This window comes from Onychomys torridus, chromosome 6 (assembly GCF_903995425.1).
Source record: "Onychomys torridus chromosome 6, mOncTor1.1, whole genome shotgun sequence".
In the NCBI taxonomy this organism is placed as follows: Eukaryota; Metazoa; Chordata; class Mammalia; order Rodentia; family Cricetidae; genus Onychomys; species Onychomys torridus.
In genome coordinates, this window is record NC_050448.1 from 29,916,485 (window position 1) to 30,060,663 (window position 144,179).

Sequence of the window (144,179 nt, forward strand, 5' to 3'; positions counted from 1 at the left end):
TTTCCCTAAAGAAAGATCATTTGAATAAACAATTAAAATTCTTTAGTTTTTAACCAATTATCAATTAGTTAAAAGTCCCAGCCAGAAAGGTGTTCTTGCCTGTTTTTTCTCTGTTACATTCTCATTTCCTGGCTCCTCTTCCCTAAATAAAATTTCCCAACACTCCTACATTCTCTTCTCTCCAGGCTCCACATCCAGGAAAGAAAAATAAAAATCCTTCATGCTTGGGAACACACTTTAAATGTACATAATTAAAACTAAAAATGAAAAGAAAAAATTATATAATAAAGGCTTATACAGTATCATGACTGCAAGATTCACCAGCACAATCGTGTGCACATGATTAATCCATGCTTTCCTAACTCAGTCCCAAGTTCCTCAACAAGAGTTTGTTTACTGCATGAATAATCCAAATATTCGATTCAACAGCCAATTTCTCTTTCTTTCTGTATAAGAGCAGTCCATGAAAAATGTAAAACCAGCTGTGTTTGAAAGATAAAGTGTAGCTAGGCAGTAGTGGTGCATGCCTTTAATCCCAGCATTCGGGAGGCAGAGACAGGTGGATCTCTGTGAGTTCGAGGCCATCCAGGAAAGGCACAAAGCTATGCAGAGAAACCCTGCCACAAAAAAACAAATAATAATAATAATAATAATAATAATAATAATAATAATAATAAATGAGAGAGAGAGACAGAAAGTATGTCTTTGTCTTAATTTGGGGAAAAATTTGTATGTACAGGTGTTCTTATAGATTTACTCAAACTTACTGGCTAAGACAGCTACAAAAACGAATACGGCCTGTTGTAGCAGGGATCTTAAAAAGTTCTTATTAACAAGATCAAACCTGAAGCCAGTTATTGGGATGAATGCTGGAAGATCAGAGAAGGAGAACAAGCCACAGTTACCTCACCTTGGCAATTCCTCAGGTGATCCTGTTTCCTCAAACTGGATGCCTCTCAGCTGAACTGCTGCTCGAAAGCCTAAAAGCTTAACCAGCCAAAAGCTGCTGCTAGTTTCTCACTTTATATATCTTTCTGCTTCTGCCATCACTCCCTGGGATTAAAGGCTCACTTTATGGGATTAAAGGCTTGAGTCACAACTGCCTAACCTCTATGTTTAATATTGTGGCTGTTCTGTTTCTGACCCCAGATAAGTTTATTAGAGTGCACAATACCACCACATTTCCCCTTTTCTTTGTCTAAATTTTAAAAAAGCTTATAACTAATACCAAGAAAAACTATCCAATAAGTATACAATATATACAGTCAAGAATTACATTAACGATGTCTAGTCCATTAACATTTGACAGATTCAGATAAAAACTTCATTATATATATATATATACAATGTTCAGTCCAGTAACATTTGATAAACTCAGACAAAAAAATTTTCATTACTTATCCTATGTAAAACAAGTAGTTCCTTTTAAATGCAGATTCAATAATTGACCTTTTTATCTTATCATATCTATTTTCTATCTTTTTTCTTTTCATAATAGATTCAGTAGTCTACCTTTTGTCATTTTTTTTATATCTTCTCCCCTTTCTCTTTAGATTCAGTGATCTACCCATTTATCCTATTATTCTTTATCTTTTTTTTCTCAGAGTAGGTTCATATCTACCACATATCTCTATTCTCTTTTTTCTTTTTCTTTTTTTTTTTAAACAAAACCATAGGAAGGTGACCACTGAACTTTGCTTGGCAAAATGGTCCTTCAGGTTCCTGCTTCACAGAAGAAACCGCCAGACATTCTACAGGACACAGAGAAAAATGACTGAGAGATTCTAGCCCTGTTGTTGGCTGCAGACAGATGCCCCAACTTTACAAAGGATCATTAGGTGACTGTCCGGGCTGCCAGTTGTCTCTGTCTACTCTTGCAAGACTCCCAAAAGTTGCTTGCATCCTTCTCCCATTTCTCAGGTAGTATTACATTCTTCTGAGGTCTTTGATGTAGTTGAAGACTAGAGATAGTTATAATTTTCCTTAGTTATGATAAAAGATAAGTTAGATATGAAACCTTAGACTCACAAATATAAGAGAGATAGGATATCTTCTTTAATTTTGCCAAATAGACTAGTTATTATAAATATACTAGATATTATAACTGTAATTCCTGCTTGATAATTGTTTTGTAGTATGTAATTTTACTATGTGAAAAAACCTTCCTTTTTGAAAAAAAGAAAAGGGGAAGTGCTGTGGGATGTTCTGTATGTCAAATGTGTTGCTCTGATTGATTAATAAATAAAACACTGATTGGCCAGTAGCCAGGCAGGAAGTATAGGTGGGATAAGCAGAGAAGAGAATTCTGGGAAATGGAAGGCTGAGGCAGAGAGATACTGCCAGCTGCCACCATGACAAGGGAGATGTAAGGTACCGGTAAGCCACAAGCCATGTGGCAAAGTATGGATTAATAGAAATTGGTTAATTTAAGATATAAGAACAGCTACCAAGGAAGCCTGAGCCATCAGGCCAAACAGTTCAAATAATATAAGCGTCTGAGTGATTATTCTATAATCGGGCTGTCGGACTGCCGGGCTTGGCGGGACCTGGGGAGGAAACCTTAGCTACAGCCTGTTAGCACAACTACAGCAGAAAGAGACAAGAATCTCTTGCAGCTGCAGCACCAAGGCTAGGACATGAAGTTCCAAACTGGGTGACAAAAATGAGAGAGGCAAAATGTTTGTGTTTACCTGAATTGCTTACTCATTACACAGGCAAGGCAGAGCACTCATCTCCTGGGGTGGGCATGCAATTCTTCCTCTTGTCTCCACTAAGGGCATGTATGTACACACACACATGCATGTGCATGTGGGCACACTTGTGCATACACACACACACACACACACACACACACAAAATATCCTCACATCACACATATGATATAGCACACATACTCACCACATACCTAACGCTGCCAAATACTCTCAGGACTGTAACAAAGGAATGGGCTGGAACTCAAATACACATGCCTGTGTGTAGTGGAAACATAACATCTCCACTGTTTTGGATTCACGATAATCAAACACACTTTGAGATACATTCTCAGTTGCTAACCCTCTGCCTGCTCTCTTTAGAATTCCAAAACATTCAGGCCCTGACATGGTTATTTGACCTCAAGGCTTTGAACCAAAATCTTTCAACCCAGCTGAACAACCCAGGGAGCTGATGGTGCTATCAGAAAAATGTAGCAGCTAAAAATAATATTGACAATCATTGTCTTCCATGCTGGGCAAGCACTGTTGACTCTCGTCTGGAAGTAACTCTCAGGGACTACTACACGTATGAAGCGGTTTCGAACTCAGGGTGGCTTGACTGTAGAACTCATCACATTTTCTTCAGCCACTTAAAATAGTCTGTTTTAGATGGTACAACTAGCAAATAAGGTAGGAGACAAGAGATTTGTTCAGTTACAATCGAGGTTGTTTAGAAATCGCCTCCTACCTAGCAGGGAATACAATTCCCCACTCGGGCAAAGGACTCCTTACCTAGAACGCATATACACACTACCTCACTCAAATCCCATATTCCTGCCTTTCCAAGCAGAATAAAACTCTATCATTTGTAGATCATGTCCTCTTTTATTACTGAAGATGAGCAAAATAGATTTTTATGTTTTTAGGGATTTAAAGCCTGGTGATAGAATTATAGTCTTTATACCTTTTGACAATGACCCTGATGGTTCATAAACGCCAATCGTGAATGAAAACTAATTACAGCTCTTTCAGGCTAAACAGCAGCAACTGAATACCACTAATTATGCAATGAAGCTCACAATACTACTAAAAACATTGGCAATAAATGAATTCACAGGGAAGACAAAAAAAAAGAAAAAAGGAAGAGAAAAAATGCAGCAGATCAGCCATTGTGCAGAAAATGGCAAATGCTAAAATCTTTCCTTATTACACCATGGATATTTTAAATGCTTTAATTACTGTACAATGATTTCTTCCAGCTCAGCACAAAGGCAATTCTCAAAGCTGACAAATCCCTCCAAATCCCAAAATGCATCTTTCATACATACTGATGATTGTGAGCTTAATATTGGTGGAGATTTGCCCAGGTTCAGATGGCAAACAGTCAGTGTCCACACTGAAGTATGTCAGTCATCATGTTCTAAAGTATAAGATCAGAATTCTCCAAATGATTGGGAGCAGGACTTGTTTGGATTTGGTGGAAGTAACTGTGATTTAACTCTGTTAACTTGGCCAAGCTTTTCTTGCACAGACTTCCAGTTAAATCAGATGCTGTGGAAAATCCCAAAGCTTCAGTAGAGACCAGATTTATCCTTCATGTGCTCTGATGCCAAGAGACTTAGTGTAGATAGATTATCTATCATTTAAATATAAAACTTTGATAATCCCATGAACGTTCCTCCTAACTCTTCTCAGGGAGATGTGCCCAAGAGGGAACGTGAAATAAGAAGCATAAACCTGCTGTCCTCAAATCTTAGGTTAAGTTTTTCTGTGTCTTTCACCAAGTGAACATCTCATGCCTTCCAGACTATTTGAGAGGCTCTAAAGAGTAATTTCTTTTTTAAAACATTGTATGTGCATGTGTTGTATGTCTATATGCAAGTGCATAAGGGAGATGGAGATTGTAACAGTGGTTATCAAAGGTGCTCTTGGAGGCCAGTGCTAGGATGGCTAGTTAGTAAACCAGATAGACTCATCAGTCTTTACTTTCCCAATACTGAGATAGATTTGTTCCTCCAAGCCCAGGATTTTTATGTGGGTTGTAGAGATCAAATTAAAGCCCACATATTTACACAAAAAAATTGCAGGTTCAGGGAGAGATCCTGAGTCAAAAGAATAAGACAGAGAGCAAAGGAGATACTTGATGCCCTTGTCCAGCCTCTGCTCACACTTACAGCACACACACACACACACACACACACACACACACACACAAACACTCGACTTAAAATACACCTCTTCCCCTAAACCTGTTACTGCCATGGTTATGATTATTTTTAATATCACACTATAATTTCTGTTGATGCTCCATTTCTATCAGCACATTCTCTTATCTCCCCAAAAGATAATAAGAGTTATTATCTAAAGATAATAAAAGTTATTAAATCAATGTAAAAAGTTCCAAAGTTCAGCTCCAATGGAATATTTGGGCCTTATCAATTATTTTAAATAGAATTTTTTATAAATAATGGTGTATATTAATTATGCAAAACATGAAGTCTAATTATAGCATGTCTGTTCATGTATAAGATGTAGGTGGCTTATGTTCACCCATTCCGTGACTATTTCATATCTTCTCTGTCTTTTCTGCCTTTTTTCTTTTTCTCTTCCTCATCACTGGTAAACCCTGCCCTCTTTAGTTTCACAGACATTTTAAGTTCTCACATTTTTATCTTGAATATTATTGGATGCCCATTGCCAGACCTGAAACACCTTACCACTCAAAGTGCCCTTGACTCATCACCTTCAAGAAATACTGAAGTTTGCACGTGTGATTAAAATATCCTGTCCACACAATGAACTGTAAAAAGAAGGAAAGGAGCGAAATTACTTCAAGATCTGCAGAGCAGCTGGTCAGGGGGAAGGAGAGACGGGCACCTGAGGCCATGAAGGAGTGGCTCTGATGGCCCCTGAGTTTCTGGAACTTGGATATGGGTGAACTTCACTAAAAGTCTAGGGAATTCAAGGAAAGTGACTTCAAAGCAGATGGAGTCTTTCAAAGCAGGACTGACGGTAGAGGAGAGAAATGAACTCCAGTTTTTGAGTGATAAAAGGCGACCAGAATCATTCTGAAGAGCATTTCTGGTTCCTGCCTTTTGAGGACAAGAGTCACACAGATCCGAGCAACCTCAAAGGCCTCACGGAACCTTCTCCACAGATTACCATGCTAGCTAAAAATGCATTTCTTCAAGTACCTATGGACCAAGTAACTACACCCTACTCATTCTTAACCAATCATAAGCCTGACTCGGCTTCTCCTGAGCTAAGTTCAAAACTACCCCTGCCTAGCCACTCAAATACCATGCAAAAGCAAGAAAATTTTCATGATGGAGTTTAGAATAAGAAGTCAAGTGTTCTTAACCAATTACGGCCAAGCAGACTTCCTTTTCCAAATGCTTTCAATTAAATCATCATATAGACTGTCCCGCAGGCCTGCTGTGGGTTCATCTATGGGGCTGACATGAGTGGGAGGCACTAGAGTCGTAGGTCCACATCTCTGTAGTAGGGCCTCCTGCTTCTGACCCCAGGCTTCAGAGAGCTGCAACTGTGCTTCCGTGACTCGTCACAGACACACAATACATCATCCAACTCCGTGACGGACATTTCCAATTGAGTCCTCTCTTCTCCTAATTTCACCGTCCTAAACTAGGAGAACTAGTCATCAGATGAGTCATGAGAGTAGCCACGCCCAACTCCTATTATGGAAGTATAAAGGCTAACTTCCCTTCAGCTTCCTCCTTCTACCTCTGACCTTCTCCAGGTAGCACTGTGGTTACAGATGCCCGTGTGGTGCAACAGGCCTAGCTTCCCGGTGAATTCTCTTTCTGTTTCAACTCAGGTCCTCATGCTTGCATGACAAGCACATTTACACACTGAGCCATTTCCCCAGCCTTGAGTAGCCCTACTCACCCAAACCAAAATATGATCCCTATAATAAACATTCTTGTTTGTTTGTTTCCTGTGTGTAGCCCTAGCTGTCCTGGAACTCACTCTGTAGACCTGGTTAGCTTTGAACTCAACAAAGATCTATCTGCCTCTGCCTCTGGAGTGCTGGGATTAAAAGTGTGTACCACCAGCCGGGCGGTGGTGGCCCACGCCTTTATTCCCAGCACGAGGGAGGCAGAGCCAGGCAGATCTCTGTGAGTTCGAGGCCAGCCTGGTCTACCAAGTGAGTTCCAGGAAAGGCACAAAGCTACACAGAGAAACCCTGTCTCAAAAAAAAACAAAAACAAACAAACAAACAAACAAAAAAGTGTGTACCACCACCACCTGCTGTTCTTAGAGAACCAAAAATCATTCTTTATAATACACATTAATTTGGGGTTCATTAATAATTACACATTTGTGTGTAATTATGGTATCATGTGTCTGAGATGTACTTAGTGTTTATATGGATCTCAAAATTAGTTTTGACAGCTAATCTACCAGACAATGGCATGATGAGGGAAGCCCTAAAGATGTGAGTCGGTCTGAGGCAGAGGCATCATAAAAGAGACACCAGGCATGTTTCTGGCTCCTTTTGCCTTGTGAGATTATAGGGAAAACATGCCATGGGGAAGCTGGCCCTCAACAAACATCTAATCTTTCAGCATCTTGATCTTGGATCTCCAAAATGCTAAGAAAAAAATTTCTGCTATCTGTCATTCCATATTTTCTTACAACTGCCATTCTGAACTGAGACAATGTATAAATCTCCAATTAAATGATAAGCAATGGGGCTGGAGAGATGGCTCAAAGGTTAAGAGAACATATATTTCTCACAGAGGACTATGGTTCAGTTCCCAGCACACAAATTTGGGAAGTTCACAACTACCTGTAACTCCAGCTCCAGGTGATCCGACACCCTCTTCTGTTCCACACACACACACACACACACACACACACACACACACACACATCATATATATGAAAAAATTAAGACGTAAACTATTTCAGTATTGAAAGAATTTCATGACAGCTTGTTAGTAATATTCAATTCTCCTACTCCTTGTGTTCCAAACTTGGGCCAGTCATTGATGTTTTCCTTCCTTTCTGTGTGAACATTCCGTCTGACCTTTCCTTGTCCTGGTAGTTTTTCTCCTGTGTTCGCTCTGTATTTACCCTGCCACAGTGCCGCGGCAAACATCACGCTTTCAATGATGAATTCCTATAATTGCAGCTCTACGGGCTTACAGCGCTTCCCTTCACAGTTCACGCCATGTAGGATTAAACAATGGGAAGTCAAAGGAACTTTAAGTTCCTGAGTGCCTTACAAACCAGCTCCTTAACCTAATCATCTCAGTTCATTAAAATCTGCAATCAGCGAGCCTGTTTCATTTCTCAAACGCTGCAATATAAAACACCGGCGTTTGCTGGAGAAGTCTAATCACTCCTAATTAGCATGACTTAACTACTCCCAGCTCCTCTTTCTCAATTGACTCTCTTGCTTCCAAGAATGTCCTCATACTGTTCTGACTGTAAAAGCTGCAGCTCATCTGCAAGAGAAGCCTCACTTGGCCCAAGCCATTTGCAACTTTCAAATGACAGAAAAAATGGTAAGTGAAAATTATTTTGATTTTAATGTCCCACATCAGGATGATATAGATAGGACCAGGTGATATTCACTGCTCTGCAAAGGTGCTAGGAAACCATCTCTGTGTCTACTGGCACTGCTAAAATTCTCCCTGATTCTCCCCCTGCTTTACTCCTAATTTTTAACCTACTTTCCAAATCTGGCCTCTAATTCTTTGTATTTTCTCCCCGTCTTTTGAATGTACAATTTGTCTGTCTTTTCCTGAGCAGAGATTCCTACTAGGTCATTATTTTATAGTGTACCTCTTTGACTCTGCTACTTACCTGAGTCACATTGCTGTACGAACGAAAAGTGAGGCCATGAATACTCATCACTGCATGAATCATTTTGGTCCTTGTCTTAAAATCTTGTGTATCAGGGCTGGGAGATGGCTCAGGCTTTAAGACAGCTTTGTGCTGTTTTGGAAGAACCTGGCTTTGGTTTCAAGCATTTATTCAAGGTTCAAGTGACTCACAACTGCCTGTAACTCCAGTTCCAGGCGATCCGACACCCTCTTTTGGCCTCTGCTAGCCCCTGCTCACAGATGGTGTATATAAATTCACACAGGTATACACACATACACATAAATAAAAAATTAATTAAAAAATTCTCTACATCTATAAAGGGATATTTTGATTGTTTTGTTTTTTCAAGACAGGGTTTCTCTGTGTAACCCTGGCTGTCTTGAAACTCATTCTGTAGATCAGGCTGGCCTCAAACTCACAGAGATATGCCTGCCTCTGCCTCTCGAGTGCTGGGATTAAAGGTATGTGTTATCTATAAAGAAATTTTGAGAACTGTCTTCTGCATAAGAATTTCTCTGATAATCTAGGCTTAGTGGTACATTCCTTTAATGAGAGTCAGAGGCTGATGGATCTCTGTAAATTTGAGACCAGCCTGGTCTACATAGTGAGTTCCAGAACATCTAGAACTACATAGTGAGACTCTGTCCTGAAAACACACACACACACACACACACACACACACACACACACACACACACACACATACACACAAGGGAAAAATAGAACTCTGATGGCTTTGTTCTGTATTTTTATATGCTTACATAATTAATATCTGAAACGTGATATTTTTACCGTTAAAACATACTCAAAAGAAAACACATTGTAGAACTAAAGAGAAAATTGGGAGACTGTTGATTTACTTTCTTTGTTTTGCAAATGTGAAGATGAAAACTATTGTCCTGATGTGTGCCTTCTTCCACAATGAACAAAGTACATGTAGACTGGAGAACGCTTTCACACCACTCTCTCATACCTTCTCCAGCTCAGTGCAGGATGACTGTGCAAGGCAACAGAAAGTCAGCACCTATTTAGTATCTGAAATGAATAAATGAGAGACATAAAGTCAAGAAAACTACACAAATGAAGCATGTTTTTAAAGATATTGTTTTAGGCCATGGGTTGTAGCTCACTTGGTATAATGTTTGCTTAATATGTATAAAGTCTTGAATTTCATAACTAGCAAAACAACGAAATAAATTAACAAATAAATATATTGTTTTAAAACATGATATGGCTGGGCAGTGGTGGCACACACATGTAATCCCAGCACTAGGGAGGCAGAGGCAGTTGGATCTCTGTGAGTTCGAGGCCAGCCTGCTCTACAGAGCTAGTCCAGGACAGGCTCCAAAGCTACAGAGAAACTCTGTCTCAAAAAGCCAAAAAACAAAAAAACAAACAAGAAAAAAACATGATATGGTAAGATAATGCATACTAATTCAGGGTAAGGGTCTCTTTGAGATTGTAAAGGAAGATAAAAAGTATAGAAAAGACACCAGAAAAAATGGTATTCTTAACATGAGTGCTTGTGGGGAGGCACTGTAGCAGGATTCCCTGAGCCTTACAAATGTTTTACTAATGAAATTGTTTGGATGAGCTATAATATTCTTATAAAAAGCACAAAGTAGTGTGTACAGCTAGAGGAAGTATCACAAAGTAAATAAGTCTTTGAACATAGCAGTTTGGTCCAGATATACAATGAATTAAGTGTATTATTAATTCAAAGCTTCCCTGTGTCCTTGTAGGCACAGTGAGGTTCATGCTCTATGAACTTCCTGGGGACAGAATCTGTCACTGGGCACCTTTGCTGTCTTTTGCACAGCATTGTTTGTGGCGGTCCATCTTGTTGTTATTTCTAGGGTTTGTTTATCCTCACTCCTGAATAACCAGTGATAAGGAGATTGCAAATGCATATCCACTGCACTGTTGAGGAGCATGTGAGTTCTTCCCTGAGTTTGGCATCTGTAAATAGGGCTGTGACAGATATTCCTACTCATGCCTAAGTGCATAATTTCAAAGGAATACGACAGTGAAATTGTTGGTCCAGAAAGCAAACACATGTTTCAGTGTTTTGTAGAGTTTAGGAATGCTTTTCTGAAGTGGTTCTATTGATGTAGCTCTTATAGCTCCAAATTAGAGGTCTAATCAAACACATCTCCCTAATACTTAGTAATACCAGTCTTTTCATTTCATCCATTCTAGTAAGAGTCTTAACCTGACTTTGTGAATATTTATCACAGCATTTTTTTAAAAATACACAGGATACTTTAAAAGTAATGGTTACCTATATTCAGACTAAGGGGATTGTAATTTTATTATACATATACATATATATGTAACATATGTAACAACAATTTAATAAAAAGAGGCCATGAACTGAAAGAGAACAAGGAGTGATGGTACATGGGAAAATTTTGATTGAGAAAATGGAAAGAAGAAATGATATAACTATATAACAATATCAAAAAAATTAAAATAATTATTCAAGAATTAAAACTTATCAGTAATTAAGACTTTGCCTTAAACTGAATTTATTCTATGAGGAAAACTTAAGATTTTACTATATAACATCAAACTCTATAGAAGTTAATGAATAAATATATGAAAAATAGATTATAGATGATAGAAATATAGGTAGATACATATATACATACATACATAGAAGATAGATATAAATAGATGATAGATAAATGGAAGATACAAAGAAACAATAGATAGATAGATAGATAGATAGATAGATAGATAGATAGATAGATAGTAGATAGACACTGGTATAAACCCAGACATTAGAGTCATCAGAAGAGCAGATAATTTTAACAGTTAAAAGTGGTGCCTCTCAATACAAATAATCTGATTTAGCTCTTAGAACTTCCACTGACAAACTGAGTGATCTTGATCTATAAGTTTGCCTTTGTTTCCCCATGTGTAGAATTTCAATAACAGCATTATTGTACCCCAGAAAGTTTCCTGGTGACAAAATGAGCTAATACGGGTTGGGGATTTAGCTCAATGGTAGAGCACTTACCTAGCAAGCACAAGGCCCTGGGTTCGATCCTCAGCTCAAAAAAAAAAAAAAAAAACTAATACACATAAAACAGTAATTACAGTAAGCAATGCAATAAGCGGTTTACAGATATTAGTGTTTCTTGTTATTATACCTAAGTCTATGTTAGATCATTTACATATATACAGCTTACTTAGCCATTGCCTAAACCTGTAAGAATCAGACCTCTGTATCCATTTTCTTCTTCCTTGTCTGGTTACTTGTCTAAGAAGAACAGCTATGTTAAAAAATGAAGACAAGAGAGTAACATCTAGAACATACAAAGAACTCAAAAACTAAATAGTAAGAAGTCAAACAAACCAATCAATAAATGAGCAATGAAAGGAACAGACAGTTCTCAAAAGAGGCTACACAAATGGACAAATACACATGAAAAACATCTTGAAAACCTCCACCATCCAAGCAATTAAAACGATGTTGTGATTCCATCTCACCTTAATCAGAATGACAATAATTAAGAAAATAAAGAAAAGCATGTTAGTGAATATGTGAAGATAAGGGAACCTTTACACATTGAAGTTGGCAACTTAAATTAGTCCAGCCACTAGGGTTCTTAGAAAAACTGAAAACAGGTCTACGTCATGACACAGTTGTACTTCTTCTGGGTATATACCTTGAAGATTCCAAATCAACCTATCAGAAAGACATCTATGTTTACTGCATCACTACTCATAGTAAGTTAACTTATTCCAGCAACAGAGGAATGGATAAAGAAAATGTGTTATATGTGCGCAACAGAATTTTTCAGTCATAATGAAGATCCAACATATTGTCTGTGAGAAAATGGGTGTGATGAGATTGTCATCTTCAGTGAGTTCAGAAATATTTAGAATGGTAAATATCACACATTTTCCCTCATTTGTAGTTCCTAGACTTCATATAAATACATGACATGGAAGTAGAGCAGAAGCTGCCCATGGGAAAGGGAAAGAAAGAAAAAGGGGCATGTAGGAAGGCAAAGGATGGAATACAGTTGAAGCACATCATATACTTGTATGAAAACATTCTTGTGAAACCCACCATCATATTCAATGAGTACATTCTAATGTTTACCAACAGTAATAAAGACCTATAAGGACAGTTGTTCAAAGATTACATTAGATTTGTCAAGCTCATAACAAAGTTGTTTGTTTGTTTTTGTTTTTTGTTTTGTTTTGTTTTGTTTTTCAAGACAGAGTTTCTCTGTGTAGCTTTGTGCCTTTTCTGGATCTCACTCTGTAGACCAGGTTAGCCTCAAACTCACAAGGATCTGCCTGCCTCTGCCTCCTGAGTGCTGGGATAAAAGGCATGCACCACCACCACCTAGCTCATAACAAAGTTTTAAAAATGTAAACCCATTAAAGCCAATTTGCCCAAACTCCTGAACTTAAAATAAAGAAAATGAAACTTAGATACATTAAATACCTGGTGTGAGATTATGTAGATATTTATCAAATGCATATAAAGCCCAGAGACCCCCATAAGGAGTTCAGTTATTTGTGCAATAATCTTCCGTGTCCATAGCATGAATTAGAGGGTCCCCAAGTCAGGGTCAGAAGAATGACAGATTCTCAAAACTTTTTGGAAAGAAAGTAAAGAGATAATATTAATTAAAATGTATTTAAATTTAATTACTAAAATGCAGTCCTACCTATCTCAAGATGTCAGATAAGTTATCAATTATTTTTGTGTACATTAAAGTAAGTTTATGGGGTTGAAGAGATGACTCAATGGTTAAGAGAACTTGCTGCTCTTACAGAGGACCCGGGTTTGGTTCCCAGAACCCACATATATTAAGTGGCTCACGACCACCTGTACTCTAGTCCCAGGGGATCCAGTGCCCTCTTCTGGCCTCTGAGGCTTCCTTCATTCACATGGTGCACATACAGAGGAGCAGGCACACACACACATAGACGTAAATTGAAAACTTAAAATCTTAACATTAAGTTTATAATATCTTATCTAATTAGCAAGATGCTGTGTCAATCATCACTTAATACAAAACACTTTCAGAAATGTAAGCTCCATATTTTCCAAAGAATAAACTTAGTTCTTCAAAGCAATTCTACTTTCTTCCATACTTTATTTTAGTTGTTTATATTTACTCTTAGTGGGTCTTCAAGTGAAACCTCTTAGTAGGACCTCACGTGTAACAGATTAAATGTAAAAATCATTGATTTTTATTCCTCTGATGTTCTCATATTTTAAATTGCTTTTCTAGAATGCATCTGTTTTATAGAGTGAAACTAGATTGACAATATGAAAGTGAAGCATAGCAAGGGTATTTGTATAGTTAGAATTCTTTTGGTATCAACTGGACCGTGAATCAATTAATAAGAACAAGTTTTATAGGACAACTTTGTCTATATTGAAGCATGAGTCATAAATAAATATAGCAGCACCACCCTAGCAACACAGATCTCACTTAGTATTGAGATGAAGAAACTTCAGGGTTTTGTCCCTAGCATCCATGTCCTAGTAAGGTACCTTCCATCTTTCTTCTCCAGAGCTGTCACTGTCTTCTTGAATACACCCATCCATGGAATTTATGGAGAACAAGAAGCCTCCTTCTATCCCAGTGAGTAGTAAAGATTCTGGTTTCTCAGAAGTACTTATGAGACAAGGGTGTGGTGCGTGAGAAGCATTTCATTTGCTATAAGATTGACTATGGACAATAAAGTTGCTACACCACTTACCGAGTCTTACTTTGCTTTCACATTTTTATTATAGCACTTTCCAAACTACTTTAAAGATTAACAGAATTGTATTTACCTGAGCTCTTACTACCTAAACTCTGAGTTACTTTTATGTGCTTCGAGAATTGTTGTATCATGGAACTATCCACTTATGCACCCATTAATTGATCTTAATTTGTTTTGGAGGTGCATCTGTGTGGGGGCACACGCATGAACATGTGGGGGCAAGCACACAGAGGCCAGAGGGCAGTGTCTAGTGTTGTTCCTCCAGAATGGTTCACTTTGTTTTTTGAGACAGGGTCTCCCACTAGTCTGGAATTTGCCCATTAGGCTAGGCTGGCCGGCAATCGAGCACATATATACATGTGTGTACCTGTGTGAGGGTCAGATGTTGACATTGGGCATCTTCCTCAACTGCTCTCCATCCTACCCTTTTTTGTTGTTGTTGAGACAAAGTCTCCTGTTGAACCAAGACCCCACTGAGTCAGCAAGGCAGCTGTTAAGTGAGCCCCAGGATTCTGCCTCTACCTGCCCAGTGCTGGGATTATAAATAGGCACATCCTCCTCTCATAAATTTAACTTTTTATGTGGGTTCTGGGCATTCAGACTCAGATTTTCAGGGTTGCATGTTACCAAATGAGCCATTTCTCAAGCCCCTGTTTCTCTAGTTAAAAAATGCATGGTCTGTAGGATATGCTAATCTTAAGTGTACCTCCTGAGAAATAGTAAGAAATGCACATAGCTGTACAGCCCAAACCATGCTCCATCATCCCAGCATGTCTCCTCCTGCCATTTCCCAGTTTCTAACCATTATATGCAAAGGCAGCCACCATTCCGGCATTTTCATCACAGATTAACTAGCCTAGCATAGAATTTCACATGAGTGGATCCTGGCACTCAGCATGCTGTCTTATGTATGAGGTGCATTCCTGTACATCACTGAATAGTATTCCATCAGAGTTATGTAATTCTGTTTGCTGGCATTTCTTTTTTGTATTATATTTCATTTTTATAACTTCAAGTCTTTTTAGCATAGAAGTTCTTTTCCCTATTATCAAACATGGATTCTTTTCTCATACGTTGTATCTTGATTACAATTTCTCCTCCCGCTACAACTCTCAATTCACCCCCACCTTCTCTCTCACCTGGATTCATTCCCTTTCTGTCTCTCATTAGAAAAAGAACAAGTTTCTAAGAGGTAACAACAAAATATACCAAAACAAATATAATAAGATAAAACAAAAAACCATCATGTCAAAGTTGGACAAACCAAGTCAACAGGAAGATAAAAGAGCCCCAAGAGATGGCACAAGAATCAGCTCCACTTGTTCACAGCCAGGAGTCCCATGAAAGTACTAAACTGAAAGCTATAGTATATATGCAGAGGACCTGGTGCACACCTGTGTGGGCCCTGCTTCAGTCACTGAGTTCATATGATCGGTTGTTTTAGAGGGCCTTGTGCTCCTGGGTGTCCTCCATTCTCTGTCTCCCCAATCCCTTTGGTCTCCTCTTTCAGGGGCTTCCCTAAGCTCTGAGGGGAGGAATTTGAGGGAGACATCTTTTTAGAACCATGTGTTCCAAGGTCTCTCTCTCTGAAATGTCTGGCTATTTATCTTTATTCCCATCTACTGCAGAAGGAGGTCTTTCTGATGATGTCTGAATAAGGCACTGATCTGCAAATATAACAGAATATCAGTAGGAGTAATTTTATTGTTACTTTTTTTTAAGAACAGTAGTAATTGGTAGTATACTACTAGTAATATATTACTAGTAGATACCCTAGGTCTTTGGGCTATCAAGTCTCTGATTCTTGGTTGACCAAGCAGTGTCAGGTATGGGTTCCAGCTCATGGATTGGGCCTTAAGTCAAATCAGGTATCAGCTGGTCACTCCCACAAGGTTTGTGTCACCATTGCTCTAGCTTATTGGTGTTTACATTTCTCTTTTGGTAGCCTGCAAGAGTACTTTTCTATGTCACAGACACTAGAACATGGGGAAGACTCTATGTAGGTTCCAGCTTGGCCTTTCCATGGTTAATGAGTTGTATGAATGTTCTTTTCAGCAATGGAAACTTGCTGTCAGTTTGTGAAGACCAGCCTATTGTTTTGACAACAGCCTGGGGTTGTTTGAGGATTTCCATGGGGCCCTTTTGGCTAATAACTCAATTGGATGAAATCCAGTCCCTGTATTGGAAGCTTCATTTGCAGACAAGAGATGGCCATTAGGGGTTCCATCTCCCTCAATATTTGGAGACTTCATTAGGATTGCCTTCACATATTATAGGAAGTTTTCACTGCACTAGATTTCCATATCACTCCTCAAATCCCCTTCAATTCTAGCTGTATCTCCCTCATTCCCTCCCTTAATCCCATTTCTCCTCCCTCTTCCCACCCAATCCTCTAGTTCCTCTCCCTACCTGCTCCCAGCCTACCCATAACGTCTATTCTATTTTACTCTCCAAGGGAGATCCATGTGTCCCACTGAGTGTACCTTGGTTAACATTTATTTAACAGCTAATATCCAGATATAAGCAAATACATACCATGTTTATGTTTCTGGGTCTGGGTAACCTCACCCAGGATAATTTTTTTATACTTTCATTCATTTGTCTACAAATTTCATGATGTCATTTTTTAACAGTTGAGTAACACTCTGTTGTGTAAATGTACCACATTTTCTTTATCCATTCCTCAGTTAAGGAACATCTAGGTGTTGTTTCTAGTGTCTGGCTATTATGACTAGAGCAGCAATGAGTGAGTCCAAACAGCCCTAAGCTAGCCCTTTCATATTCTCATATTAGTCTTAAGCTTTAATTTCTTATTAGTATACGTATGTTAACTTTACTTTATGAAAAAGGGGTCTAGATGTTCCCAAAAAACTTTCCAAGGGCTGAGACCATTTTGTACTGTTATCTACAAATGTGGTTGGCTTAGATGGCCCATGTCTTTACCATTTTGGTGTTAACACACCATCTTTATTATTTATTTAAACTAGATAAAAGCTTTGTTTAAATACACTGTATCACCTTTCCTAGAAAGCATCAAGAGACAACTAAATTGAAGGGCATTTCAGTTAAAGTAGGCAAATTAAGATAGAGTGATATCAGCACATGCTGCGGTTTGTTAAGCAGTAAAATGGTTGTTTCTGGGTCCTCTAGACGTGAAATACTGAAAAGTCACATTGTGGGTCCTCTCTCACATGCAGTTTGTTAAAGATTGGTTTCTTCTGATTCTCTATATCTCTAACATTTTGTTGAATTGATTTCAGAAACTGTTTCTGTGTTATAGATACAAAGTTTCATGACTAGAAGCAGTCTTTGTAATCTTATCTCCAGAGCCTGCTTTGGTGCCTGGGGGGCCAGAAGCAGTGGGTAAGGGCATTATCTTTATAGTTATACATGATTATCTGTCAGATCATCCTAACCATTTCTTCAATAGACCTTTCTTTTTGTGGAAAAAAAAAATGGTGAGTGCTCATCAGGTTGCTTTGAAGTTAAAGAAATACATGTGAAGTATTTTACAGGATTTCAAATACATAGTACATCTAATGATGTTTCCTACATGTAAGTATCACTGTGAGACATAACTTGTTTTAACATCTTGTGTCTTCTTTCCCTTTCTTTACTTACAGAATCTGTTCCAATCTTGTAGCTTCAATTCTTGCCACTGTCTGGTATCTCCTATGAATTCTACATTCCCCAAGGATTACTACACATTCACACTTAATCATAAAGCTCACCGTGTCTTCAAACTCTGTGTCTGAAATCAAATGCCCTTATTTCATTCCTGCTGGAACTTCCACATACCCAGGCAGTTTGTGTAACACATTGCTGTTTTACTTTCCTCCCCTCCTCTGTTCCAAATGCCAGGCTTCACATTCTGATCACTACTTACCTACAGGATGTGTCTTTGGGATAGCATCCCAATAAGGTGCTTTGGCTCTACTCTCTCCCTATGTTTATTTCACACATTTGTTACTAATCTCACTAAAGCATTTCCCCAGACCTTCAGAATCTTCCCATTACTTTCCATTGCTTGTTCTAAATTCAGAACAGCTCATCTAATATTGAAAATACCCTACCAAGAGTCCTGCTCAAGGCATGCAATCTCATTTCTGTCGCCTTTATACTTACTCACTTGTGGAACGCATCAGCAGCCATTGCCCACAGATGACCCATGACATTGGAACTGCTTACATCAGCCCTTAGGTAGGAGTGTATCATTTTTCATTTGAAGTCCACATTCTGTCTTTTCCAAGTTCAAGATAAATGCCACAAATCATTCATGTCTCATTAACTGACCAACCTCATTTTTCACTTACCTGTGCATTGCTATATTTATATGCAAATTATCACGCTTCTCAGTTCATACATTGTATGCTGGATTTTATGCAACTTATTAAGTGGTTAGTTTGGCCAGTGCAGTGAACCTGTATGTTTCAGAATTAAACAGACAGAGGTTCTAGTTAGCGCAACTATTTACAAATAATTAATCTTAAGGCAAGGGGTTAACCCCAGGCAAATTATCTGCAAAAGCTGGGATAAAACTAATCACATTTATATTTTAAAGATTAATTATGCATATCAGTTCTGTACTGCACAGCTGACAGGTATTTTTCGGCTTTCATATGTGCCGGCAAATTTCCCATGCTAATCTCATTTAGTGCTCATCAGAATTTTTCAAAATAGATTTAGTGGCACTTAGCACCTGAAGAAGCAGAGGTTCCAGTCGATCTGGAGTTTCAGAGTGACCACAGCCCTGTCACTCACCTTCCTAGTTGCACCATGTCCTGGACATAGTAGATGCCTAATGAATTAAAACACTGAGCAAATACTTTCTTTCCGAAAGAAAATTCCTGAATCTGAAGCAAATACGGATTAAGAAAGTAACTACATGAGCAAGTCAATCATAATTAATGCTTTATGTTGTATTTTTTGTGGTGGGAATACAAGTCACAGATATACACTAAAAGTGATTGCAAATATGGACGTGGTCTTGGTAAGTGAGGAAGGAAATGAAAAAAATCGTATCCTGGCTTGGACAAAGAGAAGTCAATATATCTTAGGTAAAATAATCCCAAACTCCTAGAAGGCGGTAATGACACAAAAGACCTGGAGAAAAGAACTGATGACAGATGATCTATGGGCTTGCACTACGATACAGAAATAGGAGGATGAAAGCAGAAACGAATGTAATTTTGCTGTAAGCTCAAAGGGATCATGAGCCTGAGCCAAATTTTACCTCCAAAGCACTGGTCAGTTCTGGATATCATCGTGTGTAATAGTTCTAAAGCACTGGAGGCACTTCAGAGGAATGCAATAAAAGTTAAGTCCAAGAATAGTTGCATGTGGGCTGAATCTGTACATTGCCTCTGTGTGCAAATGGACTGTAAAATTCAGTCTCCACCATTTATTTCCATTAACACAGCAGCAGAGAACAGATCGGCTTGAAGAATCAAACGATTTTGCAAGCGTCCACATTTGTGCACACAAACTTACTACAGCTCTGAAAAAAAAAATCAGTATGTAGTTTCTTTTTAGAGTTTAAAAGCTAAAGATATGAGCCATTTTCTGGTTTTATCTATATATAAGACAAAAAGACCAGTGTTAGTTTTAGTTCTAATGAAAAATTTACCTGCTCTGAGGTGTATCAAAAATTGATACAAGAAGAGGAAGGTATGTTCCTAAAGAAGCTGTGTGGTAATCTAATATTTTCAGAGATAGAATTCTCTAGCCACTTGCCAGCATTTGCCTAGCTCTGTAGCCCTTGGACAAATTATTCACTAGACTTCAGTATAGACAAACAGGATTAATAGACACAGTTAGCACCCAGGGAGGGTAATAACAACTGAAGAAACTAATAGAATAAACTTCAGTACAAAATTAATGTTCATCCTTAGCTACGAGGCAGTATTTTCAAAATAAGCTTAAAATCAAATGGTAAAGATGCTGACTATTAGAGGAATACATGTAAAATTTATACTCATTCTGGGTTCAAGTTGGAGTTGTAGGGTTATTTGATGTGTGATCTATGAAATAACCCCTGACACAGTTTGATCATGAAATGTTCCTCTAAAGCCTCGTGTATAGAGGGATGGTCCCCAGCCATTGGATCATAAGAACTACAACTTGATAAATGGATTAATTCTTTGATGGACTCACCATGGTGGAAAATGGGAAGTTGGCTATTGTCAAAGGAAGGAAGGAGGTAGGGTACACCCTGAAAAGATGTACCTTCTTCTAGCTGCGTCCTTTTTCACCCTGCTTCCTAAACAACCTCATTCTGCCCTACCTTCATGTCATGCTGTTCTGTAGGACCAGAGCCCAGAAGCAACAGAAGCAGCCATAGACTGAAACCTCTGAGTTTGTGAGCCAAAACTCTCTCCTCAATTAAGACTGTTTTCATCCAGTATTTTTTATGTGTATTAAAAGTCTGATTAATGCATTTTTGTTCTCTATACCATATGTGACAATATTTCTCTTCTACTGTCAGATAATTTTATGATAATTGAGTTAATAGACAAGAAAATATATGTTTATTTTACTGTTTGTCATCACAGACACAAACCAGAGCCCACAGTTCTTAACATATATTCGGTAAATGTTAATACTAGATTAATTTAATTTAAGAAGACATTTTCAAGTGATTATTCAAGGTAATTTTTAGTAACATTTCACACATCTAACATAAAGCTGTTCTATTGTTCTGATTTATTGACTGATTTTGTTTTGATTTTCCAGATAATAGCCTCTAATTTTCACTTTTGCACAGATGTAGTTAAGTACATGTATATAGATCAAAGCAAAGGGATTTGTTTCATTAAGAAAACAAACACATTATGTAAAGTTATTAAATGTAAATTATACCCAATGTATTACATATCAAGCTATCAGCTATCAAGTTTCAGTTATTTCCAAAGTGAGACCAATGGATTCCACCCAAATGCAAATTCAACTCATTCTTCCATAGACCTAGTGGTTTTCCTTATAGCATTAAACACAGGAGGTTATTAATTACCAAAAGCAAAAATAACACTGAAAGTATTGGCTGAGCACAAACAATGTGTCAGACAACCACAGTACACTTCTCACAGCTACATGGCATTTTTATATTAACGTGTGTATTTAACCTTTGTAACAAGTCCATAAAGTAAAACCAATGTCATTATTTCCATGCTAAACTTGAAGAATCACCACAGCCAACACTGCTCTTAGTACTAAATCTGTAACAGCCTTCTCATTAGAGTCAAGAATGAGAGAAGAATGTCTCCTTTGTTCATTCTTGTGTAGCAATCTTCTGAAATCCCCAGCTAATGAAGTATACGTGCTACTGAGGGGAAGGAAAAAATTAGCTTATTTGCAGAGAGCCTTTATTGTTCAACATAGAAAACTGAATAAAATTATCTATAAAACCAAAAGAGCCAGTATGGCTGTTAGATTTGAGTTAGGCTTCCAAAATAAAACTATCTTAGCAAACAGCAACTTCAGTGTAAAGTGAAGGGGCAAAGGCACATGGCAGTTCTCCAAAATCATCAGGAAGAACCTTCTCCTGCCCATCTATCTATTCTGCTGTGCATAGGGAGTATCCTCATGGCCCAGTGAGGCTTCTGGACCTAGCAATCTGCATTCCAGTCAGCAAATCTTAAGACTCCTTGTGCAGAAGGCCTATGACATTTCAGTCATTGGGTACTGTGAGTGTGTGTGTGTGTGTGTGTGTGTGTGTGTGTGTGTGTGTGTACACATATATATCTCCACACTGAGTGGTAACAAAAAGGTGAGAACTAGCTCTGTTCAGGAAGGGGATGATCACAGGTAGAACTCAAGAGGTCTTTTGAGGAAGGGGAGAAGCCCCCTACAATTGCTCTAGTTTTATTTCTGTTGCTGTGATTAAGTACCCTGATGACAAGAAACTCAAAAGAGAAAGGGTTAATTTAGTTCACAATTTCAAGCTACAGCTCATCACTATGGAGAAAGTCACAACTGGAGCCAGAGACTGGTTTCATTGTATCTATAGTTAAGAGCAGAGAGTACTGGATTCATAGATGCTTAATACTCCACTTTCTCATCTCCTATACAAACCAGGGCTGAAAGCCAGGGAATGGTGCTTCCCATCTTCAGTCTGGGTCTTCCCACACCAATTAAGACAATAAACACACACACCCCAGACATGCCCACGTGCCAAACTGATCTAGGCAATTCTTCATGGAGACTTTTCTTCCCAGGTGATTGTAGACCTTGTTAAAGTGACAAAACCTTAACTCTTAACCTCTATGCAAATAGCAAAATTTTTACAAGACTGCAGAGGGGCACCTCTCCTCCTGACTAGAGCTGATGCTGCCCCAGGGTCTGATAACTCCCCCTCCCCATGGAAACATGGGAAATTTGCACTCCGTTCCTACTTTCTCCCATGTGGAACTCTACTTAAGTCTATACTTCCTGATTTACCTCCTACTTAATTGATGTGTCCTTCTGTACATCATTTGCTGTTTTTTGTTTTTTGTTTTTGTTTTTTGCTTTTTGGTTTTTTTTACTACAACCAGCCTCTAATTTGCCATGCCCTGAGGTATTTAATCTTCCTATATAGCCTCATATGCTCCACACATTTTATATTGTCTTGTGCTAAATAATTGGAGAATTGGTCTTCACCTGTAACTCTTTCCCTGAAACCAAGGTGCTTACATATAACTTCCTAATTGATAGTTTACTTAGATTTTGTCCTGGTGTCATTTCTGTTACTGTGATAAAATAATCTGACAAAAGTCAATTTATAGGAAAAGTGGTTTATTTCTTGTTAGGTTACAGTCGACCATTGTGGGAACCTCAAGGCAGAAACTTCAAACAGTCAGTCATATCATATGCACAGTCAGCAGCAGAGAGAATGAGAACACACATGCTCACTTGCTTGAGTGTGTTCAGCTCAACTTCTCCACTGTTACACAGTTCAAGGCCCAATGTCTAAGGAATAGTGCTGCCCACAGTGGGCTGAGTCTTCTCCCCGCACCCCTTTCACTAAAAACAATCTCCCACAGACCACCTACGGGACAACTAAAAGTAAACAATCCTGACTGAGGCTCTTCTCAGGAGATTTTTGGGCTGTGTCATGTTGACAGTAAAAGTTAACCATTACAGATATCCAAAAGTAGTTTCAAAGGCAATAAATCCCAAACAAAGGCCTTAATTTGCAATTCCAGAAAAATAGAATATACAAAATGTATGTGATCAACAAAATTAGTACCTAGAAGGATATTTGAAGCCTAATGAAGACTTACTAAAACATAGACAAGTAAAAAATGAATAACTTAAATATCTAAATTAAAAAGAGATGAACAATGAAAAACTATTAATCTATGTAGCTAACATAAAACAATTAGAAAAATAGGGCTTGGCAGGTAGTTCAATGGTAGAGTAGTTTTCTAGCATGCATGAAGCCCTTGATCCAATTCCTAGTACTATAAAAAAAAAAATATAAAAGGAACACCCTGAAATTAAAGAGAAGAATATTTTAAAAAGAGTATAATTGATTGATAATTTTTAAATCTGAAAACAAAATAGAAAAGAATACCAAAGAGGGCAAAATCCACAGCCTCCTGGCTACAGTAACCTCCTGGCTAGGACACAGAGTGTCAGAAAGATATTGGAAAAATAAAATGAATCTGAAGAAATGGCCGGTCTAAGTCCCAGGGTAGTCAAGGGCCCACCCAGGGATATGTATGCAATGAAGATTACATCTGAAACCAGGGTTTTGTTTATTCCTCTGAGCTCTCCTGTAACACATCTTCACAAAACCAGCTCCATCACTGCGCTGGATGGAGGAAGGGGAAAACCAGTGCTACTCATTCCTCATGTGTGTTTTACCCTCTTCTACACAGAGATGAAAATCACACAAAGGAAAGCCACTTCTCTTTTGGAAATCAGTATCTTCAAAGCTAGGCCAAGAAGCTGAAGGAAAAGAGAATTCTGAATATCAGCGTCATCTTAAATCCCTTGACCATCAGCCCTGCCACATCACTGTGACAGCAGTAAGTGTGCTGCAAACATCACTCAGGAGTCCACCTGTGTCCCCTAACACAGACCCTGCAAGCCCATGAACCTGTTACATCTTCCCTTAATCAGGGGTAGAAGCCTAGATATGTGGAAATGCCCTTTCTACACTGATGTTGCTAGAAGGGGGAGAGCTGACTGAGGTATGCAAACTATGACATTGCAGTCAACTCTGCCACTGATTCCTTTCACCAGGAGCAAGAACTGAGACTCTCAAACATCTAATAAGATTGAGTCACATATAGTAGCACACACCTATAATATGAGCACTTTGGAGATAGAGACAGGAGGATCTGGGGTTCCATGAAACACTGATAAACATTGACTAGGACACTACACACCCTGCTACACTATCTCTTGACTTGAGTTTGGTCATGTGACTCACAGCAACCAGTGGAATGCTCACAAATTTGATGTAAGCATCATGAGGCAAATCCCTGGGGCTGTTGTTTGCCTACCTGCAGTCCTGAATAGAACACACATGAAGATGTTAGTCCTCAACAGGAAGAGACCATAAAAAACAAACCATAACACAACCCTCAGCCTGACTCCAAGTCCAACCAAACCTAGCAAAGATCAGTTTCTTGGTAGCTGGCCTCATAAGCAAAGACTACATGTTGTTTAGCTCACTGTGGGGTGTGTATATATTCATGTGTTGGAGATTGGGAGGGTGAGTGTTCATGTGTAGATGGGTGTACAAGTGTACAATGATGCATGCATTTTTGTATATGTGCATACAAAAGTCAAAGGATAACTTTGGGTATTGGGTGTTGTTTCTCAGGAGGCACTGTCAACTTTCTTGGTTTTGTTTGGTTGTTTGTTTGGTTGTTTTGGAGACAGGATCTTATCACTGAGACTTTCATGATTGTTAGTTTCATGGAATTCTTATAGCAGCATTTTACTAAGACATTACCTATCAAATGTGCTTTTTATGACAGCCATAAACATATCCTTATTATGTCAGCCACAACCATAAACGTTGCTTTAAGGAAGTCATAAGCTAAGTCAGAGAACACTTGCCTAGCATGCGCTGAGTTCCTGGATTCATTTCCAGTGGAAGGGAGGGAGGGAGAGAGGGAGGGAAGGAGAGAGAAAGAGATGAAGAGAGGGAGGGAAAAGAAAAAGGAAGGAAGAGAAGAGAGGGGTGGAAGGAGTGAGGGGGAAGAGAGGAACAAAAGGAGGGAAGAAGTCATGCTTTGAAATCAGAGAATACTAACAAGAATGGAGCAGAACATTCATAATGTTAAAGGATATTAAAGGAGAAAACCATAGGGCTCAGGGTTGGGGATTTAGCTCAGTGGTAGAGTGCTTGCCTAGCAAGCAAAAGGCCCTGGGTTCAATCCTCAGCTCCAAAAAAAAAAAAAAAAAAAAAAAAAAAAAGGAAAACCATAGTAGGGCTCAATAAAACTGATTTTGTTACAAAAAAAATGAAGTCCTTTTCAGTATATACTTTTGTTATGTCTGCGTTGGAGATCACAAATCAAGCACAGCAATTAGACAGGAAGTGGCAAAAATGAAATTTCTGAAATTTCTGTTCAAGTTTTCTGGTTCTAAATACTGTGTGCTACCAGTAAGTAAGGGTGGTCTCAAATATTCTAATGAGCACATGCAGTAAGTTGTCTTGACAGTTTACAAGATGTCATGTTATTCAGAAATTAGATGGCTTTCTCAAGAGCCTGTGGGCCACTTCAGGACACTATGTCACTCATTTAGGTAAACCTACTTCCTCTTTGGAAACACCCAAAAGTGGGGTAAAAGATATCTTAGTAATATTTTCTGAGGAAAGTTCTAGAGCCTAGATGAAGTGGAAGTTCCTCACTAAGAAAGACATCAAAACACTCACCCTCAAGACAAGAAATAATAACAGCCTTTGCCAAATGGCAACTAGAGTTTTTCCATGGACATTGCCTTATGAAAACTGTCTGTATTTAAAACACATGGTCTGCAGCTGATTCAGGCATGGGTGTCGATCTGGCCATTGGATGTTTGGCACTATGTAAAACTCATGGACCCCACATCTCTCGAGCCTTATAGAGTTGTCTCTTTCAGGTAGTATCCAGAGAATACAAATTGCATGGATTACCTATTCTCTAGTTCAAACATTTGGCAATGATAATTAATATCCCTTGCAGAGGTTTCCCTGTTTTCCATCCATGTAACATCCTTACTCATCAGAGTTAGTTGGAGAGTTTCTAAGTTTGGCCCAATCTGGGTATTAAGAGGGGAGATATTGAAAGCATTCTGGGCAAGAGTATCTCAGTTGTGATTGCCAAGTGAAGCTTTCAATATGCAAAATGATCCCTTTTTCACTTCCTCTTCCATTATGAGACCATCTATGTACAGAGTAACTTAGTATCCATCTTTAAGGTCAAAAAGATAAAGCTTACTCTAAGTGACACCAATCCTAAGCTGCTTGCAAGACAGCAGTCCGCAGTAGTGTTTTAAAAACGAGATGACTGAAGATTTCAGGTTGGTGAATCACTGAGAAGGACTTAGACAAGAATACAGTGAGGAAAGTGTGGGTTAGGGTTGGGCTATTCCACAAGTCATACGTGTGGGGTAACTTTTAACTGAATGGTATGAAATTCTCCAAGTCAGAAGTCTCATTCTGTTAAGAATTCTGTACACACTATTCACAGACCCTATTGCTTCTTATTGAATTATGCTAATTTCCAATAAATTGTCATAGAACTGTATCAGTAGACCCAATTAACAAGCAATAGTAAAGAAACAACTTAAACATGCCACCACCTCACCCAGCCAGAATATCTAACAGAACTGGACTTCAGAGAAGAGTTCCAGAGAAATTAAAATACATGTGAGAAGAACTCTATCATGAGAACTCTAGAGTTCAGTAATTCATGTGTTAGCTGGGCAAGCCTGAAGAGTGGAGTTCAAATCATCAGCACCCATGCAAATGGAGATCTCAAAACCTGCTTGTAATCCCAGCACCCCAAAAGCAGAAACAGGAGATTCCTGAACTAAGATGGCCAGGCAGAGTAGCAGAAACAGCAAACTCTGGTTTTAGCAAGATACCCCACCTCAGTATAAAAGAAAGACACCTGATATGCGGCCTCTACATGCATACATTCATATGTTTGACATGCACCCACACACAGCAGGGCACACATACAAGTAGGCACAAACACCATACACACTATACATCTCCACCTCTCAAAGATCACCCTCTTCTCTCCTCCCAGGTCCCATTTATTCTTATTTTTAAATATCTGTAAGTAATTCTGATTTCATAGTATTTGTGATGAGAGTTAATACTAACAATATTTAGAGTCTAATTTGAAATGTCTTATCTCTTTACAAATACAAATTTTAAAAGTTGATGTATTTTCTTTGGGTTTGTAAAGCTGAAGAAATGCAGGGAATATGTCCTCCTTTTCAAAAGATTGGACATTTCTATTCCAAGAGCAGCAGATCCACAAAACAACTAAAGGACAAAATACACTCACCCTGCTTGATCTCAGGGAGCAAAGGAGTGGCATTGGCCAGTGTGGCATGATGAAGGCCATGACGACATGCTTCACCCCACATTCTCTTTGTTTAGCTATCATTAGCATTATTTAGATATTAATGCTGATAACAAGGAGGCAGTCTAAAAAGGATATTTTCCTCCTCTACAAGCCTTTACCATTTTCCTACTACTTTCCATGGGCATGCCATGATTGGTGAAAATTATATCTAATAATCATTTCTTTATGTCTTTATAGTATATATAATGTTGACCTCAGAAGCCAATGCTTTGCCCTTCAAGTTATTGGGAAATAGACAGACTTTTCAGGCCATGTGCTCAATGTGTCTTTACAATGTGTCTTGAAACAAGAGCCAGTCTAGTGTGGCTCCTGCTTGACACTGGAATCTGCTTGTGTGAAGGAAAACTAAGCAGTCTGTTGAAAGTCTTTCCTCCCTGGTTCTCACTTTCCCAGTAGCTTGTCCCTCTTCCAAGGTCCTGGGTTTCCTCAGCAGTTAGCTGACTGACCCAGTTCCACCCTGATTGATAAGCAGGAGTTCCTCTTCAAAATGCACTAAAAGCCCCCTCCTGCCCAAAACTCAGACAGGAAGAATTAAATAATTGAAGAGAGAGATAACCACACACTAATTCTTTCACTTCAAATCAGGGTGTATGAGAAGTACGTGGATCCTTCTAGAACCAAGCCTTCTTTTTCCTACACAGTAATATGAAGCTGTACTATAATTTGGACTTGAAATGACCTGTGAAAGGCCCATGTGGAAAGGTTTAATCCCCAGTCTAGTGGTATCAGAAGGGGTGGAACCTCGAGGATGTACAGCTAGGGAGATTGTGGGTTGTTGAAGGAACTATCTCTTTAGAGAGAAAAGAAGCCTTCCACCTCTATCTCTTCCTACCTTTGGCTTCCTGAGCACAAGACGGGCAGTTTCTCTCATTCCCTCACACTCACTGCCATGTGTTGCCACAGGCCCTGAGTCATATAAATACCCGAAGCCTCTTCTCTTTGCTACATCAAGCTTTGTACACAAACTCAACTCTTTCCACTGAACTGTTGTTTTCTCACCAAAGAGCAAGCCACGGCCTCATGTCTACACCATCGAACAGTAGCAAAAATGAGTTGCTTTGCTCTTGGGATTGGCATGTTTCCAGGTGCAAAGAGTTCCCCATACTTGCAGAACAGCATACGCCATGGCCTCCTACGGCACCAGCCAGTGTCTGTCTAAAACTTTGTTTTTGACATTTAGATTTCCTATCTTAGAACACACCTAAAATTAAATTTTTGAAAAGCTTGAATTTCTCTGAAAATTTCCAATGTAACAAAAGCAGAGTTCACGAAAAACAATTGACTTTGAAATAGATCCCTGTTTTAAAATTTCATTCTATTCAAAAACATCAGACTGAAAAAAAGAATTACGACTTAGAGCTGAAATGTAAAAAATAGTCACCCTACCCTTTCAAAGACAACTTCTGGTGTGAGGTGGAAGAGAAGATGCCCACTTAGCAACAATTCCATTTTTCACATTGTTCTATGCTATTAGGAGCTAAAGGGCGTCTTTTAAATTTGGAAGGAGTAAGATAAAATAGTTGTTATTCTTATTTTGAAGTCCTTGAAGGGCAGATCAAATGAAGCTTATCCATTGTAATAATGATTGATGAGTTTCATCTAATAATTTTTAAATAGATGCAAACAGCAACAAAGCTCCTGCCTGGGGAAGGGCATTTGGAAGAAGCACAAACAGGAGCAATTAGCAGCATTCCAGAGCAGGGATCTTAACTCTAGCATTGTATAAAGGAAGGAGGTCAATGTTTTAATTTTCAGCTTCTGGGTGTTCATCTTCACTGTGTCAATTAAAAATTGTGAACGCTATAAAATTCAGTTAATTTATAAGAAATTCAAATTTCACTGCAGAAAATGGATACTTGCTTAATTCCTCCTTTTCACTCTTGATTTTAAATTCTATGAGGTTAGAGACCTCGTCTCTGGTTCCTTTTTGTTGTAAACGTGTTCAGCATAATGCTTGGCTCTCAGTAAATGAAGACTGACTAGGACTGAAAGAATGAAGCCATTTAGCATTCAGTGGGTTGATGTGACAATCTCCAGTGGTGCGGGTACCGTTCTTGTTGTTGGGGATGGGGTGAGGGTAGGCAGACAGAAGAAAATATCCTTCCTTTGTGGAATTTATATTCTGATGGGGAAGACAATTTCAAAACAAATGATAAAACTGATAGAAAAACAAAATTCTAGCTAGAGAGGAGGATGAAGTATTAGTTGTTGGGGGTGACAGAGAGGATGGATTATTCTTGTTATAATGGTGATGAGGAGGATGAAATATTAGTTGTTGGGGTGACAGGAAGCATTTTTGTTGGGATTTCCAGGAAAGGTGACTTTGGTGAGAAGGTAACTTTCAAGGGGAGACCTGGAGAAAGTGGCCTGCTCCCCAAAGTATAGCCGTAGAGTAAACCCTCTACACAGTGAGGGCAGAGAACACCAAGACTCCGAAGAGACAGGAATCCTAAGACCATAGCACAGTGGCCAGCATGACACACTGCAAGCTATCAGAATGAAGGAAGGGAAGATGACATCAGAGAGGCAGAGAGGAGGGGGGGTCATCCAAGACCTGTCAGCTAAAGCGGGGACTCTGGCTGACATTCTGAGATACAGGAAGGCTCTGGCAGAGAAGTGACATCATATGACTTATGTTTGAACAGGGTCACTCTGTGCTGTTAAGACAGTAGGAGAACCAGGGCAGAGCTCAAATGTGACAAGCCCAGACAGACCTGGTACTGATTCCCCTTGATGACTAAAGGGAAGCTAGTAAGAGTCTCATAGGGAATGCTTGTACCCTTCTGACAGACATAAATGGAGGACCCGGGTTGGCACCTCCTTCATGGAGCCCCAGGATCAGGCAGCTGAATTAAGTGAGCAACAGTCAATGGAGTCTTAAAAGCAGCGAAATGTCTTGCATTTAAGGACTTATTCAAGCAAACTCCAGAAGCCACCCCTCTGCCACCAGCTGTCACTCATTTAATGGCAAGGCATCAAACGGTTGTAAGGAAGCTGGGAATTCCGATTTTATCAAGATGTCTGTATCAAATTTTCACAGCACGGGCATCAAAGAGCAACCATTCACACCAACATCTTTCAACAAAACACACAGGGCTCTTTGTACTCACCCTGTATCTGTTTTCTTAAGGAAAAGCTAAGAGCTTCACAAATATGACAAAACTAATGACCTTAATTAAATTTCTCCTTAAAACATCGCCATTAGACATTAGCTGAGGCTGTTTTATCCCTTGGAGAAGTAACAAACTACTTTTACTTTTGGAAGGAAAAAAAAAAAAAACCCTGGCAATTTGATAGAATGTGGCTCAAGTAGTCTCCACTTTGCAAACAGCCAACTGATCCATCAGTAACCTACCCTTCCCTCCTCCCACTCACATACTGGCCGTGTCCCATTCCTGGGGCTACCCTCACCTTGCTGCTGCTCTGAGAAGCTTTGCAGCATTAATCCCCAGCAGTTCATGGAGCATCTGTTTTATAGCATTATCAGAGATACTTATCAGGAATAAGTCAAACACACATTGCTTTTCCGGGAGCTTACTTTCAAGGACCTGAGGAGTTTAAGAGAGGAGGAGGAGAGACGGAAGAAGAATAGCCCTCCTGCCCATCTTCCTGACAACAAAGTGGAATCTAGTCCCCACCACCTTGTGTGAATTGTCTCTTATGTGGTACTAGGCAAAGGGAAGATGGGAGACCAAGGGCTCGTGCTGGAGACTTTGTACATATTCAACAAAATAGAACCCAAGACTAGCAAGCTTTTCTCATTTTTAAAATGCCTTCTAACATTTTTTATGTTTTGTTAATTTTTATTTTTGCTCCCACAGTGACTTTAATTTTTCCAGTGGCTCCACTGTTTGGGCAACGACTTTTAGGACATTTGACCGGCTGGACCAAATGGGAGCTATTTATAGTTGGGGGTGGTTTTGCTGGTTTGGTTTTGTTCCCCTCTCTCCTGCTAGATAAAAATTAGAGGTTAGAGTTAACACTAGAGGCAGAAACAGCACTACTGTCTATCGAGTTCTTAAATGAATGAGCCTCAGTCCACAGGAGATGCTCTGCATCTTCATTGCCTCAGCCAGACTGAACCAGCTGCTCTGTTACTTACAGCCTAAAGCAGTAGACTGGGTAGAGTATGGAGCTGTCATGGCTCCAGGCAAGTGCAGGGTTGACTTGCAGTACAGATTCCAAACAAGCGATCCTTCCCGTCACAAGATCTTTTGGATCTATTCCAGTTGTTAAGCCGTGAGGACAGTTAAGCTGTGTTAACCCAGAATTTTCACCCTAGCAGGAAATGTAGACACACAACTCTCAGCTTAGAGGATCACACTCCATACCATTATATTATGGGATGACCTTGAGTACTAGACAGAATTTAAACAAGTATGAAAGTAAATATTGTGTTTTAGAACAGTTTAAACCCTAAGGTCTGAAGACAACTTTACCCTGTAAAACAAAATGATGTAAGACATAAAGCAAGAACCCGATTGGCTATCTATGTTTCCTAAGACTTCTGAACCTATCCCTCAGAAGAGACAAGTAACAGAAACTGCTCTATATTTTGTATGTTCTTTTATGCCATAAGATGTATGCAGCATACATAACAAATACTTTCTTAAGATTTTTCCATCATTCTTAGAAGGAACTTAAGCCACAAGTAAATTCTAACTGTGGTTACCTGTATCTGTACTGATAGATTAAGGTGTCTTCCCTGCAGTGCTCTGTTGAGAAAGATGGCTGCCTTAGTATTTTCTATTCTTGGAAGATACATCTCTAGAAAGTACCGTTGGCATGCTTCTACTGATCCAATTAGTTTTTCTCCCTATGGTGGTTTGAAAGAAAAAGGCCCCCAAAGGACATGACACTATTAGGAGGTGTGGCCTTGTTGGAGTAGGTGTGGTCTTGTTGGAGGAAGTGTGTCACTCTGGAGGCAGACTTTGAGGTCTTATATATTCTCAAGCTACACACAGTGAGAGTTCATTTCCTGTTGCCTGTAAGATATAGAATCTCAGCTACCTCTCCAGCACTATGCCTGCCTGCATGCTGCCATGGCACACCATGATGTAATAGACTGAACCTCTGAACTGTAAGTGAGCCACCTCAATTAAGTGTTTACCTTTGTAAGAGTTGCTGTGGTCATGGTGTCTCTTCACAGCGATAAAAACCCTAACTAAGGCACTTCCCTCGATATGGGCTTGTCCATGCTGTGTGACTTGTCAAGTCAATGGCAGGCAGAAGTGTGATTTCAAAAAATTCCTTCTAGAAAGTTGGAATCTTCCTCTCTTATCCTGTTACTGCCCTGACAGGTAACACCTTGGGGGGTGCACCACGGAGAAAGAGACTGTATGGGAAAGGCCCAACTGAAGCGGCCATCCTGTCTTATAACAGGACAGACACTAATAGGTTAGTTGTTTTTTTCTTGTTTTTAATTGTTTTCCCCAGGGGCCAGTTTGCTAACACCTCTGCCCCATATTACCCCAACATCCTATGTTGACTCATGTCTAGCTTCAACCAGACCCTCAGGAAATATACCCACTCTGATAGCCAATCAGGGTCCTACCAGGCCACAAGCAGAAACTGTTCTTGCTATTTTCAATCAAACAGACCCCTGACACAGCAAACAAACCCCTGAAACTGCAGCCACAGTTGCTGACCAAATGTCATGAGCCAATCATATAATGATTCCTGTACCACTAAGGGTCTATACCTAATCACTTCAAAGGACACTTAACCAAAGCTGGAATTCCCCTAATCCCACTTAAAAAGAGCCTGTGAGCTTCTCTTGGATCACCCTTTTGCCACTTTGACAGATGGTTTGACCCAGCATGCTGGAATTTTTATCCTCGAGAAATAAAATGCTCTTGTTGATTGCCTATATGTCTGGTGGTCTTTTACAGGACTTTTTGAGGATTTTAACACAACCATCTCTATTGAGGCCTCAGATGTGCTACAGAGACTATCTTCAAACAGTTCATTCCCAGTGGACTCACCAATGTGCAGGAGCCCCATTCTACACACTGTACAGTTGTATAGAAATTCAGCCCCTGCAAAAAGTCCACCTTAGAGAAGCCTTGATTTTCTGTGGATAGTGCTCTGTGTAAATAAAATTCTGATTGGCCAGTGGCCAGGCAGGAAGTATAGGCAGGACAAGAGAGAAGAGAATTCTGGGAGGTGGAAGGCTGGGGAAAGGAGACACTGCCAGCTGCCGCCATGAGAAGCAACATGTAAAGACACTGTTAAGCCTCAAGCCATGTGGCAAAGTATAGACTAACAGAAATGGGTTAATTTAAGATGGAAGAAGTAGATAACAAGAAGCCTGCCACAGCCATACAGTTTGTAAGCAATATAAGTTTCTGTGTGTTTACTTGGTTGGGTCTGAGCGACTGTGGGACTGGCAGGTAAGAGAGTTTTGTCCTGACTGCACCAGGCAGGAAAACTCTAATTACAAAGATTTCTTTTCCTTTTTACCTTACTTTGTAGTATGTGTAACATATAAATACGTGTTTTATAAAAGCCTCCAGATGCTCTGAAGAAAGGAGCCATCCTAGAAGGACCATGGCTTCCCCTTAGTAGAGGGCAGTTGGCCACATCCCATACCTGTTTTCCCTCATTTGAAGAGTATCTGGCAAATGAGCTGGGTTTCTTGGAAGCAGTCACCTTGGGGCCAAGCCTTGTCTCTAGTTTTCTGCTTCTGGGTCCACCAAGATTTGAACAAACCATAACATAAGCTCCCCCAGCATGGATCAAGCTGCTCCAGCCAGCATACCTGCCCCTCCACAATGGACTTTGTCTTTGAAACTGTGACTCAAAATAAATCCTTTCTCCCCTGAGTTGTTTGTCAGTATTTGCCCACGGTAATAAGGAAAGTCACTAATACACATCCAGTTTTCAAACCCTAAACCAGTCATTTAAAAGTGGACTTTTGAGGGCCGGAGAGGTGGGGTCAGCAGTGGAAAGTACTTGCTGCTCTGGCAGAGGTCCTGACTTCAGTTCTCTGCACCTATTTTGGGTGGCTCACAACTTCCTGTAACTCAAGGTCCAAGAAATCAACACCTACACATATGTGGCATTCGAGCACACACACACACACACACACACACACACACACAGTTTATAAAAACCAAATCACTAACAAGCTGAACTCAGGAGCACAAAGTCAGGAAACCACTTTCTTTTCCCACACTTCTGGATCATTCATCACACCTTCCTCTACTGCTATGTAGAGCACTGGGTTCAAGTTCTGTAGATTTTGGATTATATTCAGATTTTCAAATTTTTAACTCCATGCTCTGAGTTAATTCATAACTTCGCCCCTTCTTTAAGCACATGCTTAGCCAAGATTCTCAGTCTATATGTTCTAGAACCCATGCTAGATTTTCACCTCAGCCTTTGTTGTGGGAAGTTGCCCTGAGTGTCAAAGTCAATTTAGCAGCATGTCCAGCTTTATTGGATTGATCCCAATATTACTTTCTCCAGTTTGGGCAACCAAATATACATATGTTGTCAAAATTTGCCTTGGGATACAAAATTGTCCTCACTTAAGAATTATTGGTCTAGAAACAGTATTCTCAGTAGGGGTGATATTGCCCTCAAGAGGATGAAGGGTTGGTAGGAGGAAAAAAGTTTTTCAGCTGTCCCAGTGATGTGTGGACCCTCAAAGGGCCAAAGCACATAGCATACAAAGAATCCATAGCACATAATTAAGAGGGAAAGGGAGAAAGCACTTAGGGGCAGAGGTCAAACAGGTCCTGTGGAGAACAGGAATGATAAATGCAGGACAAATGTTGCTTTTAGGGCAATGGTAGGATGCAAGGCTTGTTCAGTCTTCTCTCTCCCTCCTTTGCTCAGCCTTTATGGCAAAAATTAGAAGGGCAAAGTCTATTCCCCACTGGTGCTCTGCAATCCCCCTGCCTGGTTAAAGTCCCCCTGCTATGACCATTGTCTGAAGGCGTGTCTCACTGAAGAGGTAACCTGGGTGGCATGTCACAGGGTCTCTCCCTGTACTGCTCTGAAGGGGAATAAAATAACCTGTAAATACCCTTCATAGGTTAACCAAACCACATCGTTCTACAAACTCACAGTTCCTAGAGATTTTTCTTGAATGTGGTTATTTAGAGATGGCTTTGATGTGACTACTCATTCCCCATCTAGTGACTAGTATTCCATGAAATGATTTCACCCTGCCCTGGTGTCTACATGTCTGCTCTCTGAAACTTTGTAAAGAGTCCTGAGTTTAAAGGTGTGTGATTAATCAGTCTTGTAGGAAAATATGAAAAGAACCCAAGAGTCCAACTGTGGTGAAGTTACTACTCTCTGCTTTTACCAGGTTGATGTGACCAGAAAGACTTGACAACTTTGCGGGTTGGTCCTAGAAGGCAGTTTAAAGTTGATGGTAGAAAAGGAAAAGAATCTGAAGAGATTAAAAAGAAGCTAATCTGGGGTTGGACAGATGACTCAGCAGTCAAGAGTGTACAGTACTCTTACAGAAGACCAGAGTTCAGTTTCTAGCACCCACAGCAGGTAGCTCAAAACTGCCTGTAATTCCAGCTCCAGGGATATCTGACTGCTCTGACCTCTGCAAGCACCTGTAGTCATGTGCACATACCCACACCCAGCCATACACACATATACATAATGAAAAAAAAAAAAAAAGAAAGAAAGAAAGTCAGTCATGGTAGTGCACGCATTTAATCCCAGAATTTGCTTAGACAAGTGATCTCTGTGAGTTTGAAGCTAGCCTTATCTGCATAGCACAGCGTTTCTCAACTTTCCTAAGACCATGACCCTTTAATACAGTTCCTCATGTTGTGGTGACCCCCCAACCATAAAATTATTTTCACTGCTATTTTATAACTGTAATTTTACTACTGTTATGAATTGTAATGTAAATATCTGTATTTTCTATGGTCTTAGGCAACCCCTGTGAAAGAGTCCTTTGACACCCCCAAAGGAGTCATGACCCACAGGTTGAGAACTACTGACAGAAAGTTCCAGACCTGCCAGGGCTACATTGTAAGACCCTGTCTCAATAACAACAACAATAATTTTTATTATTATTATTATTATTATTATTATTATTATTATTATTATTACAGCAGAAAGAAAAGGAGCTATGTATACCAAAACCATAGGAAAGACACCTTGAGTAAACCTGAGGAATTATCCAGAGTCCATATTTTCTCATGTCAAGAGCATGAAAGAGTAAACTCATTAGAAAGGCTTTTCCCTGAGAAGAGAGAACCTATTGGGTCCCCTGCCTAAGCACAGCAGCCTAGCAACTGGTTTCTCTGGGACTCCCTTTACCACTTCACCAGTTCAGCTGCCTAGGCACCCCAAAGCTGCCACAGCCATAGTTTATGGAGGCTTGGTTACCACTCAAGCCTGTTGCAGACTGTGGCATTGAACATGTAAAGCTGGTTTTGTGTACATATTGAATGTAACAGTAGCTTCCACTGAGATTTGAAACCCAAGCATGAGAGGCCGGGCAGTATGTGGCAAGGTTAGGATTCTAATGGCTACTCTAATGGTGTACAAAGCTATGAGAATAAACACAAAGTTACAGAGGAAACTCCAGGATATTGGAGATTCCAGAAATCTAGGTTTTCTGCCAAGAAACTCTGCAGGCAGTAAGCACAAATGGCCCAAGAGAGAGGCCATGGAAGTTACAGATTGCAGTAATACAGGAGCAAGGCTGTCTAAGCACATTGAAGCTCACGTCACAACAGCACATGCAGGACACAAAACAGTGAGCTACAGGCTTTATGTGCCCTTTACTGTTTACATCTTCTGTTGGCTCAATCACTCTTTCTAATCTCACATTCTTCCACCTTTTACAATGTGGAATTAATTGCTTGTTGGTGACACTTCTTGCTAGACTATTGTTTTATTATTTTTATAGATGCTCATAATTAAAACTGAACTTTGACTTCTGAATAATGCTAGAACTGTTGTAACTACAAAGGACTCCTGGAGATGGACTAAATACATTTCTATCATGAGACAGATAGGAGTCTTTTAGAGACCAGAGGTGGGCTTTTATTGTTAAAGGATGAAGTGTCTCACTAAAGAGCTTGAATTAAAAGGTCTGGTCCCTACCTAGTGGTGCTAGGTATTTGGACATTAGAGAAGACTTTAGAAGATAGAGTCTTGATGGAGTATGCAGACTGTTTCTGGGTCCTAATGGCTCCTTTCAGGGAGGGGCTAAGAAGGCACAGTGTCAACAACACAGACACCAGGAGTCAGGTGAAGGCAAACAACAGACTCATTTATTCAATAGTGGGGAAGGCCTTATATACCCTCCTTCCAGATCCCAGGCTGTGTCCCAATCTGGAACATTGTGTGGTCATCCCTCATTAGCTAGGCATGATCAGGATCTCTGAAAGCACCTGTTGCTAGGCCCTCAGACAGACTCCAGTTTGGCTCATAAGGAAGTATGTTATGTGCATGCCTGGCAAGTGGTTTGAGCCAATTTCTTCAATCTTATGGGCCTCTCCTACTACAGCAGAACACTAGATGGATTTTTGTGGGCATCTTGCTTCTAATCCTTCTTATCACTCTGATTCTTAGCCACCATGAGGAGAATGGATCCTGCCATGTGCTCCTGCCACCATGATGTCCTGCCTCACATAATCCCAGAAACACAGAGGCATGTGTCCATCACCTAAACCCCTGAAACTGTGCGCTAAAACATAGTTCTCTTATTTAAGTTGTTCTTGTGGATATTTTGGTCACAATAATGAATAATTGTGGAGTAGATAAACAGAGTTGACAGTTTAGCAATCTTTTAGTAGGCACTATTAGAGTCTGTCTACAATCTCTCTGAACAACCCTTTGATTTAATTTGGGAACATAATTAAAATTTCCTAAACAAAAAGGATAATAGCCATCAAATACCTTTATTTTTGTAGCCAATTTGTTAGTTAGGTCTACATGGAAAGAAAAGAATTTCAGCCAATCTTTTCCAGTTGGGAAGAAAACTGGCGGTTATTATGCATCTGCAACCTCACTTATATACTTTCCTTCATTCATGAAAATTTAATGAGTACCTGCAAGGACAGGTGCTCACAGCTCTAGCCAATAAGAAAGGCTAAGCCTGATATACCATAGAGAATAGTCCAGCAAGAAGCATCACCAACAAGTAATTAATTCCATATTGTAAAAGGTGTTACTGAAACAAGGCACTCAATTAAGAGTGGCTGGCATGGGGAAGTGTGGGTTTGTATTGAGTGGCCATAGAGGGTGTCTTCATGGAGGAATCATCTCAGGCAGACTTGAGAAGACCTTGGGAGGAAAGAGTGCAATGAAAGGTTGAACAGATCTGACAGCCAATATGTAGGGATGGGCTGGGTGGGTCTGGAGAGAATGCGGTCTTTGTGTTGACTCTTGGAACATGAAGAATGCTGTAAGAAGGGAGAGACAGGAGATCAAAGGAGATTTTTTTCCAGTGGTTCTTGGGAATAACATGAAGCTACAAAGGTGTTTCCAGTGTGACAGTCATTCCACTCATAGAGGACTCCACTTCTCCCATTTGCTCACTACCATTGTTCAAATGCTTGCAAATCTTGAAAATGACTTAGACATTCATTGAACAAATTATTAACCATCTAACCACTCTCTATCACAAGGAGAGGGATAGTGACATTTGTTGATGACAAAGTCCTTATCTCTGAAAATATCAGACACCAGAGCCTGCTTGACTCCCTTTGGTTATGTTGCTATTCTTTATTGTCATAAGAGGGCATATGACTTTGCAAAGAGAAAAATTATGTAGGGATTCCTTACATGTCCTTTCTGAAAGGGAAGAATTCTGTTTACAGTGGGCAGAGTTGAGTGTAGCTGATGGTGCAAGCAGAGAAACCAGATTCCAGCCTCAGGCAAGTAGCTCTTGCAGTGTGGAAGCATGCTTGAGCGCCTCAGAAGCATGGGGTCTGATCTCTCCTGAGATGCTGCATATTTACATTTCAAATCACTCTAAGTGGAACAAGATTTGTACCTTATCACCTTCCCAGGCATAGATTTTTTTCCTAATCGAGGTTATAAATACAGTTACTCCTAATGATGTAAATTGAAAGCAGGCTGCTTTTACCGGCTGCTGCCAGAATCATCATGGAGCTCCCTCTAACTTACTATCAGAGGCTTATTTTCCATAATTGACTTTCTCATTGTTTGATCTTGTCTTTGACCCTGGACACCCAAGCATGATGCTCCTGAATTTAAAGGAGAAAGTGATTAATGTGGCAAGAGCAGAGACGGCCACACTGGGGACCCCAGTGGGGACATAGAAAAAGCCTGATAATACTAAACAGACCACCACCTTCTCTCACGCTCTCTTTTCCTGTGTCTTTCAGAAAGCCCTTTAATGAGAGGTCACTGATTTTAAAGCCAAATATACCTCGGTGCTACTGAAAACATATTTATGCCAGGGTCAGAGGGAAATATTTACATCTAAAAATGCTGAAACATGAAATGCTAGCCACAGGAAAGGTTACTTGTATGAAAAAAAAATAGAAGTTTGTATCAACATAATTTCCATAATCTTCTTTTTTTCCTTCTCCAAAAACAAATTCTTGCCTTGAGAGACTAATCCAGGTTACCCTTTTGCTCCAATTTCTTAATGAGACAAATCCCAAATTGAAAGCCTCTGGGGCTCTGTGTAAAATCCTTTAACGGTGAGGAAAAAAATAACAAAGTAAATCAATTCTGAGATGATAGATGATTGGAGAAGAGTGGCTGTGTGAAGCTAAAGAACAAGTGTGGACTTCAAATCCCTTCTGCATGGGACATTCAGAATTAGAAATGGAACAGCCAGTTTCTAATTTTTTTCTCAAGAGATAACAAGTGCTATAATTCACTTTGGTTTTCAAAAATCATTTTTATCTCCCTCCCACTTCTTACCTATTATCTTTTCATTCTATTGCTCTTGGGTCTGTTTGGATGCCTATTAGTTCACTAGAAATGGTGCTCGATCCTTCTCATGAGCAGTAAAATTTTCCAAGGCATGGAGAATTAGCTGAAGTTCAGTTAACATAGCACCGAGGGTATCAACAGACAAATGGACTCAGTGTTGTGAGGAGAAAAGATGCAGGAAGGAAGGCGGGACAGAACCATCTCTGACACTTGGGTGACTGGACTAGAGGGAGACATGTCTGTCAGCTCCACCCTTCATTCCAAGCAGTCAACATTACTCCATCTTAGTGTTGGCTTGGTGCTAATTTATCTTCTTCCATCTTCAGTTAGAAACTTAGATTTCTAGTTATTGAGTTACTGGTAACCTTAGAATAAGATGGGAAATGCCTTGGGTTTCAAGCTTGGCTCTGCCATGTAGTAACAAACCCTGTGAACCCATTGTTTCAGGTTCTTTGTGTGTAACATGAAACTGACATACCCAAATGACAAGGGTATGAGCCTTGGCATTGGGAAACTATGCAGGACTTCCCAGGGGCTCTGCCTCATCTAAGCAGTAAAATGTCTGCCCAGCTTTGAACCAAATGATAGCAATCCATGGACCCACTGCACACCCCTCCCTTTGAGGAACTAACAACCAATCAGGAATTTTATTTTGAGCAGGAGAAGTTCACAAGGAGTCTTCAAATAGTAACTAAGACTTACAGATCACAAAACTGACTTCAAGGCAAAGGACACTTTCTCAGAATTACTCAGACCTGATAGATGGCTCAATGTTTAAGAGCATATCATGTTATTCAAGAAGACCTGAGTTTGGTTCCCAGAATCCATGGCAGGCATCTCAGGACTGTGTGTAACTCCAGCTGCAGAGAATCCAACATCATCTTCTGGCATTTATGGGTAGTGCACTCACATACACAAAACTACTCAGACACTCACATATACACAAACTAATTAAACATAAAAAATATTTTTAGGAGTTGGGGATTGAGCTCAGTGGTAGAGTGCTTGCCTAGCAAGTGGAAGGCCCTGGGTTCGGTCCTCAGCTCTTGCAAAAAAAATATTCTTAAAGATATATATGCATATGTGTGTACCTAGATAGTATGTGTATGTTTTACTATGAAATAGTCAATATAAGGAAACACAAAGTACAGAACAAAGGAATCTCATGTTCAAATCACACTTGTTATTAGTATATTCACTAATATCTCTTGGGCACTTGGTAGAGAACCTTTTGTTCCCTTTGATTTTTCTTACAAAATAAAGCAATTTGGATGCTAAGACAATATCAGATCTGGGTCTATATATACTAATTGCAGTGGGAAACGAGGACTCTAAACAGATTTATGACAGTTCTATTGTTGTGGATATCACTCTGTATAAATAAAATGCTGATTGGCCAGTAGCCAGGCAGGAAGTATAGGCAGAACAAGCAGAGAAGAGAATTCTGGGAACAGGAAGGCTGAGTCAGGGAGACTCTGCCAGCTGCTGTGATGAGAAGCAACATGTTAAAACACTGGAAAGCCACGAGCCACATGGCAACTTATAGATTAATAGAAATGGGTTAATTTAAGATATTAAGAACAGTTAGCAAGAAGCCTGCCACAGGCACACAGTTTGTAAGTAATATAAGTGTCTGTGTGTTTACTTGGTTGGGTCTGAGCAGCTGCGGGATTGGCGGGTGAGAGAGATTTGTCCTGACTGCGGGCCAGGCAGAAAAACTCTAGCTACAGTTCTACCCCATTTGACATGTAGTTAATGAGCTCATTATGCATTCTGAACCCTCTCTATTAGATACTATGCTCATACTTATTGTCAAATAAAACAAATTTCCAGTTATGACTGTATTGTGTTTAATATGGAATATTAGCAAAGGAAAGATTCAGAACTTTCTTGATTTATGTGTCAAACTATCTCCCCCTTTTTTCTTTCAATGAGTAATTTTATAAATTCTATAGCACATACATAGGTCTGTGGAATCCCTATGACCAGTGTTTGAATGGAAAGCCCAAGACTGACCAGATCATTGTGAGTCACAGAAGCAGAGACAGGGAGATTGTCCGTAAGGAACTGAACTAGAAATAGAAACTTCGTTGACATGAAACTTAATTTTCCAGAACTAAGACCATGACAGAGACTACTCTCCAATAGGGAAACCTTGGATTAAAGACACTGAGCCTTTCTCTCAGGCACCAAAAGAGCCAGTAGGTTCGGTCAATGCCATGGTAGAGAAAGCCAATTGTCTCATTCTATTGATCTGAAGCTAAGTTAGTCAGTCAAAGCAATCAATCCTGTTAGTCTACATGCTAAGTGAGAAAGGGGCAGAGTCAATCAGTCAGAGAATCACATTGGGGAGAAAATGGCTTCTTGTCTATAATGGGTACTTGGCATGCAAGTGTCTCTGGCCTCATCTACCCTATGGCATGCATTAATTCTCCACTTAAACTAGGAAGAGAAGGTACAATTAAAGGCACTTACCTCTAAAGGAACTCACTGGTTTTATCTTCTGTCTCTATGGCATATAAGCATGCTCACACCCAGACGTGTACACACAATAATCAGCTGTATCTACTTGAGGAAAAATTTATCATTAGGATGGAAAATTCAGCTAGACAAGTTTTTATTTATATCCTTCCATCAGGGACCTTCACTATCCTTTGGGGAAGTTATAGTCTAGTTTCAGAGCTTGGTAAAGCTGACAGATAGACGCATTGGTGTGTATATATTTAATAGTCTCAAATGGAAAAAAAAATGTAACAGTTGCTGTTACAGTTACACATGCTTTGTAGATTCTCTGAGCCATTAAAACAGGGCCAAGAGTCTCTGTGTTGTATGTTTATAATGGAGTTAGACACTGAAGGTTCTGAAGTGACAAACATGGGGTCCCATATGGAAGGACACAAAATAAAATGGCACAGTTTGTGGGTAGTAAGTGTTGGATCATCCTGAAGCATGTGGTGAGATGGGAACTAAGAGGGTGCCAGGCAGGAGCCATGGCACAGAAGGCCACATAGGCCACACTGTGAATTTATACAGGATGCCAGTGTTGCTTATCACGAGTCCATGTCCTGAAAGCTAGAAAATCTGTGCATGCTGAGGAATCTCTAAATACTATTAAGCATTCAGACATGAAGTCAGAATTAAATCATTTGAAGGTCAACTTAGTACCAAGCACTCAGAGGTATTTTCTCATCTGACATAAAACACACCAAAGTCCTCTGCTGAGCAAGATGTGTGACAATTAAAATCCAAACCTGTAAACTGCAATGTAGAAACAAAGTCAAACACATGTGGGGGTGTGTGACTATAAAGTGTGTAACGAAGTCAACATCTGGGCTGGGGCAATGGCTCAGAGGGTAAAGGGCTTGCTGGGTGAGCATGGGGACCTGAATTCAGATTCCCGTCATGCAGGTAAAAGCTAGGTATGAGCTGGGTGGTGGTGCCTGCTCTCAGTAGGCAGAAGCAAGTGGATCTCTGAGTTCAAGGCCAGCCTAGTCTACAGAGAGAGTTCCAGGACAGCCAGGGCTACCCAGAGAAACTCTGTCTCAAACAAAGAAACAAAAAGCTAGGTGTGACCGATTGCACCTGTAACCTACGGCCAGGAGCCAGAGATAACTGATTCCTGAGGGTTTCTGTTTAGCCAGTGCAGGCAGTGGTGAGCTCTAGGTTCAATGAAAGACCCTGGCCCCCAAAATAAGGTGGAGAGCAATTGAGGAAGTCACCCAATGTTGACTTCTAGACTCCATAGTTCCACATATGAGTCTACACACACATACCTGCATACACACACAGAGAGCTGCTATTTCACATTAATGAGGGAAATTGACTATTCAATAAGAAAGAATTATTATTAGTTTTATTTATACTATTGAATAATTTCCATATACTATAAGAATATATTTCTATATTATATTTAATTTATACTATTGAATATAAATTATTCAATAACAATTCAATAAAATCAATTAATTTGAGGAAAATATAAATTTAGATTGCAGCCCTACAACTGGAGCTAGAAAATTGCATATAGCATTTACAAACTACAGATAGAATAAAGAGGTGAATTTACGTGCACGTGTGTGAGAAGAAAAGAGTGAGATATTTTTATAATTTTATAATGTAAAAGGCTTCCCTGAGAAAGACAGAAAATGGAAATGCCCACAAGACAATAAGACAACACTTACCTTTGAACTCATGATTTATTTATTTATTTATTTATTTTTAATTTTTTTTTTTTTTTTTTTTTTTTTTTGTGGAGCTGAGGACTGAACCCACTAGCACTCTACCACTGAGCTAAATCCCCAACCCTGAATAAAATTTTAACATGTCGGTACAATGGAAAGACCATACAAAGTCTAAGACAAGAGATTGAAAGGGTAAAGGCATCCACGGCATGTTCAACAAAGGCATAATACCTGTACTAGACCAAAATCTATTTTAGCACACTCACTGATTAAGGAAGTTCAAACAACCAGATAGAAGAGGGGAGAAAAAGCAGATGAACAAGAGAGTCCCAGAAGTTAAAATGATTTGTAAACTTACAGAAATAAACCATCTCCCTGGTTGTCAGGGGAGTACAAAGCTTTTCAGTAGAGTATCAGTGGTCTTTCGTTGTAGTGAGAATACTTCATGTGAGCTCCATGGACTTAAGTGACACAATGAGACATTGTGAATCACAGGCACAAAGCTACGTTGGAGATCTCTGCAATGGCTTACCTTGCACAGCGGAAACTCCCCATCATAGAGTAGCACTTGTTATTTATTGTTTTATTTTCTCAGATCGTCCACAGTGCACAAAGACACATATAAACACTATCAGGGAAGCAAGATACAGGCTTCCTGTGCATGTGCAAACAAGCACGCTAATGCTGCTTGGGAACAAGTCCTTGTCTTCTCTCCTGCTGCTGTAATAAAACACCCTGACAAAGGCAGCTTAGGGGAGGAAGGGTTTATTCTGACTCACAGTGCCAGGTCACAGTCTGTCACTACTGGACGTCACAATGCCAGGTTCCTCAGACAGCTGGTCACATGGCATCAGAAGGCAGCACAGAAAACAGGCATGCTGAAGCTCTGCTTGCTGTCTCCACTTTACACCCTTGAAGAATCCCTTGCCTAGGGAATGGTCCCACCCACAATGGGTGTGTCTTCTTGCCTCAACACAACCAAAATACCCAACCTCCAACACACAGGCATACGCCCAGGTGATCCTAGATTCTGTCAAATTGACAGTTAACATTGACTACCAGAGAAGGCAATCTGAGGTGAAAATCATAATGCCCTTAGCAGGCATGGGTTCTTCAAAACAGATGCCCACCATAACTAGCTAGTGAGGTAACTTCAGTAGAGGTTTTCCAGTACATATCAGATGAATATCAGCCCACATGTGTTTTGTGACATGGCACCTCATTTCTAAGAACCTACTCCAAAGAAATGTTTAAGTGCAGAAATGTGTACATACAATGGTGTTCATTTTATAATTGTTTTGAAAAACTAAAGAAAGAAAGAAAAAAAACTGAAGCCAATCTCACTTACCACCAAAAAGGGAGGTTAAATAAATGATGGCATATTCATGCCATGGAATATTAGTCAGTGTTTAAAAAATGAACAAGGTGAACCTAAAGAGACCAATATAGAAAATTGTAGATTATAAGGTTTGTTTTTTTAAAGCAAGTTTCAAATCACAGAACAATTTGTGTATTTAATTTCATATATTTTAAGTACCCATACTGTGGTATCTAATTCCATATGTTAACCTGACTGAATCATGGAATGTGCAGATAAAGATAAAGATGATTTCTGGGTGTTACCATTTGGGAGTTTCTGATGAGATGAACTTTGAGATTACAGATGGAGAGAAGAGGATTGTCCCTGGGAACAAACTGATAGCTCAGTCAATAAAGTACTTCTCTTCCAGGCCTGTGGACCTGAGTTCAATCCCCAGAACCCACACTAAAAGTCAGGCATGGTAGATCGCCGCCCTTAGAAGCCCAGCACTGTGGCGGAGCAGAAATGTAGGTTCCTGGGGTTCACTGGCTCCCCAGTGTAATCTGCATGATGAGCTCAAGTCCAGTGAGAGACCCTGGCTTGATTGACAAGATTGACAGACAAATGGCAATGTGCTCAGGATATTCTGAAGCTACCCTCTGTCCTCTTCATCCCTCAAATACATATGCACATACACACAAGTGTACCACAAGGGCACCTGCATATGTCCCCAACACACACACACACACACACACACACACACACACACACACACACACACACACACAAACACACAGAGACAGAGACAGAAACAGACAGACAGAAACAGAGGCGTAGACAGAGATAGAGGATCACTTTTTCCAGTATGGAAGAGGCCAACAAGATTGCTATAGCCTGAATAGAAAAGAAATGTAAAAGATTTGCCCTCTCTCTGCCTAACTGCTTAAGCTGGGCCACCTCTCTCCTCCCACCCTTGGTGCTCATGGTATCAGGCATCTATCTGCTCACTGACTCTCTAGCTCGCAGGCCTACACACTACATACAGCACTGGCCTTCCCAAGTCCTCAGATGGCAGACATGTCTGCCTTTGTAGTCACATGAGCCAACCCCATAAAACCATTTTATAGGTATATTCATCTCTCTGGCTCTGTTTCTCCAGAGAACCTACACATGTGCACTTGTATATGTAAGCAAGCATGTATTGTAATACAGTGTATGAGAGTATATGTTAATTCATACAAAAGCAGATGCCTATATATATGGCCTACGGGCAGCTGCTTCCTCTAAGAAAGACAGTCAGAAGCAAAGGCAGAAGCGGGGAGAGTGGCTCAGTGGTTTGTGATTTGTGTTCTCTGAACAGTTTGACTCAGCTACAATGAGAATGCATGTTATAGTTGTAAGTACTATACACGTATAAACGAGACCCTCAAAATACTGCACTCATTCACCTTTAGAACTGAAAGTCAGTGTACAATCTGAAAGACCCAAGTGTGAGGAATTGGCCATATCTCAGGGGCAGCATTTTACGGGGAATTTGAATAGACTTTTAAAATTATCTAATTTTTCAGTTTCAGATATTTGACCTCTGGGTTTCAGCCAGTGTCCTTTTACACTCTCTTATATCCTAATTTGCTCTTTGCTTTAAGTAGGATTCCTAGAAGCACCCAGGGAACACAGGCTAGCTCACTTGTTAAACATGAAGTGGACTGAGCCAAAAGCCTGAGTGTATAATCCTCTCTATACTTTTCAGCCCAGCTCATCTTTTGCAACTGATGTTCCCTTCCATAGTTATGGTGTTTTGTTTCACATTCTGCAACACTAATTGTGAAGGGTGAAGGTTGCAGCATCAAACTATAAGATGGCTGAGTCTATCTCTGAAAAGGGTATTTTATCTGCCACAAAAGATACCATAAACATAAACCTTGGTACTTAGCATATGATAAAGAATTTAAAGATAACTTAGAAATGTAACCAAAACCTGTGCACTACTAAATATCCCCCATAGTCAACATTATAACAGCTTGGAGTAACATTTTTGGTAGCTTAATTAAGAAAACTCCATCTAGGCAAGCAATGGTGGCGCACACCTTTAATCCTAGCACTTGGGAGACAAATCCAGGAGGATCTCCATGAGTTCAAGGCCAGCCTGGTCTACAGAGCGAGATCCAGGACAGGCACCAACAAAAGCAGAGAGAGAGAGAGAGAGAGAGAGAGAGAGAGAGAGAGAGAGAGAGAGAGAGAGACTCCATCTAGATGAATTAGGGTCCATACCTCGAGAGGCCTGGGTCTGCAAATAGGTATATGCTCTGTTTTGAGGGGTGGTACCATGGAAAGGACACCAACTCTCCAGCACAAATCCATCCAATCTAAATCACACTAAATTTTCTGAACACATTTCCCAGTTAATGCTTATTAAAAAGATATAATTTTCAACACTATGCATACACCAACTTAACTCCTTTAGAATATTTTCACCCAGGAGTAAAAGCAAATGGAAGTCTCATCTCCATTTGGTCCTGTTCTTACCCAGGGTTCCTGAAGAACAGAATGGTGGTTTGTATAAGTGGTATACATTTTCCTGAGATACCTGGAGTGTGCTTTCATTTGCCTGCCTGATGTATGCTCTTCCCAGCCTCCCAGAAGACAATGAGCCATTGTTTTTCAAGTGACAAGAATACTCCCTGAACTTGGGGAGACCTGATGAAGTGACAGGGAGAGCCTCACTTGATGACAGTCAAGCCCTGTCACTCGGCAGGAATTTGGGTCAACTGATAATTTACCTCTGGTTCTAATTGGTAATTTGACTTTTAGGTGGACATGCTGTGTGAGATTCCAGTTCAAACCAAGAGTTTCAGAGGTTAATAGCAGCATATTCATATCCTCTAGAGGAGACACCCTCACCACCATTAGCTATGACATGTTTCTGTAAGGCATAGTCCAGACTTCCCTTCCCCATGTTGATAAAAAGTCCAGAATAATGCAAATAACTGGAGATTTTATTTTTTCAAGATCTATTCTAACTCTGTAACCTAAGCTGGTCTCAAATTTCAGCCATCCTCCTGCCTCAGCCTCCCAATAACTAAGATTACAGGTGTGAGCCACCATGCCAGGCTGGCTTTTAAATTTTTTTAAATATTTACTGGGTACTTTTATATAAATACTATTGACAACACAGCATGAATTTTTAATGTCTTTGCTGTTCTATCTTAATCTTTGGCTGACCTTGTCGAGTATAGCATAAGCACGTCCAAGTTCTTCAGAACACAATGTACCATTACTGAATGTCATGACTGAATGTCATGATGAGGTCTTTTGTTCTCCCCTGCCTCCCCACCTCCCACCCCACCCCACCACGCAATCTGAAACACCACGTTCCAGAGATCAAGACTGCAAAGCAAAGCAAATATTCACACATTCTCAGCTGTTTCAGGCTATTTCTTCCAAAAGGTTGAGGCTTTAAATACTCCCAGGCAAAAATGAGATGGCTATCTGAGTGCCCAAACAGGGAAAGACAGACATACAGAAAACAACACATGAGCTGCCTACCTAACCCTAATTATTCCAAAGAGAGACGTTTAAAATCCAGAAGTTCACACCGCTGCACTGTTCAGTTGAGGATTATACCATTTCATATCTAGGGCAAGTCTGAGTCACTGGAGGCCTGTATTCTGTCAGGTGCCCCAGCAACAAACCTGTCAGGTGTCTTGAAAAGTCAAGGGAAGAGAAGACATACTATTTAACCCACGTTTTTGACACAGAGGGGAAAATTTAGCCGAGCAGAGGTTATTCATCAGCCCTGGGGAGAGCCGATCCCCACTTCTCATTCACCTGGTCTGTCCGACATGTTGCTCTGATGAGGCATCAAAGCCGGAAAAGCACATTTGAAAATGAAAGGTCTATCACATTCCACGTCTCTTTTGAAACATCAAAAAGCCACATAAAGAAGCTATCGGACTAGGAAAACTGACGAAGAGCGGGAGAGTGTGGGTGAGGGTGGCGGGAGTAGCTGGAGGTGAACCAACAGGCAGTCTATGAAAAGGCAAGAGAGAACCAGAAATGCGTGCTGATGAGATGAAACCGCCCACAGCTCTGTCATGCTAATCAAAAGTTAATTTCAACTCTCAGACACTGGTCATGGTACTTCACAATTGAATGGCATAGAGCTCATTCACCACGCAGCAGCATCTATCGAGGCTGTGTCTGTTTACAAGCTCCCAGAATCCAGAGAGAATTGGAGGGAAAGATGTTATGCCTGGAAGAAGCTCATAGACAAGAACATGTGTGGTCCTGGTGGACAGTGACCCCAGGACCCTTGCAAATTCCAGCTTTGGACTTGGAGTAAATCCTGAAACACAGATTTGTGAGGACAAGAAGACTTTATTTAGCTATATAGATCATGCCTTGGGCCCTCTACAAAAGCAGTACACCCCTTCAACCTGAGCCATCTCTTCAGCCCCTATAAAAAGTTTTTATTGAAACAGCGCAGGAGAGATAGCTCAAGAGGTAAGAGTGCCTGCTGTGTAGTCATGAAGACCTGAGTTCATATCTTAACACTCACTTCAAAGCTATGCATGGCCATCTCCACCTGTAACTCTAGTCTTGTGTGAGTGCTGGGAGGCTGGTAGAGACAGAAGACCCTCTGGGATGGGGAGGCTGCCTTTCAAGCTCTAGGTTCAGTGAAAAACTCTGAATCAAAGGGATAAAGCAGAGTTATAGAACAGGCCACCCAATAGCCAGCCTCCTCAGGCTCACACACATCTGTACATACACACACACACAGACACACACACACACACACACACACACACACACACACACACACACACCATGTGTTCTCCACATTCACACACCATGTGTACACCACATTCACACAAGCACATGCAATCACACATACATGCATTTCATATACAACATTCACACACACCTACACGCACACACATGTGCTCATGTGCACATATACCCCTCACACATTCACACGAGACAGAGAGAATAAAGTCATGACACTAGTTTTCAGCTGTTATTTCCTACAACCATAAATCCAAACTGCTGTGTACATAGAAGGTGCCCAGAGGAATCTTGTACTCAGTGGGTTTAAGAAATACAAGGTGAAAACAAAAATCCAATCATTTTCCACACGTGTATCTTTTTGGTCCTCTTGTACCCTGGCCTCATTAAAAGCCATAGTGGCCATTTGAGCCACAATGTAATAAGGCCACAAAGACTATGGGATTTTGAGGATGTATTGTTTTGAAATTCAAAACCTAGCAGTGACCCTCAGCTTTGCCACAGGTGAGATCACTGCAGGCAAGACACTTAACTCTGTCCTAAGCCATTAACTCTGTGGGCTACAATGGTAGCTGTCCTACCCTGTCTGACTTACTTTACAAAGGAGGCACAATCAGATGAGAAAAACTTTGCACATTTTACAAAAAGCGCATTATTATTAGACATAGTAATGCCTACCTGTACCCAGCGATGAAGCCACTCAGTATACAGGCTGATTCAATGAAAAATTTATACATAGTGCAAAGTGAGGAAACTTTGTGATATGGTTTTATTTCAACTAATACATTCTATGATTTGTTGTCACAATATCCTTAAAATTGAATGCCCTGTGCTTCAAGTTATCAGTGGTTCCATGTGGCAACTTCTGCTTTTACCTGTGATCTTGTTCCTGGGCTACTGGCCTTCTGCTTTTGAACATACAAGTTCTGTCTCTTGTCAGCTGCAACCTGCCCAAGGTCACTGGGAATGGGGCAGGGGCCAGGGTTGGGCTTGGTGCCTGAGGAACACAGTGGTACATTCTCTTCTGTGGCGCTATCTGGTCTTGGTAACGGCAGGGGCCGCTGCTCTGCAGACCCAGCGCCCCTCAGGTGGCACACAGTTGTGATGAACTCATTCTCAGAAACAAGTCAGAGATCAGGCAACTGGTTTCAGAGGCTGCGACTCCCAGTGCATGCTGGTCCTGCCACACCCCTGCCTGATGAGACCCCTGCCTGATGATCACTCCTTTCTACAGGGAAGGGGACTAGAAAAGAGCTCTACCTACCCCAAAGTTTTTAACTCATGGAGTGGCCCTTATGATTCAATCTGCATCCTATTTTTCAAAAACGCTTCATTTCTCTAAGAAACATTTATTCCTGGCTTTGATTTGGTGAGGGAGACACTGAGTGCAGCCCAGCCAGAAAACAAACAAACAAAAACAAAACTGTAAGAGCTATGCCTATGCAATCAATTTAGTTGGCCATAATTCACTTACTGGTTGAAACACAACACATGATTTTTACTGTGTTTTTAGCACAGTACTAGGAATAGATCTTGCCTCCCACATGTTGGGTAAGCACTCTAGAACTGAGCTAAATTTGCTCCCAGCCCTGGGAGCAAATGATTTTGATCAGAATTTCAAATAGGGCAAAATGTATCCAAGATAAATGGAGACCCCTACCTACCCCTCCCAGCTCTACTCCTTCAAGTTAACCACAGTCAAAAGTATTCCTTACACCCAGAAGTTGACTGTGCACCAGTATGCCCATGAACATTCTTATTTCAACTTAGTAATATGCCTTGAAAAATCCATAACAGCACATGTGAGTACACTAAATGATTTTCTATGGCTATATAACAACTTACATGATTGCATTGTAACTCATATAGTTGGTCTACTGTTGATCAACACATGGATCCATTGTTTATCACATGGATTATTTTTCTTCAACTATTTGAAATAATGCAGTAATGAGCTATTTTATTCATACCACTTTGTGTAGACGTGTAAATAAAATCAGAGGGCAAATCATCAAAATTAGGACTTGTAAGATCTGCATGTTTCAATTTGCATAGTATTAGCCAATGGTACCAGCTTTTAGCAAACCAGCATGTGTGTGTGTGCCTGTGTCTTCACAGTCTCACCCACTCTGTCAATTTCTACATTTCCTATCATCAGTCTGGTCAGTGAGAAACTAGTCTGCAATTGGGATTTGCATTTCTTGAATTATGAATGAGAGCAAGGATTCTTGTATGCATAAAATAGACTTTTTCCCCCTCTGAACTACTTTTTCATATCTTTTGCCCATTTTGCTAGATCATTTGTAATTTCATTGTCAGTCTAGAACAATCTTTAACATATGTCTGACCATACAGTACACACACAGTATACATGTGTAAAACTTGGTTCATTCTCTTTGGAATACACTTGGAGACAGATCCATTCATGGATCATCTTTTTGTCTTTGCCTTTAATTGCTGTATTTTTCCCTGGAGGAAGTTTAAGGTTAGAGCAAATTTACATGATTCTTTTGTTGTTAATACCTACTCAGGTAGTTTCTTGCTTGAAAAAAATAATCTTATTCAATTCAAGATTCCTTTAAAAAAAAAACTTCCTATGATACCTTATGAAAATTTTACAGTTTTTCATTTCATTTTTAAAGCTTTGGTACATCCAAAATGCACTTTAGTGTGAGGAGAGAGATAGAGATCCAATTTTTTCTCTAAATGGCTGAAAACGTTGACTCGGTGCCATCTTCTAAACAATCCATCTTTCTTTACTGATTTAAAATGCCACTTTTATCATCCACTAGATTCCCTGAAGTATCTGGACCTACTTAAGATTCTATTCTGTTCCATTGATCTGTCTGCCTATGCAGATAATTTAAAAGCGAATACATTTATGGAGCTGTAATTTAGCATATGTGGGTCTATTTCCAGGCTACAGTATTTGTATTCTACAGAATGTTTATTTGTCATTGTGTACCTTGGGCTTGACTTCCTCAAGGGCAAGGATTATGGATTCTATGCCTTTTGTAACTCCCTAAAACACTAGTCTCTGCCAAGTTTGACATTTTGGAAACTGAAATCGAGCCATGTCTTTCTACAGAACAAGGGGTGGTCTGAGTAGTTAAAGCAAATTGAGCCTCTCTCAAGGTATTCATCTCCAACATAAGAATACTACCACAATTAACTCCCTTCATCAAAGATACTTTCCTATTAAGACATGAATATGGTGCATTTTTAGAAAAAGGCATTCATTGTCATTTCCCCTTGGTGGAAGTTTTGGTGGAAAGGGGCACTAGCTTTTTGAGAGCTGGGCAATCTGGCAACAGTACACACTCCATCTCTTTTAGTATCACAGCATAGCCTACAAAATTGTGCCTATTAGTCTCACTTTTCAAAGGAGAAAAGGCTCAGGCAAGTAAGATAGGAGAGCAGGTGAGAAAGAGGCAGAGCCTGGATTCAAATAGAAGCTTGCCTAGTCCCAAATACCCTCCTCCTCTTGCTCTCCTGTGCTAGGGGCGGAGACAAAGATCCTCAAGCCAGAATAGGAAAGCATTTCCCTTCCAGTGCCAGCTCTCCAGTGGCTGCCCTGATAGCTGGATGAGGAATAATTCTCCCCATCCCAGTGCTCAGGGGGAAGGAAAGGCCATGATCAATGCTCTACTTCTGCCACAGAAGTCAGGGGTAACCACAGCTGTGTGGACGTTGCAGTTGTTATCATAATAAAGGAGCAGATCCAAGAAGATCTTACCAACTTGACAGTTGTGTTCAGTAGCTGTCCTAAGCATCAGTAAATAAAATTCAACTCCCCAGCCCTAAAATGCCAGAATTTAAAAGCAAATTTTGAAAAATACTGTGAAAGAGAGTGGTGGGTATTGTTCCCAAAGTTCTTTACAACTGCTGGCTTGGCATGTAGTATGTTCAACATACTGCTTTGCAAAAACGCTGCCTGGCTCTGCTAGCTGGAACAAAGCTGTTTCAAACTAGTTTTCTTGTGCACAGAAGAAAGAAAAGGAAGACAAGGCTGGAAGGCTCATGGTATACACTCAACCATTCTTGCTTACATCTCTGTATTAGAACCATGGGTCAAATTATGTAACCAAGATATGAGTCAAATTCCAAATTCCACCCATACCTGTCAATTCCAAGAATCCAACCCCCAGCATATAGGATGATCAGTTAACTCCAGAACCAATCTCTGGCTTTTCTGAAGTAGTCATTAAGGGTAGCCATTCAGCTTCTCTTTCCTCTCCCTCAGAGACCTAGAGACATATTTAAGTATTCTGCCCTCCCCATCAGTGTCGTGTAGTTCAGGAACCATCCATCAGCCTCTTGCTTCTGATAGTCCAAATGCAATGCTATGCTCTCTGTCAGAAAACATGTTACCAATGGGCAAGAGGAAAGAGGTTTGTCCAGGACTACAGTTCTTCCTTCTTCTTCTGGAACAACACAAAAAAATCTATTATTTTTATGTCTAGGTTGCTATGAGACCCAGAACCACTGCCATACATATCTTCCAGCCTTTAGATGAGTGTTTCTCAACCTGTGGGTTGTGACCCCTTTGGAGGCAAGTGACCCTTTCATAGAGGTTTCATAAAGCACAGATATTTACATTAAGATTCACAATAATAGCAAAATGACAGTTAAGAAGCAGCAATGAAAATAATTGTGTGTTTGGGGGTCACCACAATGTAAGGGACTGTATTAAAGGGGCTCAGCATTAGAAAGGTTGAGAACCACTGCTGTAGAGGAAGAAAGAGGCAAATGAAATCCCACTCTGGAGAAGTGGCTCAGAACACAATTATGATGACCACATGGTTCCAAACTAGAGCTGTCAACAAATGATGCGTTCACTCAGAGATTCAACCAGCGTCTCTGAGAAGATCAGTCTTTGGACACTTTGCTATGTCTCCTAGAAGCCATTTACCTTCCAGAAGAGCATCGTAGAAGTTAGGAACATGGTCCAAACCCTGGCCCAGCCACTCAGTTCCTGTGTGACCTCTCTATGCCTTAGGTGTTCCATGTGTAAACTGGAAGAAAGCGTCACATGCCAGCTGTTCAAAATGCCCAGAACTGAAGCTGGCATGGAATTCCTGCCATCATTGCACTAAAGTGTGTCAGAGCCTACCCCCAGACTGTCCCTGTTCCAGCAGCAGGGTTCCAGTGGTGTGTTTCTTGCATCCATTTGCATTTCCACCTGCAATTCCAACCCTGAATGCAATCTTCAAATTCTTCCGAGCCCAGCTGATCTTTTTCACATCTACTATTGTTATCAGTCTTTTCCTACCTAACAGTCTCAGAGACAATACAGCCAACACACACTTGTAGCCTAAAGACATCCAAGCCTCATGCTTGAAGAATTCTTGTGATTTTAATCAGTTTACCTTGATTTGAAACTACGTAAATGTCTCTCCTTGATGGCTTAATGAACAAAGAAAGTCAAACAGTAATCTCTATTCATTTTTGGTTTTGTTTCTTCATAGGGAATCACCTTGCTGTAGGAATCATCCCATCACATCTTGCCCCATCTGTTCAATTCATTTGGCATTACAATTTTTTGTCTTTATTATGAGCTAGTAGGCAGAATTTCTAAAGGAGCCTAATGAGGGGAGATTTCAAACATCTTCTTTCAGTTTTCTTCTCTCCCAGCAATTGAAGGTGCAGAGTCCTCATGCCATTTAGTGTGGCGGTTGGGTGAATGGGGCAAGTCTTTGAAGATCACATACCCATGGCTGTTTGCCACAGCCCAACTTCAGTGTGCCTGCCAGTTGTCACGCAGCTTCCCTGGGAACTGTGCCATGTTCGACTATCATTTTCTGCTTTATAAAAAAAAGAAAAGAAAAAAGAAAAAAGAAAAAAAGAAGTGAGAGATCAAAATCGTTAGAATCTATAAACACGTGAATGCCTGGGAAATGCAAAGCCATGAGCCAGGCTGCTGGTGACAAGGAGCAGAGCAGGGAGAAAGGAAATTACATCTTCAACTCCAACGCATACTATTCTTACATGAGGTCTAAAGAAACAGGAATTCAAGTTGAGCATTTGAATGTTAAAACAAAATAGACAAAGCAATGCTCACCCAGCAAAATAGCTGCCAGATATGTGTTCTCCTGAATGGAAAGGGAAAGAAAAAAAAAGAGAAACAGAGATAAAAGGCAACATGGGGGAAAGAAGGAGACAGATTGTCTAGGGAGGGTATAGTTAAGAATCCTGGAGTTTTACATGAAATGTAATTTTGTTCCATAAAGGGATTTAAAATGAGGGAGAGAGGAAAGAGTCGGGGCTCAACTTCACAATCTATGATTCTCTGACATAATATTTCCTCGTCTGATTCCAACAATTCCAGGTAGCCAATTCAGGGCTGTGCAATTCTGAAAATCATCTGTTGGGCCGAAACCTAATCTCCAGAGCATCCAAACTCCCTGGTCCAAAGCTGGGGACATTATTGTCATTTTTATTTTTTCTTTAGCTGCTCTACAGTTCCAAGACAAATTAACAGAAAGCCAATGAGATTTTATTGTGTGAGCTGCATTGTTCTTTTCTCCTGTGGTATAGGTAACCGTTCCCCACCTGCATGGAGATGCTGAGGTCTGTTCCATATGCTTTTTGTTATTTTTCTGCTTGCTGTCAAAATGAATGGCTGCAGAGAAACCAGAGCTGGAGAGACTTGAGAGCAGGTGGCAGAGCTTGGCTTCCTCTGTGCTGCTCTGTCACTTGGTGCTACCAAAGCCCCACACTTGTGCAGGTCACAGACATTACACTGTGCCCACAAGCCCTTGCACAGGAAGAAAACTGACTGTGGGACGTGGGATTTTAGGGAAACCTCAAAAGCCAACTGATGCTCTCTGAACCCACTGAGAAAAAATTTAGCTGGATTCATCAGATTTAAGAATTCTCTGAGGATGATTTAGAAGCAAAAATCAGGGGAAAATGGTATTTTTTAAAGATATTCTTTGTCTCTCGCATGCACACTCAAATAGCAAGGTAAATTTTGTTGTCTATTAAAGGTGGCTGGCAACATTATAAATTATACCATAGCCAAAGAACAACTCATACATTTTTCAGCTCTCTAAGTTCTCAGTCTCCCTAACAGAGGAGACATTAAGCAAAATTACTACTAAATTGAAGGACACTGAATTGTAAAAATAAGCTGGTTTGGGTATATGTATCAGTAGTACAGCACTTGCCTAGCATGCAAAAGATCCTGGGTTTGATTCTTAGTACCACCAGAAGGGAAGGTGAGGGATAAGTTCATGTAGAGTCTCAGATAACTGAGTGGCGATGCACAGCATCAATTCTTCATGAGTTTCATGAGGTCACCAAGTACCTCTTCAGAGCTAGTGGCTGCTCTATGTAGCATATGAATCAGATATTTTCATTCTCACAGGACTTGCTATCTTGTGAGGTAGAAGTACTTAAGTAGGGCTGGCAAGACGGCTCAGTGGGTAAGTCTGATGACATACATTCAGTTCCTAGAAGTCACATGGCTGATGTAGAAGGAGAGATCTGAATCCTGCAATTGTCCTCTGACTTCCACACATACATCCTGGCACATATGTGCCCACACAATAAATAAATACAATAATTCTTAAAAGAAATATGTGAGTAAACATACTTATGAAACTATATCTAGCATCTACAAATGACCAAAAGTAGATACTTTTTATACCAGCTACAGTAAGGGAAGGAAATGAAAACTGGTGTGCGTCATGACCATTATCACAGGCTCAGAAACATGACTGTTTTCCAAGCAGTGTGGCTCTATTCATGAAATAGGCTTTTTTATTCTTCTAAGTCCAGTCACAAAATCCATCTGCCTTAGTTACTCCTGAATAACTGTGAGAAAATACCTGGCAGAAGCAGCTTAAGGGAAAAGAGAACTATTTTGGCTCATAGTATCAGGGGATTTTCCTCCACTGAGGTAAGGACTGTGGAAAGCCTGTTATGGGAGTGTGTGGTGGAGGTTTTTCACATCACAGAACATGAGGAAACAGGCTCTGGGGACAGGAACCAAGGTCTTTCAAGAAACTTTCAAAGACTAGCTAATAATGATGTGTTTCTGCTAGCTAGCTCCTACCTCCAGAAGATTCTACAACTTTCCAAAATAGAGACACTGCACTACCAAAGGAACAGCCTTCTAAACATGAATCTATGGAGAACATCTCACATTTCAATCATCATGCCATTTTCAAACTAAGGAGTTACTTGAACCATGAATAGAGGTTTTCTATTTTTGGTAGATTAAGAGATTTTTTAATCTTTATTAACTTGTTCTTGTTAAGTACTCTCGGGTTTCAGTCTTCAAATGATTTTTGTAAATAATGAAATAAAATGAAATACAATTATCAATTCATTGAAGAACAACTTTCCAAGACAATACAGCTTCAAACAAATTGTTACCTTTCATGCAGATCCATGGGGCAGTGGGTGGCTCTCTTTTCAGATGACAAAACAGAAATCCAAATTTAATAATGGAAAAACAATTAAAGTTTAAATGTAATTAAATAAGAATGGATGAGGTTAGGGGCTGAAGTTAAGCAGATCTTTATAGCAATGTGCATGCTGGGCTGCCATACTGGACACTACAGCCTTCTGTTGGAAAAACATCTTGGGACCTAATAGTGCTCTCTCTGGCTGACAGGGGCTTGAGCTTCTGAGAGAGGTCCACAGGAGACACTGACAACGTCTACTTTAGATAGTTTCACCCAAAAGATGAGAATGATTAGACATACTCATCTGTCAGAGCCAACAGGGAAAATGAAGACCAGAAGATTGGTTATACTCTTTTCTCTTCCACACCCATGATTGACTCAGGGAAATAATATAGATGGACACCAGTAAACTGAAGTAGGTTGGACACTTTGGAGGTGGCTCACAGAAGCCACTTTGCCACAGTAGATGATGGTACCCTTCCAGCCTCTCTTCACACATGAGAAGTTCACTTTCCTCACCTCTAAAACAAGAGGATAGATTCATGAAATAGATCTTATGTGAAGAAAACACTCCTAAGGAGAGGCACAGAAAGTACCCCATGTGGGCTACCAAAGCTACTGAATAAACAAGTTTGTGTCATTCCTAGCAAGTGACAAAACGCCATATCCTGGTGAGAGTAAAATTAATCTAATCCTCAGTGTGTCTCTTGCCTACCACCAGGGAGCATGAGCAAGAATAATATTAAGTTAACATTAAAATTTATGAACAAATTACTCTAAAACACAGTAAAGTAGGCATTATCTGTGAATATAGGAATTTAAGATATCCTATGAAACACAGAATTTAATTTTTGATAAGTCAACTTCTGGTTTCATTTTTCATAGTCTTTGTTTGGTTTTGAAAGTGCACTAGTTCCTCATTATTTTGTATATTTCCTTAATCAAATTTATTTTAGTAGCTATACTGGTTATGAATTTATAGTTTTGCCTATTCATGTCATTTGCTCAGCTATGAGATAACTGAAAGTATTTGAAATATAAATTTCCTATCCACGAAGCAATACCTTGTTTTCTTGGACCCTTAATATTTCACAGTGTGGTCTTCCATAGTTGCGATGTCATCTTCCTGGATTTCCCAGCTCACTGAGACAGTTCTGTCTTAGCTGACTGGGGAGTTCAAAACACAGCCAACATCCTCACACTCCATGTATGTCACCTTCTTTCAATGCCATAAACAATGTGTGAAGATCAATAATCATTTCATATCTGTTACTAGCTGGGTGCCATGTTACAGGAAAGAATTACTTTGTGTAGATCCTAATTTTCTTCTCTTTCTTGAGAAAATTAGCCAGCAATTTTTACAATCTATTTCCCTCAGACAGATCAAATTTTACCCAGAGTTCTTGAAGAATGGATACGGTTGAGGATATTAAAACACATTTTACTCCAGTCCACTTCAATAATGTCACACTTGACCAGGAACAATTAATTTGTTAAAGATCATATTTAACATTCAAAAATATAACTGATACTTTGATAAGTAGCATTTGTTATTAATTACTAACTGGTTATAATACATAAAACAGTTAGTTATTGACTAGCATTTATATTTTCGAGAGTAAACAGAATCTGAGGACAGCCAGGTGGGACGGTGTATGCATATAATGCAACTGCTTGGAAGGAAGAGATAGGCCAGCCATTCTAAATCATTTGTTGAGTTCTAGATTAGTGGGAAACAATGTTTAAAGAAAACAAAGTATACATCATCAAAAGAAGGATAACTGAGGTTGTATTCTATCATCTACATGTATGCACACAAATGTGCACTCACACCCATGTACACAAGTGCACCTGCACACACACAAGGAACACTCAGACCGTTCATATCTACCAGTCATACTATACAATGACCATCTCAAGAACGTAAGTATGGCACTCAGAATCTCTGATTCAGCACTATGTGAAGCTATTAGAGCTTGCTTGGAGAAATCAGGAACAAGTCACACTGCAAAACTAAACAGTTTCCCAGATCTCAGTGGCTTGCAAACATAAGATTTGCATCTGCCTCAGAACGTGTGACCATCACAAATCTGCCAGCAGCCCCATATGCACACATGCTCAGAATAGTCACTGAATCATTGAAACAAGAGTTAATAAACCAAGCATTCAAGGCCCCTGAAAAAGTCAGACCTATCCCCACCTGCTTCATTAGCCAAGGCAAGTTGCATGGCATTGTCAAGGTGTGTGTGCAAAAGAAAGTACAATTCCTCCATGTGTTGAGGATCAGAGAACAGACATGATGAAAGGCATTGGTGGTACCATGCCTCCCACTCACTCAGCCATTGAGGAATGAAGTAAGAAGGCAGAGGTTTTAAAAGCTTGCCCAACAAACACCTAAATATTTTTCAAAGAAATTAATTCTATTCTTTTGTGTCTCAGGCCGTCATCAGTGAGGGGACAAAGTCACAGCTCTATTCTACCACTCTCAGCATCTTGAGTGGTTCATTTAATCATTTAGGGATCTTATCCTAGACAACTGAGATTCATGGCTTCAGTACAGAGAAGAATTTCAGAACTAATCAGCTGAGTTGGGGTTTTACTAAAAATAGAAAGGAAGCTGCTCACAAAAGATAATAAAGAAACATAACAGCATGGACATGAGCTTCTTAAGAGAGAGCCCAGTGTAGCAAAGGTTACTGCTGATTAGGCTTTCAGTCAATGCAATGAAACATCATGACCAAAAAGCAAGTTGGGGAGGAAAGGGTTTATTTGGCTTACATTTCCATATTGCTGTTCATCATCAAAGGAAATCAGGTGCAGGAACTCAAACAGGGCAGAAACCTGGAGACAGGAGCTGATGCAGAGGCCATGGAGGGGTGCTGCTTACTGGATTGCTTCCTCTGGCTTCCTCAATAGAACCCAGGACCATCAGCCCAGGGATAGCATCATCCACAATGGACTGGGTCCTCCCCCACCAATCACTAATTAAGAAAATGCCTCAGAGCCAGATCTTATGCAGACATCTTCTCAACCAAGGTCCCCTCCTTTCATACATTAGCTTGTGTCAAGTTGACATAAGACTAGCCAGCAGTACTGCTGACAGAGATTTTTAGAGCACAGGGCTAAGAGAAAAGAAAAGGCCAAAACATACACAAAATCTGGGCTTCTGAAGGAAGAACAGCAATTAAGTATCTCAACACCCTCCATGTATACCATTATAGTGTCTCAAGTTACACATTTCCTTGTCTCTCTCTTTTCTGATGAGATTATAAAGTGCCCCAGAGATATCTTGGATGGATTATAAACTGGTAAGGAGCCACTGGGGTTGCACAAGGGATTTAGTACATGTCTTCTGCTGTGGCTGAGGTTTCTGGTGAGGTTCCTAGCTGGGGGACTTTAGATGGAGAGGGAGAAAAGTCTTAAGTAGTTGGTGATTGTGCTGAAATGTTTACTTCTCAGCTCTTGAGAGTCTTAACTAGACTCCTAGGTAAGTATTCCTTTGTCTTCCTACATCCCCATAAATATTCCCTGTCTTTCTATTCTGTCTCAGGACCAAAAGAAAGAGGTATGCATCAACAGACAGGTCTCTCTTCCCTCTTTGCATCACCCACATGTAAATGCAAGTATTCACTGGAGACCACCCTTCCTGCCTCTTCCTCTTTCCATTTTTACATTACACACTGCAGCATTTACCAGTAAAATTAAGGAGATGTTAACTTAGACTTCACAGCATTAGACTGAAATACATGGTCCCTCTCATTTACTTGAGCTCTAGGTGGATTCTGGTTCTTCATGGCCTATATGAATCACCACACAATCTTCATAGCAACTGTGTGAAGCATGGATGCTGGGACCCTATCCAAGGATTGAATCAGGACAGAGAAGAAGATTAAAGAAATAACTAGTGAAAGAAGATGGATTCTAACGCAGGGATGGACTGCAAAGTGTTCTTCCTGAGGAGCATACCACAGTGAACAATACCGATGAAGTATCTTACCATGCAATGCCATTTGAACTTGTACATGCCTGCCTCTGAATACCAGTTAGCAGCTGTGATCCCAACAAAAGAGTTCTAAATAGTGTTCTGGCACATCCTTCCATTTAAAAAAGAAAAGGTGGCTTTTTGCTCTGTCACACAACAAATAGGATATATAAAGGCCATTTCTAGGGCCACTTTACAAACTTTGCATGGCTCTATACTAATTAGAGTATTTAAAATATTAGCACAAATGAATAAGACCAGAATATTTTGAGTCTTATACTGGGAGTATTAACAGCACTCATATCTGCTACTTTCATAACTTTGGAGTGACATTCAGGGAGGTCATGTAAATGCCACCCCCTGGAGCTGTGCAGTACACAATATGTGTGACCATATGCTGGAGCCCTGAATTTCTTATGGGCAGTCTGCCTTCACCTGCACTCCTATTCTGAGATGCCTCATCTTGACAGGTTTCTGTTTGGGTTTTCATTGTCCAAATACCCTTCAAATAGTTAATACTTTAAGTTCTTCCTTGGCCGTTAGTAGAGAATATTGTCATACTGACATGTGAAACTAAGCATTGTGAAACCAACCTTAAAGGACGATGCCCCATATCACTCTGTTTGCAAAGAGAGTCAGTGCCTGAATCTACATGTGCAAATAGTATTAACTGAACAGGGGACCTGAAAAAAAAAAAGAGTTGAGCTTATTGGAGTATAAAACAATGATTGATTGATATAACTACTTCAAATTTTCTTAGCAATACATTATGCTGCATCTTGGAGTGTACAATTCATGTGTTTACTGATATTTCAAGAATGAAAAAGAGAAACACCACTCTGATCAGCAGCTGCAACCGCTTCCTCACTGCATCTCCAGAAAACTGCTGAGTTGAGTCTTTCTTCCCCTCCCACAGGGCCCTAAGGGATCCCCCTCCACTAGTGCCATTGTCTCTTGGTTTAATTTTAATCATATTTTCATTCCCCCAACCCGTTCCAATGTCAGCAAAGACCATTGATCTTGAGAAGTCCTTTGTTGTGAATCCCGCTGAGCCACTTTGGGCAGATAACTGCCCTCTTTGAAGGCCTGCCCTAGTGGTCTCTGTGCTGGCTGTCTCACTGAAGAAATAAAGCAGCATGCCTTAGGGAAGATTCTTCAGTGTCCTTCCTAGCCACGTTTGTGCACGTTAGTCATCCTAGCCTCTCTGTGGACCTAAGCGGTTTGCCGCTTTGAAAGAGCTCTGGTAGACACTAACAATATTCTTCAATCCTTTTCATTCTTCTGAACCAGCCCCCCAAAGAAATGACTTGTGGACAAATATTGATTTCTTTTTTTCCCCAAAGATAAACTATTATGTATGAAAGGACAGCTAAACATGAAATTGGAAGGTTTACATTGTCAAATGAGGACAGAAGGTAGAGAAGGGGGACCGCATTTCTCTACCCAGGGACACAGGGTGAGGGGGCAAATCAGAAATGCAACACCTCCGACAACCCTTCCAGTCAGCCTGCCCTGAACAACTAATGCTAAATAACCTGAGTGATAACAGAATGGTCTTTCTGGCTACACAGAGTGCCGCATTTACTATTGCAGGACATCTGCCTTTGGCAGGAGCTTTGAGAGAGTTTTCCCTTATTTTTAACTGAAATAATAATTGTGTATTTGAGGTGTAGAATCAATGTAATGTTTCCATAGGAAAAAAACATGCACATTATGAAATGATCAAATCAGGATAATGAACATATCTGTCACATTCAAATATGTCTCATCTTTGTGATAAAAACATTTTAAATACTATTATTAGACTATTTAAAGTATAAAATGTATTGTGGATGTCCAGATTCATCACTGGGGACCTTGTTACAATGAAGCAGATTCCTTGGGTCTAGGAAGGCGTGCTTTTCCTTTGAGGGATGGTGGGAAGGTGCTGTTTGTTTTGTTTGTTTGTTTTGAGATAGGGCCTCATTGTATAGCCTAAACTAGCTAGAATTCCCTCCTCTTCCTCAGGCTCCCATGGAAGAGGATGACAGGCATGCATCCACCAGGCCAGTTTGAATTATGTATATCTGAAGAGTTTCCAGTCTGATGGTGTTGATTCTGCACATCAGAGACCACAGCTCAAGAAACAAACATGCAGGCCACTTGCTACTTGTGACAGGTGGTGGCATCTTCAAACAGCAAACGCCTGCACACATTCCAGAGCTAGTGTCTTATCTGCAATGCCTGCCTCAAAAAGTAAGGAAGGGCCAAGGATCCCCTCTCATGCCCAGTGGCTTCCTCTGATCATGAGAAGATTCTATCCCAGGAGACAGGGACTGAGGCAGGCACTGGAAACCGCAAGCTCAGCTGTCTCTGTACTCTGTGCTGTGGGTTCTGGGTTTGGTTTTTACATTATCAGCCTCAGTGAGGTGGAACAGAGGATTACAAAGGGATAAGCTAAGTGGCAATTGCTAGTGTATTGTTGTGGTCACCAGCACCTTTTCCAATAGTATTTTTCATTTCTTCAAAGCTATATGGGGCAGCTAATCTATTTGGTGCTTTCTTAAGAAAAAATGGACAATACCTAAGGGGCAAGTACAGTGCAAGTTAAGAATAATATTTTCTTTTATCCCCCAAAACTCCAGAATGTTCACAGATCTTACTTACTATTATTATAAAAATAAATGACAATAGGATATAGTCCAGTGAGAAATCACCCTGGTATTGGCCACATAGAGAAACTTAAAATAAAATGCACCAACTTCTAGTCTTCAGCCCCTTGTAGCCTTTAGCGCTGAGATAAAATTCCAATATGAAAGTGGGTGTTGGTCCATGATTCAAAGAGATATTTGTTTCAACAGTGATCATGACCAAAGACTTAGGAAAAGAAGGGCTCTAGTCTGGGGACTAAAACAGTAGATTAATGCTCAGATGTTATGTTCCTTTGGAGAATGCTCAATTAATCTTATAGAAATTTGTCTGCTCTGTCCAAGAGTAATTGCCATGAGAAAAAAAGGTGAAAAGAGAGAGGGAGGAAGGGAGAGAGGGAGGAAGGGAAGGAAAGAGAGAGGGAGGGAGGAAGGAAGGAAGGAAGGAAGGAAGGAAGGAAGGAAGGAAGGAAGGAAGGAAGGGCATGTTACATAAATAGGGAGATTTTCACAAGGCCTCACTAGACAAAAAGCTACAGACAATCAATGGCTGCCAGGAGCAAGAAACTCAGTCTCCTCCAGGGATGAGCTCTGATATATAATCCAGTCTCAAGTACTCAGCCCTAAACATGTACATTAGATAAGCACCAAATGGACTCAGTAGGGTGTGTGTGTGTGTGTGTGTGTGTGTGTGTGTGTGTATGTGTAACAAGAATGATAAAGAAGAGGTCAAAGGTCATAAACTTGAGGGGATAAAGGAAACATGGAGAGAGTTGGAGAGGATATGACAGCCTCTGCCTCCCCAGTACTGGATTAGAGACATATGTCACATACCCTGACATTCAGATAGTTTTGGTGAGGCTCTAAACATCCTGAAAATGGTTGTTCAAACAAAATCTATGTCAACACATGTGGAAAGAGCTCCTGTGGAGAGCAGAGACAAACTTGAAAGAAAATTTTGTACCTTGTTTTGCAACCATGGTTTGTTTGCAACTTGTGGATTGCTGGGTTGAGAAGATGCTCTCCCTGTTTTTCGGCTTCTGAAGTGTGTCCTGTGCTCCAGCAGCTAATGGAGCTGTTTCTGGCCATTTTGGAATGCAAACCTTACAGAGTATGTGTCAGGCCAACCTTTACTTGTCTTCTGTTCTTGACCCTGCTGCATACTGATGTGCTCTTCCAAAAAGAAAAAGAAAGAAAGAATGGTTAAAGACTGAAATCACTCAGCCCAGATACAGTAAAAAGAGAAATAAAATTAATTTGTTCTTTAAGTAACTTAAGACTTCAGAATCATAACTTTACATATTAGTGTCCCATGTGCTTGGCCATTTCTAGGCAGAGAGTACAAAAGGCAAGCAAGATAACATCCCCAGCTTCATGGAACTTACTCTGCAAGGAAGACAGTAATGAAACCCAAACAGTCAGGAGCCTGTAACACAGTCTTATATGCTAATAAATGTTATGGGGAATAATAAGCCTGGATGGGAGATGGAGGGAAAAGCCCAGAACAGAGCCATAGTAGGTCTGTCTGAGAGAAGGTTCACAGAACACAGCTTCACATGAGTGAGGACAGCAAGCCTTACAGATATGAAGAGGCAGAGCTTCCCAAGCAGCGTGAACAAAATGCAGACAGGGAGCTCAAGCCTGACGTTATGAAGAAGATGAGTAACCTACGTGACAGAGCCAATGACAAGAGAAATAGACACTGAGACTGCCAAGTCAAGAAGAGGCGAGAACATGTGGGGCCCAGGGGCCATAGAAAGAAGCTGCATTGTCTTTCTAGTTCAGCCATTGGAGGGTAAGCAGAAGGGTATCTGAAGTAATTTCATTCATATCTCAGACTACAGAGCTCTTGACATGGGAGAGGCAAGATCAGAAGTGGAATGATGGGCTAGAAGTCAGAGGGAGGGCTTGAGCCAGTCAAGTCACAACAATCATGGTGAAGCTGATCAGTTCTGTCCATGTTTACAAACAGGAAATGATAGGTTCTGATATATTATCGAGAGGCCCTGGTGGTCACGTCTAGCTTTGGGGAGGAATCCCTCTATGAACAGTGGTACCCTTTGCTGACATGATAGGAAGAAAAGACTGGGGAAGGGGAACCAAGAACTCTGTGTTCACTGTGCCAAATTTAAAGGTGTTCTTTACACTTCCCATAGAGATGCTGAGGAAGGTGTTCAACTTGTACATTGGAAGCCAATGAAAGAAGAGAGCTAGAATTGTCTAGAACTACCTAGAAATATACGAGAGATAAAGCCCAGAGTGCCTAGCGAAATCACCTGGGGAAAGAGTGAAAAAGAAAGAAAGAAAGAAACCGTGAGACTTTATCTTATAGTACTCCCAAAATTTTTAAGTCAGAATAAAGAGTGCCTATCAGAGAAGAATGGGGAAGCCAACCAGTGTTTGAGAAGAAAAAGAAACATGACAGAGTTACATATGCCAAGTGAAAAATCGGCTTCTAGAAGGTGAGAGGAGTGGCCAGCTATTTGTTCCTAACATCTCCTGCAAGATCAATGTTAATGATCCCTAGATGTGGCAAGATGTTAGCCACTAGAAAGATTGACAAAGATTTCCGTAGCAGAAAGACTTAAGTACAGTGGGCCAGGAATGCAGATGACACACCCCTCTCTCAAGAGGGACAGAAGGTAACCAAAAATAGAAGGCAAATTCTGTTCCATGGGAGCTTTTAACATCCTTTTGAATTCTTACAGCAGTAATTCCATGGAGGAAAGAAATGATTCTTGAGAAAGGACACAGAACTGCACGGGTAAAGCCTTTGAGGAGGCAAGAAGTGGTGGCATCTATCGCAGGAGAGTGGAGCTGGGTTACCAAAGAAACAGGACTCTCCATCCACGGAAACAAAGACAAGCCCAAGTGTTTGGATCCAGTGTGGATGGATTTGCCATGAACTGTTCTTTTCAGTTTATCTTTAGTGAAATTTGAGACAAGATCATCTACATGGGGTGGGGGGGGAGGAAGGGTATTAGATGCTGGAGAAACAGGACCAGGTTAGGTCTCCAAGAGCAGAGCTGTGAGATGTCCAGGGAGCTCTGAGTGCTGTTGAGCACTGCAGACAGCCTTCTTGGAGATCTGTGAACAAAGACAGATGACTCATTCTCCCATTGCTTCACCAGTGTTGAAAAGAATATAACCTTTACAGTAAGAAGACTTTTGAAGACTATACTGAAACTTTGGAGAACAAAACTAAATAGAGTGGAAGTGATGTAGTAGTAGACAAATATATGTGAATAGAAGGATAATAAAATGTATAATAGTCCTTATTCTTATTTTCTATCCTTAGAAATTAGCCCTATTAAATGTAGAGGGTCATTCTCTGCCATTAGAAAATTGCACATTCTTAAATAGTTATTTAGAGGAGCTGTAACAGAGACACAGGTTACCACTCCAATATTGTTTCTTCCTTCCTTATAGTAACAAGTACCATTGACTCTTACCTTTTAGAGTTAAGACTCCATTCCCCAAATTCCTTTGCAGCTAGATGTGGCCACAGAAAAAAAACATATATCAAATGAGTTGTAAGGAAAAGTAAATTAACACAATTTCTGGAAATTTCTCTTAAGGATGTCAGCTCCCTCCCCTCTCTAGGATGTAAACCCCTTACCAGAAGCTGGATTGAGTTCTAGTCATCATCTTGAATCATCCTAAGAAAGGCATTCTGAATCCCTCAAAAGGTTATAGAACCTCCACAACCAAAAAAACGTCTGGGCTCATGAGAGTGAACCACAATGGCACCTGTCTCTGCATTTTCATTTGATCTCTCTCTGGATTTAATACCCTCATGAAGCTGGAATGGAATGTATGCATGTCACAGCCTGGCAGTGGGATAATACATTTTCCCCTGCTTCACTGAGCATGAGTTGTGTATCTTGCCATCTTGAGAGTCCACCGTGCGGCACATTTATCCCCATTAGAAAAGCATGGTTGGATAATATATGAATGCTGCAGCCATTCATGACAAATACGTAAAACCATAACCTTATGCATCCAGGGATCCGTGTATATACACTGGGGCTATTAACTATGCATTGACAGGATTTTGTTAAAACCAGGTTTTCAACCCCAAAGACTAAAAGGACAAATGTATTGATTACGTTCGCTTATTTATTCAGCTTCAAAGGCAACATTAATTCCAAGAAAGAAAAGAACAGGGCTTGCCAAGTAGACCATGTGAATTAACTTTTCCCACCTTAAATAAAATGCTACTTACATGAGGATATGCATTTATAAGTACATCTTGAATAATTTGTGAATATATCTAGTTCCTTCTTTTTATTGATGTTATTTATGTGTTTGTCAGTGTTTGTGTGTGTGTGTGTGTGTGTGTGTGTGTGTGTGTGTGTGAGAGAGAGAGAGAGAGAGAGAGAGAGAGAGAGAGAGAGAGAGAGAGAGATGGTATTTATGTGTGTGTATGTATGTGTGTATGTGTGTACACAGGTGTTTGAAGAGAAGCCCAAAGAGAGTGTTAGAGCTAGAGTTACAGGAAAGGGTGAGGTGTCACATGATGTGGGTGTTAGGAACTGAACTCCAATCCTGCTCAAGAATAGCAGTCCTTAACTACTGAGCAACCTCTCCAGCCCCCTGTTTCTTCTAACTTCAATTCAGAGCCAAAGATCATGATGAAATAGCACATTTATAAAAAGTAATTCCCAAATAAGCAAATGTGGATTCTTCAAACCCCAACATTTACTGGTTGTATACTCTTGAGCAAAATTATTTGTCCAAAGGTTCAGTTCACTGTAAAATAAAAGCAGTAATACTTGCCTTATAGGATTTTCTACAGAATACTCAGGATCTTTGCATGTGCGCAGGGCGAAGGGTATACACATAATAGGTGGCATTCAGGATACCATTGGCACTTAACAATTATTGTTAGTTTTCACCAAGGCTTATGAAAACTCTGCCCACTATATCAGTGGGACAGAGGGAGTATATACAATATGTAGGTTTTCATTAACCATATTCTCCAGTCACTTAAATCAGCCCTCAAGGGGAAATCTGGTGTTGCCCCTATATATAATGAGAAAGGACACATAAGACCCAGAGAAGCACACAGAGGTCTGAAGAGCCTAAGAGAAGTCATGTCCTCTAGCCAGACTGATAAATGCCCCAATTCACATCTGTGCCTGCCTATTGAGGACACAGAAAACAACTATGAACAACTTCACAACAAAGGAGATAACAGCCAGGTTTAAGGAGCATCACGGTTAGTGTGCTCTCTCTTAGTAACCAGAATTTTCAGAATTTGTATCTTTCCAAACTCAAGTGCAACATTTTTTAGAAAAAAAAATAGTGAACAAAAATTCTGCCATTCTTAGTGTTAAAGAGCTCATTCCTCAAATTCTTTGGCTTTAGAGTTAAATGCTCTGATTTTGAAAAATAATGGTTTACAGCTTTTCCCATATAGTTAAGAATTCAGGTAAATTACTGGTGTTAATCTCTCATAGATATGCTTAATATACTTGCTTCTCCAATTAAAACAACACAGTCATTAATATACCATATTATGTTATGAAATCATAATTGCAGCCAAGCAGAAAATAATTACCATCTATCAGCCTTTGTGGTTTTCAAAACCAACATTATTTTTCCTTTGTTTTTGAAGTTTCATAAGACAAATACTAGTTTTATAATGGCAACCATCTTACTTTATAATCTATGGCCACGTGTGTCTATAAACTGTCCTCTATCCTTCTGGGCTCAACTTACCTTGAGATGGTTTAATTTTAAAATCTAATCCCAGGCAAATCCTTCTGATTTTGTTGTGAGCACCTGGTCTGGAAAAACACTGGGTTTCTTTCAAATGTGTCTCCATGTGAAAACAAGTGATTTCACACATCTCCCAGACTAGAGCTAAAATACTACTGTTTGCAATTACTTTATATCAATAAACCTATAACAAACACCCACTGTAGCAGGCATTGTTGGGCAATGTGTCCTAGAGGCCTTGCCCTCAAGCTGCATAGAGATGGTTGGACAACACAAAGAGGAAAGGGCACAAAATGAATACAACACCACGGTAGAGTGAAAAAGAGGAATGAAAGAAAGATAAGTATCTCACTGTAGCTTGAAAGAAAAGCAGGTCAAGAATATCTAGCTGGATATATTGGCATCATTGCAAGGATGTCTTCTATACCGGGAGAATTTCATCCAGCAGACCCAGGGCTGTGTGCCTCTGCAACAGCACATGCTATCTGAGAATAAACAAGGCATTCAGCTTGCTTGAGTCATGGATGAACTGTTGTTTCTACTACCCAGAATTCATTTACCCCACTTCTAAAAACAGCCTCATTTTCTTGAGAGACCCACTCCTGTGGCCCACAGGGTCTGAGTGGCCCTGTTCTTGTCTCAAGAATAGAAAACAAGACCTTCAAAGTACATACTTAACTTCAATGACAGTTGAGAGTGGATTGATAGCCCACTCTAACCCACCAGGATCTCCAGAGCAGGTAGAGAAGGCAATTGCTACTTTCTCCTACTAATGAACCAGGGAGTTTGTGACTCTCAGATCTACTAATAGGCAATTTATGAGGACAAAGGGACTAAAATGAAGCAAATTCAGAGACAGCAAGAAGGAAACCTGATCCTACTCTAACACCACAGGGCTGTGTCCCCATGAATGCTCAGAAGTTGCTTTAACATTCAGTCTGTCTGGAGATAAACTCATCTTCCTGTTCCTTCTTTCCCCCTGAAAACAAGTAATTTCTTTTGTGTCCTCATAATTCTACCTGGTGCTACTATCTCCCTAGTTAATCAGGTTAGGAAGTGGAGTCAGTCATACTTCCCCATGCTTTGTAAATTCAGTCAGTTTAGGTCACCCCAGCAATGACTATCTTCTTCCCTCTAGCTTCCCACCATCGTCTCTGGTCTTGGAGTCCAAAGATTGAGAACTGAAGCTCTGTGGACCGACTGTCCAGGATTCCCATTCCTGACTTGGATCCTTATTAATCCCAGGACCTTCAACAAGTTATGTAACATATCTACCCATTTTCCCATTTGCAAAATGGGGATGTTTGTTCCTACTTCATTAATGTTGGAGTTCCATGGGTAGAGTTTAGCAAAGTACACGCCATATGGTAAGCAACAGAGAAACGCTGTGACTGCTTGCTGATCTCCTTCACTCTCAACCGCCCACCCCCCTTTTTATTTCTCAGAGATTTCTAAACCATGCCAGTTAGCAGTATCATGTTGATGGTTATTTGTTTCTGCTTTGTTTCTTCAAGATATGCGAACACAACACACTGGTGAACTATGGAATGAATCGGTCTATCCAGGAATCTTTTATTTAAAGAGAAGAGTTGGTTTCAAAGTAGAGCAACTGTAACTGACTCTGGCAGTTTGATGGTGGGTAAACAGGGTGGAGACTGTCTTCCAATGCATTAATACAGACAGTATGTCTTAATTGTATCTTTGTAAACAAGTTGAGATCCATCAGCCTCTGGGAAAAGCCTCTCACACATTCGTTGCTAGTTGATCCTGAGCCTTTTTCCCAGCTGGTCATTCCATACACAACCTGTGGCCTACTTATCTCTTCTAAAAATTGGCATCCCACATCTTGCTCTATTTTTGTTTTACTTCTAAAGTAAAACAAACATTTCCTAAGGTATAACATATATATATATATATATATATATATATATATATATATATATATATATATAAAATATTCTCATTTTAAGTATACAGTTTGATAATTTTATTAGATACATGCGCTCCCATAACTATTACCACAACTTAACTATGAACTATTCCCATCACCCCAAAATGCCCACTTGCACCCCACTTCTAGGCATTCACTCCCCATGAACCTACTTTCCATGGGTACAGATCAGCTTTATCCGTTCTGGGATTTCATGTAAATGTACCCAGTATGTACTCTTGTGTCTGGCTCCTTTCACACAGTGAAATGCTTCTGTGAGTCATCCACATTATCGGATATATCACTAATTTGTTTCTTTTTTTATTCCTAAGGAATATGCAGTTCTATAGTGTAATGAATGAGTATTCTTGATTTCACCCAAAGAAACACACAACCAAAGTGAAAGTCATCCACAAAAAGGGTACAGTGTACCAGAACCCCAACCAAGCTAGCAAACAGGCATGCCCAAAATGGCCTCTATCTCTGATCCTTGTGACTGTGTCTCATCCTATTGGTTGATTCACAACTTACAAACTGACACTACTGGCTAATCAGCACAAAGGGGAAGGGGTAGGACCCTTATTGGGCTAACTACACTGGATAGGGGATAAAAAGCACTTCTCACAGATAGCTATACAAGAACCTGTTTCTCCATTTCCATGTTGAGGGACATTTGACTGATTTTCTACTTTGGACTGTTATGAGTAAAGTTGTTAGCAGAACGTCCATAGACATCTTTGTGTGGGTGCATATTTTCATCCTGTTGGCTACATGTCTGGAGACAGAACAACTGAGCATTCAGAAAAGGGCATGCTTAATCCCATAATACACTACACTAAGCTGTTTTCCAAAATTGTTGTACTAGTCTGCGTTTGAAGAAGCAGTGTACAAGGGCTCCAGAAACTCCACCTCATGGCCATCAAGTACTCGATATTTAAGGCTTTTTCATATCAGGCATTCAGTTGGATGTTCAGAGGAGTAAACTCCTGTTTTAATTTGTGTTTTTCCCATGTTTAGCATCTCTTCAGTAACCTTAGGTGTTCTTTCTTTCTTTTACAGAACATCTATCAAGTCATTACCCTGTTTACTGGATCACTTGCCTTTATATATCCTTCAAATAAGAAGCATTTGGAGCTAGAGGGATGGCCTAAGAAGGTAAAGGCACTTACCACCAAGCTTGGTGACCTGCATTTAGTATCAGGGACCCATATGGCAGACAGAACCAACTCCACTGTGGTCCCCTAACCACCACAAATGTATTCACACACACAATTATCTGTATACACACAAATATATATTTTTAATATTTTATGATTTTACTTAATTTTATTTTATGTGCATTGGTGTTTTGCCTGCATGTATGCCTGTGTGAGAGTGCTGAATCCCCTGGAACTGGAGTTGTAGACATTTGTCAGCTGACATGTGAGTACTGGTAATTGAATACAGGTTCTCTGGAAGAGCAGACAATTCTCTTAACCACTGAGCCATCTCTCCTGACCCACAGATATAATTTTTAAGATTAAAATACATAAGCATTTGAATATTCCTGGTCTTATTATATCTATATGATATTCCATGCTGAGAAAATCCCTCTCTCTCTCTCTCTCTGGCTTTGTTTGAAACATGTTTTTTCAAACTTATTTTTCATTTACATATATGTGTATATGCCTGCATAAGTTTATGTGTATCACAAGCATACAGAAGCTCATGAAAGCCAGAAGAAGGCATCAGATTCTCTGGAACTAAAGTTACAGACACCTGTAAGTCACATAGGTGCTGGGAACTAAGCCTGGGTCCTCTGAAAAATAAGTAAGGACTCTTAACTACTGAGCCTTCTCTCCATCCTCCTGATACACTTATTCAATGCCTATCTTATCACGACCTTCTCTGTGAAACCTTGTCACACCTCCTGAATCTCCCCTTTCTCTACAGTCTTAAATCACTGTCCCCCTTTCCTTTCCTTCAATAGTGGCAATTATCCAAGGATTTCATAGTTTATTTATCTCTATATCAGTATTAAGTATCTCTGTATCTCCTAATCTGTGATGTGCTTGAGAGCATAGGAAAGTTTTCTTTTCCTTTAAATTTGCCCATGGATTAACATAGTACTCAACGCATGAAAGAGAAGAAACAATAACATATAAAAACTGAAGCTTTTGGAGGAAAGAATATAGGGTCAGGACACTGAGATGCATATCCCTGTCTTTCTCCACTTATTTTACAGATATTCACTGGTCTCCTTTGATGACCAGGCACCTCAGATACTATCACACAGACACAAAGAAGCAAAGCCAAATCTCTATCCCTGTAGGTCTCAGCCTATGGTGAGGGAGACAGATATACTAGCTAATAGTTGAAATAGACTGTGGTAAGCCTTAAACACAGCACCCTGGGAGAGTGGGGCATACTGTAATAGTCTCTCTAACTCAAGTTTTGAAATCCGACTTTCTGAAGAGTGTCTCAGCTCACACTGAAGAGGGTATTGGAGGTGGCCAAGTCAGGAGACTGTAGATAGTGATACAGACAAAGGGCTAAGGCAGGAAAGAATCAGGCTTATCCAGGAAATCACAGGAATAGATGGAGCTAGAGAGATAATTGCAAGGGAAAATGCTGCTGATGGTCTTTAAAATGGCCAATGGGAAAAAAAAATGGTCAATGGATCCAAGGGGAAGGGTTTTATGAACTTTAGATTTCCCTATGGGAGAAGAGATTTCTTCGTCCTCCACCATAAACTCACTTCTAACCACTTCTTGGGTAGTCTTGGCAAGGTGGAATGACCTAAATGCTTCCTTATTTTTATCATGAGAAGAATGTCAAAACATAGATGAGAGTAATAAGTTGATGCAAGTCAAATTTTATGCCAGAGATTAACTGGGTACTCACTGAATGTGTTACTTTTGACAAGACCAGTTAACCTGTGCTCTGCAGCAACCTCCCAGCCTTACCGAGCACACTTCTCAGCAGAAGCCACCAACGGTGAACCCACTTGGTGTGTGCCACTTCTGCACTGTGGCTGTAAGGTGCCACTTTCCCCTGAGCTCCTCTCGCCTCTGCTTTAGTCCTTTGATGTCTCTGAAGTCCTGGTTGGTGATCCATTCCCTCTGAATAGGAATATTGCTTCCTGGAGAGAAGAGACAGAGTTGTAAGATTCAGGAAGCTCATACAACTTACAGGACTCAGGATGCTCAAAAGGTTTTAAGATTCACCCAACCCTTCCCTGAGATAGATAAGCAGCAAAGCATTACTAAAGGAGAAGGAGGCTCCTCAGTACTGGGATGAGCTTTTGGTGAAAGATCAGTCTTGATGTCCTCCAGGCTCTTATAAGAAACCCTTCACCCATGTTCCTTCTTGAAATAACTTTAACAAACTCATTGGTTCACCAAGATAGCATTAGAGGAAATCCTTAGGTTTGTCAATGGTGCCCTGTGTGGAGTCTGTGCACATCTCCCTAGAACAAGTCACAAGCTCATGTAATGACTTTACTGGAGGAAAACCCAGGTCCCTCGATGACATCATATAGCAAAACCCCTCTGGACCATCCACACCCTTCATTTACTTCATTGTAGTGATTTGTGGCTCCAAATTGCAGTGTATTAAGACACTAAAGCCGGGTGGTGGTGGCACATGCCTGTAATCCCAGCACTTGGGAGGCAGAGGCAGGTAGATCTCTGTGAGTTCAAGGCCAGCCTGGTCTACAGAGCTAGTCCAGGACAGGCTCCAAAGCTTCAGAGAAATCCTGTCTCGAAAAAACAAAACAAAACAAAAAAAGACACTAAAGATTGGAGACCATTTTTACAGTGGTAATCCTATTCTGTTCTATTAAAATATTTACTTCACTGATAACATAATCAGCACTCAATCCGTATAAGCTAAAATGAATATATTTTTTGCTGGTCTTTATTACATGAGACAACATGAGCACTAATTCATCCTCAGACTCTGAAATGAAACAAAACTGAGTCTCACTCCAACTCCACACTTACCAACCTTGTTTGCTCTGCCAATTGAGTCCATCCCCTGTGCCTTACTTCACCCACCTATAAGACGTAGATAAAAATGTGCCTGCCTCATATCACTGTGAGTACCAAAAGTGATTGTATATGTTTTGTTGCAGATGCATACAGTAATTGCTCAATAAATGGAAGTGACTAGCAGCATGATCTTCGGCTTGGAATCTGATCCCGAGGAGGTTTGAAGACTTTTTTGTTATATGATTTTTGGAAGAGAAAAACTCCACATCAGCATCATCTCCCTTGTGTTTAACACCTCAGACAAGAAATTGAGCATGGCTGCCTTTCTCTGCCCCAGGACATATGCAACAGTGGACTGGTCACCTTGGCAACCTGAAAGCTTTACTTCACATAAGCACCCCAAGAATGTCAGTTCCTCTCAATGCATATCCATAACATTGTCAGGTCAGTAATTACACTGACTGAGATAATAGTGTGTTAACAGATCAAGCCTCCAGGGCTCATCAATTATTCCTTCTCTCTTTCCTCAGTGAGGATCTCAGGGTCCAGGGGATTTGTGCTGTTATTGGCCTCAGAGGTTTTCCGATGGTTGGTTCTCTCACTACTAATGCCTCTGGCATGCTCCATTTTCCCAGCACCACAAGTTGCAATCAACACATGCTGGCAGTTGACATCTTTTAATATTTGTTGCTCTCTTTCTGCCTAGCACTTGTGGCTCCATCTTGACATGAAGCTGTTCCTGTTATTGCCATTACTAACTAAATAGCCCTTGGACTCTAGCTGGGAAACAGTATCATAAATTGCTTAGAGTTATCCTATTTCCTGCAAACAAAAACCCAGGCAGCTTCAGGCCCATTTTTACTTTATTATTTATACAGCCAGGTCATTTATTGCAGGATATCGCCTCTCCCTGGGTTGGAGGAGGTGAATTATTCCATTTCCTATCGTAAATATGCAACTCCTGATTCAGCAGCCTCAACAGGAGGCATACTTGGTATGGAAGTGTTTGAACATTTGTTGTTGAGAGTAGAAATTCATTATCTGTGCCTTGCTCTTATTTGGCACTTAACATAGAGTGGAGCTAAAGAGGTGAATTCCCCCACCTAGTTAGCCACTGGGTCGGGTCATTGTTGTGGAGATAAATATGAAGAGAGCTAGCCTGGACAGATGTGCATATTCCAATGGTCTATTGGTTCTATTTAGTGAGGGCCTGTTAATTGCATAATGTGCCTGTGTCTGTGTCTTTCAAATAACATTTCTGGCCACCTGGGGAACTGTGAAGAAAGCAGAGGAAGATATATAAAGAATGGGTATCATTACCATAAAGGCTGGAGAAAGGTTTGAAGGGAGAGAAGAAATATGCTCTTACATCAGCTGCAGGATTTTTAATAGAATGGCAATCTGCTTAATTATGGGACATTTTGCATTGTAAATTACTGTACAAGTAACATCACAGCTGAGGGAGGTAAGGGTTGGGCATTTGTAGGAGTAGAAGGAAGGCTGAGGGGTTTCTCACTAAATGCAAAGAAATGTCTCAGTATTTTTGTATTTCAATAAACAAACCTATTAGGCAGAGTGCTTGCATATCTTGAATGAAGCCCAGATTTCATCTCCAGCCACCAACACAGCGACAATGGGTAGAGTGGTACACAACTGAAATCTCAACGCTCTAGCTCAGAAATTCCAGTGGGCTTAGGGTCATGTTTGGCTACACGGAGAGTTCTAGGCTAACCTGGAATATATGAAACCCTGTCTCAATAAAACAAAGAAAAAAACTAAACCCACACTATTATGACATCTCACATTCTCCTGTTTATTCCCTGTAAAATTCCATTTCCATGAAATGTGGGAATGAAGGACAGTTTGTGTTTTTAAGCTTACCTAGTATCCTGTGCACCCTGGCAGACCCCACACCCCTCCTGTTGGCTGAGAGTGCACATTGCTGAGGAAGAGAAACATCATGTTCCCCCAGGAGAGATGCTGCCCAGGTGAGAATCTTACTCCTTCACTACTTCCTAGCCTTCTTTGCTAGAGTGCTGTCTCTGATGTCTACAAAGAGCAGTTGGCCGTTCAGAGCATCTCATCTTAAGAAAAAGAAAATGGACTCCTGGAAATTTAGGAAAACATTTAAGTTTGTGTTTATTTGAAGGAAATCAATTTCAACGGATCCCTCCTTTTTTCTTTGAGAATTATTGTATTGTGCTTTGCTTAGAAAGAAAGCATCACGTTAGAACTGCCCCTGCTTCTAGAACAATCTCAGGTAACAGGAATAAGCAGCTTAAGGCCTGGTCCCTTTCTGCTGTGGCCATCTTGAGAGATGCAGTGTTATTGAGGATCAGGCTTCCCCACCAACGACAGAGAAACCAGAAACTACTGTGGGAAAACCAGACTCTTGTTTCCGACTACAGCTCCATGGCTTTTGACTAGCAGTCATGAGGAAGGTAAGCCACATTCCAAAGCTTTAACTGACAGCATGCCCACCCCCAGTCAGTTTCATCAGAAAAGGAGCATCTGGGCAGTGAGCTCAGCTTGCCAGGGGCCTACAAGACTTCGTCAAATAAATAAGTGGCTAGTACTTCCACTTATTCGTCTGCCACAGGTCCAGTACTGACACCACAATTTTAAAAGTCTACGCACTATAAGCAGTAAACTATTCCATTTCTTCATGTGACGGGTGAAGCATCCTAGTGAGCTCTTTCTGCTGCAAAAATGGATCTTATGACTCTAGAGTCTAGAGCAGCAGTTCTCAAACTGTGAGTCATGAGCCCTTTGGGAGAGTCGAATACCCTTTCCCAGGGGTCACCTAAGACCACCAGAAAACACAGATGTTTACATTATAATTCATGACAGTAGCAAAGTTACACTTAAGTATGTAATAGCAGTGAAAATAATTTTATGGTTGAGGGTCACTACAACATGAGGAACTGTATTAGAGGGTCACAGCATTAGGAAGGTTGAGAGCCACTGGTCTAGAGTCTTATGACTCTAGTAGTAGTAGTGTGATTGTGGTGATAAGTTCCAGGAAGAAATGATTATGCCCCTTGAAGCTCTGTCAATTGACTCTATAAACAGCAACAGACAACATTCAACACCTCAATACAAGGACATGAGCCTCGGAGACGGACTGGTTCATATGAAAAGTATGACACTTGAAGATTTTCAGAATGTTGCTTTTAGCCCATTCTGCAATGACTTTGATTAAAACCTCCTCTGTGGCCAGCTAAAAATCACTTAGCACACTCTACAATGTAAACACTATCCATCTCTAACAGTACTGATGACTTCATTATCTCTGCTCACCAAACAATGTCTTTTCACTGACAACTCAAATTATGTAAAATAAGTAGAATGGGATGGAATTCTGTGAAGAGAGTAGAAGTTTGTCAATGCAATATAATTTCCCCGATGTGACCCTGTCATGGATGAATGACACACTTTAAAAATATGCTGTGCTCCATACCTGAGGCAGAAGTAATCAAAATGACCTACCCTTTAAGATGTGACTTTCCAAAGACAAGTTTATCTTCTTAAATAAAACCAAGTGGAAACCACAGCTAAACCATAGAACACTACTGATGAAACAAACGTAATTCATGGGCACAAAAAGAAATGTACTGAACAGTTTGAATGTATCCCTGAAAACGTAACTTGTTGGGAATGTATTTCCCAAACTCATATGTAATCAGAGGTGGAACCTTTTGAAAGAAGCTAGGATTCAATGATGCAACAAGGGAGAAGGCACCATGATAGTGTTCATGAATTCACAAGAAGAAGAAAGACTGAGCTGAAATGTTTGCTCTGTCTCACCATGTGATACTCTCTGCCATGCTATTGTGCCCCCAAAGGACCTACATCAGACGCTATGGAGGCCACACTCTTGACCTTTTCATCCTCCAGAACCATGAGCAATTGAACCATCTATTCATTTCCATTGCTTTTTTTTTCTTTTTTGCTTTGTTTTTTTGTTCTGATTTGTTTGAGACAGACAGAACCTCACTTTGTAGCCAGGCTGGCTTTGAACCCACAATGAACCCCTTGCTTTACCCTGTCAAGTGCTGTGATTACAGGTGTGTGCATGACTATCTAACATCTATTTTTTATATAAATTAATGGATATGACATCCATCATAGTGACAGAAGTGAACTAGGAAGATAGGAATTTGATTTCAAGCAATCCCACAAGAAATGTGACTACATTTTAGCTTGTTGTCACTGGGACTCATTACTGATAAGACAGTGTACATAGTTTGCCTGTCAATTTCTGACACAAAATTGGAGATCCCTCTCAGTCTCTAATTGCCTGGCCGTTGATTAGAGAAGTGTATTTCCAACCAGCTAATGAGCAAGGAAAAGACAGAACAGGTGTTCAAATGTAAATTAGGATGCAGAAAAATGTTTACAAGAGACAAGATAAAACCAAGCAAGTGGACCAGCTAAAAGATCACAAGAAGAAATACCCTCAAATATCCCATAAGACATTGCATCATTCACTGTCATTTTATAAGTTAGGAAATGCGAAGTTAGCCAAACAGTAGCTGAACCATTGTCCTCAGAAAGAGCTTTTTTTCTTTTTGTGACATGGAAGATATAAAAATAATAATAAATCTAGACAGTATACAATAGCAAGCACTTTCCATAGACAGAGATGACCAGAGGGGGGCAAGTTGCCCAAGGCCAACAAGATGTACATTTCAAGCATGGTCAGCTCTAGCAGAGTAAGGCAAAATTTTTCCATAAAGAACCAGATAGAAAATATTTCATTTAGGGTTTACATAAACAGCTCTCTCTGTCTTGGCTCAACTCTGATACAATAACCCCAAAGTAACCACATACAATATACAAATAAATGGGCATCAGTGTGTTCAGTAAGACTTTATTTATAAAAAAAAAATAGTCAATGAGTAAGAAATGCTTTCCTAGATGGAATTTATCAACACTTACTTCAGAAGAATGTAACGGGAGCTGAATGAGTCAGCTCAGCTTCAAAACGCAATACATACACGTGCCTGCTCTTCAACAAGACAACTCTATTTTGATTTTATTTAAAAAGTAAAACTTTGCAAACTAGTTCTTTACTCATAAAGCTATACTTATTATTAAAAAATCTCTTATTTAATGAAATTTCACATTTTTTCAGAAAATTTGTGCTTGAAAAGAAGTCCCAGAGCTAATATTTATTTGATTAAACAATTAATGGGTTTAAAAGCAAACCTTCCTGGGATACCTGAGAACAGGGATGAATGCATAGACAGACATATAGATAATATTTACCATCCTTGAGAGAGCTTCTTCTCTATATTCCTAGGGAAAGTTTAAATAAGATCTTCTCTCCAATCTTGTTTGTTAGTACTGTGCGAATTTTACTTATGTAGTTTTAATCAAGGATTTTATGAAAAACATGATCCACTGATTCTCTTTAGAAGGTCTGAGGCTAGACCCTAGCCTCCATGTTTTTAAGGAATGAGTGGTGAATCATATTATGAGGATGCTGCTGTAAAGCAAACTTAGGGCGCAAACCAGGTATTTACAAAGATAAGTTCCTGTTCTAGAAGGTAAAGGATGGGACAATAGCATTTGTTTTAGACAAGTGTTCTTTCTATTGTCATGTTTTTCAGGGACATGTGTCTGCCCTGAGTGTCTGAAAAATATTTTGCTCTCTGCTGTTCTCTTCACTCAGGCTCCCTTGTGTGTGCTCCTAAAGGAAATGTGTTTAAACAGCACAGAAACAAAACCTGCACAGTGTAGGATCTATATTTTAACTCGGACTTGGTTTCAGACCTTTCTCAGATGTCTTTAGGGAGTTGAGTTCATATTCTGTTCTAAGAGTATCACTGCTCAGTAGAGATGTGTTTTTTTTTTCAAGTTTGGACTTCATTCAGAATCTGAAAAAAAAATGCCCTGAACTCTGCCTTCATAAACAATAGCTGCTGTAACTTCTATATGAAAAACTAGTCATAGGAACGAGAAATATTGATCTCTGCCTAACAATGTACACAAAAAAGGAACACATAAGGAAAGTGCAAAATGTGTTCTGTGTGCCAAATGTGAGCACAGTGACAATTTGCAAACATTTAGAAACTATCAGAAACCTTTCCTTGGGAGGAAGGGTCATCATGTAACTGAGAGCAGGATGCTGGGACAGGAAGAGACGGGTCCTGAGTTCTCTGTAGCTTTCTGTCAAACTCAAAGTCCCCGACTAGTTTCATCCAGTTTTGAAAATATATATATATACTTTGGCACACAGGTGAAGCTCTTTACTAACCCAGACCTGCAGGTGTGCACACAGAGAGAGTTTACTTACAGCTAAGCGGACCATTTTTTTAAATCTTGGGAAAACTCTATTCTCCCCTCTCCCAAGGGTGTCAGCTTTGGAAGATGAATCCAGTCATCAATTCAAGGCTTTCTCTGCTATCTGCTACCTTCCAACAGCTGACAGGTACTTTACTTCCCTATCAAGAATCCAAATGAGCTAAGAAGCCCAGGGAAGCACAAAAGTTTGCTGACTTGGGAAATAACTCACAACTCCAGAGCAAAAATGCTATTTCTTCACTCTTAGTGCCAGGTTACACACCACATCTACATGCACATCTCAATGCCTGGGGAAATGTTGCTTGCCTTTCTCATTGAACTTTCCTTACCAAGACTGAGGTCAACTCAGGAAGGCCAGTCCTGGATCATGCTTCTCTTTTTTTTTTTTTTTTTAATTTCATCTTTCTACACTGCCATGATATCATTTTTTCTTGTGTTTTACTATGCTTACTAGTTACTTTCCTATTGCTATGATAAAATACCATGATCAGAAGCAACCTTTAGATGAAAGTTTATTTTGGCTTATGCTTACAGAGGGAGAGTCCATAATGGTGGGGAAGGCGTGGCAGCAGAACACTGGTGCAGGAAGCTAGCTGATAACATCTTTGTCTGCACACAGGAAACAGTGAAAAAGAACAGGAAGTGGGGTAAGACTATTAGCCCTCAAACCCTGCACCCAACCCACGCGTGTACTTCTTCTAGCAAGACTCCACCTTCTAAAAGTTCATCACCTCCCTACCTACTGAGGACGAAGTGTTCAAACAGATGAGTCTATAGGAGACATTTCTCATTCAAACCACAACATTATATTATGTCTTATAATAAAAGGAATTGGTTTAAAATGCCTTATAGGATAATCAAATCTTACCTAACTCTACATCCATGCACCAGAAATTCTGAGATTAGACTCTCTAATGTATAACCATCAGGATCACCTAGATACAAAACAGATGCAAAAAATGAATTCCAAACATACAAAGTGGGAGTCTTCATCCTTACAAGATACCTAATGGCTAACATAAATAATAAGCCTGAGAAACCAAGTTCTTACTGGGAAAGGACCGTAGAGAAGAGTCCTCACCTACTCTTGGGATCCTGAATTTTGCCATCACAAAAAAAAAAAAAAAAAAAAAAAAAAAATCGATACTTCTCCTGTTTGTTTGTTTGTTTGTTTTTTTCTAGGCAAAAGGATGGTAGCTAGGCATTAGGGTGCCCTCCTATGATCTTAGCACATGGAACGCTTAGGCAGGAGATCCAGAGTTTCAAGCCTAGCCTGGGCTTTATTCTGAGATCTTGCCTCAAACGAACAATAAAAAGGATAGCAAGGAGTCATTGAACAGTGTCATTTGTCCAGGTAAAGTGACATAAACAGGAATATTCCAAAGAGAATTGATTCTTCTTGTTACACCACGAGTGAAAATGAGTGGCACGGAGCATACAATGGGCGTTCTTAATAAGCTTCCCTGGAACCCTTTCTTTGATTGTAGAATTATGTAATGATCTCAACAACTTACCAGTGTGATGTACATGAGACTGCCTTTCTCACAGTCTCATTGCCACTTATTTAGTCCAAGCTATTGTCTGATGAGATGTAGAGTCTGTTCTGAATTTGAAATCCCAACCAAAGCACTGCAGACTTTTGGAGAGGCTGCAGACTTCGGGATATTTACTGACCTCATACTCCATGCATGCCAAACTTGCAAGGACTTGTTCAAACTGAACTATATGGCCTGCACCTGGTGGGCACTCCATAAACACTTGCTGACAGACTGTAAAGACTCGTCATCACTGGCCTGAGTCTCTGTGATGCGGTCTAGCCTCAGAGGTAAAGCACTTGGGCTTCTCCATCCATGCTGAGTCTGGACAGACTTTTGCCAACTCAGAGAGCTAATTGCTTCCAATGAAACAATTGCATGTGGATTAGTACTGGCATGACATTCCAACACCCAAGAAACACAAGTAGCTCTCCCTGAAGCTGCTTTAACCTTTTCAAATTCCAACAACTTTATTGTCTGCTTCATTACACTCTCCAGACCTTCTCTGGATGACAGTCTGATGTCGAGGATTTGGCCAGTGTCCTTCATTAGCACTTTTTTCTCTGTTGGCCCACACAGTTCCCGAGAGTTCAGAAGAAAAACTTCAGTAACCATCCTTCAGAATTTTAGTCCTTCCTGTCCCCAGAAGCTTTTTCAAGTAATAAGTCAAATGTATGTGTTCAAAGCTATGACCTGATGGCAAGGGGCTTTGCCTACCCCAGCTTGGTGCAGGATAAGCACTTCACCAAAAAAAAATTTCTCTTGGTGGATGTCCTACCACAGGACAAGAACACTAGTAGAAACTCAGGTGCTCAGAAAATTAAGTTAAGATATGCAAAAGGAAAAATAACTGGAGAAAGCCTGGGAAGGTGCCCTGTAAAATTACAGTTATAGTGTGTCATAGTTTGTCTTGGTAATCACCTTGTTTGGATCTGGAATCAACTAGGAGACATGCCTCTGGGAGAGTCAATGAAGGTGTGTCCTGAAAAGAGTCACTAAAGAAGAAGCCCCTTTCTCCCACAGTTCACATCACTCCCCCACAGCAGCTTAGATATAAAGAGTTCTGAAGGGAACTGCTCATGCTTTGTGCCCACCTTCACCAGTACAGAGTATCTCTTCCCTCTCCCCGGCTGATGCTGACATGCATCCTTTGTGCTGACTGAAGAACCCAGCTTCCTTGGCCTCCAATATAGGCTGAAGAAAAGCTGCTGCTCTTTGGTGATCTTCCAGGCCTTCTGTGCTGGTTGGGACCATTGAGGCACCCAAGCATAAAAAGTGAGCAGCTACCCAGTGCTCAGCCTCTGCAGTAAGAGGGTGGCCGTGGTTAGAATACCCAGCCATACCATGTAAGCCAATCTAGTCAATGTCCTTTGTGATACAGAACCATTCTATCAGCTCTGTTCCTCCAGAGGACACTAGTGCACTAACATATTTGATAGCAGATGTGGAACCAGTGCTAATCTTATCCGAGTCAGCTTGCAGATTCACTCCCCCCCCGCTTTTCCATTTCCAGTTCTTCCACTCTAGCCCGTTCTTCTATCTGTTAATGGGCAAAGCTCATCATGTGCACTATAACCCTACTGTTTTTCTAAAATTAATACTTTGATAGTAATATGAGAACATGTGCAAACAAATGCTGCTTTGTTAGTAATGTGAGAACATGTGCAAACAACCCCAGTGTGCCATTCTTTATTTTCTATTCAATATAAAAATGTAGCAAAAATCAGGGGCAAAAAGAAATAAAATTAGGGTCTAGAGAACCACCTCAAAGATAGAAAGTTTATCCTTAGTAAGAACAGTTCTTGGGGTTAGGGCTCAGCCACTTGCCTCATGTATAGGAAGCCAAGATCCATCCTCAGTGCCCTATAAACCAGGCACAGCGGTATACATCTGAAATCCCAATATTGAAATGTAGAAGCAGGAGGATCAGAAATTCAAGGAGTCTGAGGCCAGTTGAGCTAACATGGGATTCTGTCCATCAATAAATAAGTAAATAAATAAGTAAGTAAATAAATAAATGAAGAGGATTTTAAGCCATTTTCTTAGTGGTTTGCATTTCCAGTATTTTCTGTAGGAAAACCACGTCCAGTTTTATCCACGAACTTCTTCATATAGTCACAGTGCGTGTCAGGAATATTTTTAGTCTAAAACACTCAAAGAAGACCCTTTGCTAAGTAGTGATAAAAAAACAACATGGAAATCTTACTCCCATTTATCTGTTTTATTTTGAACTTAAATAGACACAATATTATCAAATAAAAGGCTTTTCTTTTCAGAGAAAAAAATCTGTTTCCAGCACCCTCCATGCAGTGTGAAGACACAAGGCAAGAATGGAACTCTGAATCTGGGGGTCTTCCTGTCCTTTCATTATGCCTAAGAAAGCTATTCTGAGTCAGTCACCTTACATGTGAACCAACTTGCTTGACAGTACGCTTTGCCTACTGATATATATGTGTGTGTGTGTGTGTGTGTGTGTGTGTGTGTGTGTGTGTGTGTGTGTATACATATATATATATGGTGTGTGTGTGTGTATGTGTGTGTGTGTGTGTGTGTGTGTGTGTGTGTGTGTAAAAACCATATTCTGACACACATGTCTTTCAAACATCAGGCTATGGAGACCCTCAGGAAGCAGTGTGGTCAAGCCCACACTCCTCATGTTACACATTCAGATTAGTTTCTTTGCCTGGAACAAGTAGCTGACAAAAACAACTACTTTGTTCATTTGAAGACAAAAGTTTCCAATTTCAACGCTTTAGAAATCCCAGCATGTCTTCCAGTGGCCATCAGTGTAACCTGAAGTTCGATTCTGCCATGAGGGGATTCTGGTGTTCATGTCTAGAGAATGTTCTGCTCCTCCTGAGCCCAGTGCCATGAAGAAGCCAATGAGAGTTCTTTTGCTTTACCCTCTTGGATGATAGATTTCTTTTCACTTACCTGCATCTCAAGGCTGTGGATAGCTCTTTTTTGTCTCATCTGAATAAAGTGTTTTGTATTCCATGTTTTTTTTTTCTTGGCCTTGCATAGAGTGGAAGTCACTAAAGATGTGAGGAACTACCTCAGAGGGGAGACACAAGGGGTGCATAAGATAATCTCTGGAAAGAGCCCCCAGTGGTGCATGCCACTTAATGAACATATAATGACAGCTACTAACACTTCTGCCTTGCTATCAATATCCAGTCGTCAATAAACAGAGCACTGTGTTAATTACTTACTTCTCTCCATCTACGTAAAAATTGTAAGCCTGGAAGTGACGTTTGAAAACCATTCGGGAGAGCCTAATGAAAGCTTTACCCGGTGAAATGTAAGGGGACCCCTGGCCCATTGCTGGTGATGGCCTCAGTGAAGCAGGCCTGGAGTGTGAGGCTCTTTTTCAGAAATGATCCTTCCAAATGTTTCAGATCCCCTCTGACGGCTAAGAACGGCTGAAGAGAAAATGTTTCCCTTTCTGTGAATAGAAAGTGGGTAATTCCAAGGAGTTCCTTCTCAACACACTCAAAGTGGACTCCCTGGGGCTCTGCAGATGCTACATCAGCAGGGTGGGTGGCTGGCAGGCAAAGACACATCCTCCTGCATCCCAGAGACTCATTGGAAGGTCATGCTACATTGATAGTTCAATAAAACATAACCGCACTGCAAAAGCCAGTTCCTTTCTGTTCCATTTACACAAAGCTCTTGCAATTTAAATTGCTCCGATGTCAGGGAACTCACTTACGTATTCAGCAGCTGAGTGTCTGTCTTCTCAAAGGGCTCTGGACTGAGACTTCGGACTGAAGAACAAGCCTGTCAACACAGGGAACCTACAGCCCAAAGCAGCTGTGCCTCTCCCCTTCCTGGGTTCAGGCTCTGTGTGAGAATCAGAAGCATGATGGCAGATGCCACATTGCTCTCACAGCAGCCTAAAGCATGCCTCCAAAGGGTATTCTCCTCATGATAGTGGGACCAGTGTGGGGCCTTATGCAGGGGAACATCTCTTAAGCTAAAAATGGCAGCCTTGGTCTGAGTAGCCTGTGTCAAGGCACAGATCTCATGCATGCCTTATACCCCACACATGCATTTTGATTATTTGATAGTGTTAAAACTAATAAAAAATAGACACACACTTTAGGAACAAATGAGCAAGTAAATACCTTAGAAATACAGCAACTGTAGTTTCATAATGATTATCTCTAACTACATTTGTAACTGATTCATACATTATATAATCTAAAGAAAAATAAACATAAGATCCTGGTGCTGGTTTTTATGGCTTCTTGTTTTAGGATTTTGTTTGGTTGGTAAGATAGATTTTTGAAGTGTGTTCTGCCTAGGCTGGCCCCAAACTTTCAATTCTCCTGCCTCTACCTCCAGAGTGCTGGAATTACAGGAATGCACCATCTCCACTCAACCCTTCCTCTGCATCCCCACCCCAGCACCAGTGTTGAAAATAGGATACCTTTTTAATTTAATCAAGAACCAGGTAAGGATGTATGAAGCACAACGCAGCAGAGGGTTCACTAGGCCTTCACCCTATCCCCAGAGTCCTACTATCTAAATAAGACTTCTATTAATGACTTTCCAACATAGGCCCTTATTTCCAGGCAGGGCTTAAGAAAGTTGAGTTAAAAAGGGAAGTGGGGGGATACAGCTCCTTTAAGAGTCTCGGCCAACCATTTCTGCCAGTCAGTGAGCTCTTGAGCAAAAATAAATAAATTTAGTAAAAACGCTGCCACAGTGCATTGACATTCTAGAGCTCTAGGAAGGTTGAATGCAGTTCCTGGTAAGACAAACCTCCAAACGGCTTCAAATTTCAAGCTTGGCTTTCATGACCCAAGAAGCAGGCTGAGCCATCTGAGAAAGGCTCATGCAGAGAATCCAGGTGTACCTTATCAGTTTAAAAGTTTGTTGAAGGCTAAAAGAGACACAGTAAAGGAGGTCCAGATAGAACCACCTCTAAACTGGTTCCAGTGTGTTTCACAATGTACGTAGGCTTAAGAAAGAAAGAAAGAAAGAAAGAAAGAAAGAAAGAAAGAAAGAAAGGAAGGAAGGAAGGAAGGAAGGAAGGAAGGAAGGAAGGAAGGAAGGAAGGAAGAGGGAAGGAGGGAGGGAGGAAGAAAGAAAGAAAGAAAGAAAGAAAGAAAGAAAGAAAGAAAGAAAGAAAGAAAGAAAGAAAGAAAGAAGGGTATGGACAGTCATAGAAAGAAATAGTTTAAAAAATAATAACGTCCTTCAAGAAAGAGTAAAAGAAAAAAGCCACATAAGATGGGAAATGCACAGGTAGTTTGGATTCTGTTTGTCATTGTGTTGATTTAGAATTTTTTGACTGTTGAGAAGCAAAAGAGAGCCGCTAGGACATATGGGATTGTGAAGTAGACTGCTGAATTGAACCTATCTAGATATTTTAGAAATGCCTTAACTTTAAAGAAGCCAAAAACTACATTTGACAAATAGAAATCAAAAATACTTTGGAGTTTTGTTCCCACAGGAGATGAGAGGCTGTGGGTTCCTTCAGGTTTGATCAGGCGAGACCTACTGAAACATGACAGGTGATATCTACCAGCAAAGGTTACTGCTGCTGGTCTTCCCAGGACTTGGTCATTACCTCAAAATTTTCTCTCTGGGACCCTAAAGATACTTTGTCCACAGACAGCAGGAAGAAGTATTGAGAAACTACGCCCATATTTCCAAGAATTGGTGGGTATGGTTGGCTCTTGGTTATTTAATGGATTATGGACGTTTGTTATCATTTAGAGTAATATACTATATTGATACAAATTTAAAGTTGTTTCTGTTACACTGTATATATGAGTCTTCTCTTTTTTTAAATGATTTTTGTATATTGATAAAAATTAAGGTTATTTTGTTACATATATTGTACATTATATTTTTTACATATATTATAAAATTAAGGTTATTATTGTTTTCCATAACAATGAGACACAATTGAAGACTAAATAGTTATAGTTGTAGTTTTTCTTAGTTATTATAAATAATAGAAAATTAAGTATAAAACTGTAGTTTCACTAAGATAGGATAAATAAAGCATTATTTTCTCTGAATATTCTAACTACAAATGGACAGAATATTGTGAATTTGTTACAATATATTTCTATTCTGATTTAAGGTATTGTACCTATGCAGTATATTTAAAAATATAAGGTAAAATTCCAGTTTTTGAAAGCTATTATTTTACACTATATAGGATAATCAAGAAACAGAGGTCAGTAGTTAGTCAAATATAACAATCAAATTTGTAGATATGTTAGGTATGTTTTCTAGGTTAGATAGATATATTTTAGATAGATGATCTTCAAATACACCAAAGATCTATAGAATATGGCATTTAAAATGTTTTGTTAACTTCAGGTTTTCCATAACAATGAGACACATCTGGTCCTGGCAGCACCAATTTACTTCAGAGAAAATGGTGCGCATAGAAAAAAACTCCTTATGAAGTTTACTTTCATTGTGGCAAGATTAGCCACTGTGCAAAGAAAGTGCTCTTGCCTTTTCTTCTTCTTCTTCTTCTTCTTCTTATTATTATTATTATTATTATTATTATTATTATTATTATTGTGTTTTAATTTTACACATCAGCCATGGGTTCCCCTGTCCTCCCCCCTCCTGCCCCCACCCCCACCCCCACCTTCCCTTCATCCCCTCCCCTCCATTCCCATCTCCTCCAGGGCCAAGACTCCCCTGGGGATTCATTTAAACCTGGTGGATTCAGTACAGGCAGGTCCAGTCCCCTCCTTCCAGGCTGAGCAAAGTGTCCCTGTGTAAGCCGAAGGTTCCAAACAGCCAGCCCATGCACTAAGGATAAGTCCTGGTCCCACAGCCTGGATACCTCCCAAACAGTTCAAGCTATTCAATTGTCTCACTTGTCCAGAGGGCCTGATCCAGCTGGGGGCTCCACAGCCTTTGGTTCATAATTCATGTGCTTCCATTCGTTTGGCTATTTGTCCCTGTGCTTTTTCCAATCTTGGTCTCAACAATTCACGCTCTTACAGTCCCTCCTCTTTCTTGACAATTGGACACCTGGAGCTCCACCTGGGCCTGGCTGAGGATCTCTGCATCCTCTTCCATCAGTTATTGGATGAGAGTTCCAGCACGACTGTTAGAGTGTTTGGCCATCTGATTACCAGACTAGGTCAGACCAGGCTTTCTCTCGACCTTTGCTGGCAGTCTATAGAGGATGTATCATTGTAGATTTCTGGGGACCTCTCCAGCACTCTGCCTATTCCTGTTCTCATGTCATCATTTATCATGGTCTGTTATTCCTTGTTCTCCCTTTCTGTTCTTGATCCACATGGGATCTCCTGCTCCCCTTACCTTTCTTTCCTTCAAACCTTGCCCTTCATTACTCCCACTGTCGTCCAGGTTGTTCATGTAGATCTCATCCATTTCTCTGTCATTGGGTAATCTCTGGGTCTTTCCTAGGGTCCTAGGTTTTCTAAGTAGACGCCCTAGAGTTGTGTAGCAGTCTAGTCATCTTTGTTGCACATCTAGTATCCTCCTATGAGTGAGTGAGTACATACCATGTTTGTCCTTCTGAGTCTGGCTTACCTCACTCAGGATGATTTTTTTCTAGATCCATCCATTTTCCTGCAAACCTCATGATGACATTGTTTTTCTCTGCTGAGTGGTACTCCGTTGTGTATATGTACCATATTTTCTTTATACATTCTTCAGTTGAAGGGCATCTAGATTGTTTCCAGGTTCTGGCTATTACAAACAATGCTGATATGAACATAGCTGAGCAAATGCCCTCGTGGTATGATTGAGCACTCCTTGGGTCTTGGGGGAGATGGATTCCCAGTTTTCTAAGGAAGCACCTGTAGTGGATAGCCATCCCAGCATTGGCCTGGAAGTTCCAACCTCCATTGAGGCTTCAGTAATGATCACGCCCACAAGGCGGGGCAGAGGAGGGAGCGGAAGACGGAGGAGCAGGAAGAGGTAGCTCTCTTGGTTCCGGGACGCCGGACGCTGGAGGTGGACCGAGCAGAGTTCTCCAGAGAACACCGCCGGACTACCCTATACCTTTGCCAGACCCTGCAACCTACCCCTTCATTTGTAAGTTACCTCACAAAATAAACCTCTCTTTTAACTACGTGGAGTGGCCTTAATAATTTCACCAATAAGCACCATATTGATTTCCAAAGTGGCTGTACAAGCTTGCATTCTCACCAGCAGTGGAGGAGAGTTCCCCTTGTTTCCACATCCTCTCCAGCATAAGGTGTCTTCAGTGTTTTTGATCTTAGCCATTCTGACAGATGTAAGGTGGTTTCTCAGAGTCATTTTGATTTGCATTTCTTGGATAATTAGGGATGATGAGCAATTCCTTAAATGTCTTTCAGCTATTTGAGCTTCCTCTGTTGAGAATTCTCTGTTTAGTTCTATAGTCCATTTCTTAATTGGACTGTTGGGCATTTTGATGTCTAATTTCTTGAGTTCTTTATGTATTCTGATATCAGCCAGAATTGATTGCTTCTCTCAGTGTCTGTGCTACTGGTGTTATATTTAGAAAGTTATCTCCAGTGCCAATGTGTTCAAGACTACTTCCTACTTTCTCTTCTATCAGGTTCAGAGTAACTGGGTGTATGTTGAGGTCTTTCATCCACTTGGACTTAAGTTTTGTGCACAGTGACAGATATGGATCTATTTGCAACCTTCTACACATTGACATCCAGTTATGCCAGCACCATTTGTTGAAGATGCTTTCTTTTTTCCATTGTACATTTTTGGCTTCTTTGTCAAAAATTATATATTCATAGGTGTGCAGGTTAATGTCAGGGTCTTCAATTCGATTCCATTGGTCCACATGTCATTTTTTTATGCCAGTACCAAGCTGTTTTTGTTACTGTAGCTCTATAGTAGAGCTTGAGGTCGGGGATCATGATGCCTCCAGAGGTTGTTTTATTGTACAGGATTCTTTTGGCTATCCTGGGTATTTTGTTTTTCCATAGGAAGTTGAGTAGTATTCTTTCCAGATGTGTGAAGAATTGTGTTGGTAATTTGATGGGGATTGCGTTGAATCTGTAGATTGCTTTTGGTAAGATCACCATTTTTACTATGTTAATCCTGCCTATCCATGAGCATGGGAGATCTTTCCATTTTCTGACATCTTCAATTTCTTTTTTCAGGACCTTAAAGTTCTTGTCATATAGGTCCTTCACATGCTTAGTTAGAGTAACCTCAAGGTATTTTATTTCATTTCTGGCTATTGTAAAGGGTGATGTATCTCTGATTTCCTTCTCGGCCTGTTTGTCTATTGTATATAGGAGGGCTACTGATTTTTTTGAGTTGATCTTGTATCCTGCTATGTTGCTGAAGGTTTTTATTAGCTGTATCAGTTCCTTGGTTGAATTTTTGGGGTCACTCATGCATAATATCATGTCATCTGCAAATAGAGAAAGCTTGACTTCTTCCTGTCCAATTTGTATCCCCTTAATCTCCTTATGTTGTCTTATAGCTCTAGTTAGAACTTCAAGTACTATATTGAATAAGTAAGGGGAGAGGGGACAGCCTTGTCTTGTTCCTGATTTTAGTGGTATTGTTTTGAGTTTCTCTCCATTTAATTTGATGTTGGCTGTTGGCTTGCTGTAGATTGCCTTTATTATGTTTAGGTATGTTCCCTGTATTCCTGATTGCTCCAAGACCTTTATCATGAAGGGGTGTTGGATTTTTGTCAAATGCCTTTTCTGCATCTAGTGAGATGATCATGTGGTTTTTTTCTTTGAGTTTGTTTATATGGTGTATTACATTGACGGACTTTTGTATGTTGAACCACCCTTGCATCCCTAGGATGAAGCCTACTTGATCATGGTGGATAATTGTTTTGATGTGTTCTTTGAGTCTGTTTGCCAGTATTTTATTGAGTATTTTTGCACCAATGTTCATGAGGGAGATCGGTCTGTAGTTTCCTTTCTTTGTTGCATCTTTGTTTGGTTTAGGAATCAGGGTAATTGTAGCCTCATAGAAGGAGTTTGGTAATATTCCTTCTGCTTCTATTGTGTGGAACAATTTAAAGAGTATTGGTATTAAGTCTTCTTTGAAGATCTGGTAGAATTCTGCAGTGAAACCATCTGGTCCTGGGCTTTTTTTGGTTAGGAGACTTTTAATGACTGATTCTATTTCCTTAGGAGTTATTGGACTATTTAAATGGTTTATCTGGTCTTGATTTAACTTAGGTATGTGGTACCTATCCAGAAAAGTATCCATTTCTTTTAGATTTTCCAGTTTTGTGGAGTAGAGGTGTGTGAAGTATGACCTGATGATTCTCTGGATTTCCTCATTATCTGTTGTTATGTCCCCCTTTTTCATTTCTGATTTTGTTAATTTGGATGCTCTCTCTCTGTCTTTTGGTTAGTTTGGATAAGGGCTTGTCTATCTTGTTGATCTTCTCAAAGAACCAACTCTTTGTTTCATTAATCCTTTGTATTGTTCTCTTTATTTCTATTTTATTGATTTCAGCTCTCAATTTGATAATTTCCTGGCATCTGTTCCTCCTGGGAGACTCTGCTTCTTCCTGTTCAAGGGCTTTCAGGTGTGCTGTCAAGGCACTAGCATGAGATTTCTCCAGCTGCTTTATGTGGGAATTTAGTGCTATGAATTTCCCTCTTAGCACTGCTTTCATAGTATCCCATAAGTTTGGGTATGTGGTGTATTCATTTTCATTGATCTCTAGGAAGTCTTTAATTTCTTTCTTTATTTCTTTCCTTAACCCATTGGAGATTCAGTTGAGCATTATTTAGTTTCCATGAGATTGTAGGATTTCTGTAGTTTTTTGTTGTTGTTGTTGAAATCTAACTTTAAACCATGGTGGTCCAACAGAACACAGGAGGTTATTCCAATTGCTTTGTATCTGTTGAGATTTGCTTTGTGGCCAAGTATGTGGTCGATTTTAGAGAAGGTTCCATGGGGTGCTGAGAAGAAGGTATATTCTTTTTTGTTTGGGTGGAATGTTCTGTAGATATCAATTAAGTCCATTTGAGCCCTAACATCATTTAAGACCATTATTTCTCTGTTAAGTTTCAATTTGGCCGATCTATCCAGAGGTGAAAGTGGGGTGTGGAGGTCTCCCACTATTAATGTGTGGGGTTTTATATGTGATTTAAGCTTTAGTAATGTTTCTTTTACATATGTGGGTGCCCTTGTGTTTGGGGCATAAATGTTCAGAATTGAGACTTCATCTTGGTGGATCTTCCCTGCGATGAGTACGTAATGTCCTTCATCATCTCTTTTGATTGATTTTAGTTTGAAGTCTATTTTGCTGTATATTAGGATGGCTACACCAGCTTGCTTCTTAAGACCATTTGATTGGAAAGTCTTTTCCCACCCTTTTATTCTTAGGAGGTGTCTGTCTTTGAATTTGATGTGTGTTTCTTGTATGCAGCAGAAAGATGGGTCCTGTTTTCATATCCATTCTGTTAGTCTGTGTCTTTTTATAGGTGAATTAAGTCCATTGATATTAAGGGATATTAACGACCAGTGATTGTTCATTCCTGTTTTTATTTTTATTTTTTGGTGGTAGTGTGTGTGTACTTCTCTTCTTTGGGGTTTACTGCTGTGGTGTTATCTATTGCCAGTGTTTTCATGGGTGTATCTGACTTCCTTAGGTTGGAATTTTCCTTCTAGTGCTTTCTGTAGGGCTGGGTTTGTGGATAAGTATTGTTTAAATCTGGTTTTGTCTTGGAAGGTCTTGTTCACTCCATCTATGATGACTGAAAGTTTTGCTGGGTGTATTAGTCTAGGCTGGCATCCATGGTCTCTTAGTGTCTGCATTATATATGTCCAGGTCCTTCTGGCTTTCAAAGTCTCCATCAAGAAATCGGGTGTTATTCTGATAGGTTTGCCTTTATAAGTCACTTGGCCTTTTTCCTTTGCTGCCCTTAATATTCTTTCTTTATTCTGTATGTTTAGTTGTTTAATATTATGTGGCAAGGGGACTTTTTTGGGGGGTGTAGTCTGTTTGGTGTTCTATATGCTTCTTGTATCTTCATAGGCATTTCCTTCTTTAATTTGGGAAAGTTTTCTTCTATGATCTTGTTAAATATATTTTCTGTGCCTTTGAGTTGGTATTCTTCTCCTTCCTCTATCCCTATTATTTGTAGGTTTGGTCTTTTCATGGTGTCCCAAATTTCTTGGACATTTTGAGTCATGACTTTGTTCGTTTTATTGTTTTCTTTGACTGATGAATCTATTTCTTCTACCGTATCTTCAACACCAGAGATCCTCTCTTCCATCTCTTGCATTCTGTTGGTTATACTTGCCTCTGAAGTTCCTGTTTGTTTACTCAGATTTTATATTTCCAACATTCCTTCTGCTATTGTCTTCTTCATTTTTTCTATTTCCCTCTTCATGTCTTGGATTGTCTCCCTTGCTTTTTCATGATTTTCATTCAAGGATTTATTGTTTTCTTCTGCTTTAATTGTCCTTTCCTCTAGTTTTTTTTATAGCATTCTTCCCATTTTTTGTTTGTCTGTTCCTCCACTTCATTTTTTATTTCTTCTATGTAAGGCTCTAGCCTCTTCATGATGTTACTTATAAGGTTGTTTTCTTCTTCTTCCATTCCGTGATGTTCAGGTCTAGCTGTTGGAGAAGGGCTAGGTTCTGGTGCTGCTGTATTGCTCTTTATTTTGTTGTATGTACTTCTCCCTTGACGTCTGCCCATCTCCTCTTGTGTTCGTTCTTGTTCTTATCAGTGTACTTGGTCCAGAGCGAGTTGACAGATTTAGGGAGCCTCTCTCTGGTCCATATGGAAGCTCTGGGGCAGATGGGAGCGCTGGTCCAGATGAGAGTGCTGGCCGGATAGGAGCTGGGGGCCTGGACTCTGAGTCTTGGGAAGTCCCTGGGGTCTCCTTATTTTGTCCAGATGGGAACTCCTCTTGTCCAGATGGGAGTTCCTCTGGTCTCTGGTCCAGATGGGAGTTCCAGGGCAGGATGGAAGCTTGGGGCTTGTCTCTGATTCTCAGGAAGTGGCTGGGGTCTCTGGCAAATGGGTGTGGGGGCAGGGTGTGGAGACTACAGGGTCTGCCTGCAGTCTCTGTTCCAGATGGGAATTCTGGGGCAGGATCGAAGCTGGGGACTGGTTTCTAAGTCTCAGCAAGTGGCTGGTGTCTCTGACAGATGGGTGTGGGCACTGGGCATAGAGGTTGTAGGGTTCACCAGAGGGTCTTAGAGAGGGGGAACGTTCCTGGTGGGGATGGGGGGTCCTGCCCTATGGCCAGAACCTGGGGCCCAGTTGGGCAAGTCTTCCCTGGAGTGGCTGGTGCCCCAGGCTGTGATCCAGGTGCGGGCCTCTCTGGGTGTGACCCTAGGCACTCACCTCTGGTCCAGGTGGGAGTTCCAGGGCAGGATGGAAGCTGGGGGCTGGTCTCTGAGTCTCAGGAAGTGGCTGGGGTCTCAGGCAAATGGGTGGGGGGCAGAGCATGGAGTCTCCGGTCCAGATGGGAGTTCTGGGGCAGATGGGAGCTGGGGGCTAGTCTCTGAGTCTCAGGAAGTGGCTGGGGTTTCTGGCAGTTGTGTGCTCTTGCCTTTGACTGCTGACAATGTGCTGTGCAGAATAGACATACAGGACACAGAGGAAAGTGACTGTTGAACTTTGTAAATACAAGGCAGGACAGTATTTCAAATTTCCTGCTTCACTGAAAAGTCTGCCAGATACTCTAGGCCTGTAGGCTGAAGATGGATGCCCCAACATTGTAGAGGAATTTTTGGTGACTGTCCAGGCAGCCAAATGTCTCTGTTGTTAAATAATATTACATCCTTCTGGGTCTTTGATGGAGTTGAAGACTAAACAGTTATAGTTGTAGTTTTTCTTAGTTATAATAAATAATAGTAAATTAGGTATAAAACTCTAGTTTCACTAAGATAGGATAAATAATGCATTATTTTCTCTGAATATTCTAACTACAAACCAACAGAATATTGTGAATATAACCCTTACTTGATAATTGTTATTGTATATAGTCTTAAATGTTTAAGTTAAAGCCCTTTCATTTTTATTTAGACAAAAAGGGGGAAATGTAGTAGAATATTATTTTAAGGTGTCTTACTTTTGTTCATGTTGCATTGTTTAACTCTGTAAACCTGTGTTACTGTGCCTGTATAGAACACCTGATGGTTTAATAAAGAACTGGCCAAAAGCAAGGAAGGAGAAAGGATAGGCAGGGCTGGCAAGCAGAGAGTATATATAAAAGGAGAAATCTGGGAGGAGAGATCTAAGATGTAGAAGCCAGAGAAGGAGGAGGACTCCAGGGGCCAGCCACTTAGCTGCACAGCAAACCATAGTGTAAGAGTAAGATTTGCAGAAGTTAGAGAACAGGAAAAGCCCAGAGGCAAAAGGTAGATGGGATAATATAAGATAAGGAAAGCTGGCTAGAAACTAAGCTAAGCTAAGGCCAGCCATTCATAATTAATAATAAGCCTCTGTGTGTGATTTACTTGGGAGCTGGGTGGCAGGCTCCCCAAAAGACCAAAGACCAACCAACAACAACATTCTATAATTACTTATCCAATCAAGTTGCACTGCTTAAGATCACATTTTTTCCTGTTTTTTTTTTTTTAATTCATCTTTTTACTACCAAAGACATTTTCTGAAATTGAATTCATAGGGGAGAAAAAGAAGATTCTCATTGGCAGGAAGTGGATCACACATTCAAACTTAAGTCCTTCTTAAAGAAAACTGACATAAGTGCATTTCTTATCCAAATAAGTGCTCCTCAACCCCTTACATGACATTGTATGCCCTATAACCCCAACCCAGATGCAACCACTTTAGAGTTACAGTAAATCAGAAACATTGCTCAAGTACAATGGATTTTGTGCATTAACATAGATTACACCAACTTAACAATATTCTATGTAGACTTCATTTCTCCAGGTTACATGATATTCTATGACTCGTTCTTTTATTTTTAACACTCCTGACATAATTCCCAGACTCCTGCCTTGGAGGTAAGTCTGCTCTACTTCATTTTACTCCTTTAATACTAAACTGTAGAAGTGTGAACAGGAGGGCAAAAAGTAGACACTCATATCAGCGTGAAAAGCTGCCATGACCAGAGGTCTCAAAGTGTGAGCAAGGAGAGAAGAGTAATACACTAATATTAATGAACATGCCTATTGCCCATATCTGCACTCAAGAATACTGTCTTCCTCTACAAGGAATGAGGACAATTTAGTAAACTATTTGAATCTGGGACTGGAGCAACATCTTTGATTGGCTCACATAGCTTGTATCGCCAGAAAACGTCAAACAAAACTAGAAATGGGAGGTTCTACAAATAAATGTCCCCTGATCTTTAAAATAGCAAGGTCAAGAAAGCCAAAAGAAGTCTGAGAAACTCTTCAAGACTAAAGGAAACTAAAAAGGTCAACAATGAAGATACCACAGAATTCTGAGCTAGGTGGTTGTCTAAAAAGGGCAGCATGGGGTCTGGCCATGAGGATAGTAGTATGGATGGTAATTTCCTCTGTTGGTGCCAGGACTGTGCTTATGGAATGGAAAGTTTCTACTTTCTCTCAAATACTTTGGGAATAAAAGGCTCTCTGTAATGGACTTTCCTTAAAAAAAAAAAAAAAACTACTGTATGATTATTTCCACTTTTTGAAAACATATTTTACTTTTATTTGTGTTTCTGAGTGTGCCTGGGCCTGTTCTCTCTCTCTCTCTCTCTCTCTCTCTCTCTCTCTCTCTCTCTCTCACACACACACACACACACACACACACACACACACACACACAGGTGCACTCCTACTCAGGTGCCACAGTGTATGAAAGGAAGTCACAGGACAGCATGTGGGAGTTGATTTTTTCCTTCCACCCTGGGAGTCTTGGGAACAATATTAGGTCATCAGGCTTGGTGGCAAATATATTTACTTACTGACTGGACTCTTTTGACCTTGTTTCCAATTTTTTAAAAAAGCATATAAAAATACAGCTAGGTTTGAAGAATAATGCTTAGAAAACTGAAAAACTTAAAAACCTTCTGTATACTAGATAACATCATATTGATGCTGGATTCCCTGAGTTGGACAACCATGTTATGACTATAAAGGTGGATATATAAAGAAGTATACACTGGAGTGTTTTGAGATGTGGAACCATGATGACTATGATTTACCCTCAAATTGCTCCAAAAATATTATAATAGGCAACTCTTCACTGAGAAGCACATGACCATCTTGGGAGGGCTTCATCTTCTCCTCAGATCCTCTCTTTCTCTTAACTTCCATGCTTAGTTAAATATCTTCAATAAACCCCCCTCCACTTCTGGACATATTATAACAATGCATGCACACAGAGATACAGGAAAAAAGAGGTGAGACAATGCTGGTGTTAAAAGAAAAATAACTCTAAATGAAGAATATATAAGAATTCACTTTGTTTTTTTGAAATACTTTTAGACTCCAGGTTTTTCTTTGAAACAAAGATGTTTACAGTAAAATAAATAAATAAGGATCTAGGAGTAATTTACAAACTCAAGACTCCTGATATACTCTCCAGATTTACAAATCAAACTTGATTGTGCCACCTAAAACGTTTTTATTTCCTTAGGGGTTTGGATGCATCCCACCACCAAGCAACATCTGCAAGCCGCTAAACTGTCTCTCTTCCTCATGTCACAAATATAGAAACCAAGGTCCAGGAGAGGTCAAGGGACAGAAGGCCATGTGTATAAGTAGTGACAGAGAAGAGAAAAACAGATTCCACATCCTCACTTCCAATTCAGGCTTCCTTGACCCAAATCTCCAATGCTGCCTCCTGACAGGACTTCTGTTTGTTTTGTTTCATTTAATCCTTGTCTTCAAAGCTTTCTCGGTTTATCATGCTGCTGTGTTGTACCCCAGCACATCTGAGGAGCTTGGCAATGACCATCTATCAGAGTGAATTTGGAGATCTGGACACAGCAAACACAGACATTGACGTGTAATCATCCCTTTCAAGTTGAAAAGTCTCTTAGGTTTGCTTCCTTTTGAGTCTCATCTCTAAAGGAAATAAAGTAGTTGGAGTGAAGTATTGGAGTGAGCAGGTAAAGAGCCATTGTGGAGGGAGGTAATCTCAGGTGGAGACTCATCTTGCTTGGCTGTAGATTGTCCTGTCCCTGTCTAGAATTCAGAGAGGGGTCCATGGAGAGAAGGAAGCCATGTGAGTTTGTGCTGAACTGTGAACAGGCTGCACATTTTCTGAGATATATCACCTCTTAAAGGAAAAAGGTAAAGGGGGAGGGTGATCAGTGTATTCTGTTGGTTCCTGTTGCTTAAGCTGGCTCCTGCTGCAGTGAGAAAAAGTCTGATAATCAGATTTGTGCAAGGACTTCTGTCCAGGCTTGCTGAGCTTTGTCAGCAAAAAAAAAAGGAAAGAAAAAGAAAAAAAAAAGTGCTAACATACAGTGTTTTTTTTTTCCCAGTCAATTTCTACAGTTTCATTTAATTTCACTTTTCTCCAACTATAGATCAAATATTTCCATCCCCAGAGAAAAGAAACATGTATTCACCTTGGTAACACATCTTTTCCCCACAAAAACTGGGAGATCACAGGATGCGACAATATACGTGTAAAAAACTGAAGCATAAATATGGAATCCACATCCAGGTCTCCCAGGCCAGCCTCGGTGTGTGGGAGCTAAAGCACTGTGCTGGTTAGTACAGACTGTCAAGTTCACAGGACCAAGCGGCACCTAGGAGACCAACCTCTGGACGTGGGCTCTAGTTTGCTTTCTGTTGCTGTGATGAAACACAGCAACAGAAAATCAACGTGGGGAGGGAGCTGTTTATTTGGCTTCTGCTTCTGGGTCACCATCCATCTCTGAGAGAAGTCAGGGCAAGAACTCAAGGAGGAACTGAAGCACAAACCCTGCAGAACATTGGTTACTAGCCTACCCTCCGGCTCATGCTTGGCTGTCTTCCGCATCCCAGGCCACTGCCTAGGCATAGTACCATCCACCATGATCTGGGCCCTCCTACATCAGTCATGAATCAAGACAATCTCTCATGAAGATTGATTTGATTTGACCACAATTCAGAAATGGTTGCCTCGCAATGGGACTGTTGTTTGTTTTGTTTTATTTATATGTTTTATTAATATGTACCTCCAAAGCTTTCTCATTTTAGAATGCTGTTATGTTGGACTCTGGCACTTCACAAAGGCATTTGGCGATGACCAATGATCAACCCGATTGAGGTAATTCTTTGATTGAGGTTTCTATTCCCAGGCAACTGTAGGTTGTGTCAAGTTGACAATTAAAACTAAACAACACTGTATGTCTGTGGGAAAGTTTCTAGACTGTGTTAAATGAGTGGAATTAACCTTTTTTTTTTTTCCTCAAGACAGGTTTCTCTGTGTTGTTTTGGTGCCTGTCCTGTATCTTACTCTGTAGACCAGGCTGGCCTTGAACTTAGAGATCCTCCTACAACTGCCTCCCAAGTGCTGGGATTAAAGGTGTGTGTCACTGCTGCCCTGTGGGAATAACCATTTTATATGTGGCATCTTGGACTAAATTAAAAAGAGAAGGCAGGTGGAGCAGTGGCTTCCTGACCATAGGCCCTGTGTTCCCTACTAGGATGGACTATGAGCCAAGCTAACCTTCCACTAAGTTGCCTTTCTCAGTTACTTTGACACAACAACAAGAAAAGTAACAGAGCCACTAAGGAAGATTGCCAAGCATTCCCTTTGGCCCAGAAGTGGACCCAGGAGGCCACACCACAAGGCTGAGTTTGATCAGATACTGCCGTAAGTTGTAATATTCAGATCATAGAATGGAACAATTCCATGCCTGTGGGGGCAGTACAATAAATCCAACCAAATGTCCTCATCATCCAGGGCAGAAGCCTGGGGTTCCCATCTCTCTTCCCCATCTCTCCTAAGTAACCAGCCTCTGTGGATGGTGAGTGGAGCCTTTTCTCTTCTTTTGAATCTCTCTTTCCCATTCTGTTTCCTCCAGTCTGGTCAGTACTGCAACTACATTTCATTTAGACATTTTTAATACCATTCTAATTGATTCATATCATGATTTCTCTGTCTTCTTTTCATTCTTTATGTTGCTACTGAGTCACTTTCCTTAAAATATAAAATTGATTAAGCACTATGCCTCCCCAAAGGCTTCTGTGGCTCCCTGTGAGTTATGGAACAATGGCACCATCTCTCTTTGTATCTTGTCTAGTTCTTCTCTACCTTTCTGGATACATAGTCCTCCTCTCCATCCATTTGTTAGCATGCTTCAGAAACACACTGGAATCTATTCATTTTGTTTCAAGACTTGAACTCAGATCACTTGGACTCTAACATCTATAAGGTCAGCCTCTACATGGTATAGTTGAAACTTATGGTCCTGCAGCGGACTCCATCTAAAGTATGTTTTCCACTCATAGCAAGACTAATGAACAACAATTTCTAGACGTCTGGTTATCAAGTCATTTCCATATTCACATATGTTACAACCTTAAAATAGATGATACAAAGGAGCTCTCCTCTCATGATGTATATATTAAAATTCTGATTGAAACAAAACCAGCACAAGGAAGGAAGAGTAAGGGCCAGATCATGGGAATAAAATGCAATGGTATCTTAGCAGAAAAATGAAGCCTAGTTCCATAGCATTTAGCATCAGGTAAGGGATATAGAAGGTTAGGACTGAGAGTCTAAAATCAAGTCCTAGGGAAAATATGTAGTCATTGGCCTTAGATAAAGGGAACTACATCTAAAACATGGAATAAATCTACCAGTGTCTATGATCTGGCCCATCTGTGAAAATGAGACTACAACAATATTGACCATAACCACAGGGAAAACTAATACTCTTAGGAAGCTGTCATTTAACTGACTCTGTTGGGGGTTGGAAGATTCCAGAATTCTAAGTCTCAGATCCATTCCAGAATGGCAGAACTAAATTTTCATTGCTTGTAGAAATCTAGAAAAATTCAAATAAAATTCATAAGCTATTATAGCCACAAAACTTGGATCAAAACAAATAAGGACTTATTAGTTTGAGACCAGCAGTAATTCAACACACATGGACATTCCTAGCAAATACAGCACCCATGGTGGCCTTATAGTGAGTTATGATGTACATAAAAAAAATTAACCATAAGTCATTGAAATTGTGACAGGAGAAGGTTTAGGTCATCAAAACAAGGATTGTTAGAGTCAGCCAATACAGAAAAGGATGCCAACAGGACCCCTGAACTATCCTTGGAAAGGAGAACCTACTTGTTATGGTTTTAACTATGTGCTTGTATATCAGGTCAACAAGAGGACAAGGAGTAAGCTAATGATAGTTAATCTTACTTGTCAACTTGACTGGATCCAGAATTACCTGGGAGGCTTATCTCTGTGCTTGTCTGTCAGGAAATTTCCAGTGAGGTTAACTGAGAGAAGCCTGAATGTGGACAGCACCATCTCATGGGCAGAGCGCTGAAAGAATTGAAGTAGAGGAGGGGGCAAGCTAACAGAACATCAGCATCCGTCTCTCTGCTTCCTGTGGACATTCCTCTCTTCATGTAGTCTCAGCAATGCAGATTGTATCCCCACCATGATGGACTGTATCCCCACCATCATGGACTGTATCCTCACCATGATGGACTGTATCCCCACCATGATGGATTGTATTCCCACCATCATGGACTGTATCCCCACCATGATGGACTGTATCCCCACCATCATGGACTGTATCCTCACCATCATGGACTGTATCCTCACCATGATGGACTGTATCCCCACCATGATGGATTGTATTCCCACCATCATGGACTGTATCCCCACCATCATGGACTGTATCCCCACCATCATGGACTATATCCCCACCAAGATGGCCACCATGACAGACTGTATCCTTACCATGATGGCCACAACAGACTGTATCCCCACCAAGAGGGCCACCATGAGGGGTTGTATCCCCACCATGATGGACTGTATCCCCACCATGATGGCCATCACAATTGACTGTATCCCCTCAAACCATGGTTAAAAATAAGTCCTTCTTCTCTTATATTGTTTATTTTGGGGTATTTGGTTCACAGTGATGAGAAAAGTAACTAATAGACTACCAAAACTACAAAGGCACTTCCCCCAGCCCCAGATTTCCCTTCCTAGTGGTCATTTGAATCCTTAATGTGGCTTCCTACTACACATTTTTTAAATCTCTGCTCTGTGATTACCTTTGTCTACTCACTCAGAAAAAAAATAACTCCTTATTTCCATTTGGATGTATGTTTCCATGTATCACAAAGAAGGTAAAGTAGCTTAATATCTACAAAATTTGGTTCTGTAATTTAATTCATGAGTTTATCCTGATTCTGCCACTTAGTAATTAAATAACGTTGACCTTATACTTGAACCTTAAACTCTTTTTCAATGCAAGATGAGAATAATAGCATGACTTAAAAAAGATCTATGAGATGGTACCGTAAACTCTCAACCTAGGACCTGGCTTAGAAAAGTATTGGTAAGTGTTATTCATTATTATTCATGCTAATTACCTGGAACACATGCTCATAATCCTTACAACAACCTTGTAAAATAATACTATTACCTCCATGTTACATAATGGCCAACAGTTCGCAGAGGTTATTAAGTAATTTGCCAAAGGTAACGCTTCTACCAAGAGGTGGAGCTGGAGCATGAACTCTGAAACCAACCAGGTGAACCTCTCCATGTCACTGCTAGACTTCCTCAAGGTCACATAGCAGCCACCCTCCACTGAAAATATACATTATCTGCTAACTCACCAATGAGGGGCAGCAATGAAAATTTATTTCATGCTTATGTTTATTGCACTTTAAATAGATGTCTAAAGTTACAAGAAGCACAGGGAAGACCCTCACATGCTCTGTAACAGACAGATCTTACCAGGAACACATAAGTGAGGAGAGAGCATTTAAGATGAGACTTAATATCCGGTGAGAAGCACACAGAACACTTTGTGAAGATGCCATCTAGAGGACTTGCCTGACTATTGGAAGGATGAAGCTATGCCAGAGTAGTTGGGGAAGGAGAAGCAGATGAATGAAGTGACCAGCACAGAGCAAGAGCCAGGGGTGTTAATTAAAGGCCATGCAGTGGAGTTCAGAGCACATCAAGTGTATGGGTAGCCAGTGAAATCTTTTAAGCTGGAGAGGGTGTGATCTGATGATGTTTTGAGGCTTTACTCTCCAAGTCTAACAGGAGATGGGGCTTCATGGCCAGTATGCAACCTATGAAGAAACCAAGCAGGAAATTATGGCAGTGTGTTGGCAAGGACAGGAAGGCAACAGAGGGAGATGGGTGGAGCTGGAAGCAGACCGTGGGGAGAAAATGAAGAGTGTTCCTGAGGGCTGTAGAGATTCTGATAGAAAAGGTTCAACCAACCATTCAAGTTCACTCACTCTATATTTGTACTGACGCTCGATCCAACAATGGATTGGCTACTTCTGGATTCTATGTTTCTCCCAAACAACGACCCATAGTAGAGATAAGAAGACCACAAGGGGCAATTCTGGAATCAGTGAGGATGAGAAGGGCCCCGCCCCCACAGAGCGCCTTCATAGTACAGAGTGTTGTCTTACCTAACACATATGTATACCTAATATATATTTGGTTTTTCGAGACAAGGTTTCTCTGTGTAGCTTTGCGCCTTTCCTGGAACTCACTTTGGAGACCAGGCTGGCCTCGAACTCACAGAGATCCGCCTGGCTCTGCTTCCTGAGTACTGGGATTAAAGGCGAGCGCCACCACCGCCTGGCTATGTATTATATATTATATTATATGTAATTGACAAATATATTTTCAAATCAATTAAATTACTTAAGACAAAACCAATGTCATCTCTAATTGAAAATCTATCTCCCGATTGCTTTGCTCCCATTTTATCTACATGTTCCATCTCTTCTAGTATGGTTCTTTTTGTTTTTGTTTTGTTTTGTTTTGTTTTTTACTTGCTGACAGACTTTAACATTTAGCAACGGCCAAAACAAAAGGAAAAAGTGGTGCAGAGAGAAACTCAGCAGTTCTGTTCAATAATCGCCAATTGTTTCCCTGACAGCGTCCAGACAAATTGTCTAAGTCACAAATGCATTTGTGACCCTCATTTTGGAAGGGCTTCTCTAATCTCGGGGATTGGAATTGAACTTCAAAAATGGGTATCAAGGTCTTTGGGGGCCCCTCAATTTGCTGTTCTGACACCCTAGTGGCTGAATGGCTACCATTCTTTTTCATTCGCTTAATAAAAATAACACGAAAAACTGTAATAGCCAAATTTCTTCCCTCAAATGCCAATGCAGAGAGCAGTCCTTCCATACTCCAAGGCAGTAAAAAGGCGACTTTGAACAATGCTTTATTTTTGCCTCATTTATTTCTCAATTTTATCCCCAGATTAGATATATACCTATAGGAAGGGAGACAATGCTGGGAACAGCAGAGTAGTTTGATGTCACGAAGCAGATGAAGCAAGGAATTATGTATAATCACCATTGAGTCCCCGTGTCCATCGTTCATCTCATGTCTTTGTGCAGGAGAGTCAAAGGTAATCTGGCTTTAAAATGAAAAGAAAAATCACCCTGTGACTAGAGAGGGGTTCCAGGAGTCAGTCTCTCTCTGTCTCTCTCTCTCTGTCTCTCTGTCTCTCTGTCTCTCTCTCTCTCTCTCTCTGGAAATAGCAAAAGATGAAGTAGCTCTCATTGGATAAGGTAAAATATGGGTGAAAATAGCTCCGGAGACTGAATGCATTCACATTAATTTTATACTATGATTGTTTCTGAGTTTTTACTAGTCAATTTCTTAACACTCCACTTGCATGCAAGCACCCATAAAGCATGAATCCAAGATAGAGATGTTTTCTAGAAATATTAAATATATGTATATGGCAAACAGTATCCCTAGGGAACATTTAGACTTGAGTTTCAGGGCCTGGACAAATAAATAAGTATTTCTATTATAAATGTACATTGATCATCTGAATAATGAAATACTTTAATGGACATACTCTTTGGTTAGTTAATGTTTCAATAAATCCTATATGTTTTGAGGAGAAATCTCACAGACTCATAACATGGCTTTAGATTTATTCCAATTTAATATGTACATTTGGAAATTAAAAAACAGAGAGTGATTATGTGCCTTCTGTTCATATACAATGGGAAAACACATGCATTTCAGATGACCACTAATGTCCTGATGGAGCTGAGTCACACTGCTAGGTTTAACAACAATGATGTATTTTATTTAGGTCCAGAAAAAGAAAATTCATGGGTATGTTTCTGCTTCACAGCAATATTGAATTTCTGATGAGTAGCACAGTAGTATGAACAAGGGTGAGGTCCACATACTATATTCAGACCAATTCATAATATATTTATGAGTTACATATAACCAACTCATTAATTTCTGTGATGTAGACTCTTTCAAGGTTTGAAGACCCATATTGAAGCATTCTACATTACAAACATTTGTCCACCATTCTGCAGTATTTGAATGACTGCAGAAAACTCTCTATGTATATACAATGTGCCATATAAATATACAGTGTGTGAAAAAATAAACATTGAAGTGAAATTAAATTCATCCAGAATGTTTATCTCATTGTGTAGATTATAATCCAAGTGAAACATACATTTAAAATCTCTCATCTAAACTCCCCTGAGGACACCCACAAGGAGACACACACTAGATAAACATTAGGTTTTTCATTTTTGTATTTGTTTGTTAATTTGCTTTAGAACCATAATGACTAAGATTTGCTTGGCCCTTAACACATAAACAGGACATTTTAAGGCATATTTGTGACTATTTATGACTCCATTCATTTCTTCTCCATTAGGCTGATGAGATGGCCCCGCAGTAAAAGAGCTTGCAGAGAAAGCCTGAGAATCCGAGTCCTAAGCTGATGTGGTGGAACATCAGAGAATGGATCCTGCAAGTTGTCCTCTGACCTCCACATGCTTGCCATAACACACAATCATCCATGCTTACACAGACACACACACACACACACACACACACACACACACACACACACACATACACATTCACTCACACATGCACACTAAAAATACTAAATTCAAATCATATGAATTCATAGAGAAAGACAAAATATGATTTCATCTACTTCCAAAGGAAAACATTTGTTAAATAAAATATTTAAATTCTAATTGAAATCATGTACAATAGATATTAAAATACTATAAATGTAATTGATCTCACTGTAGTCACAATAAAAATAATCAAGCGAAAATTAGAGAGAGCTAGAGAAAATAGAAATAAGATAACATTCATTGAAATGTAAAACTTCACTTCAGAATCTTATATTTAAATACCAGAAAAGTGTAAAAGAGCAATAAAATATGTTTTCCACTGTCTCAAACTTCTCCATGTCCTAGAAAAAAATATATTCAGCTGTATTCACAGTTCAATTCATCTCTTTAGTATAAATTCCCAATACATTTTTTCATCCAATGCATATTTTTTGAAAATTATGTACAGATGCAAATACGTCACTCAACACTAAGCAGGCAGACTTCAACAAGCAGATGTCATGTGATATATGCCCAATCAAGTGCTTATTTCTCTCAACAAAAATAATTCCCTACTTAATTCAGGGGATTAGAATCAGAGTGTGGGGGCAGGTTGTTGCTGGCCAATGCTCACCCTTAAGAATTATCTTCTATAATTAAATTCCATTGAGATGAATCTCCAAAAGACCCGAGAGCGAACAGGTAGGAGCTGAAGATACGTTCGATCAAATCTTGGCTCAGCAGCTCAGCAGCTGTGTGAAATCAAACCTGGCTGCCAGTTTACTCTCTATGCCTCTGTCTCCTTCATAAAATGTGTGCCATGATACTTAATCCCACAGTCTCAGAGTCTTATAATAATTAAATGAGATAATGTAATAGAAATCACCTAAGATGCTGCCTGTCACATAGTCAGTGCTCAGTAAGTATTATTTATCATATAAATGTTCACATTTAGTTAAACTCCTAATGAACTATACTAGTATCTGTTTTATTATCTAGGAAGACATCTAGAACCACTGTTCTCAACTTGTGGGCTGCGACCCCCTTGGAGGTCTAACAACTCTTTCACTGGGTTCACATATCATATATGCTGCATACCAGATATTTACATTACAATTCATCAAAGTAGCAAAATTACAGTTATGAAGTAGCAATGAAATAACTTTATGGTTGGGGATCACCACAACGTAAGAAACTGTATTAAATAGTCATGTATTAGGAAGGCTGAGAACCATTGATCTAGAACAAGAACACTTCCCTAAAGGGCTGCAGAGATTGTTCACTCCATAAAATACTGTCTGAGCAAGCATGAGGACCCTAGTTCAAAGTCCTCAAAACTCACATAACATGAGTATGGTGTTGGGAATCAGGTGTTCCCTCAGCCTGCCCTCAGTGACTCAGTGGGCCAGCAGCCAGCCATGTCATCACAAGTTGCCAACTCTTTAAAAGGTCCCTGTCACACAGATTGCTCTCATGTGCTCTCCCCCCCCCCCCCCGTCTTTCTCTCTCATGTTCCACTCTAAGACAGACTTTCACACCCCCCCCCCAAATAACCTCTTCCATGAGATCTGTTTTGTGGCGTGATCTATGCAGCCTACATTGGCCCAGACTGGCCAAAGCACCCTACCACTAAACTCCAACACTGATTCTGTTGCTAAATCTTTATACATGGTAGCACACATCTGGAATCTCAGTGCACCTACCGTGAAATGATAGGCAGGGACAGAAACATTCCCAGGAGCTTGTGAGCAGGTCAACCTGGTATAAGCAGCAAACAAGGAGATCTTCTCTTAAACAAAAGTGAAAGGCTTAGAATTGACACTCAAGGTTGTATGTACTCTGAATCCACACTCATGCTGTCACATGCATTCACACTCACACATATGAATGGATGGATGGACGGATGCATGGATGGATGGAGGAATAGACATGTGTATGCTCGCAAAGATTGTTTTCCTCACTTGAAGAAGTAAGCAATATAATTACATGTCCCTTCTGTGTATATAAAATGTATACTCATTTTTTCTTAAAACAAGAATATATGGTTAATATTAATATTAGCTTAACAAAATTTTGTCATGTCAAAGTTCTGACTAAAATCTTTTGAATGCAGTACCACATTCTATGAAAGAACTGAGTAAGGGCTAGTAGTTATTGCTCTTAATTATAATTATAAAATAATTCTGTGCAGCATTTGGAAACTTGGGTGTATTAATCGGCCAAGTTTTAATGCTACCACTGTTGCTTTTATTTTTACTGAGCTCCATTCATTGGGTAGTATATGAAGTGGTTATACATTATGTTTTTTAACTTGTAAGAAGCCTAAATCATTTAATTAAATACATTGATGATCATTTTGTCATCTAAAAACTATTAATGAGGCTTAATATCATTTTTTTTTTTTTTTTTTTAGGATTTCTCTGTGTAGCTTTGAGCCTTTCCTGGAACTCGCTTTGGAGATCAAGATGGCCTCGAACTCACAGAGCTCCGCCTGGCTCTGCCTCCCAAGTGCTGGGATTAAAGGCATGAGCCACCACTGCCCGGCTGAGGTTTAATATCAGTGTAAGAAGCAAAACTGTCAGTTATTTCAAACACCTACCTTCAACCTCTCAGGAGGTGGATCACCTTCCCCAGAATGTCCTGCAAACACTCTTGATGAAATCCTTCTGTATGATTCCAAAATGCATGCTGCTTCCCTCCTGTCTTGAGCCTTCCATACATCAGATTAACAGAACCCTATCATGATTGGTGACCTTCAGAAGATGATGGCATTCAGTGTTTAGCTTCTGCTAACAAACTTACCCCCCAGTCTCCACATACCAGTCTCTAGCTGAGTGTCCTTAGAGAGATGAGTGGTGTCATCTATTTTGCCTTAGATCTCAGAGCATCTATCTCCCAGAGCAGTCAAGGAGTTGAATGAGATAAGGCTGCCAATGCTTAAACAGAATGTGGTGTTGGATATGATTATCATCGTTGTGACTAACTGTAGGATGATGGAACTATAGTCTTCTAAAAGGATACTCAATAATTAGGTGAAAAGAGCTGTAAGAGAATTGCCTTCTTGAAAGCCTTCACTGATGTCTCAAACATTCTTTCACAGCCCAAATTACCATGGCATATACTCTCTATAGTGAGGGCCAAGCTCATCTCCAAGAAATCAACACTCAGAACCAGAAAAAAGCACACAAGCAAAAAGAGTGGGAGCTGACACACATGAAGCTTCTCTCAACCTTTGTGAATAGAAATTACCCAATCCATGTCATCTCAAGTTCTCTAGAGAACTGTCAATCAAGGCCTACTGCCAGGAGATCCCAAAGACCACAGGGAACATCTACACTGCTTCTCATTGTGAAATCCTCCAAGTGCCTCAAAACTCCAGAGAGATTCAAACTGAAAAGATCTATCTTATTCCCAGAGTTTCTGTGTGAAATACCAGAGTACTAAGACTGAGAATCTGTGCTGGTAATTACATCTGGGGTGTGAAACTCCTGCCTCTCAGTGGCTGGCCAAGAGTGAGGATTAAAAGGTGGGGTGGGATGTTTTCTATCTAGGGGCCATTTTGGTCTCCTCAGCCCTCATAGTTTTATAAGTTCTCAATTATAGTCTGAAGACAGAAGCGGCTTATTTTGGCAGATTCATTAATATCCAATTTATGTCCAGCTTCTCATACCTGAGATAACTATACAGAATGTTTTAATTCTGGCTTGTAAAAAATGTTTTTAAAGGTGCATTCTTTATGCTTGGATCATCTGTAATTACAGTCCACAGATTTATGTTTGGACATCAGGTACAGAAGGCTCTCTTAATCACACCATTAGGTTGAGAGCCCATTATTAGCTCTGGTCTGTGCAAAGCACAGCCTTGCTTTATTCCGCTCTCTAATTCTCTAACCCACTCACATTCCTTTCTCAAGTCTTGGCCAAGTATTATAATGTGTTTGATGTCTACCTTTCTGTTCCCATGACTACTCACAATATGAATGTGTTTCTCCTCAGCATGCATTTTTTACCTGTGAAACAGTAAATATTCCCTTTGGGTTATTTTTGTTTGACTAAACAATATGTTTTTAAGGTTACCCTTCTTTAAGAACACCTAATCCCTTGATCTGGGATGCAGTAAGAAATGACTCTAAGTGTATGCTCACTGTGTCTGTCCTCTTCCCACTTCGGCACAGAGGAATGTCTCCATGGAGTGGTTAGTCTTTAATATCAACCTGACTGTCATGGTAGTCACTTAGAAGACATTCCTCCAGGCATGTCCTTGAGGACACTTTCCATAAATTATACCTACAAACTGCAAAATCACCTCTTCATTGACCCATCCTAAAAGTATGAAAAAATACTAACTGTGACAACTATTGCTATTTATTTAGTTTCCATAAATACACTGAACATAAGGCATCCTGTGTCAGAAACTCTTCTAAATCCTTGGGATTGTTCTTTTAGGGGCCCGAACTTCATTTTAACTCTAACCATTTGATTGAAAAGCACAGACAAGCATAGAAAACCCTCAGTCAGAGTATTGTCCTTCCCATTCCACCTCAAATCTGCCTGTTTTATATGGATTCCCCCAACAAAGACTGTGTTTCGTTGTTTGTTGCATAAACTCTAAACTTTATTATTGAGGCTTACTAAGAAACAAAACTTTATGACATTTTTATGTACACATACACCTCAAATAGATTAATAAAACAAATACTTCGATAAAATGAATATCAGAATAAAACAAGCCACAAGGATTTTTTTGATCTCTGAATATATATGAAAGATATGTTTACACTATATTGTATTCTATTAACTGAGAAATGGTATTATGTCTCAAATGGGCATATTTCTTTTAAAACAGTGTTCCTAGATTTCATCCTGACCTTCAGCAAGTCATATCTTTTATACTGGTGGAGGGTCTTGCCTTGATGTTGGTGACTGCGGACAGACCAGGATGGTGGTTGCTAAAGCCTAGAGTGGCTGAGGCAACTTCTTAAAATAAGACATCTGTGGAGTTTGCCACCTCAAGTGACTCTTCCTTTCATGAAAGGTTTGCTGATAGTATGTGATGCTGCTTGCCACCATTTACCCCCAGTAGAACTTCTTTCATAATGTGTGTTGATTTTCTCCAACCCTGTTTCTGATTTAGCAACTGAATTTATATAATATTCTAAATCATTTGTTGGCATTACAATAATGTTTGATCATCACAGAACACAATATTATTTGCTTATCTGAAAAAAGCAATTATTTATCTAATCCAAATTTATCAAGAAATTACACCATATCAATCACATCTTCAGGCTTTGTTTCTAAGTCTATTTCCACCATATCTTCAGTTATTTCCTCTACCAGAATTCTGAACCCCTCAAAGATCTCCACAAGGGTTGAGGTCAACTTCTTCCAAACTCCTATTCCTATTGATATCCTGATGCCCTCCCATGACTCACAAGTGTTCATGGAGTCTAGAATGTGTATGCTTTCCAGATTTTCAATGGGTATTATTTAGATCCATCAGAAAAATAATTCTAACAGCCCTTACCTTATAAAATATATTTCTTAATTAATAAGAAGTAGAAGTTTAAATGACTCCTTGATCCACTGAATGTAGAATAGATGCTGTGTTAGCAAATATAAAAACAACGTGAGTTTTGTTATACATCTTAGGTGACTAGGTACATCATCAATGAAAAGTAATATTTTAAATGTAGTCTTTTGTTTTTCTTCTAAGAAGAAACAAGTTTGGAACACTCAAGTAATCCATGTCATAAACAGATGTACTGTTATCTACCATTCATTGTGGCATTTATAAATTTACAATAATTCTTAAGGGTACTAGGATTTTCAGAATGATATGTTGTCAAAACATTCTTGAAGCACAATCCAAGAATGGAGTTGCTCCTGTGAGGGGAATTCTGAGTGCTTGTGAGAAAACCCCAAGAAAACAAGACAAGAGTCTTGTGACCACAGTTTCTTCAAAAGCACAGAATTGTTCTTGGAATGTGTTTTCATTCTCCTCCTGGGTGTAGCAGATAGGAGTGAGTTTACTTCAGCTGTTGTTATTCATGTGCCTCTATGGAAAAACATGTTTTTGTCATGTGTGACTTGTTCTTGGGATTGAACGCCTTACTCATGGGAGTCATCTTAATCCTCAGAGTATAAATTGTCTGGTGCTCTGAATAAAGTTAATTATTGCAGGAGAGTTCAGTCCACCTCACTTTTAGGCCCTGCTCTGGCAGGTTCACAGTAAACAGTATGTGATCATGCACTATGTGTTCAAGTAAGTATCACAACCTGAATGTTGTTCCCCTAAAACTCATAATTTAAAATCCTAGGCCCCGGTGTGACTGTATTTGAAGATAACATATTTAAGGGAGCAATTAAGGCAAGGCAGAGGGAACAATGCCCAGAGAAACTAAACCTGCTGAGGCCTTGACTTTGGACCTCCTGTCTCCACAGCAATGAAAGAAGTCTGTCTCTGATGTATATGCCTCTCAGTCTCTAATACTTTGTTGTACTGAGCTGACAAAACAAAGAAATGGGAGAAAAGATAACATCAGACTTACAAGCTGCACTCTACCAATTTTATTTATTCTTGCTTGCTCTGAGGCTTCTAAATTCAGCCCATTTGGGTGATGCATAAGGAAATTCACCATTATTATTGCGTGTTTGTCAGGGTTTGCTAGTATTTCTAACGGCTTCGCTGACTTTATTTAAATACTCTGATGTTCAGTGCACACAGGTTTATAATTCACTCATAAATTTTGCCTCCCATAATTGCATAATATTCCTATTTATTCTGTTAATGTGTTTATTTCATCTAGTGTTTTTACTCTCAGTTCCATTAATTGTGGTATAATATTAATACTGCCACTACTGCTTTCTGCCTGTGTTTCTCTTTACCCAACTTGTATATGTTGACTTTTTTAATCTTATTTTTAAGTGGTTCTTGGATATTAATGTATTAAAAGCATGGTTAGACTGGCTTTTTAGTCTCAGACAAATATTTTCAGCATTGAAATAAAGAATTCAGCCTTTTTATATGTTGTTTAATGAGTTTTCTTTTTTCCATAACATTACATATTAATATTATAATTTTATTGTCACCTATATTCCATGTTCTGCTTTGGGATATATTTAACGAGGTTACTATTTAAATATTCTCTCTTTTTAATTGTTTTAATGTGTACTGGTGGGGGATGTCAGATCCCTTGGAACTGGATTTACAGACAGTAGTGAGCTGCCAGAGGAGTGCTGAGAACTGAACCTATGTCTCTGAAAGAACAGCCAATGCTCTTAACCATCTCTCCAGTCCTATTCTCTTTCTTTTCATTTGGAAATTTTTTGACTCTACTCTTTGTTTCTACCATGAAAATTTTCCTTCCTGAAGTATGTCATTCATCATTTCCATTGGAAGGCTATTTATTCCAATTTCTTTGCAACCTAAGACAATTACATTAGGTCCTTCTTTTGGCTTCTGTCTTTTCTAACTAGAAGAAGTATTTAGATTTATTTTAGCTAATTCTTATTGCATTAGTGATTTTTTTCTTTTTCAGTGACAACATGCCTGCAAAGTAACTAAATAAAAAGGATTTGTTTTAGCTCGTGGTATGTTGTCCGTTGTGGTAGGGAAGCATGTTGGCAGCTGGCCGCACTGCATCCAGTCTGGCAGGACAAAGGTGAATGTGTCTGGGGCTCAGTTGGCTCACTTCTTTCTTCAGTCTGGGTCCCCAACCCATGGGATCACACCATCCACATATAAAGTGGGTCTTTCTACCTCAATTAAACTTCTCCAGAGAAGCCCTTGATGACATGCCCAGAGCTGTATCTCCAAATGATCCCAAATGTAATCAGATTGACAATCAAGACCAACTACTTCATCTATCAATATACTCTACAAAAACAATCCCTAAGCTTTTCTTTGATAATTTAGTGTTTAAATTGCAGACAACTACTGGTCACACTGTCACACGATTCTTCATTAATTTTTGTTTTATACTCCTGTGGTCCTTCTTTGGTGTCCTATTATATTAACTTAACTACAGATGTTGTTGGTCTCATTGGCCACCACTCGCCTCTTCACTGTGCATTAAAATTGATTTTTTTTTTTTTTGCTTAATTTGTTGTCTGGTCATTTTCTTCCTCTAGTTGAGTGATTCCCAGCCTTCCTAATGCTGTGACCCTTTACTACTGTCCTCATGTGTGGTGACCCCCAACCATAAAATTATGTTGTTGCTACTTCATAACTATAATTTGTTACTATTATGAATCATAATGTAAATATATAATATTCAGGATATCTAATGTGATCCCCAAAGGAATCATGACCTACAGGTTGTAGACCACTGCTCTTGTCCTTTTCTAGTAGAAAAGGACACTACTCCAACATACAAAGATAGGTTTCTTTCACGTTCTTAGTGAATACCAGTCCTTGAGTATCAGCCCCACTCCCTCATCATCTCATGGTTTTAGCATCTACTTTGCTAATGCAAAGTCTTCCACAGAGAGTAAACTGTTGACCTAGGACTCTGTGCTGGAACAGCATGGAGGACAGTGGTATATACAGGCACAATGGTAGTCTTTCTTGATCTTTCTTAGTTTAGAACTAGCTTGTTCTCTCTTCCTGAAAGATTGGAAAATATTTTTTTCTTTAAAAAGAATTCTGATTGACAGACATGCAACATCTGTTGATATTTATGAGGTACAATATAATATGTGGATTCAGGTATACCTTGGATAATGATCAAGTTGGGATAATTATATCTACCACCTTAAAATTTTTGTTATTTCCTTAAGATAAATGCATTGAATTCTTCTCTTCTATTTTTGGATATGAAATGTATTACTTTCAATTGTATTCACCCCACTGTAGCATATAATACCAGGACACATTATTTCTATTAAACAATAATACAATACCTGCTGAGTTCAGTAATATTCTCAGGGCGTGGAGTAACAGTTTCATATTTACTTTTTTGAGCTCCTTGCAGTATCTGTAGTCAATCTTTTGTCAGATCAGGGAAATTTTAATCTTTTGTTTGTCTCTGTGTATCTTTTATTTTCCCACCGCTGCTCTATAATTTGCTTGTTACAAAACAGAAATGTGTGAACTAAATCTGTTGCATTTTTAGTCATGGTTCCCATTTTCTTTGGCTTTGTTTTCCTATTAAGATTTTTTCATCCTCCTTATCCTTCTGGCCTCAGATTTGCCAATTTTCCTTTCAATGTATCCACCACATTTGAGACTGGGAAACAATGGCTTATTTGCTTTCCTTAGAGAAAATGTGTGTTTTCATTAGATAAATTTTTATTTTTAAGTTAAATTCATCAGTGCTGGAGAGATGTCTCAGAAGTAAGAGCATGTGCTGCCTCTGCAGAGGACCGAAACCTGGATCCCAGCACCCATAGCAAGCAGCTACTACTGCCTGTAACTCCAGGTCCTGAGGACTCAACAGTTCTAACTTTACAGGCACCCATACTCACATGGACATTCCCACACAGAGAAATACATATGTATACATAATTAAAAGTAATAAAAATCAAAATATTGTTTAATGTTTAAATCGGCTTAAATGCATCCATCTCTCCAAACATTATCAATTCTTTAGGTGGAAACATTTTAAAAAAAATCACTTCTCTTAGCTTTATGAAATACACAGCACATAACTGTTATCAATGGTTTTAAAGGACTCAGTGAGAAGATGCACAGTCTAAACATACTTAAAGAAGACAAAAAATTAATGAAAAGAATAGCTGGGAAGTGAAATTTCTTGAGTGGAGCTAGCAAAAGATACTATGACTGATAAATGCTCACCCCTTTCCAAGAGCAGCAAAGTGGGAAAGTGTGAGATGAAGACCCATCGGGGACAGAGCAGTTACTCTGAGGCCTTCCCGCCACTGCAGTCTTTGACATCATCTGAGTGAAATGGGGGGCTACTGTAGAGATCTGAGTGATGAGTTGCATCCTACTACGTTTAAAATAATCACTGATATGTAGAAAATCAATGAAAGGGGGAAAGATTGAAATGAGAGCGATCTAGGTGATAACACTAGGTCTATAATTCTACAGCATGGTTCACGCTTAGCAAGTACAAGGAACTAGGTTCAATCCTCGGGATAAAAGACATAATAGATCAGCTGACACCAGAGAAGGTTACAGGGAGGAGTCAGATTTTATATATGCTTCAGGTAGAAGAGTTGATTAAGGGTGAAAGAGAAGAACTGTGCATGGTTTCAAAGAAGGAAGCTGATGCCAGACGAAAAGGAGAAAGAATTGCTGCAACCAAACTTAGGAATATCTGAGAAATAAGATAATCTATTCCACAAATTTAGAAAAAAATGAAATTAGAGAGGTATATGACTATTCAGTTATGATTGTGGGGACAGAGGGGGTTGTGAGCCTAGCCACTGGTACTGCATTAATACACTCTTTGCTGTGTTTGTCTGATGAGAGGCCAATAGGTAGACAAAGAACAGATCTGGAGAAGAATATCGGAACCTGACTATAAGAGTTTGGGGTATCAGACATCCAAGTCAATATGGCATATAGCTTCATCCAGACATGGGAGTAGACACAGGGTTACTGGACTACAGATGACAGTGAGTGTTGTGAGAGAGCATGGAATGATCAAGGAGCTAGAATTGGTAGGGGAAAACACATCCAAACACCAAGTACTAGGGACTCGACATGAAAGGACTGTGAAGATTACCCGCCAGAGAGATGAATATACAACAAGAAGTAGATTCACATCTTTGGAGGAAAAGAATTGGAAGTGTAGAAACCCATCCAAGAAGTGTCCCTCAAGAACGGAAGAAAGAAATGGGGCAGAAACTGACAAGGAACTGAGAGCAGGAATGTGCAGGGAAGAGGCTAGAAAGAAGAGCACATTTGAAGGTCAAGTAGAATAATCAGTAGAAGATGGGAAACTGATGGTGTAGAAGGTAGGAAAAACTGCTGGAACCAGACCCTAGAATGGCTGAGAAAGTATATAATCTGTTCCACGTATGAAATTAGAGAGGAGAACAACTCTCTACACATCTGGATATGAGACAAGCGGTTAGGATTGTGCTGAAAGAGGAGAATATGAGTCCAGTCTCTGGTACTAAATTAATATGGCTTTGCAGAATTTGTATTGGAAATACAATAATCCTCAGAGGCTGATGTGTTTAAATACTTGGTTCCCTGCCAGTGGTGTTCTTGTAAGAGGCTATGGGGAATTTGGGCTGTAGGCTCTGCCTGCTGGAAGCAGACTGCTGGGGGTTTGCAGCTCAGCCATGCTCCCCACTTTATCTCTGTTTCCTGGTTGCCCAGGTACGAGAAGTCCTAGCTACATGCTCTTGTGACTGTGTATCTCCATTATGCCATCTCCATCAACACAGACCGTATTTTCTCAGACCATGAGCCACAGTAACTTTGCCTTCTCTTGAGTTTTATCAGAAATTCTATCACAGAATGAGAGATGTTACTAATACAGAATGCATCGATGGTTTCTTCTAAACTCTTGGAGTTCCTCAGTAAAGTAAGAGGCAAAGCAGTAAATCAGCAGGGTTTGCTGAGGGTCTGGGTGTGGGACCCACAGAAAAGCAGAGGTATGAAAGAAGACCCCCAGTTTACTGGTAAGAATAATGTAAAGCATTTTGTGACCATCTACTACCGGTGTCTTGACTGACTCAAAGGAGCCAATTGTTAACTGTCTAGGGATTCCCAGACCCACTTGCTAAATGGAGCTACTAAGTCATACGAAATCCAAACAAATAATGCATTTTCAAAACAAAAGTAATACACGCTCACCACTGATTAGTTTATTACATTTTACAGTGTTGGTCTTCTCAGAATCCTCACGCAAGCTGCATCTGCATATCTATACAATGGCTCCCCACTGTGAATCTCTTCCCAACTGTACATTCAGTGAAGTGATACAATGAGTTTGAAATTAACCATGATAAGAGTGTTCACACCACAGAAATTGGAAAGTACAAAAATCAATGCTTCATCTCTTTGCTTGCTTGCCTAGTCTGAAGCAATACAGAAAGTGTTCAGAGTTGGGAAAAAGTACAGACCTGTTTGGCTGTGGCTGTTACTGTGCACAAACACAAAGTTAAGTAACCTCTTGCCTCATATACAGATGTAGATGTAACTGTCTTGTTAAATAAGAAACACAGAGCCAATTGCAGAGTTAAAAGCCAAGAGGTCAGAGCAATAGCTGAGAGCTGAAAACCTTACCCTTCACTGCTGTTCTGTCTTTCCTCTCCACAAGAGAGCTACTTCCTGTGCCCTGTCTTTTATATAGACTTTCTGTTCTGCCTTCTCATTGTTTGTAAACCCAGCACATGACCTCCTTGTCACTGCCTGTCTGTACAGACCTCCAGGTCTTCTATGATTGGTATTGAGATTAAAGGCGTGTGTCTGCCATGCTGGCTGTATACTTGAACACACAGAGATCCTGCCTAGCTCTGCCTCCCAAGTGCTGGGATTAAAGGCGTGCACCACCACCACCCAGCTTCTGCTATGGCTTGCTCAGACCCCAAGGCTTTACTAATATACAAATAAAATCACATTTCAGTACAAATAAAATATCACTATATCCAGAACCATCCTTGGGTTCAGCAAAGGAGCTACTGTGACACCCACATCAGGGTGAAGTGCCCATATGCATCTCCATTATTTTATCTTATTTGTTAAGGTAAATAAAAGTAGCAACCTACGTTGATGCTAGAACTGTATATACTTGTTCATTAGCTCAACTACAGGTAGGTGGCACACAAGAACTTTGTCAAGAATCATTAAAATCATTCTGCAAGAAACTATTTTCTCTCAGTGCTAAGCATAGTAAAGTGTGTGTGTGTGTGTGTGTTGTTTTGATTTGTTTTTCAGGAAGCCAGTGATTAAGTACTCAGCACTCATCATCTTCTTCACTAAAATAGGAAACATGGACATGAGAGCCAGTCTGCAGGAGACTTTCACCTGTAGTACATGCTCTTTCTCATCAGTAGTTGCAGAATTCCTAGATATATCATTGATTTCATTCGTCTGCTAACCACTCACTTTGAAAATAGCTCAAAAGAGTAGCAACAGAAAAGACAAAAGTCAGCCCTCTCTCAGTTCCCCTTGTGACCACACAATATCACGTAATTTCTAATCCTTCAGAGGCTCATTCAGTACACAAAGTGAAGAAAAACTTCCCAGGGAAGACTCCTAGTGTTAGAGTTGGAGTGTGAAACATCCCCATCGGCTCATGTGCATGGATGCTTCCTGGTCTATCCATAATGTGGGGCGCTTCAACATGATGCCATAAAAGGAGTGCACCACTCCAAGGTGGACCAAAATCCCCTAAACAATGAGCCAAATCAATCCTTCTTCCCTTAAGTTGCTTTTCTTGAGGATTTTTTACAAAGGTTAGATATCAATACAGAAAATTGGTACCAAGAGTGGAGACATTGTAATAAATCTGACCAGGTATTTCTTAGGTTTTTTGAACTGTCTTGTGGAAGGAATGTGGAAGAGCTTGGAGCTGTACACCAGAGAACTTTTAGAATGCCATAAAAAGAACCTAATGGTTGCTTCTGGTGGAAGTGTGGAAGACTGAATGGATTTGACATTATTACACAGACGTAAGAGTGTTGGGACCAGGTGTAGACTGTTATGGCTCAAATATGAAATGTTCCCTATGGGATTATGTATTTGGGCTTTTGGTTCCTATCTGGTAGCACAGCTTTGTAAAGTTGTGGACCTAATACACCAAAGGTAAAGATGGTTTGTAGGAAAACTTGCTGGCTGTCTCTAAGTCTGTTCCCAGAGTTGGCTCTCAGTGTTGTTAGACTTTCTGTGAGGAGTGTAGATTAATTGGGCTTCTGTACTTATCCACCTGCACTACTTATTTACAAGACTATATGGGCAGTGAAAGTATTGTCTGACTTAAAAGTCACAGACTTCTCTTCTGGTGCTCTCACAGATATACAAATAAAATCCTTAAAGATTATAAAACTTTAAGGAGTTCAGACCAAATGAACTTTAAGTCCTTTATAAGTCTACATTTCCATCCAAATTTACACATAGTGGGCAAGGAGCATCATGAGACAGGAGATATTCACCACCCACAGCTATGAACAGTGTTCTAAGGCTGGGTTTTGTTTTTAAAATCCAGGGATAGAGTCTACTACCTCAACAAGACCCCATTTAGAAGGAAGATATCCACTCGAGATACAAAGAAATTGTGTGACAATAAGCGGGAGGGGCAGTGGAGCATTTAAGTCCCCTAGTGTAGCATGCATTAGTTCAAGAAGACAACTTCATCATCACCTCACTGTCCCCACTCAGACCTATCAACGAGTGTCTTTTTGTGACAAAGACAACTATGGCTCACAAAATATTCACATGCCCTTTTTCATTTCCCAGATGCTCTTGAAATTGTGTGCCCCATGACAGGTTTAGTACTGATACCATGTTAGTGGAGATGAGGAAAGCTAATTCTAAATCTGTCTCCTCGGGGGCCCCGCAGGAGCTACCTCTGCAGTAATAAGTTCCTGAGAAGTCATAAGTGTGCCTACTGCAAACACTTTATTTTCTACTTTAAATACAGCACCTACTAATTCATTCATTTATCAAGGAATATCAAGGGATGACTAATATCTACAATGAACCCTGCTGCCACTGTCTTTCCCTTCCTTCCAAAGGACAAACCCTAAAATTGCAGCATTACTTCATGAGACAATACATATACCATGAGAAATTAATGAGTCTCTATAGTAAATTTTGTTTGACCAAATTAAACCATAAGTAGCCTTCTATCATAATTTAAGACATGTAGAGTGAAAATTATTGTTTATGTATTTTCTTCAGCAATTATGAGTCTAAAGAATTGTATATACAGTATATTTCACAAAGGTCTAGTGAATGATACTTCAAGTTAGTCATTACTTGTTACTTATTTTTTAAACTTTTTATTTAAAATAAGCCTATATTCATAGAAAGTCATATATGAAGGGATGGTACACAGATAAGGTACTGAGAGTTCCTTAAAGCCTTTTAGAAATGGGTAGCAATTTCATGTAACCTAGTACATGAAAAACAAAACCAGGAAATTTATGTCATAACAATGCCAGCATAGACCTTACTGGGAAAGCACTGCTTCCCTCCCTGCCCGCCATGTGTTGTGGGGGGGGAGGTTCAAGGGGTACAATGTTTTATGTACTCTGTTCTTTTGTAGATTTCATGTAACCACCATAAAACACACTCAGACTCCTTTTTATTTTTGCCCAAAGCACTCCCTGTCTCCTAGCAATCACTATTTTCTATATCTACAGAATTAGCATTTCTGTAATGTTATATAATCACAATCATACAGTGTGTACCCTTTTTTTAGATTTGCTCTCTCATTAATCATAATGCTGTTCAGTTCTGTCCAAGTTATTACATGTCTTAATTGTTTGGAGTTTTATTTTATCTTGATTTTCTTTTTATTGCTCAGTAGAATTCCATCATCTAGGTGTACCAGAGTTTGTCTGACTATTCACTTATTGAAGGACATTTGGATTCTGTCCATGGAAAGTTGTAGCTAACTACAAATAACACTGTTGAGAACATTAATGTTCAGGGATTTGAATAAGCATAAGACTTTATTTCTCTGAGCTAAATGCCAAGAGTACAATTCCAAGGGCATAAGATAAATGCATATTTTATTTTCAAATAAATTGCCGGATGACTTTTCTCAATGATCATACCTCATCTTCTCACCTGTAATGACAATGCAACTACATCCTCCCAATCATCTCGACCATCTGGTCTTGCCCTATTTTTAACTTTAGCCATCTAATAGGTATATGGTAAAGTCTCCTTGAGGTCCTTCTGTGCACATCCATGACTAGCAAACAGCTTCCCATGCATGCCCCTGTTTTCTCCTGTCTTCTCTTTGATGAACTGTACCTTCCTGATTTTTGCCCATTTTCTGATTAGATTGTTTCTTTATTCTTGTTAAGCTTCATTGTGCTTTCTTGACCCATGTCCTTTGTTTCATATGTGTTTAACAAACGCTTTTACCCAATGCTCTTATTATTAATTCATAAAACATGATTTAAATCTAAGGTTTCCACAAATTCAAATGAATTTGGTGGAAGCAGTTGAAAATTGGGATACAAGAAGCAACTATATATAACAGCCATTTCCTGAGTGTTTTTCTGAAACAATGAGAAATTATCATTGCGTTTTAGGTAGGAGATGCATGAAGGTTATTGAGACCCAGTGGGAAAGTGTTACATTTCAGTCAGTGTACCTACAACTGATTGATTAACTTTCAACATCCAAAATTGAAGACGGGGGAAAACACATTGAAGTGATTTACTTAGAAGTTCATCAAGCATGTGCCAATATAATAATTTTTTTAATCCAACAAGAAAATAGGTGTCTATAAATAAGTCATTAATAAGCTAAAGAGTCTTATTTCCTGTGCATTGAAGCTTATTTAAAGATTAAGAAAGACATCAAGGGATGCATTTCTCAAAGACTAAAAGGTAATGTTAATGTGCTGTAATGTGCTAAGTGTTTACTCTCAATGACAGAAAGGTCTACCACAACAAAAGCTAGTGAAAGCAAAGCATTTTGTCAGCAAACAGACAACCAGACCTTGTGTAATCTCCTAACCAAATATCAAGAACTATTATCACTGCTGCTAAATTAAAAACTGATAAGAAAAAGCAAATTACTTTATAAGAATGGTAAAATGCATATTTGCTTATTACCTGAGAAAACAAAATAACCCTCTAGAGTAGTTTCAAGAATAAAATACTTTAGTAATTAAAACAAAATTATATTTAATGGATCAGATTGTGTATATATGCAGATAAAGCAGGAATATAATGATGAAAATGGAGTAGAGTGTTATTGGTGAGACCTCATTTCTTATTATCAAACTCTAGACAAACACTACTAATAAAGATAATGACTATAGCAGATGTGCTCACCTGGCATTAATGAGGAAGTTAAGATCGTTTTTAAATTGTTCTGAGGTCACCTGATAACTTCTCTAGATGTCTCTGAGACCTATGTACTTCTTAAAAATACTATTCAAATGAGAATGTGCTTTTCCCTGCTGGGGATGGACCCCGGGGTAGCCTGCATGCTAGGTAAGTGCCCCATCCCTGCCTTCATCCCTATCTCAACAAGAATCTCTCTAAGTCTTATAAAAATGTCTCCTGTATTGAAGGAAAGCTAACTTACAAAAGGGAAGGGATAGCTGAAAACCAAAAGCTATTTTTGAATAGCAAACACTTCATGTTTACTGCTCGATTTAGAAACAAACAAACCAGACATCCACCCATGTCGACACAAGGAGTTGAAATTAAAAGCAACCACAAAAAGCTGTCAATCAGGTTCAGGTTTCTAGCATACCATCCAAAACCATCCTTTGGAATTCTTAGAACTCCATACTTATCAATAACACGCTGTCCAATCACTTACCCACATTGCAATGACATAAATTTCAGTGATCATATCAATTAACCCAGGTTCTGCCAGGATTACATAAAAAAGTTCATTTTATCACTAAAGTCAGGAAAACAAGGGCCTTGGTGTTTTAATGAGCAGGAGCCAGGAAATATATATATAATTTTAAAGATTCCAGTATTTCTTCACTGGTTTATTTATTTTCTGACTCTTCCAGACCTTTTGTCTTAAGCTTTATGAGAGGTACAGAAACACAATTATGAAACATGTTTTCGGGTTTTTGTTTGTTTGTTTGTTTGGTTGGTTGGTTTGGGTTTTTTGTTTGTTTGTTTGTTTTGTTTTTCGAGACAGGGTTTCTGTGTACCTTTGCGCCTTTCCTGGAACACACTTGGTAGCCCAGGCTAGCCTCGAACTCACAGAGATCCACCTGCCTCTGCCTCCCAAGCGCTGGGATTAAAGGTGTGTGCCACCAACGCCCGGCCGAAACATGTTATTTTTAAGGTGAAATCAGCAAAATAGGTCTCTTAATTGCACAAATGGAAAAGGTTCATTGATCTTGAGGGAAACTTTGAAGTCACCATAAGGCCATGTTTGTTTCTAAAGAAGTAATTGAGACACTTGTATTGTCTTGTAGAAATACAAGTTATCCATCCTTGTGTAGAAAGAAGAGGAAAGAAGAAGATTAGGGGGGTATATGTTTAGGTTCTGCGGGGTGGATGCAGGGGAAATTTCAGGTTTGTGCTGATTTGCTTTAGTTTGATTATTTTTATCTTGTTTTGCTGACATTTCCAGTCATTGAAAGTATAACTTTAAAAAAAAAATTGGCAGAAAAATCTTCAATTCATTCTGGAGAAGGACCTGGGTTAGGTTGTTAATGGTTCCCACAGTCTGGTTTTCAAAGGTGGTTAAGCCACAGTGCACAGATGTGGGCCTGCAAGGCCATAAAACTTTGTGTGGCTCCCCCTCAAAAAAGAAGCATTCTAGTGTTGACATTGTGGGCATAAAGCAGGCTCGGGACTCCCTCCTCTGTCTGAGTGATGTAGTAACTGAGCTCAGGCCCCACAGCAACTGCCCATAAGCCTGATGGGAGGTGTCAGGCTGAAAGGGGTCCAGGCCAGAGGCCAAATCATAACTGTGAAATGTACAGCAGTCAAGTCTCATAGTTCATTGTTAATTAATTCCCACGGTGTTTCCCTTCATCTCTGTGAACTTATAGTACGGCCCTAATAAAATGCCCACTTGATCTCAACTCTGTGTGAAAGCTCTGATCTAAATTAAGAACGAAGCTATAAAGAGCAGAGCAGCCCCCATGTGGACTAGGACATTGGGTCTTAGAAGACAAAAGTCTTCTGAGGGTGGTAGGGCTGCTTGGCAGAGACCTTGATATAAAAGCGTCATGTAGAAATACCAGTCAGTAGACAGGGCTCCCCATAAGGAAATGGCTAAAGAGAGGACTGTATAAGGGCCCAAGGTCCTGAAAAAATCTCAGGAGCCAAATATATACAAACTCATAGTCAGTGGATATTTTTATTTACTAGGAACTGCAAACTGGCATGTGCTAGAAAGGCCCATATATATTATATATAATATATATTATATATGTGGGCTGCCTGCCTTTTACATGAGTGCTACAGATCCTAACTCAGTCCTCACACTTACACACCACTGTTACCCATGGAGCCATCTCCCAGTGCTTTGCTTTGTTTTGTATTACAGCACTTACATACATATGTCATATATTGTTCACCAGCACCCTTCCCCACTTGGTCTCCCCCATCTTGCTGATCCCTCCCTTCCTCCCTCAATATTCCATGACCCTCTCTTTCCCTGCTCCCTGAAAGTCTCTTCCTCCCTTCTCATGGACTTCTTTCTACTTCTATCAAGTGTGTGTGTGTGTGTGTGTGTGTGTGTGTGTGTGTGTGTAATTATTTTTTTGCATGTAACAGATGTGTATTTATCTAAATCTGCCTTCTTTCAGTTAATATAAAGGTTCCCACTTCATTCATTTTTCTTCAAGTATAATGATTTCATTTTTCTTTATGGCTGTATTAAATTCCATGTGTATAGGGTGGATGGCACGGGCTGAGATCCCAGAAATGTGGTTTCACTGTCATAGAGTTGAAGTTGGCTGGGCTGTGTTCCCTCCAGACACTCCCAGGGATTCTGTGCCTTGCCTCTTCCGGCTCCTGGTAGCTGCCAGAACTCCTTGGCATGTTCCCTCATCCTTTCAATGTCTTCTTTCTTTTACACAGGGCTTTGGGTGAAGTCTACCTATGCTTTTCCCATAATGTATGCATGCACGTGGTTACATTAGGATCTACCCAGATGAGCCAAGATAATCTCCCCACTACAAGACACTTAATTTAATCCCTATGTGGAGAGTCTTTCCTTTTGTTTTCCATATAAAGAAACATTGAAATACTAGTGGCCCAGGATAGGCTCCAAAATTATACAGAGAAACCTTGTCTCGAAAAAAAGAAAAGAAAAGCAGACTAGGACCTTGAAACAGGGTATCTAGTGGGAGACCACTTTTTAGTAGAACAGCCAGAAGGCTGCAGAAGAGGAAGAACAGGAGGCATGTGCAAACATTCAGACTGTGAGAGGGTTTGAAGGACTTCAGTGAGAGCAGAGTTTAATGTGGCTGGGGTGCTGTCTACAAGACAGGACTTGAAGAAGAGGGAAGTTAGAAGAGAAGGATGGTCCTTCTATATAAAAGAGGTTTATCAGGGCAGGTAATGGAGGCCTTGGGCACGGTGCTTCCTCCTATGCACAGAGCCCTGGGTTCAATCCCTGGCACCATGTAGCAGGCATGGGGATGTGTGCACATAACTCCAGCACTTGGGATATGACAGTGTAAGGATAAGAAGCACATGGTCATTCTTGGCTACATAATGAGTTCTATCCCAGCCTAGCTTACAAGAGACCATGTCTCAGGAAAGAAAAAAAATTGGCCCAGGTGACCCCTGTGTCCTTGAGCACTTGCGCCTCTCTAGGGATAGGGACTGAGCTGAAGAAAGAGAATCCTTCAGCTTCCAGAGTTGGCATGCACTAAAGAGCTTGCAGGTCTTCCGTTTGGGGAACATGGGCCCTGATGGCTGGTCCTTTTAGGAGAATGTGGAGATAAGCCATATCTGCTCAGTTGCAGCTTCTTGGCTGAGCCGCTTCGACATTCTCCTCAAAAAAATCTCAAGGTGAGATTTGTGTTTGGAATAAGCTGGCATGCATAAGCATCCTCTGGAGCTCCTTTCTCACAAATGAGCAGACAGATTGCAGAGACGTGCTTGTCCCACTCAGCCCAGCAAGTGCTCTCTCTCTCTCTCTCTCTCTCTCTCTCTCTCTCTCTCTCTCTCTCTCTCTGTCACACACACACACACACACACACACACACACACACACACACCTCTCTCTTTTTTTTCAAATCAAAGAGCAGCAACTGAAGGGTCCAAGTATCAACGTTGTTTTTCCCTTAATGGCTTGGGTTTCTACAGGTGAGAGAGAAAGTAAGAGGAGAATATGTTGAAAAGTGGGCAGAGGAGAAATGAGAGGCAGGAGAGGTGGGGGAAGGGTTACAAGAGTAACTCATCCACTCAGTGAGAACTCACCAAGCACTTACCATACATGTGCCAGGAACCATCCACATGGTGCACAAAATAGCAGTGAGCAAGACACAAGAAACTTGCATTCTAGAAGCCTGGTGTTGACATTCTTGTGTCCTAATCTAGGCTTGGCCCTGTGCTAGGCTCTTACTTTTATTCTCTCTAGGCCCCACAGAAGGGGCTATGAAACATGGGCTGTGTGCAGAGAAGGGCATACCCTCTTGAAACAGGCAGAAGCAGAAACGCAGAAGGCCTAGCTGAAACGTTCCTGGCTGTGCCTCACCCATAGAAGCCTGTTTCCTACAGCTATTCATTTCACACTCCAGTCTGCAGTCAGATGTGATCCTGAAACATTAGCCAAGGAAAGCAAAGGAGTCCCAAGGATAAACAGAGGAACGTTCTTGAGTGTGACCAGCACTTTGCGCCATGTTAAGCAATGTGGACTTGGCTCAATACTTGTGGTTATTTATAGAGCATGTAAGCTCTGAACAAGCTGCAACTGCAGATGGCTGGGCCAGATGATCTGTCATGGTCCCTTCCAACTCCATTTATTTTGTGATTTTTTTTTATTTTTAATTTTTGTCCTAGTATCTATCACAAGGACTAACAAGTGGACCGTTATTAAGAATAAGAAAAGAGGACCAAAGATTTTGTGTCATGAAGTCAATTGGGTAAGAAGGAACAAATGTATCTTTTGAAGGAGGAAGGAATTAGATTCCTGATTTGAGAATTCCTAATCAGCTAAGGACATCTTCTGATGAGTTACTCTGAAGGTGATTTCTACAACCAAAAAAGCCACAAAGGACCCCGAAACATACGAATAACCCTCTTCTTTTATAGAAAGAGAAACTGTGTCCCAAAGAGGCAACATGGGATGTGATGTCTCCTGCTTGTCCAGTGGCCACTCACATACACACACACACACAAAGAGTTCAAGTCATTTTAATACAGATTTTAGTCTCCATTAAGCAACTCCTAGAAAATTCTAGGTCCAGTAAAAAGTTAAAATAGATGCATGTGATATACTAATATATGCATATGATTTGTGATCATGGTGGAATTTTTGTATAAATTCACATAAAAATTAATGATTATCTATTGAGACAAGTTCTCCTAACTCACAAGCTAGATGCAGGAGTTATTTAACTCTTTTACAACAAGAATATGATACTGAAGTAAATTATGGTCTCCATGGTATATTATATTATGTCTTATTTAAATAATTTCCAAGGAAATGTAACTTAAATCTGGAGCTTGGCCCATATTTGAATCTCCCTTGGGATTCAAGGAATAATCTGGCAATGAAATATCCCAGCTAGAAATTTTACTCATTTCTTTAATCATAAGGAAAATATTTTATTTGAGGTATAAAAGGATTAAGTGGGTTTTTTGGGGGGTGGCATTTTCTGGGCACTGTTACTTTTAAGAGGAACATGAGATTTTTCAGGTAAGAAGTATCTTCATCAATTTGAAGAATAAGATTTGCCAAGTTGCTGCTTCACTTATGTCCAGAGTGGAAATAAAGAGTGAGTATGCCAGCATTCAATGACCATGGTGGATAACAGGCATCTGTCCTCCATAAACATCACTGAACCACTCCAAAGTCTACATGGTTTGAAAGAGTCACAATGGATGGCCTCCTTAGAATCCGCTAAGAGGGTGGATACAGAGTTCTCACAAGTACACTAATTGACAGCCATATCGCAATATCCTTCATACTTCAGAATATCTTTCTGTATACAAGAAATGCATACAACTATGTATGCTATTTAAAATAAACAAATAGAAATGGTGAGATGGTTCATCAGATAGAAGGGCTTATAGAGGCCTGATTACTTGAGTTTAATTCCTGAATTGCACAAGGTAACAGAAGAGAATCAACTCCCAAAAGTTGTCCTTTGCCACCTGCTCTCTCTGTCTCTGTCTCTGTTTTTCTGTCTCTGTCTCTCTCTGTCTCTCTCTGTCTCTCTGTCTCTGTCTCTGTCTCTCTCTCTCTCTCTCTCTCTCTCTCTCTCTCTCTCTCACACACACACACACACACACACACACACACACCTTAATAAATAAATAAAATAAACAATTATCTTTGGAAAGGTATTTCAGTCTCTCTCCCTCTACTAAACAAAACAATATGCCAGTCATTCCATAAATCACATCAAACATCTTACAAACATAACTAGAAAGCTGATATTTTTCCATCACTCCAGCAGCCTCTTGCTCAATAACCTTTATTTAGCTATGGTCTCTCTTCAATCCAATGCAAGAAGTAGAAGGGACAGCCAGGCATCAGCCTTGCAGAAAATCTATTACTACCTCCCCAGGAAGCATCAGTCTTTATTTATGAAGAAAATCAATGTCCACAAAAGCCTCTTAGCGATAGCTTTAGGAGAGAAAGATACATTATTACTGTGATAAAATAACTTTGGGTTGAAGAGCAGAGTAAAGAAATTAACATTTATCGACTTCTTACAATTAGCTGATAGTTGACATACTCATTTGGTCCTCACTAAAATACTTTTGTGTGCCCATTGGGCAGGGAAGGAAGAAACTTTACAATGGATAATAGTCCAGGCCATAAATAATAAAACTATGAATAAAAACCCAGGTTTCACTCCCACAATGTTGGTGTCCCCACATCACCTAGAGATAATTCGAACAGGGTGTGGAAACATGCTTTCAGAATATGAGTGGACACTTTCTCTTGCCATTGGGGCGAAATACGGATGAAGAAATGTGAAGTTCCTCTAGTTATCATTATAGGTGGGTTTCAGAATTATTTGCTCATGTGTTTCAAGGATTCGGTGGCCATGAACCTCCAGCCATCATTAAGGAAAGTCCCAGATGGCTCCTTCTACTTTCCATTCTGTGATCCTTGCCATATCAAATCTTTTGTTTGCCCTATGAGGAGGCCAATATTTGCTGGAAGTTCCCTGGAGGTCATTAGAGTTAAGCAGGGATGTACATGTTCTCTGAATGAATTCTACTCAGCAATAATAGAACACCTAACAAGAAAACAAAGACCTTGTGACTTAAGAGCTTCTAGTTGGTAGGGAGTCTATTGACTTCCACCCAGGCCCTCGGGTAGATGAAATTATACAGTCTCTCTCACAGGTTTAGGCATGGTGCTTTATACATTTGTTACAAGAAAGATTTTCTCCTAAATGGAATGCACTCGAGAAGCCTTTTGGGGATTCTTTTAAAAATTATATTTAGTATAATATTTATTGTTACTACTGGAAAAGTAACAAAGTCAGAAATTATTGTGTTTGCAAACAAAATTATGAAACTGTTTCAGATGTTATATGATAGAGCACAGCAAGCCAATAATGAGTGTGTGTGTGTGTGTGTGTGTGTGTGTGTGTGTGTGTGTGTGTGTGAGGGGGGGGGATTGTGTTTCCATACCTAGTTATTTTGCTTGGCTGTAAATGTCAATGACTAATGATGGAAACTGCTTCTCAGAGTATTTTCTCTGGGTGCTTCCAGATCACAGCTGGCTAAAATTAAGGCCTTTGTGGGCATATTTGGAATGCAGATGTAAAAAGAAAACATGGTCAGATTTGGTCATGGAGAGGCACAGGTGCCTCTGTCTCCTCTGTTCAACTTCTAAGTCTCTTTCCTGGCTGCTGGTGCTGTGTGTAACTGTACTGTGCACTGGCCTCGCAGCCATAGAAATGGACCACAGAGATAATGGCTATTCCAGCCTGTCTTTTAGCTCTGGCCACTATTGTAAGGACTGGGCATGGAATTCCAGGTTTTAAACAACCCATGCCAGGACTTTATGACAACTAGGGAGTCTTCCCTGATGCCCAGACTTTCATTTCCCAGCCATCACTTCTCTGGATCCTCACAGTTGATAAAGACCAACTCCTATGTCCAGTGTTTTTTCATCACTGCTGTCAATCAAGCCCTGTGCTTTGTACATACTAGGTGGTGCTCTACCACGAGCTTCAATTCCAACCCCTTTTAATTTTCTTATTCTGTACACATTGCTCTTTTCTAAGTGAATTTGATTGATGTGGTTATTAAATAACTATCATACATTATCACTTAAATATTTAATAAATATGATCAGAATTTAGGTCTTGGGAGTGAGTAACTGGGTCATTTGCTATATACTTAATGCCTAGCGCTGTCTCAGACACAAAATGTGTGCTTAATATTGGTCAATGGGAAAGGAATGACAGACAAACTAATCTTTAGGTTACTTACAAATGTTGCTCCACCCAATAGACCCAATCCTCTATAATTCAGGGAAACAACACTAAATATCAATGACTCTTATGTTAAATGTTCCATTTTCTAACTGGCTGTTCAGGTAACAAGAATTGAAATTCTTGTCAATGAGGACAACAACAGGCTCCTCTTCTGAGGAAGACAGATATTGCTCTCCTGATTCCTTCAGATGTCAGCTCACACTATCACACAACTCCATGCATAACTGACACCTCTTCCAAACTTCTTGTTGTCTGAGCTCTGTGTCCATTATAAGACTGTAAATTAAAGAGATATGCTCAGCAGTTTCCCAGGAACATACAGTTCCATATCCACTGGCCTTTCCCTGGCTTCACTCTGCTCCCCACAAGATGATGGAAAGACAGGAAACTTTATGCTTATTTTTTTCTACCCTCAACTTTGCAAAGACTCATTCTACAATCCCCCAAAGTAAGCCTACATCTTAGTCATTTCTATAATGGTGAAATATTTATCTTCATTTACCTACTAGCACTTAAAAGTAAAGAGGTTTTCCATTAAAATTGAGAAGTCCAGTATGCCTTAAAATAGCTAATATTCCAAAATAGAAGCAAACAGCCCAAGTGAGAATCTGGCAGTCCACTATTCTTGATCTAAGCTTTATCTGCCACTTAGTATCATGCTTACCCTGTGGTTTACTTGACTATGGGGTAAAAGAAATGTGAACTACTTCCTAGACTTGTAGCTGACCCTGTACTTATTATTCTTCTGCCTGTAAATGTGATACCTGTCTGGTCATTATAGTTATGTGTATCAGGAGATCATGTAAGTCCAACCAAAGATGTACACAGACTGTCTAAAGATGGGGAGTGATTGTGCTTCCTATGTAGGTTAAAGAGACCATCCCCAGGAAGGGAAAGATTGGGTAATGGTTTCCAAAGAGAACCCTAGAAAAGACCATTGCCAGCAGACATTGCTGGAGCATGCCCTGAAACGCAATTCTAGAGAGGCAATAGAGGACTGGCCTTCCACAAGTTATCACATAGAGTTGGGAGTGGAAGCCAGACCATGTCTTGTCAAGATTGTAGAAGTTGTTTTCTGTTGTGTAAAAGAATTAACCCTAAAAGTTCACTAACACTGGAATTTCACTCACAATGAACTTGAATAATATTTGATCATGCTTCTGAGTAAAAAGTATTTATACCTGATATCTGAAATTTGACCCTACAGAGCCACAGTCCTCTGTTCTTTATACTGACCTCTGTTGACTCATAGATAACGGCAGTAGGCGCCTAATTCCTACCTTCCAGCCAGGTTCAGTCACTAGGGAGCTGGGTGCTGCTGTGAAGAAAGCAAAGGCCTCAAGGTCATCTCAAGTTCATCATCTCTCCCCATCCAAAAGTTATTAGTATTCCCAAAGAGAGTAGAGCTGCAGTGCTTGGGGCTGTCGCTATGTTCTGCAGCCTGAGGGTCCTGATGACCTTGCTTCTGACAGCCCCAGATCCTAACAGCATCCGCTAAGGTTGTCTCATAGCACGCCTTCTTAAATAGATCGTTGAAATTAATAGCAAATTCCTGGCCGGCCTAACCTATTTCAAATATACCATCTGCTTCCTGTTGGGACTCTGACTGAAACGGCCCCAATAGAGTAAAACAGTTCATGCTGGTCCCCTAAGAAAAGCAGCATTATGATGACAAATCATCATAGACCTTCAAATCTGCGAGTGTGTGCTGGCTTAGAGTGGACGTTCTAAGTTAGATTGAAATTGAACTAATTAAAATTTGAAACCTGGAGTTCTACTCAACAAGAAGGCTTAAAGAGGAATTTTTAACTATGAGAGAAAATAAGTGAAGGGAACAGAAAAGGAGAATTGAGAGAAAGGAAAAAAGATCCTAGAACTACACAGAAAAATGTTGCCGAGAAATTCAGCACATTGAATCTGTGTCTTTTAATAGGTTGAGGCCAGGCATGCTCTGGATCTGGCCAGTAACAGGCTTCCATGCAGCAGCTATACACTTGCAATGTACCATGGGCTTCAAGGCATTGCGTACTGGTACAGAGACCCATATACACTGTCCACCAGATCCTACATCCTTCAGAGCCCTTGAGGGATGCATACTGTTTGTGGGATACAAGGCGTGACCCAGTTGGCATCTGGGAAGCAGAAGGAAAGAAGAGCTAGCTATATAGCCCAAGCTGGCATTGAACTCATGATCCTCCTGCCTCAGCTTTTTGAGTGATAGGATTACAGGCATGCGCCCAGACACCCGGTTTAGGGTCTATATCTTCTTATGTCATGTTAATACTCTAATACTGAAGTTAAGCTAATTCCTGAGTTCTTCTCAAAGATAACAGGTCATGAACATGAGGACTCTCTACCCATACATCAACCCTGGAAGACACCATCCTCTGGTTTTTATCCTACTCATTCCCTCTCTAGATTAGATAATGACCTACATGTACCGGAGAGGCCAATCTCCTAGTCAACTGTTTATTCATGCAAAAAACACCTTTAGACACACTCAATAACAATGTTTAATCTGGGCCACTCAAACTGGCCTAAAATTTAAGCCTCACAGTATCTTACCAGTTTCCTCCTTCGTTCATGAATTCAATAAAATCTTTAGCACATAATGATTTTATGTTGTATGAGAAGTATGATTCTGCCTCTTAACGACTAGCATGTTAACAGGATGATAATTCATCACAGTGGCTAGTGCTGGGGAGCAGATAAGATCAGTCTGTACTCAAAAGGCTATGTAGGGGGGATGTTCTATTTCAGATATGGACACTAATCACCCAGGAACATTCTGACTTCAGACAGGCTCTTTGCAATTTCTTAAATAGACCCTATATTTCAGTGAAAAATTCTTCCTGAGGTTGTCTTGGGCTTGCTGTTTTTTTTATGGTGCCTCTGGAGACAGAACTCAGGACTCTGTGTGTACTATGCAAACACTCTACCACTGAGTTAGACCCTTTACAGTTTGGGTCTCAAATGTTCTGTACAGTTTGTGTCATGAAAGCTTGGACACTAGCCCAGAATACCATTGTAGATGATGCAGCCTTCCTGAAGTGAGACCAAGTAGAAGGAAGTGAAGCTGTTGAAAGCATGTCCTTGAAGAGCCTCTTAGGACTCCAAGATGACAGACCACACCCTCCCTCTCCTTCCTGGATGCCATAAACACTTCCTCCACCACACACTCTCTCTCACCATGACAGACTGCCCTGCCATAGGCCCAAAGTATTTAGGTCAAGCAACCATCGACCAAAACCTCTGAACCTGTGAGCCCAAATAAATCTTTCCTCTTACAAGCTGATTATCTCACACATTTTGTCCCCATGCTTGACACTTAGCTAAACCAGACCCTGTAGTCTACAAATACTTTGTTTTATAAGTCTTTTTAAAAAATCACCAAAAGGTATGTGATGAAGTATCTCTCTCACTAATCATTTTCAACTAGATAGCTGTAGCCACTATTATCAAGATTTTTAATGTATTATTCTACATTTTTCAAGTATATAAAAGGAAACAAGGACATAGATTCTCACTCACCATGTTTTTACACAAAAGAGGTCACAAAGGGGCATGACACATGCACTGTGCCCTGTTTTTTATTTTTTACCTCACAACAAATCTCGACAATCTCTTCTTATCAGTGCATGGGGCTCCTCCATCCTTTATTACAGCTCCATTGTATTTCGTTAAATGGATGCGCCACACTTTATTTAACCGGCCGGCTCCATTGACAGGCACTTGGGTTGTTTCTAATCTTTGGCTTCATAGAACTATATTGAGCTCCTAGATAATAACAAGAAAAGAGAAAGGAAGAGACAGGAGAGAGAGATGGAATCAGAAGTGAGAAAGTGTTGTCAGTGGTACAAAGGCCCGGAGCTCTTGAGGGGTGGGGGAGGTGGGATGGAGGGAAGGACAGGGACAACAGAGATCAGCTGTCCTCTCCACCAGCCCTAACTCTTTTTCTTTGAAGGGTTGTGTACCATAACACAAGGAGGTCTGGAAACATTGTGTTTTCTCTAGATAGATTGGATCTTCTGCACGAATTAGACATCGAGGGGTTTCTATAAATATGACTAAAATTCTGGAGTCTCCCTCACCTCTGCTAAAGACAAAAATTCATTCCAATGGCTGAAGCGCTTTATTTCCAGGGATGAAATATGAACGCTCTCCAACTCAACACTTCCCCTAAAGCAAAGAGCCTCAGTTGCTGCTGGGAGGGTCACAAGAGGCCGACCCCCAGAGCCTGATTTGTAAGCCTCTCTTGGTTCCCATCCCTCCGGGGCTAAAATGCCCGGCTGCCTCTTTCTAACCAAAATTTATTTTTATCAAGGAAGCACCACATTCGCTCAGCTCTAGAGAAAGCCGGGTTGAGCTTCACAGACAAAACGATTGTTCTCATTTGCACAACCGTTTCAAGAGAAAATGAGATTACCAGCATCAAGGGGAAATTTAAAAATTTTCCCCAGGCAAGAAGAATTGACTTCCTCTGTTCCGAGATGAAGGTAGGGGAGAATTTACTGCCTCGCCTAGCTGGAGCCTAATAAAGCCGGGCACTTGGCTTGCGCCCGTGAACCCAGAAATTCTCTGTGCTGTGATTTATGCAAATGTGCTAATTCATAATTAAAAAGTAATTGGGATCATTTTAACGGCCTTTTCTTCCTGTTAGCCTGCCTCAGTGGCAGACCCCTGTCACATCAATTGTGGATGTTAATACATCAATTCAAATGATTTTATTGTCTTAAAAAATAACTTAGCTGCTGTAGAGGCTGCCTTGGGGAGCCCAGTCTCCAAGGAGGAAGCTATCTAAAAGTCAGTCCATTCTCATATCCCAGTTACTGACATGCAGAAAAAGAAACATTCACTTTTAATAATAGGGCTCTCTTTCATGCAAGAAAAGTAGAGGATTTCTAAAAATAAATAATTCATGCTCCTCCAAGCTCCCAGAGAATAAATTTGTTCCTTTTCTGTTTTGTTTTTCTTCAAGATATGACATCTTAGGAAGAAGGGGCTGAGGGGGGGAGACAGCACTTTCTGCTTCTGTGGATAGAAACACGCAGACTGTTTCATTCCCTGGTGCAACAAAGCCTCGAGATCAACAGACAAGAGCTGAAAACCTTTTCCCACCAGACAGGACAGCGCCATCTAAATGTTCTCTCCAAAGACAGTGCTTCACAGACAGGCTCGCAGAGGCGTGTCAATTTTCCCTTTGTGCGCACGCACCCCTTTTCAAAAGAAAAGAGAAGAGAAAGGAAAAACAACGCTATCCCCAGATCCTGCACACAATTCATTACACTGTGCTGACCACATAACCAGTAGCTCTGCTGATTTCAGTTTCATGTTCTTTATGTGTTCTGATTCTTTTGTCATTAAAGGAACATGGAGTTTCCAATATACTATCTAGTGATATTTCTCAAATTACAGTGCATCTACAAATAACAAAAAAGTTAACTAAATACAGATTTCTGACCATTGCCTTCCTAAATTCCTATTGGCTTTGTCTGGTATAGGTCCAGGTAACTCTGGTCCACTTAAACTCTGGGAAGCACTCATATAATTCAAATGAAATATGGTGTGATGATAAATACCTATAACAATTTCCTCCCTGATACAATAACAATTGGTCATTCCAGAAAATTGACTTTCAGTCCCTCTGTACCCTTCAGTGGATTGTTCTTTTGAAGGAAATTGTGTATTTGGGTTTGGGGAATGGTGCTATGGGCTTATAATTCCTGATCAAACTGAAGCAGAAGGAGAGAAATATCATAAAACCTAAGCTCCTGAGGTATTGATTCAAAACTGGGGGAAGGAAGGGCAGGCAACAGGTTCATCAAAAGCTGTACTCTTTTCCAGCGAGAAGAAGGGGGGAAGGGAGAGGGAAAAGAAGGAGATCAGGAGAGGGAGCACTTAACACAAATTTTATACAGTCCTGTGGGTCACCCAGTGCCGTTACAGTCTTCTGTGTCCTGGGTCACAAAGTCAAGGACAACTTTACATCTGAGTTCAGCCATGTGAAGGTAGTATGCTCTGTGACGCTATGGGAACTACAACTAAATATTTCACAAATCGGGAACTAGATCTTCCAAACCCAAGAAACAAAACTTGTTAGCAAACATGTCAGGTCCAAGATTTCTAATACAAAATAAAGCCTATCAGCTCATCATTTCATATAACCCATGGTGACAGATACTTTTAAATTCTGAAGTGTAAGAATTGGGGGTTAGAGAGATGGCTCAGTAGTTAAGAGTGCATACTGCTCTCCATAGAGCCCTGAGTTTGGTTCCCACCAACCATATTGTACACTTCCCAACCACCTATAGCTCTAAGTTCAAGGGATCTGACTCCTTCTTCTGGCCTCCTGGGGCACCACACACTCACATGCATAACCCCTTCCCTCACAGACAGACAGACAGACAGACAGACAGACACACACACACACACACACACACACACACACTGTTAAAAATAGTAAAAACAAAGAAGGAACACAGTACAACTAGCATAGGGGAGGGATGAAGATTTGTAATTTGAGTTTTAAAAAGAATCTCCCTGAAATAAAGCTAAAGCCCTTGGATTACCCATTTCTTAAGTTCTGTGAAAACCAAGTAAAGCATTCTGTTATGTCTTTGTGACAATTACCCAGGTGGGTCACTGACATCACACACAGCAGTTCTGCACAAGGTAAAACAAGGTCAGGGCAGAGGCAGAATTCCTATGCAGATATTAAATTTGCTCATCCTATTATATCTATCTGATTGCACAGTTAGAGGAATGGTGAGATCATGTCTACAAGGCAACCTGAGCCTGCAAAGAAAGTTATTATAATAATTCACAGCGTTGCTTCATGAGCTTAAGATGGACTATCACTACCATCTGTTTACTTAAGAGTACTAGGAGAATCCAATACTGGTTTCTTCAAGAAGTCATTGCCCGCATAACACAGAGATTGAGTGTCCCTTACCCAGAATGCATGGGACCAGAAGTGCTTGGAATTGGGGGATTTTTCCAATTTTAGAATACTTGTATATACGTAATGATAGAGATGGACCTCAAGTCTGAACATGAAATTCACTTCTGGTTTGTATACACTTCTTATGCATAGCCTGAAGATGATTTCGTACAACACTTTGAGCTTACTTGTATTTTAACAGCAGCCTAGCATGTGAGGTCAGGTGTGGAAAGTTACAATTGCAGCAACCAGTCAGCACTCAGAAAAAAAAAAAAATGGACTTTGCAGCATTTCCAGCATTAGGTTTGCAGATTAGAAATGCTCAGCCTATGTAACATATAGAAATAACTAAAGACAGATGAAATCATTTACACCAAACACAAAACTCAAGGACTTTTGAAGGGCCCAGGAAAAGAAAACTAAAGAAGTCAGAAATGCCAATTAAAAGGAAAGACAGTGGCTGGGAATGTACCTCAGTCAACAGAGTGTTTATCTAGACAAGTACGCATAGGCCCTGAATTCCATCCCCAGAGCCATATAAACTAAATTTGGGGGTCATAGTGGTTTGAAAGAGAATAGAAACAGCTCTGTTGCCTGGGCAGCAGTGGCACACTCCTTTAATCCCAGCACTCGGGAGGCAGAGCCAAGCAGATCTCTGCGAGTTCGAGGACAGGCACCAAAACTACACAGAGAAACCCTATCTCGAAAAACAAAAAGAAAGAAAGAAGGAAGGAAGGAAGGAAGGAAGGAAGGAAGGAAGGAAGGAAGGAAGGAAGGAAGGAAGGAAGGAAGGGACAGTGAATGGCTCCCATAGGTTCATAGATTGAATACTTGGTCACCAGGGAGTGGCACTCTTTGAAAGGATGAGGAGGTATGGCCTTGTTGTAGGAAGTGTGTCACTGGAGGGTAGGCTTTGAGGCTTCAAAAATCCCATTCCAAGCCCAGAGTCTCCCTCTTCCTACTGCCGGTAGAAACAGATGTAGATCTCTGAGCTGCTGCTCCAGCACCACGTCTGATTTGTGTGCTGCTGCACTCCCCGCCATAATGATAAGGGCTAAACCTCTGAACTGTAAGCCAGTTCCAGTTAAATGCTTCTCTTATAAGAGTTGCCATGGTCATTGTATCTCTTCACAGCAATCGAACACTGACTGAAATAGTGGAGCGTGACTATAATCCCAGCACTTAAGAGGTGGAGACAGGAAGATCAGAAGTTCATGGTTATCCTTGGCTATGTAATGGGTTCAAAGGCAGCCTGGGCTACATGAGACCTGGATTCAAAAATAAAAAGAGGGGTTACAAGGATGGCTCAGAGGTTAAGAGCATGTAGTGTTCTTACAGAGGACCTCAGTTCAGTTCCAAGCATCTACTTTAGCCAGCTTGCAAACCCCACCACCACCCGCCAGCCCCATAATTCCACTTCCAGGACATATGACATCTCTGGCCTTAGTAGATACCCACACCTCGTGCTCATGTCTTCACACAGGACACACACACACACACACACACACACACACAC

General features: G+C 40.1%; 1 long non-coding RNA gene across 1 annotated transcript; it reads left to right on the forward strand.

Annotated features, from left to right (window-relative positions):
- The first annotated feature begins 8,074 nt into the window (after positions 1-8,074).
- Positions 8,075-79,243, forward strand: LOC118585992. The gene is made up of 5 exons (XR_004945264.1): positions 8,075-8,227; positions 14,097-14,167; positions 73,299-73,419; positions 74,774-74,869; positions 77,829-79,243. It is a non-coding gene; the product is annotated as an uncharacterized LOC118585992 (long non-coding RNA).
- Positions 79,244-144,179: the final 64,936 nt, after the last annotated feature.